Source organism: Candoia aspera, chromosome 5, assembly GCF_035149785.1.
Source record: "Candoia aspera isolate rCanAsp1 chromosome 5, rCanAsp1.hap2, whole genome shotgun sequence".
NCBI classification, from domain to species: Eukaryota; Metazoa; Chordata; class Lepidosauria; order Squamata; family Boidae; genus Candoia; species Candoia aspera.
Window position 1 is genome coordinate 20,782,756 of NC_086157.1, and position 144,179 is coordinate 20,926,934.

Here is a 144,179-nt window from a genome sequence, read left to right on the forward strand (position 1 = left end):
TCCCAGGGTGTGTCCATGGTGCGCATGCTCGGGTTCTAACCTGGCGTGCGCATGCTCCAACCACACCCTGTTTGTTTGGCTCAGTTCGGCGAGGCGAGAGGCGTGGCTGGTCGGGTGCTGCTCAGCTCCAGGTAGGGCCCTTCTTTTCTTATTTAGAGTGCGTCGCCTTTGTTGTGTCTCCTGGGCGTTGCCCCCAGGTTGCCCTGTTGACTTGCTTGCCACTCCCCCGCGGCCAGGGGGCGGGGGGAGGGTGCTGGCGATCGTTTGTCACCACCCCGTGGGCCCGGGGCGGGGGGAGTGAGTCCCGGGGGGGGGAAGGTCCACCCAAGTCGCGGGCTTGGGGGGGGCCCTTTCCCTTGGGGCACGGGAGGCGGGGGGAGGCCTGCGGGGGGGGGGTTTGGTTTTGCTGACCTTGGTTGCGGTTTGTCGGGGTATGCCCGGTGAAATGCTCTGGTCAGGTCAGGCGCGTTAACGTTGTGCGCCGCCACCCATTCCGGGTGGGGGAAGTGTTTCCACCTGACCAGATAGTGTAGAGTTCCTCGTTGCTTGCGGGAGTCGAGGATGTCCCTTATCTCGAAGTGGTGTTGCCCGTCGATCATAAGTGGTGCGGGCTGTGGCGTGCTTGGGTGCCATCGGGAGGTGGTTGCCGGTTTTAGGAGGCTGGTGTGGAACACCGGGTGGAGCCTCCGGAGGTTGTGTGGCAGGTCCAGGCGTATTGCTACCGGGTTCACTATTTGCGTGACTCGGAACGGCCCGATGTACTTAGGCCCCAGTTTTTTCGAGGGTTGGGTTGACTTTAGGAACTTGGTGGATAGATAGGCCATATCCCCCGCCTGGAACGTCGGTTGTTGGCGCCGGTGCTTGTCGGCCTGCTCTTTGTAAGCAGCCTGTGCCTCCTTTAGCGCCGCCGTGATTACTGGCCATGCTTCCGCGATCTTCCGTCCCCAGTCGCTGGCGTCCACCTGTGGTTCCGGGGGTTGAGGTAGCTCCGGTATGGGGACGAAGTCGCGCCCCGAGACTACTTCGAACGGAGTTTTCCCCGTGCTCGTGTGGACGGCGTTGTTGTATGCGACTTCGGCGAACGGGAGCAGTTCGGCCCAGTCGTCTTGGTGGTAGTTCGTATATGATCGTATAAATTGCTCTAAGGTGGCATTAAGAACCTCAGTGGGTCCGTCCGTCTGCGGATGCCAAGCCGTAGATAGGGCCTGTTGGGTCCCCGTCAGCTTCAGGAAGGCCCGCCAGAATTTGGAGGTGAACTGTGTGCCCCTGTCGGTCACCACACGTGCGGGACATCCGTGTAGCCTGTACACGTGGATGAGGAAGAGTTTGGCTAGTTGTTGTGAGGATGGGACCGACGTGCAGGGGATGAAGTGGGCCTGCTTTGAGAAGTAGTCCTTCACCACCCAAATAGCCGTTTTCTTCTGGCTGGGTGGGAGGTCCACTATAAAATCCATAGAGATTTCCTCCCATGGGCGGGAGGGTTCTGCCACCCGTTGCAATAGCCCCGCGGGTTTGCCTGGTGCCCGTTTGGCCCTAGCGCACGTTGGGCAGGACGCCACGTAGGTTTTTACGTCTCGCCTGAGCGCGGGCCACCAGAATTGGCGCCGTGTTAGGTGTAGGGTCTTGAGGAACCCAAAGTGTCCCGCTTGCTTGGCGTCGTGTGACCTATGCAAGATCGCCTGGCGCTGCGAGTCCGGGACGTAGATTCTGCCTTCCCCCCATGCCAGGTCTTGCGCCATCGTTACCTTGTCGGGGTTCGCCAGGAACCAGGGGTCGGTTTTGAGGGCGGCGGCGAGGTCCGTGCGCATTCCCCCTGGTAGTTGCGGTTGGCTTCTTTCCGTCGCCGGTTGTCCCGCCGTCGGCTGCGCCGTAGCGTCGAGCTGCCTCCGTGCGCCGCTTCGGGTGGTCACGGCCATCCCCAGTTGCGAGGCGGATAGGACCGTCCCAATGGTGTCTGGGGCGGGCTCTTCGTCTTGGGGCAGTTGGGAGAGGGCGTCGGCCAGGAAGTTCTTCTTGCCCGGCATGAACTTCAGCTGGAAATCAAAGCGGCTGAAGAATTGGGCCCATCGGACCTGTTTTGGGCTAAGGCGTCTAGGCGTTCGTAGGGCCTCGAGGTTCCGGTGGTCCGTCCAGACCTCGAATGGTTGGGTGGCTCCCTCGAGTAGGTGTCGCCATGTCTCTAGTGCCGATTTCACCGCGAAGGCTTCTTTCTCCCAGACGTGCCATCGCCTCTCTGTCTCGGAGAACTTCCTTGACAGGTAGGCGCATGGTTTCAGGAGCCCCGTGGAGTCTTTCTGTAGTAGGATGGCTCCCAGGGAGAAGTCTGAGGCATCGGCTTGGACCACGAACGGCCGTTCTGGGTCCGGGTGCGCGAGGATTGGCTCCGTAGTGAACAGCGCTTTCAGCTTGTCGAATGCGGTCTGGCACGCGGGAGTCCAATTCAGCACTGTGCCTGGGTTCTTGGCGCGTCGGGTGTCCCCCACCCCTTTGGTTTTGAGGAGGTCCGTTAAGGGGAGGGCTATCTCAGCGAACCCCCGGGCGAATGACCTGTAGAAATTCGCGAATCCCAGGAAGCTCTGTAGTTGCCGTCTGTTGCGGGGCCGCTCCCAGTTTAGCACCGCTTCGACTTTTGCGGGGTCCATTTCGATGCCGTCCCCGGAGATTCGATACCCCAAATAGTCTAGGCGCTCTTTGTGAAACTCGCACTTTGTAGGCTTCGCATAGAGCTGCGCCCTTCTGAGCTTGTCGAGGACTTGCCTGACTAAGGTTACGTGTTCCTCGTGTGTTTTTGTGTAAATAAGGATGTCGTCGATGTAGACCAGGACCCCTTTAAACAGATGTTCATGCAGTACCTCATTGATGAGCTGCATGAACACCCCAGGGGCCCCCGCGAGTCCGAAGGGCAGTACCTTGTACTGGAAAGCGCCTAGGGGGCAGTTAAACGCCGTCTTCCATTCGTCCCCCTCCCTGATTCGGATGCGATAGTACGCCTCGCGAAGGTCCAATTTGGAAAAGACTTTGCCCGTGGACAGGTGGGCGAGCATGTCCTTCACCAGGGGTAAGGGGTATTTGTTGGACAGGGAAGCCGCGTTTAGGCCCCGGTAGTCGGTACAGAGCCGTAGAGTCCCGTCTTTCTTCTCCCGGAATAAGACGGGGGCTCCGACCGGTGAGCATGCTGGCTCTATGAATCCCCTGTCTAGGTTTTTATCGATGAACTCCCGGAGGGTTGCCATCTCCTTCGGGGTCATCGAATAGATTTTTGGTCGAGGTAAGGGGACGTCGGGCAGTAGGTCGATCCGGCAATCCGTCTTGCGGTGGGGGGGTAGTTGGTCTGCCTCTGCCTCTCCGAAGACCTCGGAGAAGTCGGCGTATTGTTCTGGTAGGTCTGCTGGGTTAGCGGCGTTGTCTTGTGTGGTCGCCTCCACTCGTCCTACCGTGGGGTTGCTTTTGCCGGCTGGAACTGGTGCTCGATACTCGCCGTCGCCGAATGTGAAGGTACGGGTCGCCCAGTTGATCCGCGGGTTGTTTTTCGCGAGCCATGGCATCCCCAGGACTGCAATGGGCCGTCCGATGTGCGTGACTACGAACGATGTGCGCTCAGTGTGAGTGCCCATTTGCAGGGTGACCGGCTCGGTTTGTAGCGTGGCTGGTTTCCCTCCCGCTGTAGAGCCGTCCAGCTGGTGGAATGCCAGCGGCGTGGGGAGGGGGAAGCAGCGGAGGTCGAGTTTGGCGACTAGGTCGGGGTGGATGAGGTTTTTTGAGCACCCCGAGTCCACTAGTGCCGCGGCCGTGGTGGCTCCGTTTCCGGTGGAGAGTTGAATTGCTGCCAATATTACGGAGCTTTTGTCGTTTCGTTGAGGTGGTCCGCGTTGCTGTCCCACCGCCTGCCTCGCCACGCGTCTCAGAGCAGGCGGGGAGCATTTCCCGCCGGCTGGTCGGTGTCGGGATTGTCCTCTTCCCCCCAGTAAGCGTCCCAGCTCTCTTTCGGTGTCGCTGTGGCCACGGTCATTCGGCGGTGAGGCGGCGGCCCCGGGTTGGGTGGTTTGGGGCTAATTTTCGGGGTGGGCTTGGGCGCGCTGGTCGGCGGTCGGTTGGCGAAGCAATCTGCCGTCTTGTGCCCTAATTTGCCACACCTCCCGCAGGGCTCCCGGTTGAACTTCTTTTTAGGGTATATGGGGCCGGCCATCCCCCCGTGTGGTGCGGGTACCTTTTTCCCGGCATCGTTTGTGTCTTCCGTGGTTGTCATGAGGAAGGTGCGGTGCGCGTGTTCGGCTTTCCCCGCGAGGTGGATCCACCCGTGTAACGTTTCTGGGTCGTCGCGGTAGAGGGCCCATTGGAGAACGTCGCGGTTGAGCCCCCTTTTGAAGATTTCCAGCAGGGTGGTCTCGGACCAGTCGCTGACCTTCCCCGCGAGGGCTTTGAACTCCAGGGCGTAGTCAGGGACCGTGCGGGTGCCCTGTTTAAGTCTTTGGAGTGCGCTTTTCGCCCGCACTTTGGCTAGGGGGTCTTCGAAGTAGTCTTTCATCTCTTTGATGAAAGCAGGGAAGGTGGCGAGGGCGGGGGAGCTGGACTCGTACAGTTGGACGTACCAGTCCGCCGCCCTGTCTTGGAGTTTGATCGCCACGGCGGCGATCTTGTCGGCCTCGGAGTCATAGGAGTGTCCGTGCCTCCCCATGAACTCCCTAGCGTTGGTCACAAAAAACGAGAGTTTTGTGGGGGTCCCATCGAAGAAGATGGGAAAGTCCTTTGGGGCCCGGGCGTTTTGTGCGGCCCCGCCTCTCGCTTCTCGGGGTGTGGTGTCGGCCGCCTGTGCCGTCTGCTGGCCCTCCACTGGCCCGTGTGGGTTCGATGCTTCGCTCGGGGTGTGGGCTTGTGCGGGGACGTCGTTGGGTGGCGCGGGGGGCATAAGCGCCTGGAGCATGGTCCGGAGTTCCGTCAGCTGAGCCCGCATGGCCGCGAGTTCAGCTCGTGCCTCCTCGTCCACAGCCTGCGCCGCCGCTGGGGCCGGTTCCGTTGGCGCGTCCTCGGGGGTGGGTTGCCGGCGGGGTTCATCGTCCCTCTGCCGCGGGTCCGCTTCCTCCGCCGTCTGATGGGTGTCTCCGTCGTCCTCCTCCGTGTCGAGCGCCGTGGGGCTGTCGCTCCACGCCCGTTGCTGAGGTGCGATGTGGGGCGCGGGGTCCTCCGCTGGTTTCGGAAGTCGTGCTGCTCCCTCCCGCGGTCGGGTTGCCTCCGTCGCCATCTCCCCTTGGGGTTGGAGTTGAGGCTCGGGTCGGGTTGGGTGGGCGTCCATGGCTCCGGGAGTCCGCGGTGCCTCTGGCCTTGGTCGGTCCTCCTCTGTCTCTTGCCGCGCGGCTCGCCCTCCTTGCCCGCGCCGTTCCGGCCTCATCTTGCTGGTCTTCTCGCCGTCTACTCCTCCCGCGGCTCGTTGTCGTCCGGTGGGGCTCGGCGAGGCTGAGTTTATGACTCTCAGCTTTATGTCATGCGCTGCCTCCCCCTGAATAACAATCAGACACTGGTTTGCGAATCAGGCTCTGGTTTATTGCAGGGCAGGTACAGCGTTGGCAGAAAAAAGCTGAGAGTGACAGGAGCGCGCCGGTGTGGGGTTTAAATACCCCGCGCCGGTCAGCGCCCCCTCGCTCACGGTCACGTCACCCCCCTTTGTCCCATGCGTTGCCCTGCCGGTGGGTGAGGGTTTCCGGGATCGCCCATCGGCAGGTTTCCATTCTTCTGCTGATTGCTTTCAGCTGGGCGATCCCCGTTGTATTGCCGCTGATGGTTTGGGTGGCTCCGTGATTCCTTTGGCTATTGTTTGTTGGCCGTTAGTCGTTGTAGGTTGATGGCTACTTAACTTGTACCCCTTCACCTATTTCCTTGTCATTGTCATGAGTGCCATTGCGCTGATGACTTTAGCTCAACGGCACTCATGACAGAAATTAAACACAGATCTTCCATATAATCACTATATGGGAACCTTAAACCACAGTCAGTTCATTCTGTTTGCATGAAATGATGTATAATAATCATGAATTAAGGATTTCTATCTCCATGATGTGCAAAAATACAGATCTGGTTAATATTTAAGTGGGCTCCATCTGAAAGCACTGCAAGATCTCCATTTGTACCAAATGAGCCATAATAATAATGGAGCCAGCCATTTTTCTCATTTTTAATGCCTCCATGAAATATTGGGTTTTGTTCCCACTAATAAATGGGTAATACACATCTCTATTTCTCTTCTGTGCTCAAGAAGATAACAGAAATCCCAAATGGAACTTATCTACATACAGCCTATATCTCATCAAGGGGCTTTTCCCCACTTTTCTATAACCATACCACAAATATATCCTGATTATCTTTTTTTCATTCCCAGGCAATCAGGAAGACCAGTTTAAATCATCCTCAGCATTTTCCAATGTGAAAACAGTATTTTCCTTTTCATTACAACACTGCCCAAGTGTAGCCATAAAGAATATAAAATCTGTTAGGCTTTGTTACCTTAGAGCAACGTCAAGTAACTGCAATGGTTGAATTTCATGCCAGTGTAGGTTTTTTATAGAGTGGATAGAGCTTCAGTTCAGCAGTGGGGAATGTGATTTCCGTTTATCTATCTATCTATCTATCTATCTATCTATCTATCTATCTATCTATCTATTTTATTAGATTTATACTACTCATATATAAGTCCATGTATGGATAAGCTGACTCTTGAAATTTCAACCAAAAAAAAAAAAATGTGCCAACCGTGAGGGTCCACTACTCACGGGCTTATCCATGACTATATATGGGAAATACAGGTACGTTAAAAAAGTATTACCATATAAACTCGTGGATAAGCCCATCAGTGGATAAGCCAAACCCAAGTTTTGAGTGTATTTTGGCACCCAATATACAGTAATCCGCAGTTTCAGGTGGCTTCACCATAAACATCATCAAAATACAGATCACAGATCTAAGTTTTGCACCACGGCAATACCAAAAATCATTGGAACTGTGGTTCATTCTGTGCACATAAATGTGATCTATCATTTGACGTTTGTTTCAGGTGAATCCCATGTAAAACAAACCTTGAGGACCAAAGACTGGCACTGCAAAATTCAGAAAAGACAGTTAGTTGCATTTCCACTTTAAGGTGCTAAGCTAGAAACCAGGAGACTGTGAGTTCTAGTCCTGCCTTAGGCATGAAAGCTGGCTGGGTGACCTTGGGCCAGTCACTCTCTCTCAGCCCACCTCACCTCACAGGGTTGCTCTTGTTGTGGGGAAAATAGGAGGAGGAAGGAGTATCAGGTATGTTTGCTGACTTGAGTTATTTATAAAAATAATAAGGCAGGATAAAAATAAAATTAATTAGTTAATTAATTAAAAAGTGCAAGCTGGTAAATTAACATTAAAATGCAAACAAATCAACATTCTCCCAACCTGAACACTAGTTTGTTTAGTCAAAGTACTTCATTGGACAAAAGGACTTACTGTAAATGATAGAAGATTGAAATATTCATGAAGTTGTTAACTATGCCTACAAAGTTGTTTTGCTCAGCAGGATACAGAGATAGCCATGGTATGCATGCATGTGTTTATTTATTTATTTATTTATTGGCAGCACACACAAGTATATTGAGAAGTCACCATTAGGTCTACGATAGCAATGAATTGTGAACAAAACTACAGACACATAGCAATGGCTAACTGCAGAGGTTTACATTTTAAATTGGTTTTCATTTAAGAAAGCTTATTGGATAATCTCTGGTCCCCTTCTATATGAATTATATGGCTCTGAGTTGTAGATATAAAACCAATTTACCCTGACAGATTTAATTACTACCTAGCAGAGATGAGGCAAAGAGTCTCTGCATCGGGAATACACTGCTACCTCTATGTACAACAGCAACAGTGCTACCGAGGGACTCATGAACACAGCTTTATAATGTAAAGGGTCGTGCTTATGGGGACCGGAGTAATATATAAAGCAGTACGCTGATAGGGAATATCCATAAAGCAGGTCCTATCTATCATCTATCTACCTCCCTCCCTCACTACCCTTTTCCTCTGTTGTCAAACATTTATCCAAATGACCATTCTTTCTTTGTTTTGACTTTATCTTCTTTTCGCTTCCCTTGCTAAAAAAAAAAAAAGACCACTTCTTGGATTGAATTCAGATGAGAAGGCAAAATAAGCCTCTCACATTCACAGTCTTGAAAACATGCTTGTTCTTAATTGCCAGGCCTGTAATGAATGAATAACTCTCCAATCAAACCATCTGACAAAAGTATGTCTCAGTCGCAGGCAGCACGCAATATTAAATGGCTCTTTGCTTTTTATATTGCAAATTAATAGCAACAGGCAATCTTTCCCAGAGCAAAGATTTAATGTATTTTCTTCAGGACCACTGCAATGTCATGTTTTCTCTAATCCCATTAATCCTCAGTATCTCCCTCTCCCATGCACACACTTACATATTGAAGCAATTGCACAAATATCAATGCAACTTCATTAGATGTGAAAATGTGTTTAGTGTCACATAGGATTTTACCATAAGTGCATCCCTTTTTGAAGTTACATAGACTAGCCAGAAGCAACTGCAGCACTGCAAGGCTGCTACCACTTCAAACACCGCAAGGGTCAGGCAGATAAGCTATAATGAGTTAACAAGCTAGCTGGTAGCCTCCTTGGCCTGTTCAGTATTTTTATATTCACAGAACAAGTGGGAACCGATGTACTGTATTTATCATGGAACAACTGACAACAACAACAACAAAAAGCAAAATCCAGAAGTTGATTCTGTGAAATGAGAAGATAAACAAACCTGGTGCTTAGCCACTTGGATTTTTTTCCTTTCTTTTCCTATTTAAATAGATTTCACAAATCCAATTAAATTACATGAATTCCAGTTCATTTTTGAGATTTAAGAAATTAAGAAAGATGTCTGCTTTATTCCCTTTAAAAAATATGCAATATGCTACAAAACTCAAATGCCTGCATACTGCATACTATACACACCAACTGGTCGTAATAATATTCATGAGATATTCTTGTGCACATATTTGGTTTAATACACTGAGAAAACACTGTGATATTTATTTCTTCCAATTATTCAGTGCCACAATGACTGGAGAAAACATATTTGTCCACCTGATTGTGGCAGCTAATTGTTAGAAACCAACAATTTGTATTGTGAAACTGATGGCAGGAAAAGGAAGACCTCTATTGTGTTGCTACAAAATGCTACTTATCAATTCTGCAAATATTCTGAAAATATCACAATTTGGTTTGATTTTCACAAAATAGTTCATACGATATTACAAGAAATGTTGTTATTTAAAGATGTGAATGTGCTCTTGATTTATATACCAAACATTTAGAATGTATCAATATACAGTATGAAGAATTATGGGTATAATGCACAGAGAGGATAGTAAATTAGATAGTTATTCAACATTAAAAATAGAGAGTTACTCTGGATTTAAAATCCTGGTTTATAGGTAAGTGCTTCATTTCTGTTTATGAAGTGGTGCTTTTTTGATACAATGGAAAGATGGATAAACATTATTTTATGTGATCAAGGGTTAATGATTTGTTTGAAAATTGGGTTGAATTATTTTTTTGGAGAATATGTTTTCTTTTCTTTCAGAAATTAAAAAAAAAACACTTTTGGAAATTTCAAAACAAGAACAAAACTGCTTTCAGGAGATGCTTGCCCTTTCAGATGAATTTTGCTAGGGTGAGAAGAGCTATAAAGTACATTATATCTCTTCAAAAAGACACCACAGAGTTCAGATCCTGAACTTCTCAGCCTAAGGTTGTTATCTACAGTACTTGACTTGATCGGTTACCATGGATTACAGTGTGTGTGTCCTTACGCTTCAAAGGCCAGCTTAAATGCAGAATGAAATAGATTTTGTGATATCATCTTTGCAAGTGAAGGCAGGCAGACAGGACAAAGTCTTAAGATTGGTCAGAGCTGTGTAATTACTTGGAATCTGTGTTTTTTTTTTCCTGTTTGTTGTTTTTGTTTTTGTTGTTTTGTTTTGTTTTTGATTTGCTTTTGCTCAGTTCTGTGCTTTTAATTCAAGCTTCTATTTCCAGCCATTGACCTCTGGTCTATATCCCAAAAAAGGCTTTAGATGTGATGTTTGTGTATAATTGTCAGTGTGGGAGGTGTTATCTAATTTATTTTTAATGTATATTTCCTTGACCAGAAAATCTGTCTTCACACTGTAGGAAATAACAAGAATATGAATTATTATAGTCTGTATGCTTCCAATCCTAAGTAATATTTATCAGCTGGTGTTTTTCATAGTAATAGGAAAATCAACTATCCATGAAATAGTCTTATGTCGCAAGAATATTATTCTCTGCCACAAAAGGCTTCCTAATTAGTAACAGAATCCCTAGAGTTTGCAGTCCTTAAAAAAAAAAGTAACGGTAATACATTTTAATTGGTATGTTTTAATTTATTTTTTAATGGGGTCAGGGAAATTGAGAATTAAGATCCAGTCTTCAACCCCTTCAATAGATCTTCTGATCTATCCTGATTGGGTCACTTTAGAAAGTACTGATAGGCAACATTCCACACGTAAAATAATAACAGAAAAATAATGATGTCTTGTGGCTCTTAGAATCATGATTTACACTTAAATATGGTCATTTACTGTGTTCAATCAAATTTGCTCTTTGTGTTCCTCCAGTGATGTTCTAGGTATCTCCTCTGCTGCCTTACATCCAAGGAGATCCCTAAATAAGAGAAGAGGGAAAGGCCATTCAGGAACCACCCTGTTCAGGACTGTAATCACCTGCATAGTCCAGCAAGTGACTAGAGTCTTAGCAGAAGTACCCATCAAGAACTCCCCAAGTGTCCTTTGGATACATTAGGATCCTGAGACAGACCAATCAAATAGTTCCATCATCCCTGCAGAAGGTGGTGGCACCAGTCAACTCCTAGCAACAAAAAGTTATCCATCCATGACAAAAAAAAAAAATGATGCTGATGTCCTCTACCTTGATGTCTCCCGAGATAAAGCCAGATCAGACAAGAAATGTTCTATGTGAGTTGGCCCTTGAGATAGGTCTATAGTTTCAGGATGGCCAGACTACTTATGATCTCTCATCTAAGGAAGGTACTGTAGATTGACATTCTCCAGGACCATAAATTTAGAAAACTCCACCACAGATAATATCAAGAAGCCTGGGCAGGTAGTGCACTTTGCAAAATAGGGAACAGTACAACAGCAGAAGTTCCAACTTGTCCCTAAACCACAACTTCATAAACAAGTAATCATATCCAGGTATTTGTGGAACAGTGATTCTAGATGCCACCAGAATTTCTTGGATGACAGTTGCTATCCTTCTTTCCCTGTTCTGGGCTGTCAGTTGATGTTAAACCTGAAATCTAGATGCCCACATCTCCAAAAGGGTAATGATCCTCTCTTCACCCATCCAAATGTGAAAGAACAGAGCCTGGGACTAATCAGTCAATCATAGAGCACAAATACTTGTACCAATCATTCCAAAGAGAGATTCTAGTCATTATACACTGGCTAAATTACATTTCCATCTGACTGATTGCATGCCCAATGCTGGGGGTGGGGTGGGGGTGGAGGAGGAGGTGTAATGATATATGGAAGACAGGAGAGGAGCAGGAGGAGGAGGAGGAGGAGACTAGGCGATGGTCAGATAAGTAGCAGCTTAGCCAGCAGAAGAAAGGGGAGCATGGGTAAACATCTCAGAAGCCACCCTCCCTAGTTTCTTGGACTGTAAAGGCAAAGAGGGAGAGATGTACTTTCAGATTTGCAAGATTCTGTTACTGTAATCTTACAGTAAATATAGGCCTAATACTCATGGTTGGTGCTTCTTGTCTAGACTACCTTGAAGGTCTGACATCAGTCTTGCAAGTCTGAAAGTACACCATTACTCCTTCCACTTTACAGTCCAAGAAACTAGGAAGGGTCCCCTCTGAGATATTTGCCAGGCCCCATTCCTTCTGTGGACAAAGCTGCCTCTTATCTGACAGTTGCCTAGTCTGCAGCTCTCCCTCCTGTTTCTCATTAACATTCTCACAAACAATTACACAAGGAAAGCATGAACAGAGGGGTGGGTTGGGGGCCGGGGCTAAAAGTGCCCTCCTCAGATGTAATGGTTTAGTTTGATACTTCACCAATATCAACAGCTTTCTGTTTCTTAAAAACTCAACTGCAGTTGATTTTTTTCCCCTTTCTCCTTATTCTATTGTTTAAGATGCTTTAAAGCAGAAAGACTAGGTGCTATATTTTATCACTATAATATTCCCTACACTGGAAATGTAGATGTTTTGATTAAGTGTCTGTGGGGAGCTTTTTAAACATTTCAGCCAAAATTTATATATACACAGTATTCACCATTTGCACAGCCAGGCAAGTTCTGCTAGTTCTAGGTTCAGGTGTGTCTGTCCATGGTCCTGGCCTGAATTTGAGTTAGGATTGGATAACATGTTTCCTTCCTTGTCCTCTTTTTGGTGCCCCCTGTATCTTGATGATCCAGAGCTTGTAGTTACAATGCCAATTTTTTAATGAGTATTTAGTCTCTGATATAAATTTAATAATGTCTATCTAAATTTCAAATAGCATACCTTCTGGAGGTTCTAATTCAGGGTCTGGACATAAACTTTCTGTGCAGAAGGTCCCAAATTCTGTCTGTCACATATCCATATAGAACAATGACACTACCTTGTCTTTAATTCCACTGTCACTTGATATGGCTTAACACTGTATTAAAAACTTTTTTTTGCATTTTAGCCCTTCTAATTGCCCTTGTTAATCTCACAGTTTCTGTAGTGAACAAAGTCTGTCTCCAGTGAGGAAATGGAAGAAATTATTTTCATTACCTTGATTAAAGAAAAAGAGAATGTTAGCTATATTTTCACTGAAAATAAATGCATATTAGTTATGAAGTAGCCTAAGGAAGTGAGTCAATCTTTTACTGGATAATATTTTCTCCAACCACCAAGAGTGATTGTGGCTTCCAACACTTCAGGTTAAGCCCAAGAGATTATATCAAGAAGGGGATCCATGTCAAAACACACATTTCCATGTTATAGTACAAGCTCCAGTCTTTGGCACCTTAAGAATTCTTCTGTTTGGAACCAAAGAGAGAGACCTTCTCTATCTGAATTGACTATACTGGGCATGGCAAAGAGATCAATGCTTTATTCATGCCAAGGCTTTATTGATCCTATTTTCCTTGTAGGAAAATTTTATGTACATATACATATACATATACTGTACACACACACATGCACAGATAGATAGATAGATAGATAGATAGATAGATAGATAGATAGATAAGAATTTTATTAACTTTAGAAAAAAAGATAAAAAACTACAAAAAAATAACTACAAAAGGGAAAAAAATAACTAAAAAAGTGTGAAACACAAGAAAAAGAATTTTGGAGATTACATAAAGGGGTGACTTCTGACTTTCAACAAGAATATACAACTATTTCCATATTTAATCCCTTACTCTATATCAAACCAAGATCACATTATTTCTATGAATCATACATTGTAAAAATCATGAAATACAATTGCTCCTTCCCCTTATATTTTTTTTTAAAAAAGAAAAATATAAACCTCTAATTCAACTTACCCCCCAAAGAAACATTTATTTAATTATTTCCTTCCTACCACTATTCTATATATTTCTGTCCACTATAGTAAAAATCAAATTATAAAAAAAAACATATATGTTGTCTACTTTTATAATAAATTTTATTACAATAATCTTAATCCTATTAAACCTAAAGCCAAGCCATTATTATTATACCTTATAAATCTTAAAAAATGAGACAAACCTTTAAAATAATCCATTAAATCTTAATCGGAATCATTAAAGAAAAATGAAATCATACAAACCTCAATCGCATTCCCAATAAACATTCTGAACTCTTTACCCCACTTTGGAATATACCAGAACATGTACATATCTCCATATTACACACAAGGCATTTTTCATAGAAAAATCAGACAGCCCAACTGCCCACCCCCCCTTAGAATCTCAGACTTCTCAACAAGAAACCTCCCACAGAACAGAACCTCTTCTTCCCCATAACATTATCTCAGAGAAACAACTCCCTTTGTAATTTGCAGCTCAGACTGTTACTTTAACCCCTTCAGCACCAGAATGTGATCTTCACCTGGCACTGCTTTAATCTTACTGTCAGTAAAATCTTCTCCATCCTTACCAAAATCTTCATCTTCTTCCATAACATCCTCAGCAAGATGGCACACTTTAAAAATAGTATCTTCCCCAATGTCCCAAATATTCTGCAAAACAGCCTGACAGAAATCTGAAAAGATCTCTTTGAAGGTCTGCTTAAGCTCACAATGGAACTCTGAAAAAGTCTCCTTGAAATCCTCCATGTTTCAGGCAGTAGGTTATGGCACCCCCTAGATACTTGACTCACAAAGATAGGAGTTAATAGGTTAATAGAAAGTTTCCAAATGAAATTGACATAAGAGAAAGTATGCTAACAAGCTAAGAAGCAACTCCTAAAGGAACGTGAAAACAGAAAGCTGAAGATTCAAAACATCAGATCCAATGTGTAGGAAAATAGTAAATTCTTCAAATTCAGTACAAAAAATAATAGTAGGGAGGCACTTATTTATTCTCAGTTCTCTTTAATATTTAAATGGGAAAAGAAGCTAAAACTTAAAAGATTTTTTAAAAAAATTAATCCAGAAATAATGATAAGCACCAAGGGAGTCTGCTTCTTCTTGCTGTAGAAAACCTTTCTTAGGGTATATAAACTTTAAAAATATATATAAATTGGGTGATTTAGAAATGGGGTGGCTCGACCTAGTGTCCCTTTAAGGCTACAGGATGGGTTGGAAATGGTGACATCCCAGCCTCGAGGTGGCTCTTAGCCGATTGGCGCGAATGCTGTTTATGATTCTCAGGCTGCAAGTTGCCATTCCAGAGCACAGATGGGATATTCTGAGCATTTTCTTTTCCATGAAATTACTCTTGGGCTCCAGGAAAAGGCCTTCCTGAGCCCAAAAAAGAACCACTGCTGTTAGTTCTGTCTACAGAGCTCACAGACAGTAGTTCAGTCATCCATGTCCCCACCGGAAGTCCCCTTGTAGGAAAATTATATATGAATCATTGAATATATATGAAAATGGTTTTCTCAGGGACACTTTAAATCAATAATTACATCCATTAGGGAAAGTTGCATACAAAAGTTCCGAATGTTAGGGAAACTTGCAGACGTAAATTGATGTTTTTATTTTTTTGTTTTTCTTTTTTAAATCAACTCTTTTAATAAGACTTGTGGTAAGGAAATTGTTCTGCTAATTTAAATAGTCAAACACACTATATTCCCATAGGTCCACACTCAGCCATATGCAAAATGTGTTCTTTAGGTTTCAAGTAAATGTATGTAAAATGGCATAAAGTCCTGCATAAAGTGATATGGCTTTTTTTTTTTTTTTTACTGCTATGTACAGGTAGTCCTTGACTTACAACCACAATTGGGGCCAGAAATTCCATTGCTAAGTGAGGCGGTCACTAAGTAGCAAGTACCTGAATTTTGATCATGTGACCGCAGGGACACTGTGACAGTTGTAAGTGTGAGAACTGGTCATAAGTCACTTTTTCCAGCACTGTTGTAACTTTGAATGGTTGCTAAACAAATGGTCATAAGTTGAGGACTATCTGTAAATGGAATGAATAAGTGGTGAAGGATTATGCATGTAGTTTCAGCAAGTTCACATACATAGATCTAAAGCTATGGAATTACATTAGCAGTTTTCAGCTTTGCCATCCCAGCAGATCAATAATTATGTTTACCACTTCAACAATTTGCTTTAAACAGCTGTAATGACACTCATTTGTTTTTCTTGGTGGTTTCAGCACAACATTACCACTCAGGTGTTACATCTTTAGAACATGTTATCTTTGTTTCATATTCCCCAAATCTGTTTTAGAAATTAGGTTATCACTGAATTTATGAGGAATTATTACACCCACACATGCACCAATTTGCCTGCTTTCCTAAGAGGAACCCCCTTTGAAAAAAGAAAAAAAAATGCAGATTCATGAAAAAAGGTTACAAACTATATGCATCCTCCTAATTACAATTATTTATATAATAATAATAAAAAACAGAGTTAAATACCTTGAAGGAATTTACAATTCAATTTTCAGTCGTGCAGGAGACAAGGGAAACAAGAAACAAACATAACAAAGTAACATTTGAAATGTACATGTGAGCATATGCTGTGACACACATGGGCGTACTTTTGAGCAGAAGGTCTAAAATATATACAAGATTTATAGTTTACATGTTTTCAGTTATTTATAGCACTTGCTTTGTTAAATGCAAATGTTGATTATGTAAACAGAATAATATCAGCCTTAAAACATTTTAACATTTTCAACTAAAAAACCCTGATTATTTATTCTAATAGCAAACTAATGTCAAACTGAGAGCAGGGACACTCTGTTTTTTATTTATTTCATTTTATTTATTTATTTTTTATATGCCATTTTGGGACCTTATTCAGCTGAAGAACAGGAAGAGCCTGCTTGGGGGAAAAATATTATGTTCAGTGATCATGAATATATTGAATATTATTGGAAAGTCAGCGAACTGAATATATTGGATATATTGGGAGACAAACAAAACTGGAAAGCAGTGAATAGAATGAACTATCACAGAGGAGGGCTATTTATATTATAAGCAAGCTCCATAAAATGTAGCTTCAAGATAACAACTTCAGGTGGAATTACACTATCAGAACATCCTTCTTAGTGAAACAGAAGTCTTTACAAATGTAGCCATTATTACAGAAAAGGAGTTACTTTCATGGTGGTATGTAGCTGCTTCATTTCTTTTCCCAAAGTAAATATAGCCTAATAATTCATATATAGCCACTTATTCCCTATTGTTTTTTTTAAAACAATGAGTGAGAACTTCTATTTAAAGTTCTGCATATCTCATTTTAATAATGATCATGGATTACCACCCCACCCCAAAAGGTCAGCATAGTATACCTGTGTCAGCCCTTCTAGGTAGAGTAGCCCAGAAAACCATCTCCACGGGAAGACTGGAACTACCTTTATTGAGACTTATTATTATCTTGCAAGTCTGAATTTACTGTATCTCCCCACCCTTTTTTCCCCAGTGAATCAGGGAGGCATCTGCTTAAACCACAAATACTACCTTGTTTCCTAGGACTTCAAAAATATTTTAGCCCCCTTTACCTAGGTAATGGTTCTTGCATAGCTCCATCAAGATAATCTTCCTTACTCTCTACAACCTGTCACATGTTCCTCATTTGATGGCACTAACTATGTAATAAGGAAGTGACCTCAGGGATGTGGATAGATTTTTCTAGATCTTGCCTCATGTTAAAAGTAGAGCTCTGGATTCTTGCCTCATGTTAAAAGGGTGGGGTGAGGCTCAGAGAACCTATCTTTTATATCTTTGCCTCTTCAGGAAGGACAGTTTGGTCTAGTGGTTAAGGCTCCAGGCTAGAAACCCACAGACTGTGAGTTCTAGTTCTGCGGCAGGCAAGAAAGCTGGCTGGGTGAGTTTGAGCCAGGCATTCTCTCTCAGCCTAACTCACCTCACAGGGTTGTTGTTGTGGGGAAAATAGGAGGAGGAATGAGTATTAGGTATGTTCACCTTCTTGAGTTATTTATAAAAATTATAAAGGTGGAATAAAAAAAATATTTTTAAAAAAATGTCAACAGACCAGCAATTACCTCGCCTTTACTGCTGGTATCAGTTTCTGGCCTTTACACATCTGTATCAATAGCAACCAACCTTGCCCTTAATTTTGCATGGACTAAGCAGTTTCATTCCTGGTATCTAGATCAATTGTCACACAGATAATCTGATAATCTCCACGGCAGGGCAGGGCAGAGAAGCAATCAATAATACTATTATTGTGCGATTGTATCATTATGAAAATATCATTTCAGTCAATTTTCATGCTTATGTAATAGTAATTTGTTACTGAGACTGTTGTGTAGTTGTTTGGGCTATATAGAAAGGGGCTGGAGATATGGCTACACAACACATATGACTTTAGGTTCCATTACTTGCTCATGCATTGGTGAGAATATGAGCATCTGAAGGGGGCCTTTAAATGCACATCTTCTAGAGAGTTTTATATTTAGAATACTGTGTAAGTATTAGTTCCCTGTGCGGAAGTGTATTATGCTTTCTAAATTAGCTGTAAAGTGTGTTTATCATCTTTGTATGATAAAGTGCGTTGTACTTAAAAACCAAAGCAAAATTTAGTCTTGCATAATTCTATTCTGAAACATGGAAAAAGTTTGATCACCCCTCAAAATGTGGAATTGTAAAACTATAACCCAGCAAAGTCTTTCTACTAATACCTCAGGACAAAATTTGTGTCATCTGGGTTACCTTGGTGGCAGCCCTCAAATGGCAAAGTATTCAGTACTCCCAATAGAGAACAATGCATGCTTGAGTCACATTTTCTTGTCATCTGCTTTGGAATCCTCTTAAGGAAGTGAATATCTTTCCACCTTAGCCAAAAAAGGCAGGAAGCACAAGTGGCTTTGTTTCAATCTATAGGCTTGGATGTAGCACCAGCTCTATTGTTTTTTGTTTGTTTGTTTGTTTTAAGGAATGATGCATTGTTGCAGACTAAGCAACAAAACTTGATATATTCAAGATGCTGGCTTCCATACATAATGGCATGTCAAGAATGGGAGTGACACCAAATGCTGACTCATTCTTACGACCATGAAACTAGGTGACAGAAACCTATAGCTCTGGCTCACAAAACAGTATCTCACTAAGTAATGTGGGTCTGGCACCTTAGGTACGACAAACTACCACCCTTGCATACTAAGCTGCTTGCTTGAATATGAGTCAGGTACTAATCACATTGTCATCCATATATGAAATGGGAGATGTTGCATTTTGTGTGAGGAACAAAATTGAGTGGCCATGCTTCAGTCAGTTACCATGGGACAAGCATGGGATTCCAAAACAGGAAGTGAGGGATTCAAGCATTCCTCTTCTCAGTTAAGAATAGCTCAGTTGACAGTCCTGACCTAAGGAACTCTGGCCCAGTGTCCCATCACTTTTTCCCCTGTATTGCTAAGGTGGGCATACCTCAGAAAAGGCGTTACTCAAATATTTTTGTTTTTCTCCTTCAATCTAGGTTAGAACTGACAACAGTTGAAGCATGAAATAGAAAATAATGATAGCAAAGTTCTTATACTTGAAAGATGCCTAGAAGTCAGAAGAGCAAATTATGGATATTTCCCCAAACAATTATGGCTATATAAAATCAAATGATTGTTATTTTCTTAAATTGCTTCAGGGATGTCCAGTCTTCAAAGTGCAATGAAAAGTGCAGTAATCTCTAAAAATAAGCAGAAGCAAAGTATTTGAGGATCTAACTCTCCCTGCTTGTTATTTTCTTACATAGCTTCTTAAAAAAAAGAAAAGAAAAGAAAAAAACTTATAAAACCTACTTGTGTGATATGACCATAAAACCACCTGGAAATAAATGAATTTTGTTTTGCCTTTGACACACCTCATTTTGTTTAATACTTATCCAGGCTCTGAATTTAGGATGCATAATATACTCTACAATAACAGATTTATGTAACTGATGCAGTAAGCTTAATACCTCAAAGACAGAAAACAGCTGACAAAGTAAGTTCCCATTTATCCAGAGAAGAAATTCAGACATGTTATAGATGTCTACTTAAAGTAGTAGGCTTCCATCATGACAGATATTCCACTTCAATATTTTATAGGTCTTAAAGTAATAGACACATATTTGGAAAACCAATAAATTATCTAGAATTAGCTATGTTTGCCCATAATAGCCAACAACACTTATTACACTAGGCCACAGACAAACCATATTATGTTTTATTTGCAGAAGCATATCTCTAAATACTAACTTAAGGGACGCGGTGGCGCTGCGGGTTAAACCGCTGAGCTGCCGATCGGAAGGTCAGCGGTTCGAAACCGCGCGGCAGGGTGAGCTCCCGTTGCTAGTCCCAGCTCCTGCTCACCTAGCAGTTCGAAAACATGCAAATGTGAGTAGTTCAATAGGTACCGCTTCGGTGGGAAGGTAACGGCGTTCCGTGTCGTCATGCTGGCCACATGACCCGGAAGTGTCTACGGACGCCGGCTCTAAGGCTTAGAAACAGAGATGAGCACCGCCCCCTAGAGTCGGACACGACTGGACTTTACGTCAAGGGAAACCTTTACCTTTACCTTTTATCTCTAAATACTAACTGTGGATAAACACTGGCTGGATTCACATATAACACTAATCTACTCTCTGATTTTACCAATGGTTGCTGAACACACTGGAAACAAGTCAGTCTTCCAGAAGAGCAAAATAATCACAATTTATTTGTCCTAGTCCTGATTTATTTTCCCCTCTTTTTAAAGCTGGTCTTGCTTGTGCCTCTGTAAATTGATTAAATGTTTGGCTGGGTCACAAAAAGAAATTAGGAATAAGCTAAGAATTCAGAAATAAATCACATAGCTCAGTTCTTATATTTTCCTAAGCCTTAGCTCAATCAGTAATGCACCAATAAATTATGGTTCCATGATGTAGTTCACCACTATAAAAGAAATGATTTATTCACTGACTTCCTTCTCCCCATTCATACAACATAATAAACTAAAAACAACAGAATTGTCTATCTGTATGGATCTAGCTATTTCATTTATATTCTACATTTCCACTGTAAGCATACAAGGGAGGTGACTGAGTTACTTGCCTACAGTAGTTACTTATTCAGCAAGGAATTTAGCCTACCAAGAACTTCAACCTAGGTCTGCCAGATTATATACTTTAACCACTATATGACACTGACTTATTTCATCCAGGTCTTTACTATGTCTTAGTAAGACATGTGAACCCTGCCATTGAACAGACATCTTACTGATTGGTGTGGTGAATATTTTTTAACTGTTAACTTGGATTTTTGATATCAATCTTTTGACACAAATTGTTCCAAAAGGCACACATTGGTTTCTTAATGGATTAGTTATGCTTTAATCCCCTAGAAGAAATATAGCATACATTTCTCATGCCAACTTTATCCAATTGACTTCAAAAGGAGTGAAGCATGACTAAAATGCAAAGCAATCTTGTATAACTCTGTTCAGGCACAATCCTATTTAACACAGTGGTCAATTTAGAATTATGCCCACTTCTGTTGTGCCTTGGTTGGTTCTAATAAGTTTCTTTTTTTTCCTCAGTGACAGATTGGGGGAGGGTCTCATGGCATTTCCCATTACATTCCTATGGCAGACTTTTATGTGTATTGTGCTGCACATGTCCGAAGAAATTGTATAATTTCTAGAGTGTATTTGCTTCATAAATGATACTGCAATTATGATGAATTTTACATTCTTTCATTGGTGATGTCCTGAAATATTAATAATAGTAGGCCACTTAAATGTCCTTGTTCTGCACAGATCTTCCTTCCTTCCTTCCTTCCTTCCTTCCTTCCTTCCTTCCTTCCTTCCTTCCTTCCTTCCTCTTCCTTCCTTCCTTCCTTCCTTCCTTCCTTCCTTCCTTCCTTCCTTCCTTCCTTCCTTCCTTCCTTCCTTCCTTCCTTCCTTCCTTCCTTCCTTCCTTCCTTCCTTCCTTCCTTCCTTCCTTCCTTCCTTCCTGTAGGCCAACCACTTAGAATAATGGTGGGTATAATAATCAAAAGTGTAAAAGAAGAAGAGTTGGATAAACAGGGAGACAACATAAACAATACCTGGGTTGACATGCAATAAGTTACATTTAAGTCATGTTGTGAGTAACAGAATTGAGCATAATGCTACCATTATTTTTTATAACATGTTTTTATGGAACTGCCAATCTTCATCCTCTGATAAAAAGCAATGCTGAAAATAATTAAATCAATTGAGCATATAAAGGTAATAGTTTTTTTAGTGTAGGTTCCTATTAAAGGAAAGCCTAGTTTTCATCATAAAATCCCCTCATACTAAACCAAGGTCAACATCTTGCATTTAGTGATGCTTCCAATATTGCTTGTTTCCAATATTCTGTTGGAATTCCCACAATCCAAAACTTTCATAAGCCAGTAATACAGAGCTTGTAATGCTCTCACTGGGTTATGATTTTCCATTCAAATTCTTCAGCAGAAGCAAAGTTAATCTTACTGTTCTGTAAAAAGAAGGAAAAAACACATAGTTTAGAAGATGATGAACCAGAATTGGCTGCCAAAATATAGGGAGTGTTCCTTTAGGGTTGCAGCTAGTAAATTTGTGGGCTTGTGCAAGGAAGGCATCATCTGCCTCAATGCCTCACATCAGGTGTTGAAAGTGATGTGATCTGCCTTGCCATTTGAAGTGAAGCATAATAGGTAACATGTTGTGCCTCACAAAGTACCAAGTGGGCCTGATCTGTCTTGACCAGCTGCTTTGCTTCAAGGCAAGTGTCTTCTGAGCCTACACAGAAAATCACTGTAGGGCCAGATAAGCACCCAAAGAGAAGTAATGTGATTGCTCCAATCTGAAAAGTAGAAGCCACATTGTAGATCTAATTCAACAGAATATTTGAGTGAATCACCTTCAAAGCAAAACATCTACTAAAAGTTTTGTACATCTTTAGTAAATGACCTTCAACAGGTTTCTGGATTCCTCCTGGTGGAATGTATGGCAAAACATAAGAATTTGTCAGAGCTGAGCTGATTCTAACAGACTTATTCTAGAAGTATATACCGTAAATGCATGAGACATACTTCCAATAAAGATGGCTGCCAAATTTTGAGATCTGTGGAAGGAATCTGTGGTCATCCAGATATTTCTGAACTACACTTCCAGAAGCATCTTCCAGCATAGTTAGCAGCAAAGGATCCTTTTCTCTGTACTTCAGTACCATAAGGAAAATGCACAATGCTTCCTGCATGATAACCATGTGGAAGAGGATGGTGTGTTAGCTAAAAATATTAAAACTGTATTTCAAATGATAGGTGATACCACTCCTTCTTTATACACTGAATTATTGTAAGCAAAGACAGGGATAAAATACAGTATATGCCTTGCATCTATAGGATTCTACATTTCAGTAGGGAGGTTTTGAGGGGAACTATAATAATTTTTAGCCAAACATTATTATAGTATTCTCTAGAGAAAAGAACACTGGACCACAAATATTCATCCTAAGAGATGATGTTCACAAAATAGCATGGCCAAATATCTATCATTTTTTAATTGTATATTTATTGAAGAGAGAGAGAGAGAGAGAGAGAGAGAGAGAGAGAGAGATACAGTAGATAGACACACTAGATAGATAGATAGATGATAGATTATTGTGCATCTAATTCTTGTAAAGTAATTGTAAGAGAAGACAAAAGGCATTTTTACAATGAAACATGAAAAAGCTATAATACGTTTTAACCATAATTTATTGTGGCTTTGAGGGGAGCCTGGGGAAAAATTATGTGAAGTTTTATGGCTTGTTCAGTTTAAAGAAAAAAGGTTTCCACAAACCTGGTTTGGAGTTGACTCATCTGGTACGAAATGTAGGACATTTCATTGGGCTTGAAATGAGACTTGGAGCTTTATTTCCTCTTCTTGCAAGTTCTATGTCTGAAAGATATAAACACAACCTACAAGAGGGCCTGCAAAAGGATTAGACTTGAGATACTTCCCATCCTGCATTCACCTGTTGGTAAAGAGAAGCTGGATGCTCGTTTCTTTTCACTGTATCCAGAGCATCTCATAAATATGTCATGATATTGCTTCATTAACTAACAGATAAGCATAGACAGTGAAACATAAAACACTGGTAATGTCTAGGAGGCAACTTAAAGACTTCCAGGAATTTGGGGCTTAAATTCCTATAACCCCTGGCCATCGGCCACACTGGGTGGAGCTTATGGGAACGGCCTTTCCTGTATTGTGGAATAGCAGTGAAAGGTACAGATGGAAACTATTTTTGGTAACATATAAATAAATGAAGTGTATTATGATCATATGCTAATATCATAAAATGAATAAACTGCCTCGAATGAGTATATAGATATACAACATTGTGCTAAAGAACTAAAAGGTACTGAAATACTTAAATAAATGCCACAGGCTCAAATTTTTCAGAGGTACAGGACAAGTATGTGCATATTTGGGGGCTGGAGACTAACAATTAGTCTCCAAATAGCAATGGCATAGAACTTTCTAGAGGTTTTACATGTTTATCAGCAAAACAAATAATAATATTTTCTTCTCATCTGACCCACCACAGCAATTTAGTAGGGAGGGGGCTATTAGGTCTGAACATCAGCCTGAGTAGAAAAGACAAAACAATGTGTGACCATCTCAGTGCCACCCAAGTGCCAGAGAGGTATGCTTGCTCCTCAACTGGGATACTGTTATATCTCCTTTCCAATAACATTGAAGGCAATATATTCATTGTCTCTTCAGTGTGGCAAGTACAAGTTAACTAGATACCTGATGGGGTGAAGGGCGCTTGGTCCTTGGCTCAGTCATAAACACATGGAGGGGAGGAGAGAACTTCAGTGATTCAGAAGATCAGAGTCTAGACCATATTGTTTAAATTTTAAATTGGCACTGTCCTCCTCTAGGGAGACAAATATTGAATAGATAGCCATATTTAATATTTCAATCAGTGCCTTTTTTACAAAGTGGTAGCTATCCAGTAATGTTAAGAAGATGAGAGATCCCAGATAAATATTAGTTTGGACCAGAATCTGAGACAGCATAGCTTCATAAAGGCCAAACAGAAAGCCAGCCAAGATGTCTAGCTTAATACAGGGTGAGTGACACATTGGCGGACTCAGAGTATAGCTGCTAAAAATTTGGACTGGGTGGTTCAAGGGCACGTATACCTTGATAAATATGGATATATGACCTGTAAAGCAAAAGGCTTATCATTTTGGCACCATAGACCTCTGCTGCCAGCAAAATACAAAACTGTGTTAGTAACCTTATAGCCTAATTAGTGCATGTTCTTTCTGTTCCAGAGGCTTCCAATAATTTAAATGAAAAGCTTAGACTGATATATGTGGGGATTTACATATACACACATAGGGAGTGGTTGCCCTGTCTTAGTAGCACATATGCATTCTGTTGAAGCCAGATCCCAGGGATTAGATTAGATGAGAATTGTCTTGTGATTTGTGCAAGCCTAAGGATACCATATCTGGACTGCAAAAATCTGAACAACCACCAGATGGTAGCAAAAAGATAGTTCTAATTCTTTGTGGCCATCTAGTAGGCTTTGTAGCATACGGTAGCCAGACTATGACAAGGCAATGTGAAATTCCCATAACAATGGCTCATGTAAATTTGTTCCTCCATCAAACTCTATATTAGAAAATTATAGAAGGTGTTCAAGTCATAGCAATTTTAGTTCTAGCCTACAGTCTTACAGATTTCTCAGTTTTAGATTTCTTTGTTTTGCCTTCAATAGATTTCAGTCTTTAAAAAGAGTGGTTGCTTTAACGACAAGGTAATGAGCTGTGAATTACAGTTAATAAGGAACTATTGTAATACAACTCTGCATTTCATACTTTACACTGTTTAGGGAGGGTAGAAATTTGTGTAGTTTTCAGATTAGACAAATTCATACTTAAATTCCATAGATACCAGTATTCTAAGTATAGTACTGAAATATTTTTTTCAAATAATTCTGCTTTAAGTATGTGTAAGACTGGAGCCAAGCATTGGAGAAGTACATGTACTGCATGCATTTTCAAAACTTGAGTGTCTTTATATGTCTGTGTTTTTATATTTCTTCCCCTTTCCAATACAGGAAAAAAATAGTTTCATTGAAATTACAAAAAATGGCCCATAAAAAGTGTCTTTCTGGGATCAAATCTGCATGCTCCTTATAGGTTGCATTATCATTTGCAAAACTGAGTCCTAATCATCTATATGATATATAATTTACTCTTTATAGCCGATTGGAAGGTCGGCAGTTCAAATCTGCGTGACGGGGTGAGCTCCCGTTGCGAGTCCCAGCTCCTGTCAACCTAGCAGTTTGAAAACATGCAAATGTGAGTAGATTGATAGGTACTGCTTCGGCAGGCAGGTAACGGTGTTTCATGTAGTCATGCTGGCCACATGACCACGGAAGTGTCTACAGACAAATGCCGGCTCTTCGGCCTTGAAACGGAGATGAGCACCGCCCCCTAGAGTCGGACACGACTGGACTTAATGTCAAGGGAAACCTTTACCTTTACTACCATAAAGGTAAATCATCATCATCATCCATGGACAGCTAAAAATACAAAGGATCATAGGGACTTACATTATATAAACTTAAACTCAACATTGAGTTTTCAGTGGATTCACTCTTTTACACTAATATGCATAAACTTTAATATTATAAATTAGTACAGGTAGTCCTCCCTTAACAATGGTAATTGGGACCAGCAACTCCTTTGCTAAGCAATGTGGTCATAAAGCGCAACATCATGTGACCACACTGATTTATGACAGCAGTTGCAGCAGTCCCAGTCGCTTCATTAGGTGAATCCTACACGGTCACAACGTCCTGCAGTCATGTGATCACCATTTGCAACCTTCTGCCAGCTTCCCCATTGACTTTGCTTGTTGGAAGTCAGCAGTGAAGTTTGCAAATGGCGATCATGTGACTGTGGGATACTGCAACCATCATAATTATGAGCCAGTTGCCAAGTGCCCATATCATGATCATGTGACCTTGGGGACACTGATGGCTACAACTACAAGGACCTGTCATAAGTCGCCCTTGTTCAGGCTGCACCATTGACAGTTCAAATGGTTGCTAAACATGTGGTCATTCAATGAGTAGTAACTGTATTTGACGTAGTTATGTTTATTTGAGTAAAATTAGGTCCACAACATTATTTCTCATTATGAGAAAGTAGTTTGTTGTTGGGCAGGAAGATCTATCTTATATATAACTGAAGGAGAAGCACACAGAAAAAAAGGTTATTAATTAACCTTGACTAACAACTGAAGTTGCTAATAACAAGGCAGCAGGACACGATGGCATCCTAGCTGAATTGTTCAAAATCTTGCGAGATGATGCTGTCAAGGTAATGCATGCTATATGCCAGCAAATTTGGAAAACACAAGAATGGCCATCAGACTGGAAAAAATCAACTTATATCCCCATACCAAAAAAGGGAAACACTAAAGAATGTTCAAACTATCGAACAGTGGCACTCATTTCACATGCCAGTAAGGTAATGCTCAAGATCCTGCACGGTGGACTTCAGCAATTCATGGAGTGAGAATTGCCAGATGTACAAGCTGGGTTTAAAAAAGGCAGAGGAACTAGGGACCAAATTGCCAATATCTGCTGGATAATGGAGAAAGCCAGGGAGTTTCAGAAAAACATCTATTTCTGCTTTATTGACTATTCTAAAGCCTTTGACTGTGTGGACCATAACTAATTGTGGCAAATTCTTAGTGGTATGGGGATACCAAGTCATCTTGTATGCCTCCTGAAGAATCTGTATAATGACCAAGTAGCAACATTAAGAACAGACCACGGAACAACGGACTGGTTTAAGATTGGGAAAGGAGTACGGCAGGGCTGTATACTCTCACCCTACCTATTCAACTTGTACACAGAACACATCATGCAACATGCTGGGCTTGAGGAATCCAAGGCTGGAGTTAAAATCACTGGAGGAAACATTAACAATCTCAGATAGGCAGATGATACCACTTTGATGGCTGAAAGTGAAGAGGAACTCAGGAGCCTTATGATGAAGGTGAAAGAAGAAAGTGCAAAAGCTGGTTTGCAGCTAAACCTGAAAAAAACCAAGATTATGGCAACCCACTTGATTGATAACTGGCAAATAGAGGGAGAAAAAGTAGAAGCAGTGAAAGACTTTGTATTCCTAGGTGCAAAGATTACTGCAGATGCTGACTGCAGTCAGGAAATCAGAAGACGCTTAATCCTTGGGAGAAGAGCAATGACAAATCTCGATAAAATAGTTAAGAGCAGAGACATCACACTGACAACAAAGGCCCGCATAGTTAAAGCAATGGTATTCCCAGTAGTAACATATGGCTGCGAGAGCTGGACCGTAAGGAAGGCTGAGAGAAGGAAGATCGATGCTTTTGAACTGTGGTGTTGGAGGAAAATTCTGAGAGTGCCTTGGACTGCAAGAAGATCAAACCAGTCCATCCTCCAGGAAATAAAGCCAGACTGCTCACTTGAGGGAATGATATTAAAGGCCAAACTGAAATACTTTGGCCACATAATGAGAAGACAGGACACCCTGGAGAAGATGCTGATGCTAGGGAGAGTGGAAGGCAAAAGGAAGAGGGGCCGACCAAGGGCAAGATGGATGGATGATATTCTAGAGGTGACGGACTCGTCCCTGGGGGAGCTGGGGGTGTTGACGACCGACAGGAAGCTCTGGCGTGGGCTGGTCCATGAAGTCATGAAGAGTCAGAAGCGACTAAATGAATAAACAACAACAAACAACTGAAGTTGCCCACCATATGCATATACTATTGACTCACCTCAAAAGATTCAAAAACAGTAGATGAACTATTAAACCTTATGTTACATCCTGCAAAAAGCCTCTGCACAGCAATAACAATAAAAGGATAAATCCAAGCCTCAACTAAGTATTTACAAGCATTTCTCAATCTAATACATAGGCTTATCTAGCTTTTTTTATTTTATTTTTTTTTTAAATGGAAAGCATAAATACTGTCCCTGCTGTCAGAAAAATGAGTTTGGCTGTTAAGTGGATTTCCGTCTCTGCCAAGCTATGAAGTCTCAAAGAATAACAGAGAAATCATCAAGGAGGAGGGGGAAAAGGTCAGCATTTATTTGCAATTAATATAGGAAGGTCAAATTACTAGGCACAATGGAGCACTATTATCATGGGTTTGGTTACTTTTTGAAACGGGGAAAAGGAAGGAAGGAAGGAAGGAAGGAAGGAAGGAAGGAAGGAAGGAAGGAAGGAAGGAAGGAAGGAAGGAAGGAAGGAAGGAAGGAAGGAAGGAAGGAAGGAAGATAAGTGGCTTGATTATTTGACCCACCCACACAGATGTCTATGGTGGGTTGGCTATTGTAGCCATTCTTAGAGTAGAATAACTGAAACCAATTGGACTTACTCACTAACTTGTCAATTTATTTCAATAAATAAATGTCTTAAAACCATTTTAGATTTCTAATAAAATATTATTAAAATCTGCCATATTACTCTACTTTGACCAAAGGAGAGTCAGCAAGATTCTGACAGATTTTAGATTTGTTTGTTTGTTTTGCCTTTCCTCAACACTCTTCAATTTTCAGGTTTCTTGGGCAAGACCCTTTGTAGAAGTTATTTATTTATTTATTTATTTATTTTTCACATTTCTGCATGCTGCATTGAAGTAGTTTAAGCAGCATAAAATAGTTGAATTTTTATATCTATCTTGTTTAGATAATGTAATTTGTCCTATCCATAAGATGGGGTGATAGTTGATGCAAATATTTGGAAAAAGTGCTTCACAACATGCAGGAACATGAATAGAGCAGTTCTGTTCTAATCATTAAAACAGCTGTGTCTTTTGCACAACTGAAGTGTCTGCTTGGAAATCTGATCCCAAATGTCTCCATATGTAAGGTATGTGAATCCATAGGCACGTTACTCCACTTTGTGCAACTACAGAGTTTCATAAGGCCTAGGCAGAATGATGAGAAGTATGATTACACAATATCTGCATGGCTGTAGGTTGCAAAGCTGATGCAGTTTATAAGACTAGTTTAGGTTGTCTGTCTCACATTGCTCAAAACTTTCCTACAGTGAGATGAAAGAACAGGAAGTGGTTAGTGTGAAGTGAAGGATATGGGATTAAATCCATCTTCCATGATCAGAACAGATCCATGCTCTTCCAGATCACAAATACACATATGCCTGTGTATTTCTCACACACGCACATGTGTACACACACACACATACACACACAATCACCCTGAAATTCACCTGAGTGGATTTGCAAGGTTATACCAATCACATGCATAAATGGCAAGATGGGAATCTGGTAACTGAACATGTATTGAGTTGGAATTCCTACAAAATTCTTTCCATGGAGCTGAATACAATAAAAGGTATTCACTGGTTACACACCCTGATAAATATAAGCTATGTTGTATCCACTGTAACCATTGATAGCTTAGAAATCCCATGGAGGAATTTTGAAAGTAGATGGCTTTTAAATTCTTAATATTTATTACTGTACCCTTCACATGAATTGCCCCCTTCATATTCTATCAGATTTGCCTAGGCAATGACCTGAGGACAATTGAGGTTATGTAGAGTATGGATTTTAACTATTATTAAGTATTATTTGTAAACCCTGTAATGTCAACACCTTGACAAACACAAATGGCTATGTGACAACTTCATTAGTTTTTAAGAAGAAATGGCTGGTAGTTCTACTTTTAAATTGTACTGAAGCAGCAACCAGACAGGTTGCTGAAATGGTCTGGCATATTTTCTGCCACCCCCACGGATGTTCCTATCAAAATTCAAAGCCAAAAACATTTGATACACTGCTGATTGTTATTCTTCCCTTAATATTTTTATTTCTGATTGTCCTAGATTAGTTGTTCCCCTGATTAAGTACTTAACATCCAAATATCCCTTTCAACTCAACTCAATATCTCTCAGTTACTTTTAGTAATGTAAGAAAGCAAACACATGCCAGATGGAGGGCAATTATATGGATATGTGCATTTCCTCAAATGACTGTTTTGTTTTTCTATTAAACTTACTGTTTAAAAGCTGAATCATCTGTAATGGTGTAAGTGTCTCAAAAGATACAACTTTCTAGTCCCAGGTCAAGAACTGATCAAATTTTAGGCTGGTTCTAAACTTAAAGGTAGCTGACATGGGATATCATGTAGGATATCAACTGACACAACTTCAGAACTGGTAAAACCTGCCAGTGCTGAAACCCAGGAAAAAGGATAGAATCAGCTTCAGCTTTAGAGCAAAAACAGGCCATCATTGTACTTTGTATAATCATGTTTCTCTGCCCTGTTCACAAAGTTGAAAATGCACCATTGTTGCATATTACTCAGTTAGGATGTCCTATTTATTTGCAACTATTTTTATTCCCCCTTGAAGAGAGAAAAGGTGTCAAGATATCATGCCCCTGCTCCTCTAAAAATGGTACTATGTTTAATAATATCTCTCTCATAATTTATTTGTATGGAGATTTAGGCTCATTAGAAACTGATGTTAGCCTAGTAGTGTCATTTTTTTTTTTCTATTGACAAAGTCTTAGTCAGCTTTTAACAGTTAAAGTTTTTTTCTTTGCATATAATATGCAGATCTAGGTAGTTCTCTTCTTTATGCATACAATATTCATAGCTGCAATGCAGCATCTAGACAGCTGACATTAGCCTGACAATTCTCTATCATTAAAAATGAGTGATAAGGCAGAGAAGGAGGAAAGGGAATATTTTCTTCCCTCAACTGCCAATCACCATTTCTGAACCAGGTAAGAAAGGCAGATTAAGAGACTTATCTAAGCTTATACCACATTCTTTTGTTTTTTTTAAACTTCCTTAACATATCAGCCCAGCATCCTTTAAACAGAGGGAAATCTGATCAATTAGATTGTTTCTTTAGCATTTGAATTTTAAAGTTTAGAATCAAATGCAGAAGGTCACTTTCTTTGATGGAGGAAATTGATCTATATTTGTTCTACAAATGAGCATTTGATCTTTCTGATGAATAGATTGTTAAATGTGACATAATTCTTTTTATGTTATGTTTCTTTACATGCACCCACTTATCTATACAGCTCTCCAAGTGACTTTGGGCTGAAAAAAGGGAAAGGAGAGGATAGCAGGAGGTAACCCTATTGTCCAATTTGGACAGAATAGCAGCAAGATTGGCTCCAGTTCCTCCTTGTCTCCACATCCTTCTTAGAGTGGGAAGATAGAATGTTGGAATGTTGGATTGTCCAGACATCTCCCCATAGCATTTGCATTCAGGGAACACACACATCACAAGAATTGTTTCAGGAGCCACAATACGTGCATCTCGGGGGTGGGGGGGAGATATCCAGTTGGCATATGTCTTCCCAGCATAACAAGGTACACATCTGTGAATCAACCCATACAGGATGAGGTACGAAGAAATGGCTCAGATCTCTTTCTGTATAGAGAAATGGATTATATTAAAGTATGGAGTTTGCTGTACAAATTTAGGCCCCCAACGTCATCTGACCTGCAGCCCCAGACAAGATCTAGGTCTCCACCTTTGTCCTAGAGGGAAAGTAATAGAAACGTAGTAAGTATGGCTTCTATAAACCACTGTTTTTCTTACATATCAAACATAGGAAGGACAAAGATATGGCAGTTCATAGTGTTATAAGAGATTTATTAAGCCTTTGGCAGGCCTTGGTATATGGCTAGGGAGCTTAATTTGAAAGTCTGCTGCATGCCAGAGTCAAGGACATAGGTTTTCTTACTCCTGTCAAGACGTATCATAAATCCTTTCTTCCTCTGTAAACTATTATCCAGGCATTCTAGTTTCAGTCCCCAATCTCTCTGTTCATAGTGGACCAAGGGGCAGGGAAGGGCAAAAGAGAATGGCACCAAATGTGGGTATTAGACAGGTTGCATGAATGACTGATATGCTGAATTTCACATGGCCAATCTGGCTATTCATTGTATTAAGCAAACTGTAGCTGCAATTTTGTATTCAGCCTCAGGAGCCATGCTCTTCAATTATGTGTTGAAAACAATGAAAGCTCACTGGATGATTTGGGACTACAGTTGTCAGTGTCTAAGCTAAATCTAACTCACAGGGGTATTATTGTAGGGGGAAAAAAAGATAAAGAAAAGCAAGAGACGCCAAGTACATCAACTTGAACAAATAAATAAGATCACAACTTTTGAATGGTCCTGATATATAAAAACATTTTTCTTGAGCTGAACCCATATGGAGAGGGGAGGTTTGCTTGTTGTTTAAAAAAAACCTTATTTATGACATTTAATTGTAAGCTCACAGATTTCTGCAAATTTTACTTGCCAGCACCCTTGTGGATTTCACCTTCTCCATCTCATCAGCATTATAGGATAAGAGGAGGAGAAGAAACCTCTTTTTTCAGGGAAACAAAAAAATCAGCAGCAGTAAAAAATCTTCTGTACTTATTGATGTTCCAATAGAGCAGCTGCATTTTGTAATCTCAGGGTGGCCTCATTTATGTTTTGATGCTATAACACTCTGTGGAAAAATGTAAGTTACTGATGAGAAGCATTATTAAGTATTATTTTCAAAGGATTTTTTTCTTTTCTTTTCTTTTCTTTTCTTTTCTTTTCTTTTCTTTTCTTTTCTTTTCTTTTCTTTTCATTGGAAGTGCAAAACTTTATGACACTGCACCAAAGAGCCAATGCTACAAATTATGGGAAGCCTTTTTTTTTTTCCTACTGTGAATTACAACTTCAGATTTTCTTATTAAACAATATCATTCCAGCCTTTCTGTCCCTCTCCCCTCTCGAAAGTAATACTTTCTGGATATCTTTGGTTTCCCATCTCTGCAGTGGAATATACAGCACAGGTTCCAGATAGCTGTGATATAACATGATCAGGAACTTTGTTTTCTTGCACAAAACATTGGTTAAGTTATGTCAGTTGGGGGGCAATGGAAAGGAAAATCCTTAATCTTGTTAATTCTATAAAAAAATGGCTGCATCTGTAAGTTAAGTGATTATAGCATTTACTTGAAATGTATCACAGCAGGATGGCACTCAAGTGCCAAATTCAGTAATCAAAGCATAAAAGTCTTCTTCATTTTTTAATGTAACATACAATCCTACAGCACAATATCCATTTCAACTCCAAAGCAAATGTTTATTATATACAGCTTACTTCTTAAATTTAAGCTAGAACACCACCTTTTAAGCTTTATTGTTGAAGTATTCGAAGTGTGCTCTTTACAAGTCACTGCTAAATTGTTTGATTTGCATATTCTGGACCTGAACCATATGGTTATTAAATATATACAGTGTGTGTGTGTGTATATATATATATATAACATATAAAGATAGATATATAGATATATAGATATAGATATAGATATATAATGGACCCTATAGTATACAGTAAGAATATCATCCAGCATCCCAGTCTACGAGATGGAACTGGAAAAGACCTTTGGGTAGTTCTTATTGACATAAATGCCTATAAAATGTATTCAGATCTTTTAGGATGCTTTTGGGATTCTGGTTTCCAAAGGTGGACACAAAATGCACACCTCACCTGACAGATTCTAATACTGAATGATGCCTTCTGCCTCCAGTCTCCTTCCTCCTTTGGGTTTTTCTGAGATTGAGAAATTCCAACAGAGAAAGCTTAGAGTTTAGACATTTCATACATTATATTTAATTCGTTTTTGTAATAGATCTGCCACACCTCAAAAATAAACATTTTCCCAGTGAGGCTTATACATCTCAACATTTTAAAATCACAATCTGTATTTTAAACAGGAGGTCTTTTAAAGCTACTTCTTGTCTAGACTGCTTAAATGTGTATGTAAAAACTGACTGAGTATCTCACTAAGGGGCAGTAACTAATGCTTTATAGTTTGAAGTACTGGAAAACATGAGAATCAATGCTGATGGTGTATTGCTTTCCCATCCTTTAATATTTCTGTGATGAATCACATTCAGAAACCCAGATAATGGATTTGGGGCTGACAGGAAAGACACTGTACCCTCCAAATTAGAACCAGTTGATGTGAAGCCACCAGAGAGTCTGATCCCTGGTTAACCTAACCATGTATAAATCGTCCCAGGCTTTTCCAACTCACAGATTTTATACTATGCCAACAGCAATGATTGATGAGAGACACTATCAAATTTCATTGGTGTAAATGTTCCCTATAAAGGTGTGCAGTGACTGCCCAACTCACTTCGAGGGATGGATCTAAGGCTCCAAAAGTTGTTTGATCTGATTGAGTCCCCAGATCCGGACTGTGATCCTGATAATGAAATTCCATTCTTACTAGGAAGATCCTCTAAAATGATTGATATGGGGAAAAAAATCCTATCCCATTTATATGGTGTGCTTATCTCACACATTCTTTAATGGCAGAAATGCCAAATACCTCACCCCTGCAATGCAATCAAGTTTCCATTTTAATCTTTCTCTTGCTCTTCTAACTATAGCATTCTCTAGAAGAATTCACTACTACAGAGCTGTGTAAACCCTACTGCTCCATAGAGTTTGTTAAGATTGAAGAAGTTTATAAGTTTCATTAATAAGGAGAATAAATAAATATTGTCCTAGCTCTTTAGAGAGTTAGAACTGGAGCTGCACAGAGTCACTGTGTGTGGGCAGCCATATAAATGTAATAAATAAATAAATAAACTCAATGTTCCACATTAAAGTAGAAACAAACACTGACATTCCTCTCAATTTCAATTTCAATTTCAATTTATTACAATTAAAGATCATCTAGAACATTCTTCTCCTGACCATCCCATCTGGTGGTAATCTTCCCTGTGTCATCCATGCCAGACTGAATCCCTTTGTCAGAATATGTTAACCTTTATCACAGACATTTTATATTTTTGATTGCCATAGGACTTTGGCAAGTATTTGCTCAGTTTAATTCTTCAATGTTCCCAAAATTCCAAAATCTAGCAATTTGATTAAGGGTTCCCACTTTTCTGTCTTTATTTGATTTCTTTTTGGCCAGCCTTATGTTGCCCAATCAAGAGCCTGTGTGGTTCACTGATCTTGACCTTGCGATGCTAGATGCTGAAAATAAAATGTCTGATGCTGGTCCAGGTTCCAGAAATAAGGAGAAATCTACTGATCAACAAATTCAATCCTCTTCCTTCTTACCAGCATGTTTTGTACTTTGTTTGCTTGTTTGTTTGTTGCATGATGCCAGAGCAATACATTTATCAAGTGGCAGATTAGAACTAGAGATTCAGGGATGCCTTTGAAGCAGAAGAGACAAGTTAGAGCAATATGCTTTGCCCCTGATATGTGACAATCCCTTATCCACCTTAGGATATATAATTCATTTGCATAACATAGTGTTAGTTCTGCGTATGTGGCCAATCCCAAATTTAAGTTCTGGTTCCTTATCTTTTTTGTTATCTTTATACTCAACTGTGTTTTAAGAAAATCCTCAAGGTGACAGGCTCTTAGATTCTCATAAGAGCATATTTTGTTTTGTTTTGGATCCAATTGTTTCCTTAAAGTCAATGAACTGACTATCTGAAGGCCATGGAAACTGATTTTAGAAGGGGATTCTCTCACTTAAAATGAATATTCTATATGAACTATTGAGCTCCATGAAAATCTGCTGGTGGCCCATGACTGCACATATAATAAATTCACTTTGATTTGGTCTCATAGTTTTCAAAGTTCAGAAAATATGTGAATCTACCTCCTTAGCAGTAAACAGCTAGGGGGGGGGGGGAAATGAAACCCAGTTAATTGAAGCACTCTGAGACTACTCAGCTGTGGCATCAGTACCATATCCTCTTCCTTTTGCACACCAGTGTGTGAACATTGGGATTTGTGCTATATAAGGTTTAACTTCTATTGATTTCCTGCAAATTCCATCATTTTGCAAACATATAGCATTATCTCAGTGCTCCATTCTTTACTCCTTATTGTTAAGTCAACTGATTGAGTAGGGAAATATATATCTTATCACAGGAATGTGTAAGAGTATGAAAAAATAATTATGTTTAAAATGAAGGTATAATAGGCTGGGGAACAAGAGACAATGAGTTTGCTGATCATGTTGATGATAACATTTTCAGAAATAATATACAGAAAAATTCTAAAAAAGTATACAATGGTGTTTCACACACACACACACACACACACACAAACCCTCTTGATTTGATCTTCAAGTATTTAATCTTATTTTATAAGAGAATAATAATAATAAAAAATGTGTCTAGCCACAACAGACAAGTTGAAACCCTTAACTTAATTGTTTACATGACAAACACACACATAGACATGCACCCTCCCACCCACACCTTACTTATTAGCAAGTGGACCAAAAATATGCTAAAATGAAGCATCCCACTCCTCTTTTTCTGATATTATACTGGGAAGGTTTTGACCTATTTAACATGTACTCAGTTATTATAGATGTTTTTTTCAGTATACCTTAGAAATTACTTTGTATTGATTTTAACCCTAATGCTCAAGGCATACTGATTCCCATTGTGCTGGCATGATTAAGGCATTGTAAATTGCACTATTACCCACAATTTATTCCATTATTTTCTTCTTCCTGCTAATTTCAACTAGTGCAGGAAACCTGAGTGAAACATGCAAACTAAAAAAAACAACAAGCTTGGGGAAAAAAAAAAAGATTTAACTGACAAATATATAACAAAGCTACTGAAGCCCAACAGTGTGTATCAGATGGAAATAAGCTCAGATGGTAATCTTATTTGCCTTTAGCATTTCTTATATCTGGAATAACAGTTGGTAACAGCTTGGACAATTGCTTCCAGTGACTGTAACAACACAAGTCAGTGTGTTCCTGACAAAAGCTGTAATCCGGTTCCTTATCAGTGCTGCTAACTTCTTTTCTCATGCTGGCTGTCTTGGACCAGTAAGTAGTAGGGAAGTCACCTTTGCACATAAGGGATCCATCTGGCTTTTGGGATACCCAGTTAGGACTGAGCTGCCTGTTTGACAGTTAAATTTGCCATTATATATCATAGTGCTCAGAGGGACTGCTAAGTAGGAACAAAAAGGGATGAGCCATAATTTGGTCTTTTCATTGAATTGCTCAAGCTCATTTTGTTTTGTTTCGTTTTTTAAATTACATATATACTGACTCTCCAAGAAGGTTTTTTTTTTTTTTCTTGAGTAATTCACACATACTAATATACTTTATTTTTTTGTCAGTTTTTATCCCACTATTTCTTCAGGAGCTCAAGACAGAAGAACTCTCCTTCCTTCAGTATTTCCTCCCACCCATAAGGTAGATTGGGCTCAGAGAAACAAGAGGTTTCATGGCTGAGGATTGGCATGAAACTGGTTCCTATTCCAGCAGCTTAATTGCTACATGAATCTAACTCTCTTCTTCCATGTAGAAAATGTCCTCTTTGCATGACCAAGGAACCATTTTTAAATATTTATCTTGACAGTAGTCTTGGAGAACTTAATTCTTCCAGGAAAAGTGAGAAAACGGTGCTCACAGAGGTACAGTTCACAGCCAAAAAGGCAGAACCACACTGGTTGACTTCCTATTTTTTGTTCATGCATTTTTCATTCAGAATCTCCTGGGAAACATTTCTCCATTTTATCTAACTGATTTTAAATATCAACTGGATTGCTTACTATATGTGTGTGTGTATGTGTGTGTGTGTGTATGTATGTGTATGTATGTATGTGTATATATACCCACCCACCCACACACACACACATGCATGCATACATACATACATACACACACATACATACATACATACCAGTATAGTGACATTAACAAAATGACAGTTTATTTCAAGAGTGCACAACTTTTGGTGGACCAAGGGGCTGATGGAGCCATTAAACATTAAATCTGATTTAAAAAAATCATTTACACTGAATTAAGAATTAAGATTTTATGTGTGTGTGTGCCTGTGTGTGTGTGTGTGTGTGTATTCTCCCTTTTCTTCATATTAAAAAAAAGTGTGTAATTTAGTAACAACATTTGAATATTTCTGGGATCTGCAATCAATGCTATCAGGGAGCACATGCTTTGCTGGAATTTTGATTCTGTATCTATGGCTTATATCTATGCTGAAAAACACTTCAACAGATCTATGTAGACTGTTCTGCCCTTAGACACCCAAGAAGCCAAACTAAAGGGCTGTCCTTTGGTTTAGAAACCTTTGGACATCTTATAGCCAATGGTGAACTGAACAGGAACAGACAGGAGAGGACTATCAGCAAAATATCCTGTAATTACAGCAAGCATTTTATATATAGCTTATTGACCTTAGAAGTACAGCAATATATTGTGTGACCTTGGAAAACAAATGCTTCCATTACTGGTGGTGACTAATAGTACATAGCGTTTGACTGTAGTCTTTCCGTTGGAAAGTCTCTGAACTACTGACCTCACTTTTGTTCAATTATGTTAGCATAGTTGTATATCCCTACAGTACTGTTAGGCCAACCTAATTTTAAAACTAACCTCTGGCCAGAGATGCTACAGGAATGAAATTTTCATGAATTCCATATAAACATCTCTCAGACCAACCTGTCATTTAGAATGCAGCAATGCCACAGAGTTTGCACTTGTATGTTGTACCATAGTTATTCATTTAAAATATCAACATATGTTTTCAAAACATATCAACATATCAAACAATTGCATCTTTTTGGATGACATATCAACATATCAAAACAACTGCATCTTTTTGGATGACCTGACTTTCAAAATGTGTTTCACAGGAGAACAATGCATTCAAAAATATGTATTTCAGTGTAAAGAGAGAATGACATAATGCTGACAAAAGTGACATGGACTAGACAGAAGCTGATACTCTCACCTAATGTATTAACAGTTTTCATGCCAGGGATCTCAAAAGAGCACTGAAGGTTCTTGACTTATTGACCTCAACTACTTGCAATTCAGAAAAGGTGGTTGATTGCAAAACATAGGCAGGAACTTGGGAAAACTTTAAAACTTTCTCTCTCTCTCTCTCTCTCTCATCTATATCTATATCTATATCTATATCTATAGCTATAGCTATAGCTATATCATCTATATCTATATCTATATCTATATCTATATCTATATCTATATCTATATCTATATATCCTCAGCAAAGGATAGTTACCTTGTTGTGGTGCTGGAGCTTGAGCACCTCAATGATCCCATGAGCTAAACTGTGAAGGGCCACCCAAGATAGGAAGGTCATGACAGAGAGGTCAGACTAAATGCGATCCCTGGGGAAGGTAATGGCAACCCACCCCAGTATTCTTGCCATGAAAACTAAATGGATCAGTACAACCAGAGATAAGTCGGTATACCATCAGAAGACTCCCAGGTCGGAAGATGGTCAAAATGATACTGGGGAGGAACAGACAATGAGTTCAACTAGCCCCAGATGTGATGATGCAGCTAGCTCAAAGCAAAAAGGATGGCTAGCGGCTGACAGTGCTGGTGGTGAACGGCGAATCCGATGTTCTAAGGATCAACACACCATTGGAACCTGAAATGTAAGATCTATGAGCCAGGGCAAATTGGATGTTGCTATTGGTGAGATGTCAAGATTAAAGATAGACGTTTTGGGCATCAGTGAACTGAAATGGACTGGAATGGGCCACTTCACATCAAATGACCACCAGATATACCACTGTGGACAAGAGGACCACAGAAGAAATGGAGTAGCCTTCATAATTAATACTAAAGTGGCTAAAGCAGTGCTTGGATACAATCCAAAAAACAATAGAATGATCTCAATTCGAATTCAGGGCAAGCCATCTAACATCACAGTGATCCAAATATACGCCCCAACCAAAGATGTTGAAGAAGCTGAAGTAAATCAGTTCTATGAGGATCTGCAGCACCTACTGGACAACACGCCAAAAGAGATATTATTTTCATCACAGGAGACTGGAATGCTAAGGTGGGCAGTCAAATGACACCTGGAATTACAGGTAAGCATGGCCTGGGAGAACAAAATGAAGCAGGACACAGGCTGATAGAATTTTGCCAAGACAACTCACTCTGCATAACAGACAGTCTCTTCCAACAACCTAAGAGACAGCTTTATACATGGACTTCACCAGATGGACAACACCGAAATCAGATTGACTACATCCGTTGCAGCCAAAGGTGGCGGACATCTATACAGTCGGTAAAAACAAGACCTGGAGCTGACCATAGTTCAGATCATGAACTTCTTATTGCACAATTGAGGATCAGACTAAAGAGATTAGAGAAGACCTAGAGATCAGCTAGATATGAGCTCACTAATATTCCTAAGGAATATGCAGTGGAGGTGAAGAATCGATTTAAGGGACTGGACTTATAGATAGGGTCCCAGAAGAAGTATGGACACAAGTTCACAACATTGTTCAGGAGGCGGAAACAAAATACATCCCAAAGAAAGAGAAAACCAAGAAGGCAAAATGGCTGTCTGCTGAGACACTAGAAGTAGCCCAAGAAAGAAGGAAAGCAAAAGGCGACAGTGACAGGGGAAGATATACCCAATTAAATGCAAAATTCCAGAGGCTATCCAGAAGAGATAAGGGATTATTTTTAAACAAGCAATGTGCAGGAGGAAGACAATAGAATCGGAAGGACAAGAGACCTCTTCCAGAAAATTAGAAACATTGGAGGCAAATTCCAGGCAAAAATGGGTATGATCAAAAACAAGGATGGCAAGGACTTATCCGAAGAAGAAGAGATCAAGAATAGGTGGCAAGAATATACGGAAGACCTGTATAGGAATATCGGGGATAGCTTTGACGGTGTGGTCAGTGAGCTAGAGCCAGACATCCTGAAGAGTGAGGTTGAATGGGCCTTAAGGAGCATTGCTAATAACAAGGCAGCAGGAGATGATGGCATCCCAGCTGAACTGTTCAAAATCTTGTGAGATGATGCTGTCAAGGTAATGCATGTTATATGCCAGCACATTTGGAAAACACAAGAATGGCCATCAGATTGGAAAAGATCAACTTATATCCCCATACCAAAAAAGGGAAACACTAAAGAATGTTCAAACTCTCAAACAGTGGCACTCATTTCACATGCCAGTAAGGTAATGCTCATGATCCTGCAAGGTAGACTTCAGCAATTCATGGAGCGAGAATTGCCAGATGTACAAGCTGGGTTTAGAAAAGGCAGAGGAACTAGGGACCAAATTGGCAATATCTGCTGGATAATGGAGAAAGCCAGAGAGTTTCAGAAAAACATCTCTTTCTGTTTTATTGACTATTCTAAAGCCTTTGACTGTGTGGACCATAACAAATTGTGGCCAGTTCTTAGAGGTAGGGGGATACCAAGTCATCTTGTATGCCTCCTGAGGGATCTGTACAACAACCAAGTAGCAACAGTAAGAACAGACCACGGAACAACGGACTGGTTTATGATTGGGAAAGGAGTACGGCAGGGTTGTATACTCTCACCCTACCTATTCAACTTGTATGCAGAACACATCATGCGACAAGCTGGGCTTGAGGAATCCAAGGTAAAGGTAAAGGTTTCCCTTGACGTAAAGTCCAGTCGTGTCCGACTCTAGGGGGCGGTGCTCATCTCCGTTTCTAAGCCTTGGAGCCGGCGTTGTCATAGACACTTCCGGGTCATGTGGCCAGCATGACGACTCGGAACGCCGTTACCTTGAGGAATCCAAGGCTGGAGTTAAAATCGCTGGAAGAAACATTAACTATCTCAGATATGCAGATGATACCACTTTGATGGCTGAAAGCAAAGAGGAACTGAGGAGCCTTATGATGAAGGTGAAAGAAGAAAGTGCAAAAGGTGGCTTGCAGCTAAACCTCAAAAAAACCAAGATTATGGCAACCAGCTTGATTGATAACTGGCAAATAGAGGGAGAAAACGTAGAGTGGAAGACTTCGTATTTCTAGGTGCAAAGATTACTGAAGATGCTGACTGCAGTCAGGAAATCAGAAGACACTTAATCCTTGGGAGAAGAGCAATGACAAATCTCGATAAAATAGTTAAGAGCAGAGAAATCACACTGACAACAAAGGTCCGCATAGTTAAAGCAATGGTATTCCCCATAGTAACATATGGCTGCGAGAGCTGGACCATAAGGAAGGCTGAGAGAAGGAAGATCGATGCTTTGGAACTGTGGTCTTGGAGTTTAGTTCTGAGAGTGCCTTGGACTGCAAGAAGATCAAACCAGTCCATCCTCCAGAAAATAATGCCTGATTGCTCACTTGATTGAATGATATTAAAGGCAAATCTGAAATACTTTGGCCTCATAATGAGAAGACAGAACACCCTGGAAAGATGCTGATGCTAGGGAGGGTAAAGGTAAAGGTTTCCCTTGATGTAAAGTCCAGTCGAATCCGACTCTAGGGGGTGATGCTCATCTCCGTTTCTAAGCCTTGGAGCCGGCGTTGTCATAGACACTTCCGGGTCATGTGGCCAGCATGATGACACGGAACGCCGTTACCTTCCCGCCGAAGCGGTACCTATTGATCTACTCACATTTGCATGTTTTCGAACTGCTAGGTGAGCAGGAGCTGGGATTAACAACGGGAGCTCACCCCGCTGTGCGGTTTCGAACCGCCGACCTTCCGATCGACAGCTCAGCAGTTTAACCCGCAGCGCCACCGCATCCCTAATGCTAGGGAGAGTGGAAGGCAAAAGGAAGAGGGGCCGACCAAGGGCAAAATTGATAGATCTTATTCTAGAGGTAACGGACTCATCCCTGGGGGAGCTGGAGGTGGCAACGACTGACAGGAAGGTCTGGCGTGGGCTTGTCCATGAAGTCATGAAGAGTCGGAAGTGACTGAACAAATAAACAACAACAAAATATCTATATCTATGTCTATATCTATATCTATATCCTGTTCCTGGTTCCAATCATGTAATAACCACAGATAGAAATATGCTTTTTTTTGTGGAGTCTGTATTTGGAAATGGCTACAGCCTGGTAACAAGCTTATTGAAATAAATTTAATTGGAATTGATCAAAATGCATAAGTTGTCTATGGCTTAAAATTAATGGTCAAGGAGTAATGTACCATAGTGCTAAAGTGATTGCGGTCCTGGTAATTATTTTATGTCAGCTTGCTAATTAAGGAGGAATGTATTAGTATCTATGAAATGATGTAGGAAGACTATACATATATATGTACATATACATTTTACAAAGGTTCTCTTGCCAATGGCTATACATGCATAACAAATTCAGGTACTAATAAGACACAGGAAACAAACTGTTGCTAGAACAGGGTCAGAGTTCTTCCCCTCCTTTGCATCTAGCATTTGGTCTGCAGACTATCAGCAGTGCCACAACAACAATCAGGCAGGCCCTCAAAAACCTGAATGGTTGGTTGGCTATTTTGTTAGTACTCTGGATTCTTCCCAGCCCCCAAGTTGGTAGCCAAGAAACCTGTGATCAAATGTTTTCTTCTCAGGAAAAACCTGGGCTACATAAGTCAGCACCTCAGTCGCAACACCCACCCAACATATGTTGAGAACATTATTCACCCAATAATCATTTACCAAGCTTGTTCACCTTTTTCTTCTGCTTCCAGATTCCTAGGATTGAAATTAAGATTTAAATAAAGAAAGAATGCAAGAAAACTGTGACACCTACAATGGCATTCATCAAAAAACAGCCTTTCATTTTACTCTATATTTCTGGAAGTGCTTAAACAGCCTATCTGAAAGTTGTTTCAAAGGAATAACTTCAAAGGAAAGCAGTTGGCAATGGATAGCCGAAGTCCAAATATGTCACATGGAAACTAATGTACTTGGGTATTTAATCCTTTTGTTTCAGAATTTTGCTATTGCACTAAAGCTGCCTAGTAGTTGGGAAATTGTTCATTATTTTGCTTGTTTCTATTCTCTCTCTCTGTCTCTCTCTCGTAACACTAGCACTAAAATTTTCAAACAAGGTCTATAGGACCCTCAATGATACATAAACTTCCTTGATCACAGTTTGAAACTCAGCGCACCATCACGAATTTTCTACTATCAGGCAGATACACTCTAACTTGAAATGTGAACCAATGGACTGAATGTGTTCTTGAATACATACACTGACCTATATATTTTCTGTGGCTATTTGGCTTCTACTCAACCTGCCAACAGATGAGAGTCAGTGGGGTGGGTGAGGCAGAATATAGGCATAATGAACCGTAAGGGAGAGAACTGACTTGTGCAACTCTCCCCAAGCATGCCTCTTTGTAGTTGTTTTGGACTGCTTTACAATACAGAATTAGTACTCTAAATCCATGTGCAAAATGCAATCCAAAGAGCTAACAAGCTGCAGAGAAAGAACAAGACAGTCCATGTTTTATCATTTCATCTGTCAGCTGTTATTCATGCTCCTTTTGCACACAGGTTGTGTTCCCTTCTAGAACAGCACTAATCCCATGTCTTTTTAACATGGCTGAAATACTAGGCTGGAATAGTGCTAAACCAGGAATTTAGCAGCTGAGAGGTGAAATATCTTCCACCAGAACACATCAGACAGAAAAAGAGTTGGTTCATGCAACCCTATCCTCCAATATCTCTCAAGTGATGTTAGGGCTGACTGATCCAGTCTTCAAGCTAGGAATTGGCTTAGAGACCTGGTAAAGCCTCCTTTTCCTTGTCTCCTCTCATCCTGGGCAGCTGAACCCCAGACTAGGTGAGGTGACAGGGAATGGGTGTGAGTCTGACCGATGGCTAAACCTGGGGGTCTAGCCATCTGCAAAAACCATCACAAATCACAGCATATAGTGACTGGAAGAAGTTTTTCCTGCCACCTTGACAAGGTGTTGGAGAGAAGCCTTTGCTACATAAGAATTGAGGATACTATCTTCTACCTGCAAACCAGAAAAAAAAAGTGATTTGGATTGGCAATGAGGATAACAAAACCTGGTGCTGGCTTAGTATTCTGTGTCCTGATCAGACTATGAGGCAGCCAGGCAGATTTAATAACACAAATAGCAAGGCGGTGGAGCAGGCTTCTCTGATGGAGGCTGGAAGGTTGAGGGAAGCTAGAGCACATGGTGCTACTGGAACTGGAATCAATTGACCACGAACTGGAACACCACTTGAACTAGGCTGACACCGGAATGCTGGGCAAGGCTGGGCTGAGCCCCCTGGATAAGTCTTGGTTCTATTGACCAGACTGGACTGGACTCAGTGACTCAGGTTGGACTGGATACTTGAAACTGGAGACTCAGAACAAGGCTGAGAACTTGGAGCAAGACTGAACTTGGCTGGAGGCACTGGGCTTGGCTGGATACTATGGACTATGGACTCAAAGCAAGGCTGAGGACATGGAGCAAGGATGGACTCAGCTGAAGTTTCCTGATGAGGCTGAAAGCTAGGCATGAGACAAGACTGGACTGGAAGCTCTGGACTAGGCAAGGGACTTGAGACATGGCACAACTGGACCACAGGTTCTAGATAAGGTTGCAAACCTGGTTCACAACAAGACTGGTGTGAAACTCCTGAGCAATGTTGTGCACCCAAGGTGTGGCTGGACTGGGCTGGAGATCCAAAGTGAGGCTGGAGATCCAAGGCACAATGAAGCTGTACTGGAGACTTTGGACTAGACTGACAGCTAGAAATGTTGCAAGGCTAGACCGAAGACTCAGGCCAAGGCTGCAGACTTGAAGCACAACGAGAATGGACTGAAGACTCTGGACACGTCTGGAACTTCAAAGCAGGACTGGAAGCGCACCTGGAATGCACACAAGGTGAACACGGAGGACCGAGGCTGGACACAAGACTGAGATTGCTGGGTCTGGTGAGGAGAAGATCCTCTGTGGCAGCAGAAGCAGGATTCAAGTCCTCTTCAATGGAAAATGCTGGCATTGATTCCTCTTCGGTAACAGATGCTGTTTCCGATACAGGTAAGGACTCTTCTGAGGGAGCTGCAGACTTGAAGGATCAGTTGCCTCTGGCCACTTGCTCTTTGTACGTCTGCCTTTTAGGCTGATCCTTTGTGTGCCTACTCCCTTCTGCAGACAATCAGGCTGCCTTCTCTTTTGCATGCTTTTCTGCCCATCATTGGCGCGCACTGATTGGAGGACTCAAGTCCTCCTCCAAAGACTGGCCAATCAGTGTCTGTGACTCTTCCTGCACTGCTGACTCATCTCTGGGTTTCGCTTTCCCAATTTCAGCCTGGTAAGTTTCTATTTCCTCCTCTGACTCAGAAAGAGTTTCATTTTCTGAGTCAGAGGCTGGCTGGAATCTCACACTCTGCTGACTCACAGACAAGAAAGGACTATTTCAACAAAGCTGGGATGGGTGGAAAAGCTGTGATTGGCTGCTTTGTACAGTATTTCAGTTTTAACCTAGGGTTTTTTTAAAAAAAATGTGGTTTGAAACCACATCTTTGGTTAGTTAACCTAGAGAATGGGTCAGCTAACACCAAGTTTTGTGTTTTGTGTGAAAACTGTTATTTTATCTACATAAAGGTAAAGGTAAAGGTTTCCCTCGACGTAAAGTCCAGTCGTGTCCGACTCTAGGGGGCGGTGCTCATCTCCGTTTCTAAGCCGTTAGAGCCGGCGTTGTCCGTAGACCCATCTGTGGTCATGTGGCCAGCATGATGACACGGAACGCCGTTACCTTCCCACCGAAGCGGTACCTATTGATCTACTCACATTTGCATGTTTTCGAACTGCTAGGTGAGCAGGAGCTGGGACTAGCAATGGGAGCTCACCCCGTCGCACGGATTCAAACCGCCGACCTTCCGATCGGCAAGCTCAGCAGCGCAGCGGTTTAACCTGCAGCGCCACCGCGTCCCTTTTATCTACATAGCTGCCCCAAAATATAACTTACAAACTGTCTTACAAAACAAAGATAATATGAAACATTTAAAATAATTTAAAACTGAAACAGAATGAATCAATCAACTTAACTTTTCCTATAACATGCAGCAATCACAGTTCTCAAAACAGACAAATAATTGAGAATAAACAATCTTAAATGTCATAAAATTAATTTGATCATCAAGAAACTAATTTTTGGCAGCCCATCAAACACAACCCTTCCCCTCTTATAGTCTTGATACAACTATTTGTAAGAGGACTGTGCTCCTTATTCTTCATTATGAGTGCAACCTGAGTAACTTTGTTGTGCCTACTTAGACATAATTTTTGTTTATTTATTTTTTTTAAGTGGAATATGTGGATCCTAAGAGGCTTACTTACTTACTTACTTACTTACTTATACAATATAGAGGTTCCGTGATGCCAAATGATTCTGGACACCTTATACTTTAAAAACAAGAAACAAATAGGTATATGGATCATATGCATTCAGAAGAAAACAGAACCAAATAAATAAATAAATTCCAGAGTGCCTGAGTCCAAGTCTACTGTACATCTTCACCATTTTTTAACTTTCACAAACATATTTTGTGAAGCATTAATATGTACCATTTGGATTCCAATGGCAATGTGTAATTATACAAGGTTATTTTGAGAAAATATGGGGGGGGAAGCCCACCCTAATCAAAACTTTTCAAATAGCAGTTGATTTATTCTTTAGCATTGTCCATTCTTCTACAGTGTACAAAACAGTCATGATGTTATGCACTGGAAATGAAATGACTTTAATGAAACAAACATTTATATGTATATATAATAGTAGAACACCATAGAAATATTAAGCCTATGCAGGTGTTCAGCAGAATACAGTTAGAGAAGGTTTTTTTTTTTTCAGAAATGTGTGAATACTGGTATTAGGATATCAGATGGGGACACTTCAAAGAGTCTTTACATTGTCTAACAGAACCAAAAGTATTCATATGCAGGTGTACAGTTATATAACACTAATGGGCATGTGAAAGAAAGAGAGAGAATGCCACAATAATTTTAATTTAACTACTCATTTATACCTTATATTTGCTCACCAACCTTCCTCCTGGAAGCCTAAAATGGGGTCTATCTTCTCCTGTTGCCTTTTTCCCTCACAAAATCTTGTGAAGTAGGTTACACTGAGTCTATGTGATTGACTCAAGTGGTGAATCAAACCAGGCCTGCCTAAGAGAAATCCATCACTCTTAACACACTGGTTGTCATCTGCAACTGACCTTCCAATTTCTATTGACTAATAGGAACAATCCTAACACCAACGGAAAAAAGCAGATAATATGCACAATTTCTCCTCCTCCTGCTTTAACAGTTCACTGCAGCAGTAAATCCACTCTTTCCAAGAGAGGAACAACTGTGAGTAGAAAAGAGAAGCTTTCTAAGCAAAAAATACTTGAAAGTACAGATATCATAATCAAACTGAGCTTTAACTGAACAGGCACATCCTATTTGCTGTTACTGGCTGCATGCCACTGGAGTCCTTTAGTAACCTAGCTTTTTCCATTCTCACTGAATAGCCATGACTCTTGTGGCCATGTATGTGTATCTGCTAAAAAGCCCTATCCTAATTTTTAAAAGCCCAGTCACAAGCTTATTTTCTTTTCTTTAAAAAAACAAAACAAAACAATACTTTCAGGAATAGCAGAGATAAAAAATAACATTGTAATTTAAATCAGCCTTTTCACTGATTGTCAAACTATAAGTAAATCTAAGACAGGTTAAACATTATAGGACTACCAAATGTCCATTCGGGATTGCCTACTGAGTTTCCAGTTAGACACAGCCATGGATTTCAGGGTGGCAATGCAGTGACAAACCCAATCTATATAGGCTTTTGTATGGGATCTTTCCTATACAAAAAACTGGACAGCCAGTTTGGTGTAGTGGTTAAGGCACCAGGCTAGAAATTGGGAAACTGTGAGTTCTAGTCCCATCTTGGGCACGAAGCTAGCTGGGTGACCTTGAGTCAGTCAAAAACTGACTCGAAGGCACCAAAAAAAAAAAGTGTGTGGGAGGGAATCCTTCATATCAGCCAGCAGCTGTTGATGGAAACTATGAAGCTGCAGTTCAGTCATTAAACTAAGTCATTGCAAATCACATGACAACAGCAACTGTGGAAAAATAATATTTCTAGTTAATGTGACTGAGTTTAACATCAGTGATGTTAGTTGTCCTCAAGAAATGCCACTGTGCCTTTAAATGGTGTCATAACAGAGAAATGTGCAAGATATGTAGATCTAGCTTCTCCTATTTTTACACTAATATGGCCAGGATCTACATCTGAACAATATCTGATAAGTGGCAAACTATTTAAAAAATGTGATAGAAAAAGAGAGGAAAAAAAAGCTAGATTGGCAGAAATGGCCATTTGGAAATTTTCACTGTATTTGTGGCAAAGTATAGGAGGAACAGGATGGATTTTACTCCAAGAATTGTTCAACAGCATTGCTATTTTCTTTTTCCTTAGGTTTCATGTCTTTTGTTTCTCTCTATTTTGGGGAATAGGTTATATTATTACTACAATATTATGGTTGGTCACACAGTCAGCCAGATGTTTAGACTGGGTTTGGCATTTTTGTCCACCTATTGAGTCCTATCCAAAGATATGGGATAGGCAGATGTTGTTTGATGGTGTTAAAGGTATTGTTGCAGGATGTAAGCTGTTCCAAGTAAAGCTGCCTTTTGCAATTGCCTGATGGTGATTCTGTCAGTGCCAATGGTGATCAAGTGGTGCTCCAGATGTTTTGTAATTGCACCCAAGGCGCCTATTACTATACTGTAGGTACTATCTTTGCTTTCTTTTGCAACAGTCATTCTACTTCTATTTGCAGGTCTTTGTATTCTGAATTTTCTCCAGTTCTTTCTCTTCTATTCTGTTGTATCCAGGTATGGCAATGTCTGCTATCCAGACTTTGTTGTCTTTTGTTGTTGTTGTTGTTTCATCAAAGATTAATATGGTACAAACAGCAAACAAAAGTAATCACATACACACAGAGACACAAATCCTAATAACCATCCAGTAACATCTTAAGATACAATATGTGCCCAACAAGGGTTGATTTTTTTTTTTTTTTGGTGGGGGGTAGATCTACATTTGATATAGCCAAAATATTTAGTTATTTAAAAAATAATAATAATAATCTGTTTGTTATCCCATCTACTGTGCCAGTAACTATAGGGATTAGTTTAAAAAAAATCATTTCCACAATCTACTAACTTTGTTATTAGATCTCTATATTTTGTTTATTTTTTTCCAATCCTTTTTCCTCTATTCTGCTGTCCTTGGATATTGCCACATCTACAAAATTACTGTTTTCTTTTCAATTATTGTTATATCTGGTGTGTTGGTTCTAGCTGGCAATCAAACCCATAAATCCATAACATTTTAGCATCATCATTTTCAACAACTTCTTCAATGCTGTGATTTCTCTTCCCCACATTTGGAAATATGGAAATTATAGTTTTGCACAGATGCCAAGAGATCATAGTGGCTACTCTGTCATGAAATTGTTTATAGTCAGTTGGAGCAATTTTATGTGATCCACTATTTCTTTTTCTTTAAAAAGTCGCATTTGCTGCTGTTTAATATATGCTGAATCCTTGATGTCATCTTATTTGTTTGTAATGCTTGTTCATGAGTTGCAAAATATCATCCTCTTTCCTCCTTGATGGTGCCAGTTTGTAAACATTACCAATTCCTGGTCTCATCTTTTTTATTTTCAGTTCTTTTATGTATCATCCATGTAATGGCTTACTGCTCCAAATTCTAAACTAGTTTTGGAGGCTTTTAATCGAAATTTAAGCTGTGCTCAGATTTCTATACCACTGATATATCAGTACCACCCATTTGTTTATGGCTTGTTGTTGTTATTATTCTTATTATTTTGCATTTCTGCCATTTAACTATGAATATAGAATTTTTCACACTCATTTAAATATTCTAAAATGTTTTGTTTTTATTATTATTATTTCATCATGCAAGATGTTATCTGATTTGAGTATTCCTAGACTTTTGTAGTTTTTTATCTACAGGCAAATATTTTGTTTATGAGATTCCCATTTTGTTCAATTTTGTCTTTAATTATGCACTTTCATTTTGTTCATTTTCTTTCTTTCTGTATGCAGAACATCACACATTTGTCCAATCCAAATTCCATTTTGATATCTGTATATCCTTACATTATTATATATGAATTACTGGTTTTGATTTTTCATATATTTTCAATCATCCTTGTCTAACAGGTGTAATATTTCTCAACTTTGTTTTAAGAGTTATTATATCTAAGTTGTTTTTCTTGTTCAGATGGATGATGATGATGATGATGATGATCCTGAATGAATCCACTGCAGGATGAAGATCTTGTTTGTCTTTCTTCACATAAACACATGGATATGCTTTTCCTTTTTCAAAACCAAAAGTCTGCAGTTTTTCATCTATTTTTTTTGCTCCAGGATCTGGCAACCTGTTTTAATCCATAGATTGATTTCTGCAGTTCACAGACCAGATCCTCCCCTTTCTCATAGCCAGAGGGTCGCTGTATGTATAATTTGTGGCCTAAATCACCATAGAGAAATGCAGTTTGAATGTCATAGTGATGAACTGACATACCTTTGAGTGCAGCAATTTTAAACAGTAATATAATTAATTCACCTTTAGTAACTTATGCAAAAGTCTTGTCAAAGTCTAAATCTTTCCTTTGAGTGCACCCTTTTGCAACCAAACTTGCTTTATATTTTTGGATTTGGCCATCAGCATCTCTTTTCAGTTTGAAAAACTACCTACAACCTAGACAGCATTCATTGGGAGGTAGGTTTACCAATTTCCATGTTTTATTTTCTTCCAAGGATGCTAATTCCTGTTGCATGGCAGAATGCCAATTTTGTTCAATCTCAGGTGGTAAAGCATTCACTTGTTCTAAAGACTCAGGTTCTGTGAATATGTGAAAAGCCTTTATTGTTTCAGCCTGAAAATGTGATGGAGGAATGCCTTTATTACTCCTCTGAGATCTGTGAGGTAATACAGGGCTTAATTTTTGACTCCTATCACTTTCCTGAGAAGCATCTGTCTCATCAGACAGATCTTCAGTTTGCTCTTCTGGCTTAATGTCCTCATCAGGCAAAAGATCACTATCAGCAGGTCCTCTTGTAGTCAGATCAACTGGAGAGCTAGAACTTAATCTCCCCCAGTTTTGCTCAGCAAAAGAAGTTCTTTTGCTAATTATTAATTTCTCTCCCACTATGAACCTGTAGCTCCACTGGCTTTGTTCACAGCTGACAAAGATGGCTTTCTTTGTTGTGGGGCCTCCTTTCTTTCTCTGTTGTTTTGGTATATGAATCCATGCAGTACTACCAAACACTCTAAGATGGTTTACCTTTGGTTTCACACCATAAAACAAATGGAATGGAGTGTCTTGAATCACAGAGTTATACAGTCTGTTTTGTACATAACAGGCAGTGGACATTGCCTCTGCCCATTATCTGAATGATAAATTCGAATCTTTAAGCATGCATTCCATTGCAGTTTGCAAAGTTCTGCCCTTTCTTTCAGCAATATCATTTTGCTGAGGGGTGTAAGGGTTAAAAAGAATTAGTTCTATCCCCTTTTCTGCTAGGAACCGTTTGAATTTGTGAGAAAGGTACTCTCCTCCTCTGTCACACTGCAGTGGAGATACAGGCCTAGGGAATTTTCTATTTGCCCATGTCACAAAACCTTTAAATTTCTCAAATGCCTCATCTTTATGTCTTAAGATGTAGATAAATGTGTATCTTGAAAAAGCATCAGTTATGGTGATTGCATACATTGGTTGTCCAAGACTTGGAGCAAAAGGACCAATAATGTCAGTGTACAATTTCTAGAGCTCTAGTTGTAACTCTGTCACTGTCCTTACTCACAGGAGCTTTTTGTGTTTTGCACTCTTTGAAAACTACTATATACAGTCTAAGTATTTATCACAGGGTTTTATCTTTAGGTCAGCACACAGCTCTGGCATTTGTGCTATATACCTGAAATTAGCATGGCCAAATCTTCTATGCATCAGGTGTACACATTGGTCATGATATGGAGTGTTGCCAACTGCAGCCTTGCAGCTTGGCTTCCTTGCATTTTGCACAATGTACAAGGAGTCTTTTAATATACCAGTAGCACACAATTGCCCATTTTTACATTTCTCACAACCATTTTTCTTAAATGTTATGACATACCTTGTTGCAGCTAATTGTTCCACAGATAAAAGGTTTGACTGTAGATTTGGCACATACAACACACCTTTTAAAGTTTATCCCAAGCATGATAAATACATGTCACCTTGTCCCATAATTTTGGTCACAGAGCCATCAGCCAAAGACACACTTTGTTTGTCAGTTTTAGACAATGACACAAAAGAGCTTTTACAATTACATAAATGACAATTGGCCCCAGAATCTATTACCCATACATCAGAATTACCCTTCTCAGCAACCTGTGCAATTTGGGTTGTCTGAAGAGCCTTCTTCTGTGTTGCCCTTGTGTTCTTCTCTGTCTTTCTACTCTTGGGTCTCAAGGCAAAGTCTTTTTGCAAATATCCAGCTGTACCACAGTTGAAGCATCTGGCTGGCTAGCACTGTTGCCTCAACTTCAATTCCCTTTCCCTTGCTTTCTGTTGCTGCAGCTTTCCAGAAGAGATGGGAGGGGGGATCTTTCCTCTCTCCTCTCCCATTCAGCGAGTAGGCACTGTGTTAGATATGATGGGGTGAGTCCTGCTTCAGGCATAGCCTCTAGGGTACAAATCAGCCTGTTCCACATTTCATTCAATGAGGACAGGAGGATATAGGATTTTGTGAGAGGTGTAAATTCCATTCCTCTCTCCTACAACTCAACAAGCAGCTGCTGAATATGATGCAGGTGCTCAGGAAGGCTATCTCCTTCTGCAAGGTAGGCTTTGTACAGCTTTTTTGTTAGGGTAACTTTACTCCCTTCTGTTGCTTTTACATACAAGTCACTCAAAGAATCCTAAGTTGCTTTGCAGACTGCATCCCACAAAGATACATTTCCATCTTCAGGGCCCAATTCAAATAGTTGGTCTCTGATAAATGCTCAAGAGGCATTGCTGAGGGCTGGGAGGCAGCCATGGCTTCTTCCTTCTTTTTCAAGTCACTTCAGCTGGCTTCTTTGTCCTGCACACCAGCAGCAGCTGGAAACTCTCCAGGCGGTTCCAAAGAAAATCTTCACAGGTCTTTGCTATCTGCCTTTAAAATGTGCATGAGGAGTGGAGCTGATCTCTCTGCTGTCTCTGGGGTTTCCCTGGGCTGCTTGCTGGGCCCATAACCTGTCCGAGTGTGCTGGAAAGCATTTGGCCCAAGAGATCAGAAAAATCACACACCAGGCATTTCTATAAAAATAAATTTATTTACAGAAAGCACAAAAACATATTTACAAGCTTGTGCATTCACACATGCTCAGAGAGGACTGGGAGGAAGGCAGATAGAAAGAAAACCCGAAACTAACAAGCCCAGGCAAAATACCTCTCTAGGCCAATTAAAAGCTTTACCTTATATGGTCATGCCTTTTGACCCCCAAAACTAAGGATACTTAAGTTTGACCTTCTAACTCTGCCAGAGTGATTTGTTACCATAGTAACTTAATGGCTTGTTCCTTGCAAAAAACAAGGCAATGCCAACATTCCTTCTTCCTGCCCACCCCTGCCATCTCTGCAAGTTGTGATCTTCATAATGCTTCAGACTTAATGCCATTCTAGGCCTCTTTTTCTTTGAATGAATGGCAGCTACCCCAAATATACAATGGAGAAAGTTTGGAGAAAATTATGCAAAGTGCCATTCCTCCTCCTCCACCTCCTCCTCTTCCTCCTCCTCTTCTTCTTTAAGGGAGAGGCTTAATGATGGCAAAGTCAAACAAAATATAACTATCTAGGGCAACTTTTTTCACAGGAAAATATCCAGAGTATCCTATTGTATGACTATGAAGTCCTATACTTTTAAGTCTCTATATAGGGTTCTTAGGGACATGATGTCTCAATTCTTTCAGGCAGCGACTTTTGCCATGCTGCATTTTAAACTAATTTGAGTGCAAAGGGGCAACCAGACATGGTGTATTATATGCTGTGATGGTAATTTTAATTTAAGACAGGACTATGTCTGCAGCCCTAAACTCACCTGGAAACTAAAACTAATGCCTACTGAAAACTCTATCTATCTATCTATCTATCTATCTATCTATCTATCTATCTATCTATCTATCTATCTATCTATCTATATTCCTGAATATACATGGATATAGAAATGGGTTGTTTCATTGCTACATTTAGTTGCATAGGAGGAATGGGGAGAAGGAAATGAACAATAATTATAATCAATCTATCTACTGAAAGACAATATCTACAAGAATAAGAAACAGAGTATGTAATTTAAGCATTTATCCTGTATTTGCCAAATACTGAATACTGCTCTTTATCCAGATACAAAATGAAATTTTGTGCAGGATAACTTTCTCATTATAACGTAAAATATAATGCCTCTATCTGCTGACCTTCTATTGTAACTTTGCTGAAAATCTCGCCTGGAGACAGAACAATCCTCTTTCAATTTAATTCCAAATGTTCCAAATGATTCCTTCTGAAACAGAACAGAAAAAAATATTTCCTTTTGCTCTAGGGAAAAAAAAAAGAATATTTGAACTAAAATCCCACCGAATGATGAAGCCACCCAATACAGAAACTCTGTACAGTTATAAAGCATATGAAGAAGGAAGACTGCAAACAAGAGTATAGAACAACATGGCTGCAAAGAATGAACAAGAAAAATCTCTGGGGAATGATTGCATAATAAAATAGCTGCCCCTGCAGGTACAATACAAACTGTATTTCACATAGACTAAAAATAGCATTGTGCTTCAAACTTTGGCAAGGCTTCAGGAGGGGGGCTGAGGTAATAACCATCAAGAAAGAAAGAAAGAAAAAGCTATATGAAGATGTAGGGGAGGAATACCAGTCTTTTGCTTCTCCCTTTTTCATTGCCATGCTCTTTTTTATTCTGTGTCTGGAGTTTTTTGGAAGCAAAACGTATCTGTAATGGTCCTTCCTGGGCTATTTTTTGCTGTATATCTCTGATCTTTCTGAAAGCTTGAAAGAGCTTTCAAAAGGTTATTCATGTACCTGTGTGTAGGTGTCTTGATAATTGATGTGCCTCAATAGGAAGCTGATTTCATTATCTATCTCCTTTGCTATTTAATCACCTCTGGAAAATTATGGTGACATAAATGAAGGGGGAGCGTATGCCCTCAAAAACTTTCTATCCTTACATTTTGGGCTGCTTGACTGCTGAATGAAACCATGACTGTTACATAGATATGGGTAAGCTACAAAAGCAATTGTCTGAAGCATTTTGTTAGAAGTAACGTATTTTCACCGGCAAGCAGTTGTCACCAGCAAAACTTGAGGATGGGGGGGAAGACATTTTTCATGGGATAATCCAGGAAACATAATGATTTTGATGCAGAAGAGAATACCTAAATCTGCATATAGAAAAAGAGGCCTTTTCTACTTGAAATGCCTGTGTAGGGAACATCTAGGTTAAGATGGCTGTGAAACACCATTAATTTGTGATGCTTCCTTTGGGATCACATATAAACTGTGAAGAGAGTGTTTTTTATCTTTTCAGCAAATCTGTCAGTCTTACCAGGTAGACCAGACTGGAAACATGACCAGATTAACTAATTCTACTTTATTGTAAAGCTGCATTAACAGAATCTTGCAAGTCTGAAAGAACAAATCTCCCACCGTCACCTTTACAGCCCAAGAACTTGGGGGGGGGGGGCTCTTCTGAGCCTCTTGCCCCACCCACTATCCAGTTGGGGGCTATGCTGTCTCTTAACTGACCATACCTAAGCAGCATCTCTTCGCCCCATCTCCCAAGGTTTTTCCCACATACCATTACAAAATCAGTATCTAGAAAATAAATGACAAATTGGAGCCAAGTCTAAATAATTTCCCACTGTAGACTTTGCAATCTGTGATTTTACACATGGAGCTACTTCAGTTTCTAAAGAAAAACTGTTGTTGAGAGCTAGAATCCAATGTGGAGTTTCATTTCAATTCACTGAATATACAACTGTTATATCATAAACAGAATAAGAGCAGGGAAACATAGTCATAACTCTATTAGTACATGGCAAGCTGAAATGGGTATTATTTTGTATTTGACCTGAGCTTTTAGTCTCTATGAAGCCTTGATTCAGAGATTCCATTTGAAGACATTTAAGTTTGAATTTTTGAATCACTGAATTATTTCTTAAATTCAAAGGGCTTTTGTGCATGGGCAAAAATAACAACTACTCCTCCTCCACTTCCTCCTCTGATTTCTCCATTAAAAAAAAAATGAATTTAATTTTTAATTGAAAAAAAATGCTATTGTTGAATTAGATTAATGATACTGGTGATCTGAACTAGATCATTGTTGATCCACATATTTCTAGTATTCACAGATAATCTGCCTCCGAAAATAGGCTCTATTGAATTACTCCATCATGGCAAATACACTTAGTGTGATGATATAGTGACCCTTTGAATTAGGACCCACTACAGTATTGTGTCAACTGTCAAACCAGGCATTGTAAAAATATTTTGTGTGGTCTATTCTCTATGGATTTAATTTAGACTTTTGACTTGAGATGTTACAGGGGAACATAGAAATAGACTCTCTTTATATATATATGATTCAACTCACAAATGCAGTCTAAATTAATCCCAGTTAACCCCTATTTATTAAAACTTTATATATAGTTTAGGAGCTCTTAGTAGACTACTCTAATCCATTATCAATTGGTTCTGTTTGTACTACATTATTTTTCCCCCAATACTTCATTAAAAAAATATGAATACTTTGCACATTGCAGCCTTTATGAAGAATTTAAATCAATAAAAGCAAAAATATGCTTAGTTACTAGGCAAAATATATCACTTTAAAACATCTAAGGAGGGGTGAAAATGTCTTACATATCTAACCTGACAGTTTTATTTAATAATTTGCCTCTCTAAATGAATTTTAAAGGCTATGATTCTGACTCAAATGCAGAGAAAATGCAAATATAACTAAACTCATTACTGAAAATGATATCTACTCTGTTATAGGTTTTGCACATAATTTCTGATCCATATTTTTTTAGAAAGAAAGGAGGGAAATTAATATAAAATAGACCTACCTATTTTCTGCATTGCTGCCAAGAAAAGTACAAGGAATTGAACATTGATGAAAAGAGATATTATTTTATTTGGGATGACTAAAACTATCGCACAAGTATATTTCCTGACTATGGAAAAATATCAAGGATACAAGAAGTTAGGCAGGAAGGAGAACAATTTTGGAGCACAGGTAGTATTTTTTTCTAAGGTCAAAAGAGAAGGGAATAAAAATTTCTGGAAGTGAACTGCTGGCTCAAGGACTGGGGCAGAATTCCTGGTCTATAGACCACACTACCTGCAGGGAGAGCTTTATTATTGATTCCTCCATTATACAAGGGCAAAGATAGATGTGTTTTTTTGTAAAAAACACAGAAAGTTTTTTTTTTTTTCTGATCCTTAGATTTTAATGCTTCTTCATTAAAACAGAAATAAAATAAAATGATACGGTGCAATAATAACATAGTGATTTCCTGTGCTACATGTTAGATATTTGTAGAAAACTACAGAGCTGACCTTGGAAAAGGTAGGGGTAGTGATTTAAGCCAAGGACAGGAAGAAAATATTAGAAAGAAATTTTAGATGGCTTTGCCATAATATTCATTGGTATAGCAAGAAGAGAGGGAAAATGCTGTCAGTCTATGTAGAGGGCAGGGGGAATGGCCTTGAAGGACAGGAGGAACAGCCACTACCAAGGCAACAGATAAGAGGGGCCTGAGCCCCAGCCAAAAAAGTAACTTGAGAAAAAATCTTGGACAAGCACCTCCCTCATTCACACAAAGATAAAGGGAGGGAGGAGGAAACACATTCAGACTTGCATGATTCTGTTACTCTAGCCTATTTCAACAGATTACCAGTCATTCTTGTGGATTTCCAGTCATTCTTATGGTGTTTGTTTCCTGAGCTGATCTACCATGAATTGCTGACAATGTTAAATGTCTCTTTAAAGAGGCATGCCTTTAGCTTCTTATCGAATGCCAAGGTTGAGGAGGCCAGGAACACTTCTGTGAGGAGTGTACTGAGAAGGCCTGCATCTTAGTCTAGCCTTGTTTCATTCCCTGACCTGCAAAACCTTGACACTGATTCAGTCAGGTGGCCAAATAAATATCCTTGTGCTATGCTGTGCAGAGCTTTAAAGGGAATAACCAGGATTCTGAACTGGGCCCCAAAACTTAGGGATAACCAGTGCACAGACAACTGAACACTTTAGGTATTGTACTGCAGTACTGAGTTGCCCTTGCTAGCAGTCTGGCTTTTCCTTTTGCACCAGATGTAGGAGATGAGAGTTTGCTTGCTTGCTTGTCTGGCCTTTTTTTCATGGCAGCCTCACATAGAGTTTTGCAATAGTCCGAATACATGGTGAGTCAGAATAAGTTACTGCCACCGAGGCTTCTGAGTCAAGATAGGACTAGCTGAACTTGATCTGTTCATTTGCAAAGAGACCCACAAATCAGCCAGAGAAGACCTACGTGAATATGAGCAGCGTTATCTGCCAGGAAACCCACAAAAGCATCCAGATGGCTTCCAGGGTCCTTTTCCCTCTAACTCTTCCTAAAGACATCGGTAGACGCAGTAAGAGCAAATCTGACAGTTCAGGGCATGTTTATGTTGAAGCTGTGGATTTCAACACTTAAAAGTGTATTATTATTATTATTATTATTATTATTATTATTATTATTATTCTCTTCCATTTTACTAATAAATTATGAATCTTAATGCAGTTCTTACCAATATTATATGTTATATCACCCTGTCTTTCAGTGCACATATGCTCTCCCTTGATCCTAGAGGGAAAAAAAAAAGGGAGGGGGGGGAGGTTAAATCATGTTTCATCACTTCACCTGGTTTATCATTTGTAAAATAATCTTCTCCTTTCTACGGGGTTCACATGCTTCAGTCTCATTAATTCAGTAAAACAAGAATATATCCAAATAATTATTATATCTTTCTTCACGTATGCAAGGCAGCTAGTCAGGAATGAGATTTGTATCATAGCTTGCTGCTTAAATAATAAGGCACCTAAATTAGTTCCCATTAAAGTTTTCCAATTTCTTGACAATAATCCTACATTTAGTTGATCATCCTACTTACTTGCTGATAACTTTTAAGAGAAGGCCAGGTGAAGGGAGCAACTCACTTCAGTTCTTACCAACTGTACAATCCTTGCTAATTGATCACTCACCGACAATTCTGACAAGTTACGGCATATATGTACAGCCACACCTACATCTGCAGGTCAAGGATGTATTCAGACTTGCATTTATAAACTATGTGGTAGAAGTCATTTTTCTCCGGAGGCATGTATGGTTATAACCATAGGCAGTTTCCTGCTTTCCCAGCAATCTCAGTGCCCAGTCCCACATTGTTTATGGGAAAATGGCTATATTTGGCAACTCAGTCTCTCATTTTCCAAACCTTGTTTGCTTCAGTCCATGACTTCATGTTGTTGTTGTTTATTCGTTTAGTCGCTTCCGAATCTTCGTGACTTCATGGACCAGCCCATGCCAGAGCTTCCTGTCAGTCGTCAACACCCCCAACTCCCCAAGGGCTGAGTCCGTCACCTCTAGAATACCATCCATCCACCTTGCCCTTGGTCGGCCCCTCTTCCTTCTGCCTTCCACTCTCCCTAGCATCAGCATCTTCTCCAGGGTGTCCTGTCTTCTCATTAAGTGGCCAAAGTATTTCAGTTTTGCCTTTAATATCATTCCCTCAAGTGAGCAGTCTGGCTTTATTTCAGGAGGATGGACTGGTTTGATCTTCTTGCAGTCCAAGCCACTCTCAGAATTTTCCTCCGACACCACAGTTCAAAAGCATCTATCTTCCTTCTCGCAGCCTTCCTTATGGTCCAGCTCTCGCAGCCATATGTTACTAGGGGAACACCATTGCTTTAACTATGCGGACCATTGTTGTCAGTGTGATGTCTCTGCTCTTAATTATTTTATCGAGATTTGTCATTGCTCTTCTCCCAAATATTAAGCGTCTTCTGATTTCCTGACTGCAGTCAGCATCTGCAATAATCTTCACACCTAGGAATACAAAGTATTTCACTGCTTCTACATTTTCTCCCTCTATTTGCCAGTTAACAATCAAGCTGGTTGCCATAATCTTGTTTTTTTTCAGGTTTAGCTGCAAGCCAGCTTTTGCACTTTCTTCTTTCACCTTCATCATAAGGCTCCTCAGTTCCTCTTCGCTTTCAGCCATCAAAGTGGTATCATCTGCATATCTGAGATTGTTAATGTTTCTTCCAGGGATTTTAACTCCAGCCTTGGATTCCTCAAGCCCAGCATGTCACATGATGTGTTCTGCGTACAAGTTGAATAGGTAGGGTGAGAGTATACAGCCCTGCCGTACTCCTTTCCCAATCTTAAACCAGTCTGTTGTTCCGTGGTCTGTTCTTACTGTTGCTACTTGGTCTTTACACAGATTCTTCAGGAGGCAGACAAGATGACTTGGTATCCCCATACCATGAAGAACTTGCCACAATTTGTTATGGTCCACACAGTCAAAGGCTTTTGAATACTCAATAAAAGAGAAATAGATGTTTCTCTGAAACTCTCTGGCTTTTTCATTATCCATCGGATATTGGCAATTTGGTCCCTAGTTCCTCTGCCTTTTCTAAACCCAGCTTGTACATCTGGCAATTCTTGCTCCATGAAGTCTGAAGTCTATCTTGCAGGATCTTGAGCATTACCTTACTGGCATGTGAAATGAGTGCCACTGTTTGATAGTTTGAACATTCTTTAGTGTTTCCTTTTTTTGGTATGGGGATATAAGTTGATTTTTTTCCAATCTGATGGCCATTCTTGTGTTTTCCAAATTTGCTGGCATATAGCATGCATCACATTGACAGCATCATCTTGCAAGATTTTGAACAGTTCAGCTGGCATGCCGTTGTCTCCTACTGCCTTGTTATTAGCAATACTCCTTAAGGCCCCTTTCAACCTCACTCTTCAGGATGTCTGGCTCTAGCTCACTGACCACACTGTCAAAGCTATCCCGATATTGTTATCCTTCCTATACAGGTCTTCCTTATATTCTTGCCACCTTTTCTTGATCTCTTCTTCTTCTGTTAGGTCCTTGCAATCTTTCTTTTTGATCATACCCATTTTTGCCTGGAATTTACCTCCGATGTTCCTAATTTTCTGGAAGAGGTCTCTTGTCCTTCCTATTCTATTGTCTTCTTCCACTTCCATGCATTGCTTGTTTAAAAATAATTCCTTATCTCTTCTGGCTAACCTCTGGAATTTTGCATTCAATTGGGCATATCTCCCCCTATCACTGTTGCCTTTTGCTTTTCTTCTTTCTTGGGCTACTTCTAGTGTCTCAGCAGACAGCCATTTTGCCTTCTTGGTTTTCTCTTTTTTTGGGATGTATTTTGTTGCCGCCTCCTCAACAATGTTGCGGACTTCTGTCCATAGTTCTTCTGGGACCCTATCTACTATGTCCAGTCCCTTAAATCTATTCTTCACCTCCACTGCATATTCCTTAGGAATATTAGTGAGCTCATATCTAGCTGATCTGTGGGTCTTCCCCAATCTCTTTAGTCTGATCCTAAATTGTGCAAGAAGAAGTTCGTGATCTGAACTACAGTCAGCTCCAGGTCTTGTTTTTACCGACTGTATAGATGTCCGCCACCTTTGGCTGCAAAGGATGTAGTCAATCTGGTTTTGGTGTTGTCCATCTGGGGAAGTCCATGTATAAAGCCGTCTCTTAGGTTGCTGGAAGAGATTGTTTGTTTTTCACATTGAGTTTTCTTGGCAAAATTCTATCAGCCTATGTCCTGCTTCGTTTCGTTCACCCAGGTCATGCTTACCTGTAATTCCAGGTGTCATTTGACTGCCCACCTTAGCATTCCAGTCTCCTGTGATGAAAATAACATCTCTTTTAGGCGTGTTGTCCAGTAGGTGCTGCAGGTCCTCATAGAACTGCTCTACTTCAGCTTCTTCAGCATCTGTGGTTGGGGTGTATATTTAGATCACTGTGATGTTAGATGGCTTGCCCTGAATTCGAATTGAGATCATTCTATTGTTTTTTGGATTGTATCCGAGCACTGCTTTAGCCACTTTACTATTAATTATGAAGGCTACTCCATTTCTTCTGTGGTCCTCTTGTCCACAGTAGTAGATTTGGTGGTCATTTGATTGAAGTGTCCCATTCCAGTCCATTTCAGTTCACTGACTCCCAGAATGTCTATCTTTAATCTTGACATCTCATCAATAACCACATCCAATTTGCCCTGGCTCATAGATCTTACATTCCAGGTTCGAATGGTGTGTTGATCCTTAGAACATCAGATCCGCCATTCACCGCCAGCACCGTCGGCCGCTAGCCGTCCTTTCGGCTTTGAGCTAGTTGCGTCATCACGTCTGGGGCTAGTTGAACTCATCCTCTGTTCCTCCCCAGTAGCATTTTGACCATCTTCCGACCTGGGGGTCTCATCTTCCGATGGTATACCGACATATCTCTCGTTGTACTGATCCATTGAGTTTTCACGGCAAGAATACTTGGGGTGGGTTGCCATTACCTTCCCCAGGGATCGCATTTAGTCTGACCTCTCTGTCATGACCTTCCCGTCTTGGGTGGCCCTTCACGGTTTAGCTCATGGCATCATTGAGATGCTCAAGCTCCAGCACCACGACAAGGTAACAGTCCTTTGCTGAAGCCATTACTTCATACATTTGCAAATTTAGGGAGAAAAAAAAAAACCCTACACATTTTTTTGCTACTTTATAGTACAAATTATTTTCCCCTAATTGAAAGTAGTTCTATATTTCCTATTCCCAAAAATGCACATTTAGATGCACTCTTTCACACTAGGTGAACAATTCTGAATGCTGAATCACATAACAACACTGCTTATTTTGGTGTGCAATGACTCTGCAATTGATTTGCGTGTAGGTTTGGGAGATACAAATTAGATATGTTTATGTAAAACGTTCAGACAAATGAATTACTCCCAGTTCAGCTGACATCCCCAGTTACCAAATTTTCAATTGTCTACCAATTTGGTAACTTCAATAGTTTTTTATGTAAGCATTTCCCTCCCTCCTCCCCTTCTAACCTTTTTTACCATGTGTTTTTATACTAAATTTACTTTTTTATTCTATTTTATGTTACACTTTGAGAGTTTTAAAATAGGAAACTGTGCTATGTGTGTGTGTGTACTGTGTGTGTGTATGTATGTATGTATATAGTTAACAAAATTATATATAAAATAATAATTTTAAAATTACCAAGCAGCTCTGATTTTCCTAACTCCCAAAATATGTAAAAGCTACTCAGATGTGATCATCCATTGGTTATATCCTGACTCAGAGATGCAATCTGATAATCTGTCATCTGAACCCAGTGAATCAGATAGAAGTGAGAGGAAGAAAGCCACAGGGGAACAGTGGCAAGACACCCAGAAGTGCCCTTCTGGATGACAAAAGGAGTAAAGCAAGAGTGGCCTTCAGCAGAGACCTGTCCACATCACAACTTCAGGGGGAAAAAAAAAACAACCCAGCAAAACTCTCTTAATGCATTTCTATTGGAACGCCTGTTTAGCTAATTAACCTCACAGCTCAGCATGTGAAGACTTCTGGAAGCTCTGCATCATCATGGAACTACTGACTTTGGATCAAAGCAGTCTTTGCACATGTAAGGGTTTTCTAGCTATAAGTCAGCAGGCATTTAATTATGTATAGAGAGTACAAGTCTTTGTGGGTTTGGAAAAAAGACAGAAAGATGGGGGAAAGAGAATTTCTTGCCAGGTCCCTGACAATATAATAGGACATGGAAGATACATAAAGTAGCCGCAGCAGCTGCAAGAAAGCTTTGAAGTATTTGGAGTCATCAGGTGTGGTATCCATCTGACGAGTTTTGTTGTTTGTTTGTTTTGTTTGTTTTATGAAGTTGTAAATGTTAATGCATATGTGGAGAGAAAAAACAAAACAGAACATCAACATTTGATTTTATGGAAGCTGCTACTGTCAAGAGCAGAAATGTGTCTTCTCAGCTACCTCTGGTGTCTACATGAAATGCATAAATGCAACATCCCATAAAGGTTGTTGCAGACCCTGATGGTTCTGTTTGTTCTATTGTGCTACATACTGCACAGAAGTACAAAGAAAGAGTTTTGTGATTCAATCCTATTCATTATGAACTTTCCCTGAAATTCTAACTATATACCTCTTTGGAGAAATCAGACTTTGATACTCACAGTTGTACAGTCATCCAAATTTCCCTAAACCAGCATGCCATGCATAGCCCTGCATTTAAAGGCAGTTTGAAAATCAAATAATGCAAAATGCTGCTCACAGAGACTGGATGGCTTGTTGTTGTTGTTGTTGTTGTTAAAAAGGAACAGTTTCAGAGAATTTGGTTGGGGGAGAGAGGCTAGAGCTCCATTAATAGCCCTAAATGGCCTGGGACCACATTATCTGAAAGAACCCCTATATTTTATTTATTTACAGGACTTACGTGGCTGCGTAATTCATATGATGACTCTAGGCATCTCACAACAATCCATAAAAAAAAATGGATTGGTTAAAAACACCCAGACTCTTCCCCCAGATGCCAGACCAACCATCCTTGCAGCTCAACCCCCATTCTAGCCCAATACCTGGAGGAAGATCCAGGTCATCACAGCCTTCTGGAAGGCTGAAATATATCATCATCATCATCATCATCATCATCATCAAATAGTCTTTATTAAATTATTTACACAAATAATACAAACAAAAAATGACAAATCAACAATAAACATAAAATGCAAAAACAAGAGAAAGAAAAAAGGAAAGGAGAAAGAAGAAAGAGAAGAAGAGGTTTAAAAGAAAGGAAATGGATTTCCAACTCCCTAAGTAATACAATTTTATACCTTAACTAAATAATTTCTTTTCACAATTCACTAATTTGGTCACAATAATTCTACAGTTCTGTTGAGATTATATAAGTCAAATACATAATATTTACATCATGTATTATATTCATATATTTTACACATTTACGTTAATTTTTGGGTACTACATAGTTGAAGAAGGGGGTCCAGTCATTTTGAAAATCTTCCACATTTTTATCATATAGCTGGTCCGTAAGTTTTGCCATCTGTGCCAGATCCAGGGATTTAAATGTCCATTCTTCCATTGAGGGGGTCAGTTCTTCCTTCCACTTTGATGCATACATAATTCTAGCTGCGGTGATCAAATATCGTAAAAGTTTTCCATGTTCATGTTCCAAATCCTTGTCCATGATGGCCAATAAATAGAGTCCCAGTGTTCTATTAATTTCTTTAGTCAACATTTTACAAATTATATTGTGTATAGATGTCCAAAATTTTTTCACCTTCTTACAAGTCCACCACATATGATAAAATGTTCCTGTTTCTTTTTTACACTTCCAGCAGACATTTGAAGTATTCTGAAACATTTTGGATATTTTGTCCGGAGTAATGTACCACATGCACATCATTTTGTAAAAAAAATATTTTAAATTATAATTTAAAGTAAATTTCAGCCCTTTGGTCCACATTCTTTCCCAAACATCATAGTCAATGTGATGTCCAAGATTTCTCTCCCATTTAATCATACATTGTTTAATTTGTACATTTGCCATTCTTATTTGTAATAACATTTTATATATTTTGGAAATCATGTGGTCATTGTTGGCATAAACTACATTATCCCACCAGGTTAAATCTTTTGTGAATTTGTAACTTTTGGCATCAATTTTAAATTGTTCCTTTAACTGAAAATACAAAAACATTGGCATGGATGTCCTTCATTTTCCAATTCTTCTCTTCATTTTATATATAGCCCCTTCAAATTTTATTAAGTCCAAATATCTTAGCCATTTGCAAATTCCTGTTTTTTTCTCTCCTACTATACACTTCTTGCGGGGAAATCCATAATGGTAGAGTGGGTGTTAGAGTAGATTTATATTTTTCCCAAATTCTAAGAAGGGACTTTCTAATACAATGATTATTAAATACTTTACTTACTTTCAATTTGTTATACCATAGGAATCCATGCCAACCAAATTTCAGGTCGTGGCCTTCTAGATTTAATAATCTATAATTTTGTAAAGTATTCCACTCTTTTACCCATAATAATCCACATGCTTCATAATATAGTTTAAAATCTGGAAGACCCCAGCCTCCTCGTTCTTTAGCATCCTGCATTAATTTAAGTCTAATCCTTGATCTTTTCCTTTGCCAAATGAACTTTGATAGGTCTTTTTGCCATAATTTAAACATTTTCTCAGTTAATAATATTGGAATATTTTGAAATAAAAATAACATCCTTGGCAAGATATTCATTTTGATTACAGAGATTCGCCCCATAAGTGATAAATTTAGTTTTTTCCCACTTCCCTAAGTCTTGTTGAATTTCCTTCCATATTTTTGCATAGTTGTTTTGGTATAGATCGTTTTAGCTGTAATCTCTATCCCTAAATATCTGACTTTTTTAACACTAAAGAATCCTGATTTATTTTCTAATATATTCTGAATATTTTGTGATGTATTTAAGTTTATCATTTTTGTTCTTTATTTATTTTGAAACCAGCTAATTCTCCATATTCTTGTAGCATTTTTAACAAGTAGTCAAGAGATGTTAGTGGATTTTGTAGAGTAATAACTAAATCATCTGTGAACGCTCTTAATTTATATATTTCTTGTTTTACCTTTATTCCCTCAATCTGATTTCCCTTTCTAATATTCTCTGTTAAGACTTCCAAAACCAATATGAATAGTAAGGAGGAGAGTGGACAACTCTGCCTGGTACCTTTTTCTATTACGAATTCTTGTGTTGTATCTTTATCACAATTTTGGCTTTTTGGAATGTATAGATTGCTTTGACTGCCTTTATAAATGTGTCACCAAAATCCATAAATTTCAAGATTTTAAGCATAAAATTCCAGTTTAAATTGTCTTTTTCTGCGTCTAAAAAGGGTAGTATAATCTGTTTTTCATTATGAATTTGGGCATACTCTATTATATTTATGATAGTCCTTATGTTATCTTTTATGTGTCTTTGGGGTAGGGATCCACTTTGGTCATGATCAATTATTTCTTGTAATATAATTTTTAATCTTTCAGTTAGAATTAATGTAAATATTTTGTAGTCATTATTCAGTAGCGAAATAAGCCTATAATTTCTACATAGTGTCAGATCCTGTTTCTCTTTCGGAATTAATATAATATTCTCCTCAGACCAAGATTGAGGTATTGGATTTCCTGATACAATCATATTCAATAAATCCTTAAATGGTAGTAGTATTTGATCTTGGAAATATTTATAGTATCCTGCAGAAAAACCATCTGGTCCTGGGGCTTTGCCTGTTTTCAGTTTTCTAATAGCATCTATAATTTCCTGTGTTGTAATGGGGTTGTTAATTGTTGCTTTTTGATCTTTAGTTAGTTTCTTTAAATTGTGTTTTAGCAAATAGTTTTCAACTTTGTCAATTGATATTTCTTGTTTCTTATATAAATTTGTAAAAAAGTTATAAAATGCCTTCTTAATTTTTTCATTGTCAACTAATTCTTCCCCATTTTCTTGAATGTTGGTAATGTTTTTTTTTTCCTTATCTTTTCTTAATTTATATGCCAACCATTTACCCGCTTTATTAGCATGTTCAAAGTTTCTTTGTTTGATATATCTGTTTCCTTTCAATTTCATCTGTTGTAAGTATTTTTAATTGTTGTTGCAAAATTTTTATTTGGTGATTTATTTCCTCATCAGATGGCTTTAATTGGAGCTCTTTTTCTTTAAACTTAATTTGATCTAAAATTATTTGAGTTTTTTGTTGTGCTTTCCTTTTCAAACACCTATTTTGATACATAAAGAACCCTCTCATATAGGCCTTACTAGTATCCCACACAGTACCAATACTTACTTCTTTATTTAGATTCCATTCAAAGAATTCCATTAGTTTATTTTTGCAATCTTCTACAAATTCTTTATTTCTCAGCAAAGTTTCATTTAATCTCCACCTATAATATTTTGGGTGGAGTTTTATGCTCAATTGAATCGGGTTATGGTCTGAGAAGGATCTGGGGGCGGTTGTTACATCAGAGATTTTATTTGCCAGATTTTTAGATAGCCATATCATATCAATCCTGGAGAACAATTTGAATCTATCTGAGTAGAAGGTATAATCTCTGGCCAAGCCATTTTTATGTCTCCAGGCATCTACTACAGCCAAACGTTCAGTCATATCAAAAAAAGACTGAGGTAATTTTCCTTGATTTTTTTTTTTTTTAATTTGTTGTTCAGACTTTCTATCAATGATAGGTAAAGTAACCCCATTCCAATCTCCCATCATAATCCAATTATTATAGGGTAGTTCAGAAAGTACATTAAGTAAATTCTGATATATATTTTTTTCTGATTATCATTTGGGGCATATATTCCAACCACTAGTACTTTAAGGCTTGGCAGTTCCACTTCTATTATTATATATCTTCCATTTTTGTCAGCACTTATCAATTTAGAGTTTAAATGAGACTTTGCATATATTACAATTCCATTTGTTGTTGTTTTTCACTTGCTGCTATAAATTCATTTCCTAATTTCTTGTTTATCAAATATTTATCATCTTTTTTAGCAATGTGCGTTTCCTGAAGACATATAATATTTTGTTTCAATTTATATAAATAATGAAAAACTTTTTTCCTTTTAACTGGGAAGTTGACTCCATTTATGTTCCAGGAGAGGCATTTTGGTTCATTCATTTGAGAGAAGTATTGTAAACTCTTTAGAGCTAGAAGCTAATTCTTCTACACTGGGGTCTTCAGAATCGAGACACTTTCCTTTACTTTCTTTACTTTTAAATCTGTCACTCCCCTCTGCATCTGTTTCCAGATCTTTCTTATGTTTTTTTAAGAAATTCCTGCGCTTTTGAGATAGTATTCAATTTGTATCTTCGTTGTTTAAGCATAACATTAATTCCCTCCAGAATTTCCCATCTGAAGGGAATTTTATTTCTTTTTAAGACATCAGTAAGAAAAAAGTCTTCTCTTTGTAAGTATTTTCAGTGGTATGTCCTTCAGTATCATGATTTCCACTCCTTCAATGTTATTTTTTTTACCATCAGAGCCCTGTATTATCAATTTTATTTCCTCTTTCTTGCAAATTCAATTATTATGTCTCTTGGTTTCCTATGAACCTTTGCACATTTTGAGTTAACTCTATATATTTTTTCTATATTTTCTTCTAATTTTTATTCATCCCAGTCAATTAAATTGGCAAGCATTTGAATCACTATTTCCCTAATTTCTGGCTCTTTTTTTTCTGGTACTCCTTTAAGCCTAATTCAGTATTCTTTTTTCTTTTAACTCTAACACAGTTAAACAGTCTAATTCAGTGTCCTTTTCCCATTCTAATTTCTCCACTCTTTCTCTTACTTCTTGGATAACTGCTTTTATTATTTTGTCCATTGTCTCTAACTTATGGTCTAATCTTTTCTCAAAGCCATCAATTTTCTCTTCCAATAAATGAGTTAAATTTTGAGTGATGTTTTGAATTGTTTTCTGTGTAAAGTCTTCAAACATGGCTTTCAACCATTCACCTTCCCCCACTTCTGAGCCTCTCCTAATCTGTCTTCTTGTATTCATTTTGTTTTGTAAATACCCTTAATTTTTTAGCTTATCTTAACTATTGATCCTAATACACTATTTGTTTATATGTTACAATATACAATATCTATTTCTACTTATAAGTACAAAATATGCTTAAGTATTTATATAAAGCTATAGTATATTACAATATGGCGTGGTGAATTAATTAAATCAATCAGTTTTCCCCTTATCGCAGCAAGGACTTATAATAAAGATTTTTCCCCCCAATCATAAAGTTTTTTTTTCCCCCTACTTAGGAAGTTTCTTCTTTTTCTTTATTTAGTCAGTAATTATTGTTCCTTTCATCGAAGTGAAGGGGGCAGCAGAATTGCCAGGAAAGCTAGGCTTCTCACGCAGGCTCTACAGTTCTTGCTTCCTGGCTTCCCAGCTGCTCTTTTACGGTGAAAGTGAAAGTGACAAGAAGAAAGTTAAAGCTTTCGCCTGCCATTCCAAAGCCACTGAAGCTCTTCGTTGGCAGAGCTCTTCTTTCAGTGCTGCCTCCGTGGTTTGCCTGTCTCTCTGACTCCGCAAAGCCACCTTCATCCTGCATTGTAGATGAGAATATTCTCGAGCTCTCACATCGCTCATCCTGCTGCCATACTCCTTCACCCCCCAAAGGCTGAAATATATCTTGAACCTACTCAGGTCCTATGATCAACCATAGAAGATATGCTTAAAACTTGCTGGGAAGATTTCTTAGGCTTGCAAACAAGCATAAATGTCTCCAGAGAGGAGGAAAATGGTGGTGGGTGGTGTCAAGTAAAGGAATGTGTGTTACAACATCACATTGCAAATACTGTGACTTACAATTTGCATCCAAAAAAGGGCAGGGTTTGCCTTGTGTTATTGTAACAGATGTTTTGTCATTTGTTCCCCCCATTAATGTAGTTTGTAACTGATACCTATGGATACAAGTTGTAGATTTTTTCATTGTGGTGGCTCCCTACAAAATCCTAAAGGCCTGTTTTAAATGAATAGATATCTTTTTTAAAACTCCATAACTGGACTTTTAACTGACGGTGGCTGCTACTTTAAAAGTACAGTATTATGCTGCTGTTTTATTTAACTGTATATTTGATTATTTTGTCATGCTATCTTATATATTTCTTGTGAGAGACTTTGCTTACAGAAGCACTATACTCATATTTTAAATTAATAACAGTCTAGCAGAACAGGGCTGCAAATGCAGATATGCCAACCAGATGGCAGCAAACATTTTCTCTGTCTCTTTGCTACCATCTAGTGGTTATCGAGATTCTTGAATTCCTCATTTGCTAGCTGAATACAGTGAGGTGGATAGGGTGCTTTCTAGCAGGAAGCTTGGATGGGATTGCACCTCTCCTAGTACCACTGGACCTCTTGGCAGTCCATAATTCCCTCAACTGTGGAAATCAAATAAATGTGTCTAAATAGAAAGAAGCAAAAATGACAACAAAACGACAACAACTCAGAAGAAAACAATTGCAAACCATTTCTGTACTGTTGCCAAGATCCTGAGCTCAAATCAGATTTTACTTACAGTGATTTAAAAAATACAAAGAAACAGCACAAGTATATCAATTTTGGCAAGGGTGGTATCAAAGTGTGTGCATACACCTATACCCTTCCCTCCTTATCACATTTGAACTACAGAAATTGGGACAATCATCTGATGGCAACAACAATTTATTTATTTATTTATTTTTCTATTCTATTTTGGTGCCATTTAATTGCCTCTCTCTCTCTTTCTCTCTTTGTATGTCTCTCTCTCTCTCTGTGTTTGTGTGTGCATGTCTGTGTGTTTCAGTTTAGATTTGGTGGCCCTATTTGATATCCAAATTGTATGTTTTCATGCCTGGACTTAAACAAAGCTACCCACAGACAAAATTGTGCTGCTGTATATTTAAGGACTCCTCAGAAATGCAGAAATTGTGTGTGGTTTTTTTGGAGGGGAGGAAGAAACTTTAAAAGCAGTACCCTGTCTCATCTTTAATAAAAAGGCAGCATTTCTTTGTCATTTATTTATACATTTAAAATATTTAAACTGTCTTCCATTTTATAGCAGAACAGCTTGTTCCCCAGCAGGAAGGGATGGCTATTGAGGACACTTGTAACAACAACTATTCAAGATCAGCACCAGTGACATTAATGTATACTGTATGCATCTACAACAAATTGGCATGGAGGGAAAAAAAAAAAAAAAAACAATTGTTTGATTCAAAGTTTTTACACCAAATTATCCATAAAACCTTTTATGAATTTCTTTTCATATTAGTGTATCATTTTTGTTCCGGACTTCAGCACCTGCAGCCTGCTAATCTATAATCCTTCTAGGGCTGCAAAATTATATTCCTTATTTTCAATATGAAATAGCCTTTTAAGGCTGAGAACTTGGGAATATATCTGGTGGAACCAGGTAGAATTTCGTTTGGAATAAAAACTAAGAAAACTAATCACAACCTTAATTGACATCTAATTTCTGTTGCTTAAATAACCTACAGAACATAGGAAGATAAGTTGTCTTTTATGATCTTGCTTCCAGAAGTCTTCACATGGTAAGCTGTTTTTACCCTGGTGATTGGCATGGGAACTGTAACTTTAAGTACTGTATTAGTGCCTGAGCTTGCTATCCACCACACATTTTTTCCCCCCTCATGTGCCATGTTGTTTAGGTTGTAAAGCTAATGGCAGTCTCTAAAAATCTTTGCTACAGATACTTTAAGCTACTGTAGAAGCTATTTAGTCTAAAGAGTGAGACTAATCTTTCAGGAACTGCTTAAGTATATTAAATACAAGGCAGCAGAAAAGTGGTTTGAAGTCAAAAGAACTAACAGATGGAAAACTATGCCAGGCTGTTGAAGGTGCATATTAAAAATATTGCTATTTATAAGCTCTCATTCTAAGTATCTAAGTCACATCGACACTGAATTGGTTTTTGAGATTAATATTTAGATTAGACATTTAAATCCATATTACATGACAGAACACATGACAGAATTTCTGAAAACTTTTGAAGTTTGATTTGATACAGAAACTTTTGACCAAAATAAGTTGAAACAGATGCTGACTAGTATGCTTAAAATTATCAAAATGTTGCAACGTGTTGGATTTTTGTCTCGGATGACTGTTTATAGAACCCAGATAAAATTGACAACCAAGGACAGCCTTCAGAACAGCAACATTAAGCCTCCAGAAGATGCAGCTGTTTTAACATTGCAAGGCAAGTGCTTCACTTATGCCAATGCCATTTATGATTTTTAAAATGTATTATTGATTTTATTTTTGTTCTGCTCTGGCCATAATTCAGCTAATGATTAAAAAAGCAAAAACAACAACTAAATTAGAATATAAAAAGATAAAAATGCAGATTACAAATAACAATCAATAGTATTAATATAAAATATTAATACATATATTAATAAATATATGTTTTTATTGATTTGAAATCAACCCCTAATTTGAAATCAGTTCATATATACTGACACAAATATTTCCTCAAGATAGTAATAGTTATGTAAAAAATGAATGGATTTTACAATGTAGTCAAAACATTCCCATATTTTCATCACTTTTGCTTTCAGAGTATTTGCATATATATTAAACACATGGGAATCCCTTTCAAATGACTGATCTGCCTGTTTTTTTGTTTAATTTTATTTTTGTAGTCAGTAGAAATTATATCTTTGTGTTCTCTTGCCTTTAAATGTATCACTGAACATTTGTTTGCAACTGTTTCAAATAAAATGGATTGTGGAACTACTGAGTTTTCACCTGCATGCTCAAGATAGTAATAATCTGGGGGTAACAGTCCATGAAGAGATGCATCAATTCATTAGGGACATTTCCACTGAGTGACTAGGGAAGCAATACATGCTGAATGAATGTTTGGATGCTTCCCTCCTGAGTATACCATTGAGCTGAAACATCAAGACACATACTCTAGGAATGTGCCAGCCTGTGTGTGGAGGGACGACATTCCCACCTCCAACTCTGTGAGATAAGACAGGGCAAAACACAGACTTTACAAACTCTTATTACATTAGGTTCTTAAGCCCAACAAGAACGTTATGTTTGATTATACTGCCCAAGGTAATTCTCTTGGACTCCAGAGCAGGGTCTGGCTTTTTCTGTCAACTGTGTTCTAATATATTGAGCAAAATGTATAGCTTACATGGCACAGAAATTAAACTGACTGCAGTAACTAATAACTGTCATGTTTTCTGAACATTAGTGAAAATGTTTGGAACCCTAACTTCATCTTAAACTAAAGCTTTCTGAATACTTTTTATGTCTGATTAAAAATGATCCTCTGTTATAATCACAGTGTTGGATAAAAGGTAAAGGTTTCCCTTGACGTAAAGTCCAGTTGAATCCGACTCTAGGGGGTGGTGCTCATCTCCGTTTCTAAGCCTTGGAGCCGGCGTTGTCATAGACACTTCTGAGTCATGTGGCCAGCATGACGACTCGGAACGCCGTTACCTTCCCGCCGAAGCGGTACCTATTGATCTACTCACCTTTGCATGTTTTTGAACTGCTAGGTGAGCAGGAGCTGGGACGAGCAACGGGAGCTCACCCCACCGCGCGGTTTCGAACCGCCGACCTTCCGATCGGCAGCTCAGCGGTTTAATCCGCAGCGCCAACGCAGTCCCTGCACAGTGTTGGATACAACACTAAAAATTTTGGCATGATTTCTTATAAATGGAAGTTAACCTCATTAGGTGAAATTTGAACTACCAGTTCTGGACAATAACATCTGAATGACCTCTGGATGGCAGCAAAGGGACACAGAAAACGTTATTTTTGCTACCATCTAGGGGTCATGTGGATTTTTTTAGTCAATATCTCATAGTACTAAGTGTTCCATCTCTCAGGTTACGTTACAAATGGAAATCCGCAACCGAATAAAACAAGAAGAGAGATAAACTTCATATTCAGCCAACACATCTGCATTATGTTACAGTGGTTGTTTAAATTTCAGATTAATGTAATTGCCAACATTTATCAGTAGCCAACTGATACTTCCTTAAAAAACAGATGGAAAGACTGAAATAAAATATGATGAAATAATTACAAAATTTATGAGGCATCATAAATTAACTTGCCCATCCATCATAGCGGAACATTTTTCAAAATGTGACCCACTCCGCAAACATTTCAAATGAAGGGACAGTAAAGTTTTGTGACCCAATTAACAGATGAAATAGCTTTATATCTACATTCCAGTGCTCCTCTTGGTTGCTGCTCCTTTACTGAGCTGAAATGGATGAGACACAGCTGATTATGAGATGGTCAAAGGAAGTATGCATGTGTGCAAAGGATATGTCATTTATCCTACAGTAAACATTGAAGCAGTCAGCAACCTCCACAGTATCTTGTGCTTTACTAAAACGTCAGTGGAAGACAAAAAAAAAATCCTTTGATTTTCTATTATGTTTTTTGTTTTTGTTTTCCAATAGATCAGGAACAATCAGCTGCTGAGAATTCTACAGATCAATGGAAAGAAAGGATAACAGAAACAACATCTATAGTGACCTTGCAACAAAAGGTAAGACATTTTCACACTTCCACCATATCTAATCCCTAAAAGAAATCATGATGATGATAATGATGATGATGATGATGACGATGACAAATCTTCAATTGTCTTCACTTTGGCTAAGTTCAAAATGCTGATCAGTAGTGGACTTCTATATATATTGGCCCAGGTGATGTTAACCATGGATTGCATCTTGGAAGGTGAGACAAGTATATAGAAAAGAACATGAATTAATGAAAAGGGAGGGAGGGAGGGAGGGAGGAGGGAAGAGAGAGGGGGAAGAAAACTAAGATAAAGGCAAAGAACTAACAGATCTGAATGAAGGTTGTCTGATCTTGAGATATGGAATTAATGAATACAGATGTCTGCGAAGCTAAGAGAAAGGCAAAGGTAGCAACATGTCTGAATGAATGTGGGCAGATCGTGAGATATGGAATTGATGAATATAGGCAGGGAAAAGAACATGAAGGTTTAATTTATGAATGAAATGGCTAAAATGTATACTCAGAAAGTTTGAATTGTCATCTAGTTTGTTGTGGAGCTTGTGAATGTTGGAATCCATAAATTTGTGATAACTTTTTTTGCATTCCAGTGAATGGTGATAATGGAACAACCAGAGATAATTTTGAGGAAAAATTATGCATCATTTTGAATGAATGTGAACCAGAAGAGGTATATTGAATGGTATCTGTGTAAACAAGCTCTCTCTCTCTCTCTCTCTCTCTCTCTCATTCTTTCTCTCTCTCTGTCATCTCATGTCTTGGCTACCTATTCTTTATTCCTTTTCTGTGCTCTGCTAACGCTGCTTAAACCAAGAGAGAATTGTTTGAATATGTGTCTCAGATACTGGCATATATCTGTTTTAAATCATCCTACATTTAGTCTACTACAAAGTAGCTTATAGTTCTAAAACTTTCCTGCATGTCATTTAAATTAGTTTTCAATAAGTAGGTACACTGATTTTACTGGTTATACTGCGTCTGATCTCTTTTTACTGCCTTTGCTGTGTCAGTTTTATATTTTATTGCAACTGAGCAATGTTTTAACTTACTGGCCTTTGGTGGTTGGTCAGTTCCAAAGCAGTATACAAATGCTTTAAGAAAATTCATAAAAATATTAAAATAAGATCAACATTATTGTACTGGTAGAGACTAATTTTACTGGATATAAAGTGACTTGCTACAACAGCCCTTTGAAAGATCTCACTGCCATTGGTTTCATTATCATTTCATTTATCCAAAATGCACATACTGTACATTACTAGAAGAATTTCCATTTTAGAATCCCAGAAATAAACCCAAGTCAAAGATATGGGGTTTTGGAAATGAAAGCCTCCCCAGTTTGTTTGTTTCTGAATGTGTGTGTGTGTGCGTGTGTGTGAATATGTATGCATATGTATGTATGTATGTGTGTGTGTGTGTGTGTGTGTATGTATGTATGTATGTATCTATGTATGTATGTATATATATATATATATATATATATATATATATATATATATATAAACAAACAAACAAACGAACAAACAGATTTATAAGGCCACCCAACTCATATATGGTGACTCTGGGCAGCTTACAGAATTAAAAACCATAAAAACACAATAGACACCCCCCAGCAGCAGCAAACACATTCATAACAGCCACTTGGTTGGCTCCAAAGCAGCTTGGGTCCCCAGGCCCATTGACCCATTGGGGTTCCCAAGCCCATCTTCAGGTCCTTCCAGAACAGGAGCAGGGAGGGGGCCAATCTTATATCTGGGGGAATGATGTTCCAAAAGGATGGAGCCACTACAGAGAAGGTCCTTTTCCTTGATCCCACTAGATGTACCTCCCTAACAGAAGGGACCTGCAACATGCCCTGCCTTCCCATTCTGGTGGGCTAAGTGGATGTGACTGGGGAAAGGCAGTTCTGCAAATTATCTGGCCCCAAGCCATGTAGGGCTTTAAAGGTGATAACCAGCACCTTGAATTGGACCCAGAAGCAAATCAGCAACCAATGCACCTCCTGCAAAAGAGGTAACACATGGACAAGTCTAGGCTTGTGCAAAACTATGTGGGCTGCTGCATTTTGAACCAATTGAAGCTTCTGGATAGTTTTCAAGGGCAGCCCCATGTACAGCGCATTACAATAGTTCAAATGGGAGGTGTCTAGAGTATGGGTGACTGTGAGAAGGGCCTTTTGGTTCAGGAATGGGCATAGCTGGCACACAACATGCAGTTGTGCAAAGGGTCTCCTGGCCACTACTGCCATCTGTTCTTTGAGCAGGAGTCATGAGTCCAGGAGAACCACCAGGTTATGTGCAGGGTCTGTCTAGGGCAGTGCAACCCCATCCAAGACCAAAAATGGTAATTCTCTGGAAACCAAAGAGCCCAAACCCACACCATTCCATCTTGCCAGGGTTCAACTTCAACCTGTTGCTCCTCATCCAGACCTCAACAGCCTCCAGGCATCTGGAGAGGGTGGTCGTAGCATCGCTTAACTCACCATGGGCAGAGATGTATGACTGAGTATCATCAGCATACTGATGATATCTCTGTTGGAGGTTTTGGCAAATCCAGCATGCCTCATGTAAATTAAGTTGCCCCACGAGGAGCAGAATCACACCAAGCTGTGTGGGCCAATTCAGGCATCTGTTGGGGGTAACAGATGGGGAAAAGTAGCAATGACAGTTACTTACCTACAAAATAGATTACCAAGAAAAGCAACAGATGAAACAGAGCCAAGCAAGAATCCTCTAACCAATTGCACTGCAGAAGGGGTAGGTGATGATGACTTGTTCAAAGTACCTTACTTATTGTTTCCAGGTGCAGCAAGGAGGCAAGCCCAGAGAGAGGACATCGAGATGGAGACTCTGCCTGAGTCAGATGATGAGGAACCAGGAGGAACAGAAGGGGCAGAGATGCAGTGTCATCCAGACCTGAGTCCTGTTCTGGACCTGAGGCACTCATCGTGACCCAACAAGGTAGTTCCAGCCAAGTGGCTGTCCTACCTCACAGGAGTGGTGTTGCCAAAAGAGCCTGCATCATGGAAGGAAGTGCAACAGCTCCCGCCAGCTGAAGCAAGTTAGTGGAGGAAAGCAGCTCAAGAAGAGTTTGAGGCTCTGCAACACAACAACACTTGGACACTCACAAAGTTACCTGTTGGCAAAAAGGCAATTGGCTGCAAATGGGTCTTTAAGGCCAAACAGAATAAAAAGCGAGAAGTCCAAAGGTTTTAGTGTGTAGGCTTCAGAAGGGGATCTATAGGCTGAAAAAAGCAACCAGGGCCTGGAATGTGAGATTAAACCAGATGCTAATAAAGCAGGTTTCACTCAAGGCAAAGATGAAACCTGACTTTACACATGACACAAGAATGGCAGAGATGTGTTCATTCTGACATTTGTGGATGATCTGATTCTCTGTTATGAGGATCAAAAGGGACATTGATAAAATTGTATACAATTTGAACAAAGAAGTAGAGGTGAAACACCTTGGAAAGGCGAGCTACTACTTGGGGATACAAATTGACAGAGAGGAGGATGGACGTTTCCTCCTTAGTCAGAGGCAAAAGATTCTAGAGTTATTGGAGAGCCTGGGGCTGGAAGATGCAAACACAGTGGCAACTCCAAGGGAAACTGACTTTCACAAAGTCAAGGACACTAATGAACTGTTGCCTCAGAACAATGGCTAGAGAGGCCATTGGGAAGATGTTGTATCTGTCAAACACAAGAAGGCCAGATATCTCAACTGCAGTGGGGATCCTCTGCAGAAAAACCAGTGCACGCACCCAGAGGGACTGGACAAGCGTTAAGTGGGTGGCGAGATACCTGAAGGACTGCAGACCTAAACTAGTGGGAATGTCTTTTTGTTTGGGGGAGAGGCTGTGAGCTGGACTAGTAGCAAACAGACTATATTGGCATGCTCAACTACTGAAGCGGAGTATGTCTCAGCGGCTGAGACATGTGCAGAAGTACAATGTCTCAAGTACCTATTTGAGGATCTGAGGGTTAGTGTTCCTGCTCCAATAAGAGTCTTTGAGGACAACCAAAGTTGTATAAGACCCTATTTACCAAAGAAGGTGGGAGGGCGGACCAAGCACATGGATGTTCGTTACCACGTGATTAGAGAGGCACAGGAGACAGGACTAATAAATTTGGAGTATTGTCCCTCAGAGAACATGATTGCTGTCATCCTGACAAAGCCACCTGCAAAGGGTCTCTATCAAGGCATAGGAAGTGAGTTAAATCTTGTGTAGGCATGATTCATGCAGGATTTGAGAAGGTGTGTTGGAGGTTTTGGCAAATCCAGCATGCCTCATGTAAATTAAGTTGTTCACAAGGCAATTCTGAGGAAGCTTTTTGTTTGCCACTCCCATTTCCTTTTTCTCTCTTCCTCTTGTCCACCTAGGGAGAGGCAGCATGGATGCTGCTCTCTTCATCAGGGCCATGTGCTTGGGCCTTGATGAGGGATTCTACCCCTTTCTTTCACACACCTCTTGGCAGCTGTAGGGCTGAGAGTTTAGGGCAAACTATGTAATTAGAAAGAAAAGAAGAACAAAGGAACTTCATATTTTTTTCCACCAAGATGGATGTATCAGAAGCAACAATGAATAAAGTCAGTAAGCTTCTTTTTACTTCTTAACCTAATGTGTCTAAGCATGTGATTCTTTATGCTTGGGAGGGCTGAATGTGTAAGAGCAATAACCTGTGTTTCTCTGGCATGCTCATTGAAGCTATCTAAGATAATTTCCTTTTTCTGTCCCAGCTTCTAAGCTGTGTTAAGCTCTGCTCCATTTCAGTGGTTCTAGCAGGCTGCTGACGGGGCTTCAGTCTCACCCCATGGTGATGGATGATCTCATCCAGAGGCTTCATGTAGATGTTAAACAGGAGCAGAGAGAGCACCAACCCCTGCAAACCCCACAAAGCAGGGGCCGAGGGCGGGACCTCTTGCACCTAATCAACACTGACTGGAAATGGCCCTGGAGGAAGAAGATTAACCAGAACAATACAGTGCCCCCCATCCCCAACCCCTGAAGCCATTCCAGAAGGATACCATGGTTGATGGTATTGAAAACTGCCAAGAGGTCAAGTAGAGCCAAGATGGTCACACACCCTCCATCCTGCTCCTGCCAGAGATCATCAAAAAGCATGACCAATGCCATTTCTGTCCCATATCCAGCCCTGAATACTGACTGAAAGGGGTCCAGATAATCAGTTTCATCCAGGAACCTCTGGAGCTGCAGCGCAACCAGCTTCTCAACAACCTTCCCCAAAAAGGGGAAGTTGGAGACAGGACGAAAACTGTCCATCATGGTGGGATCCAGTGATGGCTTCTTAAGTAGGGGGTAAACCACAGTCTTTTTAAAAGGTTGGGGCACAACCCCATCCTCCAAAGATGCATTAGTCACCACCAGTATCCACCCACACGTCAACACCCAGGAGGCTTTTACAAGCCAGGAGGGACATGGATCCAACACACATGTGGCCGAGCTCACAGTCCCTAGGATCACGTTCAGTTCCTCAGGAGCAACAGGGTCAAAGTGTTCCTAGGCAAGAACTGGGCAAGAACCTACTGCAGGTATCTACATATTCTGCATTTAGTATGACTTTAGCACCCTATAAATGTAGCACCATAATCTAGTGCAACTTTCAGGGAATTTCAAATTATGATTTATTCTGGGAATACTGGTATTTGAATAATTTATTCAAGATTCTGTATCTACTTTTTTTTTTCCTCACCTCCATCTTCCCTCAAATCTTGGACATTTAAGGAGCGTGAGTAGAAAAAAAAAGGTCACCTTTTCCTGAGGCTGGTATTAAATGCTGTTCCTTACCCCATCACATAAGAATGATGCAAATTGGAAGTGAGTGGAAAGATCACTTCTGCAATGTATCATAGTCATGTTGGCCCAATGAGCAGAAGACCTGAGGCAAAATGTACCAAAGCTCATGTCTCCAGCAAAAATACAAGCAGCTTTACCAAATGAGCCACCAAACATCCTAACAATCTTTCCTGGGAATACTTCTGGCATTTAGTATTGCCTCCCAACTACATTCCTTGCAGTCATCTTTTCTCATTTCTATTTTTTCTTGCTTTACACTGCAACCCACACTTCAATAGATTATTATTGTTGTTACTGTTATTGTTATAGTTTTCATTCATTCATTCATTCATTCATTCATTTAAACTCTCAGTTTTTGGGAGAAATGTGCATTCCACACAATTATGGCAGATGGATCAAAAGAACTTTATTATGTTTTTTCTACTAAGTTTGGTCTAGAGTGTCAGAGTGCAAGAAAGCGTTTGGCCTGAGAGATCAGGAAAATCACACACCAGGCATTTCTATAAAAATAAATTTCTTTACAGAAAGCACAAAAACATTTTTAAGCTATGCATTCACACATGCTCAGAGAGGACTGGGCTGCTTACTGAGCTGGATGGCTATAAAAGCAAAACTGAAACTAGTAACAAGCCCAGGCAAGCTGCCCTCCCCCAGGCAATGCAGCTTTAACACCCAACCTGAGGACAATTAAGTTCGACCTCTTCATCCTGCTGATACTTAAGAAAGTACTCAATCACCATGGTAACCTAGTGGCTTGGTCCATGCAAACAAACAAATGCCAACACTCCCCTTTGTTTTGCTAAGGAGTAAGACACAAACCAATTTTCTTTGTCAACTCTGTATGTCTTGGTAGAGCAAGAGGTTTGGTTAAAATATCAGCAATCATGCCTTTTAATTCACAATATTTTAACATCATTTCCCCTTTGGCTATCATATCTTTGATATATTGATATCTAATATCTATATGTTTTGTCCTATTCTTGCAGGCTTCAGATTTTGCCATTGCAATGCAAGCTTGATTATCCTCATAAACAGTTATAGGCTGGTTCACTTCCATGCCTATGACTTTTAACAACTGTTTAAACCATACAACCTCATTACAGGTTTGTGCTAGAGAATAAAAGTCTGCTTCTGCAGTGGAAAGAGCAACAAGTGTTTGCTTTCTTGAATGCCAGCCTAAGCTTGATCCAGCAAATTGAATTAATATCCCAGAAGTGGATTTCCTGTCACTGACATCTGCTCCCCAATCGGACTCAGCAAAAGCCTACAATTTCTCTGTTCCACAGACATTTAGCTTCATACAATAATTCTTTGTTCCTTGCAAATACCTCATTAACCTCTTCAATGCTGCTTTTCCAATAGATGTAGGCTTCCCTAGCTGTCTACTTAAAATGGCCACAAAATTTGAGATATCTATGGGAGAGTGATTTACAATGTGCAGTAAACTTCCAATTGCATATCTATATTTCTCTGCCTCAGTTGAGTTTCTCTTACTTCTTTCTGAAAATCTGGTATCATAGGAGCAGAGACTGGTTTACAGTCTTGCATGTTAAAATCCTCTTGGACCTTTTGAATTTTACAATGTTGGCTTAACAGAAAGCTACCATCCTTCTCCCTGTGTATTTCCAAGCCTAGGTAATGTTACTGTTCCAAGGCTTTTTAATGTGAAATGGCTTTTCATGCAGGCTTCAGAATCAAGCCTTGTTTTTCTGTTGATGTGAACAACAGCAAATCATCAACATAAATGCACAGATACATACAGCCTTGTTTGTCTTTCTTCACATATACACATGGATCTGCTTTTCCCTTTTTCAAAACCAAAAGTCTGCAGTTTTTCATCTATTTTTTGCTCCAGGATCTAGCAGCCTGTTTTAACCCATTGATTTCTGCAGTTCACAGACTAGATTCTCCCCTTTTTCATAGCCAGGGGTTTGCTGCATGTATAATTTGTGGTCTAAATCACCATAAAGAAATGCAGTTTGAATGTCATAGTGGTGAACTGACATTTCTTTGAGTGCAGCAATTTTTAACATTAATCTAATTGATTCATCTTTAGTAACTGGTGCAAAAGTCTTGTCAAAGTCTAAATCTTTCCTTTGAGTGAACCCTTTTGCAACCAACCTTGCTTTATATTTTTGGATTTTGCCATCAGCATCCCTTTTCAGTTTGAAAACCCACCTACAACCTAGACAATGTTCATTTGGAGGTAGATTTACCAGTTTCCATGATTTATTTTCTTTCAAGGATGCTAAATCCTGTTGCATGGCAGAATGCCAATTCTGTGCAATCTCAGGTGGTAAAGCATTCACTTGTTCTAAGGAGTCAGGTTCTGGGAATATGTGAAAAACCTTTACAGTTTCAGCCTGAAAACGTGATGGAGGAACACCTTTATTACTTCTCTGAGATCTGCGAGGTAATACAGGGCTTAAATTTTGACTCCTATCACTTTCCTGAGAAGCATCTGTCTCATCAGACAGATCTTCAGTTTGCTCTTCTGGCTTAATGTCCTCACCAGGCAAAAGATCACTTTCAGCAAGTCTGTGCTGTTCTGTTGTAGATAGATCAACTGGAGAGCTAGAATTTAATCTCCCCCAGTTTTGTTCAGCAAAAGAAGCACTTTTGCTAATTATTAATTTCTCTCCGACTATGAACCTGTAGCTCCTTTGGCATTGTTCATAGTCAACAAAGATGGCTTTCTTTGTTGTGGGGCCTCCTTTCCTTCTCTGCTGTTTTGGAATGTGAACCCATGCAGTGCTACCAAACACTCTAAGATGGTTTACCTTTGGTTTCACACCATAAAACAAACAGAATGGAGTGTCTTGAATCACAGAGTTATACAGTCTGTTTTGTACATAAAAAGCAGTGGACATTCCTTTTGCCCAAAATCTGAACAATAAATTCAAATCTTTAAGCATGCATTCCATCACATTTTGCAAGGTTCTGCCGTTTCTTTCAGCAACACCATTTTGCTGAGGGGTGTAAGGGTTAGAAATGATTTGTTCTATCCCCTTTTCCACTAAGAACCTTTTGAATTTGTGAGAAAGGTACTCTCCTCCTCTGCCACACTGCAGTGGAGATACAGGCCTAGGGAATTTTCCATTTGCCCATGTCACAAAACCTTTAAATTTCTCAAACGCTTCATCTTTATGTCTTAAGATGTAGATAAATGTGTATCTTGAGAAATCATCAATGATGGTCATTGCATACCTTGCTTGTCCAAGACTTGGAGCAAAAGGACCAATAATGTCAGAGTGTACAATTTCCAAAGGTCTAGTTGTAACTCTGTCACTGTGCTTACTCACAGGAGCTCTTAGTGTTTTGCATTCTTTGCAAACTACACAGTCTAAATACTTGTCACAGGGTTTTATCTTCAGGTCAGCACACAGCTGTGGCATTTGTGCTATATACTTGAAATTAGCATGACCAAGTCTCCTGTGCATCAGGTGTACACATTGGTCATGATATGGAGTGTTGCCAACTGCAGCCTTGCAGCTTAGCTTCCTTGCATTTTGCACAATGTACAAGGAGTCTTTTAACATACCAGTAGCACACAATTCCCCATTTTTATATATCTCACAACCATTTTTATTAAATGTTATGATATACCCTGTTGTAGCCAATTGTGTCACAGACAAAAGTTTTGACTGTAAAAATGGCACATACAAAACACCTTTCACAGTTTCTCCCAAGTAGGATAAATGCATGTCACCTTGTCCCATAATTTTGGTCACAGACCCATCAGCCAAAGACACACTTTGTCTGACTGTTTTAGACAGTGACACAAAAAAGCTTTTAAAATTACATAAATGACAATTGGCCCCAGAATCTGAATACATCAGAATTACCCTTCTCATTAACCTGTGCAATTTGGATTGTCTGAAGAGCCTTCTTCTATGTTGCCCTTGTGTCCTTCTTCTCTGTCTTTCTACTTTTGGGTCTCAAGGCACAGTCTTTCTGCAAATGTCCAGCTGAACCACAATTGAAGCAGTGCTCGCTGGCTAGCGCTGTTGCCACAGCTTCTTTTCCCTTTGCTTTCTTGTGCTGCAGCTTTCCAGAACAGGTGGGGGGGGGTCTTTCCTCTCTCTTCTCCCATTCAGTGAATAGGTGCTGTGTTACATACGATGGGGTGAGGTCTCCTTCAGGCATAGCCTCCAGGGTACAAATCAGCATGTCCCACGTTTCATTCAATGAGGACAGCAGTATATACGATTTTGTGAGAGATTCCAATCCTCTCTCCTGCAACTCAACAAACAGCTGCTGAATATTATGCAGGTGCTCAGGAAGTCTATCTCCTTCTGCTAGGTGGGCTTTGTACAGCTTTTTTGTCAGGGTAACTTTACTCCCTGCTGTTGCCTTTACATACAAGTCTCTTGAAGTGTCCCACAGCTGCTTTGCAGGCTGCATGTCTCTCACTTGCACTAGCTGATTGTCCTGAACTCCCAGGATAATTGTGGCTCTAGCCTGCTTATCCTGTCTAAGCCATTCAGCACTGAGATTTTGTGGGGTGTCCTCACCAACTGGCAGCCAGAGATTCTCTCTGTGAAGATACATTTCTATCTTCAGGGCACAATTCAAGTAGTTGGTCTCTGATAGGTGCTCCAGAGGCATCGCTGAGGGCTGGGAGGTAGCCATGGCTTCTTCCTTCTTTTGCAAGTCACCTCAGCTGTCTTCTTTGTCCTGCAGACTGGAAGTGGCTGTGAAATCTCCAGGGGGCTCCAAAGGAAAATCTTCACAGGTCTTTGCTACCTGCCTTTAAATTGTGCATGAGGTGTGGAGCTGATCTCTCTGGTCTCTCTGGACTGGGCCCATAATTTGTCAGAGTGCTAGAAAGTGTTTGGCCCGAGAGATCAGGAAAATCAGGCATTTCTATAGAAATAAATGTCTTTACAGAAAGCACAAAAACATTTTCAAGCTGTGCATTCACATGCACTCAGAGAGGACTGGGCTGCTTACTGAGCTAGATGGCTACAGAAGCAAAACTGAAACTCGTAACAAGCCCAGGCAAGCTGCCCTCCTCCAGGCAATGCAGCTTTAACACCAAACTAAGGACAATTAAGTTCGACCTCTTCACCCTGCCAATACTTAAGAAAGTACTCAATAACCATGCCTAGTGGCTTGGTCCGTGCAAACAACCAAATGCCAACATAGAGCAGCCTAGGTTACATTCCATCATCTGTACATGTAATGACTCAGTGCTCTAATAAATAAATATCCTATTTCCTTGCTTCACACACACATGGAGACACACACAGACAGACACACAAACACACACACACAGAGTACTTTTTCCCCTTCTGTATGTATGTATGTATGTGTGTGTGTGTGTGTGTTTGTATGTATGTATGTGTGTGTGTATGTGTGTGTGTGTGTGTGTGTATAAATAAATAAAATAGGTCTTTTAAAAGAAAAAAATCTATGCATATTTCTACTATATTTTTATGGTTTCGCATCATATATCAAAATCCTTTGATATTCTGGCTGAAAACTAACCCTTTCACTGATATAATCAGTGCTAGCAGAACCTAACCCTGATTTCTTTCTGGAACGAAGTTATGGTTTAATTTAAAGCTATATGAATTCTGTTGTTCGAAATAAACCCATTTCAGCATGTTGCCTGTGAACTAGAACCTTCATGTGAACAAATATGAGTTCTCACTTTCATTTTCAGCATGTGATTTGGACTATCAAATGATAAGAGCTAGGCAAAACAATTCCATTGAAATTTCTAGCAAAATTCAGTAGTCCCTCAAAGAATTAAGTAGAAGTGGTCTTTTTGAGTTTTATTTTAAGTATCAATCTCACTAAACTTTCTTTTTATGTTTTCTTTTTTCAAAACCTGTATAAAATAAGACTTATAGTATTTTAATTCATACAGTAGGTGAACTCTTTATGCCCCTTCAGACATTCTTCAAATTCAGCTCATTTAGCAGCTCCAATCAACAAAACCACCCAGAGTCCCTCCTCAGGGGGAGATGGGCAGTGATAAATTTGATTAATAAATAAAAAATAAAAAACAATACTGAGGGAGATCAACAACATCTAGATAGCCTTGGGTTCTCCACACAACCTAAAAGATTAAGAGATTTATGATTGCAAAATAATAAGATGCAGTATATTAAGTGTTATCTTGAATTAGAACTATATGTTTCTCTAACAGTGAATCAAATGTTCAAATAATTGCATATTACCGATACCAACTGCATATGAATGATATAGATACTTATGAGATATATGTCCATACAGTCAAGAGGTTTTTTTTTTTTTAATTTTAAAGGGATCCACCTTATTATTTTTACATGTTGATACCTGCAAGTGATAAAATACCTATATCAATAACTATGCCATTTGCTGGCCCTATAATTTTGAACAGCAAGCAGCAAAACTGTCTGCAGCTGCATGGGTGGCCTAGTTGAAACAGATAAACTGACATGTTCATTCTTACTCTCTCTTTCCCTTCCATGCATACACACAAACATAATATTGTGTGGATATTACAATAGCCCTGATTTTTTTTTTCTCTCTTCAAGCTTTGCTTAGCACATTCCAAAAACTGTCAACCATAGCAGTTTGAGGTTTCAGGGGGTATTGCCTATGTACTTCAGGCCACTTCAGGCCCATCCTGAGCCTTGGTGGTCTTACCTGACAGTGATGTAAAAACAGGTCTGGACAGATATCAATGATTGGTTTCATTGGGTGGCTGAGGCCTTGGCAGCTGCCCTAAAAGATTAGGCACTGGTTACTCATCAGGTTGGAAACAGACAGTTCAATTTCCCAACATTGAATAGCTTCCTGGGCAATTAAAGGCAAAATGCTATAGGTAAGCAATGGATATATGCTATAAGCAAGTCATGGCTCAGATGGCAGTGACTATAGACATCTTCTGATATGAACTGCATCAATTAATATCACAGCAGAATATAGTGAATTATACAATATATTATTATATTCTATTTCTCATATGCAATAGATCCAATGGCCCTTCTAAGAGTGCATGCATTCCACTCTTCTTGCCTTCAGTCCTCAAAATCTACACATTTGAGAAGACTATATAGAGAGAGGAATATGGAGAAAGAATAATACATAATTAAATGGTCAATATCTGTCAGGCCAAGCCCAAGAACAATGAAGAGTCAGTCCATTCAAACTTCAGTTCTTTATTTGCCCACGGTGTATAGACAGAATCTTGCCAGACTAAAGCTAGTCTATCTAACCTTAAGGGGAAATAACCTGGGAGACTCTAGGGCAGGACTATCCTGAACCTCTTCGTTTTCCCACCATTGCCTCCTGGACTGTGCCTCCTCTTATCTCCTCCAACTCCTTGGAATGTGTTCCCTCGTTCCTGAGAACCAGCAGCACCGACAAAATCTACCACAATATATCTCTCTCTATCATCTGTCAATCTATCTATCTATCTATCCATCCATCCATCCATCATCTATCATCTATCACATACAGTATCACATATCAACACGTTATGAAAGAAGTTGTTGTTTAGGCAGTTGTCCAGGCTTTTTTTTAGCCCTGCATATTCACACTGGTAATATTTATTTTAAAGTTTATGCATTGTGTGTGTGTGTGTGCGCGCACATGTGTGCTTTAATCACCTTTAAACAGATCTCAAAAAAATTCTGAACAGATCTGGCAAGTATTTCAAATCTTAATGTCTTGTTGTATTTTAAGACAGAGATTTTAACAACTGAGAGACACAGTCCACCAAGTAAGGATTAAAATGTGAGCAGTTTTGACATGCTTGGTAAAGGAAAAGAATAATTCACCTTTTGCAATCAAGGTTATATAGTTTGTGTTGGGCAAGGCTATATATTTCAAAATAATTTAATCATGCACTATTGGGTGGTACTGTATTGTTCTGTTGCAGTGTTTGAAGTTACAAATTATAAATGCCTTAAATGTTTTGCAATATCTTTATAGGGGCAGGTCAGACTGTGAAGCACATCAGACCATTGAAAAGAATGAAATGAGTTCATTTTAGTCAATCAGAAATATTTTGGCAAAGTGATCCATACTTCTATCCCTTATAAATATTACACAGTGATTGAAAAATCAATGCATTATTCCTTCAATTTTATTGCATTAACTTAAGAATCAGTTCTCAGTCTGAATTGATTGTATTTGTAGGTATTATTAAAGATCCTTTTAATGGCAAACAACAAAATAAAACAGCTTTTAAGTGGTACAGTATAATATTAGATGTTCTTCCTGCTATATTAGCATTTCAGCTAATGGGAGATTGTTAGACCGCACATCTGCAATTGAAGTCTAGTTAATATAATCCTGGAACTGTGTCACACTTGATTTAAGAGCAATTCTGCATATATATTTTTTTTTCATGCATCTGCTCACCACTCATATCTTTCAGCTGTTTATCACTCCAACATAAACTATTAAAAAAAAGATGGTTTGTAAGGCCGTGGGGAAAAAAAAATGGATATCCATATGCAAAACAGATGCACTTGAATGAGTATTTGTATGAACAGTTTTCATGAGGTTATAATATATGTGGTTTGGCCTGAAAGATGCTATAGCAAAATGATCAGTCATCATTGTGGAATGGGGTAAGTTCTCCCAAACTGAATCTATGCACTGTATACCATAATGCTTGTGAAACACAGGGTTCCAGTCTCATAATACCACTCAGAGTCTGGTCTATATACTGCAGTTTCACTCTATCATTTAGGGTGAGGAAAGCAGCAGAGAATGGAAATAGGAACCATCTGGTAATCAATGTCCTACCCAGTTCTAAAGCAGTAGAGAAAACAGTGCAGACCACTGACCTCACCACTCAGCTTTGGCATACTGTGAACTTACAGTAAGTCCTGTGCCTTAACAGTTGCTAATGAAGTGATAGTAGTTTAACTTGTTAGGGTACTAAGACTACCAGTCAGGGTCATGCTTTGGAGAGTTTTTATTCATTTTATTTATTTATTATATTTATATACTGCCCCTCTCACTATAAAAGTGAATCTGGGCAGTTTACAAATAAAGTAAGAGTTTGATGGGTTTGGAATTCATGGCCTTCAGGTTAATGCTGAACTACAACTTTTACTGTACATGTTGTTGTTGTTGTTGTTGTTATCTATATATTATTAGATCAGAACACTTGGAAGGGCACGGACACTCTACTCTGTCCTAGGAATTATACAGAAGTATCATAATCTGAGCAACACACCATATTCTGGATGTCTCACCTACACATGCTACAGTACATACCACATATTGCATATTTTCACCTAGGAATGGAATATCCAGCTCTTGCATTTACAAAAAGAATATAGTCTTGCATGTGTTTTATATCTCTGTATGTTTAACATTTTCTTGGCATTTCTTATCTAGGCAATGCAATGTTTCTTGAAGGAATAATACTTTAAAAAAATGCATCTGGTAGCATGATGTGTTCACACACAGCAAATGAACAGCATGTGACAAATGTGCTGAAATAGTTTTGGGGCACTAGTAAACATAAACTATACATAGATCAGTGCCAGGACTGTACACACCTAGATATCCTATTTTCCCAGATGCAAGAGAAGCTTTTGCATTGATACCTATTCAGGCCTGGAGAAGAATCTATGCTGTCACATTTCACATCACCAGCCTTTCTCACCAGCTGCCAGAATCATAATGTCCAGAAGGGTAACATGTAATTTCCACCCCTTTAATGATGTCTGATATGATGTCTGATGGTGATGAAGGGATGGGAGGAAGCCAAGGTATGTTTTGATTCACCTACTAAAGTGCCTGATAACACTGTCATTAAGAGGGGAAAATGCAAGAGAGTTGAAGCTCTTGAGGTTTCTGCCGTTTGAGAATCTTAGACTTTGGATTTAATAGGCCTTATTAGGCAGCACTTTAACCCATACCTGACACTTTCACCTCCCTCCCTCCCTCCCTCCCTCCCTTTTTTCCCTCTTCCTACTCCTGTTTGCTCAGTTTGCTTGATTAGTCCCACAATATCTATCTCCAAATTTAGCCTGATGAAAGAAAAGTAATCACAGAAAAGTCCCTAAATGTCTGCTTGAACTGAATGAATCTTCATTCAGCATTTAGGGAGGATGGAGAAATTTCAACAATACTGGTGTCTACTGTCTACTATAAACTTTTCCCTCCTGCTTATAAATATGGCAAATGCTATACAGGTAGTCCTCATTTAGCAACCACAACTGGTACCAGCAACTTGGCCATTAAGTGAAGTGATCACTAAGTGAAACTGCAAGTGTGATTATACTCTTACTTAGCTTTCCTTTGCAAAGGTCATAAACATGAGGACTGGTTGCAAAGTTACTTGTTCATCATCTCTATAACAGCAAACAGTTGCTAAAAGACTCAGTCACTAATGAGGACTACCTATATAGGAAAATCAATCACAGTAGATAAGCATAATCTTCATTGGGTAATACAAACTTTTCTTATTTCCAAACCTTCAAAAGACTGCATGATACATTAGTTCTTCAGAATGCTTTGCCTTTTAAATCAGTGTAATTTCATTGACAGTGATTTATAGAGCATCAGTCTTTAGCATATTCTCTGGAAACATGAAGCACTGGCATTCATTGCTTCTTAAATGCTTCCAATACTTAAGAAATGTCTTTGTAATTGCAAGGACATTGTTATGAATGGGGTGGAAGTACAACACAATGCAGATAGTGAAAAACAGAGCAGAGGGAACTTTCTCCTTATAAAGAGTCAATAAACATTATCTTGATTCTTCACTTGTAGCTACAGTATGTAAGTAAGAAATACAATAGATTATGCTTGATCCAATCCCTTATATTAACTACTCTGGTTTTATTTTATTTTTATCTTTTACTGTTCAGTCTCTTTGACTTGGACAGACCTATTTTAACTCTACTTAAAAAGAAACAACAACAAAACCTCAATCTGATTAATTACCAATCATTCACACTTTCTGCTTTTCTTTTCTCTGTAACATCTGAAATTGTTCTCAAAGTTTAAATTATCTTTCCTCTGAAACTCCTGTTGATGGTTTACAACTTTTTTTTTTAATCAACTGGGACAATTTCATTATCTTATTAATTCCCCTTTGCTCATGTTTCTCATAACATTAATTACTTTTAAATCATTAGTCATGCCGGCCACATGGCCACAGAAGTGTCTACGGACAAATGCCGGCTCTTGGGCTTTGAAATGGAGATGAGCACCACCCCCTAGAGTCGGACACGACTGGACTTAATGTCAAGGGAAACCTTTACCTTTACCTTTACTAAAGGTACCTACACATTACATTGATTATTATTATTATTATTATTTATGGAGATAACCAAAACAACAAGCTGAGATTCCTTAAATATGAAAGTCATAGGACAAATAACCTTATTCATTCGTAGGAGTTTTTTTCTCACAGATATATCTGAAAGCCCTTAATTGGATTGTGCTATATGGCTTCATTATTTATTTTACTATAGAGTATATAGCATAGATCTTCAGCAAAGGATCGTTACCTTGCCGTGGTGCTGGAGCTTGAGCACCTCAATGATGCCATGAGCTAAACTGTGAAGGGCCACCCAAGATGGGAAGGTCATGACAGAGAGGTCAGACTAAATGCGATCCCTGGGGAAGGTAATGGCAACCCACCTCAGTATTCTTGCCGTGAAAACTAAATGGATCAGTACAACCAGAGATAAGTCAGTATACCATTGGAAGATGAGACTCCCAGGTCAGAAGATGGTCAAAATGCTACTGGGGAGGAACAGAGGATGAGTTCAACTAGCCCCAGATGTGATGACGCAGCTAGCTCAAAGCCAAAAGGACGGCTAGTAGCTGACGGTGCTGGTGGTGAACGGCGAATCCGATGTTCTAAGGATCAACACACCATTGGAACCTGGAATGTAAGATCTATGAGCCAGGGCAAAATGGATGTGGTTATTGGTGAGATGTCAAGATTAAAGATAGACATTTTGGGCATCAGTGAACTGAAATGGACTGGAATGGGCCACTTCACATCAAATGACCACCAGATCTACTACTGTGGACAAGAGGACCACAGAAGAAATGGAGTCGCCTTCATAATTAATAGTAAAGTGGCTAAAGCAGTGCTCGGATACAATCGAAAAAACTATAGAATGATCTCAACTCAAATTCAGGGTAAGTCATCTAACATCACAGTGATCCAAATATATGCCCCAAACATAGATGCTGAAGAAGCTGCATTAGATCAATTCAAAGAGGATCTGAAGCACCTACTGGAAAACACGACTACAAGAGATGTTATTTTCATCACAGGAGACTGGAATGCTAAGGTGGGCAGTCAAATGACACCTGGATTTACAGGTAAGCATGGCCTGGAGAACAAAATGAAGCAGGACATAGGCTGATAGAATTTTGCTGTGGTGTTGGAGGAAAATTCTGAGAGTGCCTTGGTCTGCAAGAAGATCAAACCAGTCCATCCTCCAGGAAATAAAGCCAGACTGCTCACTTGAGGGAATGATATTAAAGGCAAAGCTGAAATACTTTGGCCACATAATGAGAAGACAGGACACCCTGGAGAAGATGCTGATGCTAGGGAGAGTGGAAGGCAAAAGGAAGAGGGGCTGACCTAGGCCAAGATGGATAGATGATATTCTAGAGGTGACGGACTCGTCCCTGGGGGAGGTGGGGGTGTTGACTACCGACAGGAAGCTCTGGCGTGGGCTGTTCCATGAAGTCACGAAGAGTCGAAAACGACTAAATGAATAAACAACAACATATAGAATAGATAGAGCCACCAATAACAAAGATCTAAAATAATGGTTTACTGTATATTGCCTTAGGAATAGTCTGAATTTTTTTTCAAATTTTGCTTTAGGCAAACTTAAAATATAACTAGATCTGGGCTGTGGAAGAGTTGTCTGCCATGGGCATAATAGAAAAGCTGGCTGTTTTATCACGGAAAGAAGCAAACAGTGAATTTGATCAGTTGATTGATGTGGCGACAGGCATAGAAGTTGACCCCCCAAAATTATAATATCTTTAATGTTCCCTTAGTTGGCATCTTCTCTTCTCTTCTCTTCTCTTCTCTTCTCTATTTTATGTATTGTTATTTATTTACAGTCCCAGACCAATAAAACACAACTATAATCCTTAAAAGTACAAGAAAAACAAACCTGAAAGAATCAGTGATGGAAAGGATATAGCAAATGGTTTCTGCAACCCATAGCCATTGCTAAGAACTTGGTAACCTTTGATCTTGCAGAAGGAGGTCAGTGACTTCTTGATTAGAAAGCCAGCTAAGATTTATGACAATTGGATTTATGAGTCCCAGAAACCACAAGTGTTACAACAGACTTGATCTTTGTGGCTGAATACCTACAAGTGTGCTTATAGTAGGGGAAATTAGTACATTTACCTATTGTCTCCATAATGGGGTAGGGCATCAATCTGAGGCAAGGTGAAAAACCTCCTGTGTGGAACATGTAAGGCATTAGAAAAATATCTAGAGATCATCCGTTACTGTGACTATGACAACCTGAAGTTACATTCAATGTTCAATGCAATCACCTGAATCAGTTTGATGTGATGAATCATATTGGGTGCTTTTCAATCAGTTTGAAGATTCAGTAGAGCTTTGTACAATTTAAAACTCAAGTTCAAGTTGATTTTACAATTTAAACTGGACTGAATCTCATGTATAAATTGAATCACAAATTGATGCTGGATTTTGACTGATTCACAAATTCCTAGGTGTTAAGTCTTCCAAATATATTTAAATAATCATAACAGTGATTATTACAATTACTGTCAGGGTCCTCTACCACAGACTAGCCTATAACCAATTGAGTACTCAAGAATCCAGGAAGTCCAGATAAGGAATTTTATTATAAAAAATCTAAGAAGTCATTATGAAGCCAATGCAATTCATTTGTATCAAAAGCAAGACCTACATATAGTGAAATCAGTGTTAAAATTTTGCACCTCTTTCTTCTGTCTGGAAAATGGGATGCAAAGGGCCACACAGCCTTGCCTTTGGGGTAGGAGACCTGGTTTCATTTATCTCTTTTATTTGATCATAACTAGATCTGATATCAAATCATTTTCCTCTGATCTTGTGAGAATTAACTCTCACAATTACAAAATAATGTTTACTGGAGATGGCATCAAAGTCAGATGAATCCTAAGCTGAATTGGTCAAAGGTAAAGCAGAATCCCCCTGAAGATTACAGAATCAGACCATCAAAAGGCTTCATGCAAAAGTTTTTATTCTGACACACTGCATATGTCAAACCTTGCAGAAGAAGAAGAAACTATCTTTGATTTTCATTTTTTTTAAATTAAATGTTCACATAGAGAACAGGAAGGGAAAAATGTAGAATAGAATAGAAGGACTGACAGTTTTATGCAAAGTTCATTGGGAGTTCTCCAGTCAGTGTTGTGTTCTTGACTAGATGTTTCTGTCCTAGTGGCACCTCTATAATGGGTAGAGTTTTTACACATATTGGCCAACAAAAATGGAGGTTAGAAAATTTCTCCCTGATTCCAGTATAAATATAATGCCTTGGACAACTCTTCCTGCACTAATATGCCTGAAAATGATCAGGATTTATTTATGTGTTTGTTTGATTGATTTCTATAGCCACCCACCTGAACAAGTGACTCTGGGTGGTGTAGAGTCAGGAAAACATAAAACAATTAAAACAATCCAAAATAAATATATATGGTTGCTGAATTATTGCCATAGATGTTAATATAACCAGGAGATGGGGCCCTTAACACACTCAGGGCCCTAGGCCTGGGCCCATAACCAGGTCTTCATGGCTTTTTGAAAGGCCAGTAGGGTTGGGGTCATCCTGATCTCTGAAGGGAGAATGTTTCAGAGGGCAGGGGCTATGACAGAGAAGGCATGTCTCCTAGTCCCTGCCAGCTGACATTCATTGGCTGATGGGACACATATCATACCCAAATTGCTGGACCGAATTGGACAAGTAGAAACGACTGGGAGAAGATGGTCCACAGGTAACCCAGTCCCAAACCATGAAGAGTTTTCAAGGTGAAAACCAACACCCCGAATTACACCTGGAAACATACCAGCAACCAATGCAGCTCATGCAACAGTGGTGTTAAATGTGTCAAATATCTGACACCATTTACTATCTGTGCAGCTGCATTCTGTACCAGTTGAAGCTTCCAAATGCTCTTCAAGGGCAGCCTCATGTAGATCACATTGCAGTAATCCAGATGAGAGGTCATGAGGCATGAGTGACTGAGAGCAAAGGCTCCTTATCCAGGAATGTGCACAAATAGTACAGAACCCAAAGGTGTGCAAAGGCCGTCCTAGCCATGGCTGCCACCTGCTCTTCCAGCAGGAGCTGTGAGTCCATGAGGACCCCCAGATTGCACATCAGGTCCATCTGGGGCAGTACTACCCCATCCAGGACCAACAATGGAAAAACCTTGTCACTGGAAGGTCCAAATACCCAAAGCCACTTAGTCTTGCTTGTGTTGAGTTGAAGCCCATTGCACCCTATCCAGACCCTTACAGCCTCCAGGCACTGGGACAGGATATCCACAGCATCATTCAGGTGGCCTGGGGTAGAGATATAAAGCTGGGTATCATCAACCTATTGATGATACCTCACCCCTCACCCCAAACAGTTGGATCACCTCACCCAGTGGCCTCATATAGATGTTAAATAGGAGAGGAGAAAGAGTCCTGGGGCACCGCACAAAGTAGGTGGCATGGACTGGATGTCTCCACGCCCCCCATCAACACCAACTGTAATTGACCCTAGAGGAAGGAGGAGAGCCAGCGCAACACATTGCCCCCCACCGCTACTCATGAAGCCAGTCCAGAAGGATACCATGATCGATGATATTGAAGGCCACTGAGAGGTCAAGAAGAGTAAACATGGTCTCACTGCCCCATCCTGCTCCCACAGAGGTCATCTAAGAGTGTGATCAATGCCATCTCAGTCCCATAACCCAGCCTGAACCCTGACTGAAAGTGGTCCAGATAATCCTACAAAAGGGGCAACTATGGCTGTATATGCCATCTAATTCTATTAATGGCACTTACAGCCATAGTTCCTCTTGTATGGGGGAAAAAAATGGTTGGAGCCTCCCTTTTTCTTTTTGTTTTTAATAAATCTGAATACTTAACTCCAAAAAGCCTCTAAAATTGTGGCAGATGTATGTATGTATGTATGCATGCATGCATGCATGCATGTATGTATGTATGTATTTATTTATCATATTGATTTGTATAGCCACCATGCAGTCATGGCTTTGGGTAGTAAATACAAGATTAAAACCAAAGGAACAAGAACAAATAGTAATAAATAATAACACAATAATGACATGTTGGCACCCAAAGAGAATGAATGCCAATCTTATAACTCCAGTTGTGTGAGAGAGAAAGCTACGAGGACAGCTCACCCAACCTACAGCGGCCATGCCTGGGGAACGTTTGGGTCTTTAAGGGCGTAGGAAATGCTAACAGGGTTGTGGTCAAACTAATATTGTGGGGGAGGGTTATGAAATTGCTTAGAAGGATCTATTATGCCAGTTAATTCTATTCTATTGTATTATTTTAAAATATCATCATCATCATCATCATCATCATCATCATCATCATCATCATCATAGCAAATTATAGCCACTTACATTTTTCCAACAAGTTCAATGTGAGGCATAGACTTTAGTTTCTGAATTCTGCATTGGATTTAACTCCATGATGACCTGGACACTGGATCTGAGCTATCATGGACTACTTTTTTCAATTTAATCCTGAAACTGGTGTGCATTTCTCATATTTATGCATCCTTAACATTTCAAACTTTATCTCCCATTGCACCCATAATCAGAAATGCATGTGCATAAATGTATATGCCCGCTTTCCCAACCATACTGAAGTGTTGTCCATTCAAAAAAAAAGAAAAAGAAAAAGAGAGGGAAAATATTTAATCAATTATAAACATAGCTAGGGAATGTATGTGTTTGATAACAATATATCCACCTGTACTTATGCCATTCTGAATGAACACTTTATCAACATATGCTCAGGGAAAAATGGGTGGCATATTCTCTCAAAGGCCCATTTTATCCATAGGGATAAAGAAGTGCTCTCTTCAAAGAGTGATTGTTTCTTTCAAAACATTTATGCCCCAATATGAGAAAAAATAAAATTGCCTATCTGATCTATCCAATTAATTAAAAAGTACCAAGTTGTTTTAGTTAGGAGGTCAGGAATAAAGGAGAGAGAGTGAGTGAGAGATCTTAGAAATACCCAGCTATTTTAAAAGCCTAGCTTCCTTTGTGATGATCCATGAAATAGATTTGTTGTCTAAATGCCTAAAAGGAGAACAGAGGTGAGAATTTGATTCAACAGATGTCCTCAGGCTTACAACAAAAAGGCTTGTACTGTATCTTGTCCTACGGCTTCAATAGCAACTGAACCTGCAGTTGTTGCAATGCTAAATCATCATCATCATCATCATTATTATTATTATTATTATTATTATTATTATTATTTTATAAAATATTTTTATTTTTATAAAATATAGGATTTTATAAAACTCCTAAATCCTCTAGGAACAATTTATAAGCCAATTTAGGCTGGCAACCAGCAAAGCCATGAAGTTATTTCTAAATCACATTTTTGGCAGTTGTACTTATTGCACATATTATATAATTATCTGTTTAAAAAAATCAGTATGATGAATGTTTTATACAGAATATATCAAGCACTTAAAACGTTTAAAAGAAAAACTGGCACAACGGATTTTAAAACAAAAGAGGTGTGATGGATAAGCTACTATTCTCTCTCAATAAGGACTTTAAAACATAGGTGACCAATAAATAACTTCTTAATAAATGACTACTGCTGGTGTGAGTTCCAGGCTTCTCTTCAGATATAAAGGGTACAATCAAGGACAACATTTAATGACTGGACACTTTCTATGAAGCATTTCTATACTGTGTTTCCACTACTAGGTGGTTGATAAACAATGCATACTATTGTTGAGCCAACAGCCAGTCATATGCATTGCCATTTTGATCAATCCTAGGACACTAGAACATGGTGTTTGATTTCAGATATATCATTGGCTGAACCATAAAATACAGATTCAGTTTTAATGGGCATCCAAATGCACTTTAGGGGTACATTGTCTGTGTGTGTGAGAGAGAGAGGGAGGGAGAGGGAGGGAGGGAGGGAGAGAGAGATTTCTATTAGTACACCCTGCAGACTGTATAAGAGGAAAAAGCTTGGGAAATCTGTATCTCTTTCATAAGAGAATTCATGTTTTTTTATCTTGTAGAATACATTCATTGGATGTGCATCTTTTTATTATTTTATGGTTTCTTAAACTGCCAAAATGTGCAGGGGTAATAAAGTATCAGATTTTATTTGACTTGCTCAGTTAGTAGATGAATTAGGATTCAAGTATTTTAGCAATAATCTTATAGAAATAAGAGGTGAGGGGGATTACGGCTAATTTTCTTCCTTGTGCATTTTAATCATATAACATGATATAAGTGCTTCAATAGCCATTCTCCCTCTCCCTCTCCCTCTCTGTTTTCTGCTGCATTGGAAGATAATTATGGATTTTGTTTGTGTCTGGAAACAGATCAGGGATATCTGGTTGATTTTTGGTAACTTGAGGAACAATTATAACAATGTTTGTTTGTCTGTTTAAATAACACATTTTCAGTGCTACCATCTTGCGAACACTTGTACATGGCACCAAAAGACAGAGAAGGGGTCAGTGAAGCATTTCCTTGGTGGGCATGATTTCTCACAATTAGTAGTAATACAACTTATAGCAGGCAGCACATATCCAAACAGCGCTTTGATCTAAGGAAAGACTGTCTATATGCACTTTGCCCAGACACATTCTGACTTCACTTTTGCCTCATTACACTTGATATTGATACATTTTAAGTGACTCACTAATTACAGCTACAGCCTTAAGCGATGCTAAAATCCAACATTCATCCCAGCCACCAAACCAAAAAAAAAGAGAGCAGAAATTCAACATATTTCCTTTTTCATCTTTTTTGAACAGAAAGTCATAGTTCCACAAGAATCCAAAAGAAATTCTTAAAATACTCAGTAAAAGACTGATGCTTGATTAACAGTGAACTTCCAGAATTTCTGCTTTGGCCATAAACTCCTGGTTATGAGGATGTTGGGTGTACCAATAGATATTAAGTCATAAGAATGAATTTGAATATCTATGTTCAGAGAAAATGGTGGCATCTGGGCATCACGCTAAACCAGAATTCCCAATGATTTGTTCCTGCCTAAGAAGGTAGCAGTAGCAATCAATTAGCTTTGCTTGAGCATGTTATACATATATACTAAGCAAAAATTTGCATCTCTGATTTACAGGTAGAAGGGAAAGACTTGTTTGTATTGAGTTCAGATCCTAGTAATTTCCATATAGCTTTTGGGCAGACAACAAAATCAACTAGAGGTTATTATCTTCATGTTCTGCTTACAAGATGTCTGTCTATATGTGGACTCCATTCTCTGTTGATCTATATGTATACCATAAAGCCACATGGTTATGTGAGTTTCAAAAGCCTATGTAGGTAGCTACCAGAAGACCAGAATAACCACCAACTAAAATGTTTAATGTTACAGAAGAGGCAAATTACAAAATACATTAAGAATAATGGCTAAGGCAATGGGCTAGAAACCAGGAGACTGAGAGTTCTAGTCCTCTCTTAGGCATGAAAGCTGGCTGGGTGACCTTGGGCCAATCACTCTCTCTCAGCCCACCTCAGTGCAATGTAGACTAGCCTCCTCATGGTGCACCCCAGGCAATGTGATTTGTCATGGCTAATTAGTCTACATATCTGGTTGCTGGACCTCACAAGGGTTTCCCAGCAAGGAAAAAAAAAAAAAAAAGCATCATGAATACTGAACTGCTATACCATGTGATTAAAACAACAACAACAAAAACTCACAGGGTTGCTGTTGTGGGGAAAATAGGAGGAAGGAGTATTTGGTATGGTCACTGTCTTGAGTTATGCATAAAAATAATAAAGGCAGGAAATAAAATAAATATTAACTGGAATTAATTGGAATTGGATTGATTCTTTTAATCTGCCCTTTCCTACTTTCTCTAGTGCTACCCATGGGGTACAATTCAAAAGCTAGCAGCATCTCCTGGACTAAACCTACTAAAGCTAATTTATGTTAGAGTTCAGGGGAAGAACTGATTCTTGTGCTTCCTGCACATACAACCATTTTCCTTGAACTATGTCCTAAAGAAGATGCCATTTCTCATAATCCTTCTACCAGAAATTTGAGGCCAGCACTGTTTTATTGTACTAATAGTAATTTATTATCAGTCAGACAGTTTAAATGAATAAATAAACTGCAAGCGGACCTTGTATATAAAATATCTCTTTTCTTGTGCACTGACAAAAAGCAGTATCAAAAAAATTTTCAACTCACCTCTGCCAAATATATTTCTTCTTTTCTGGTGAGATTTTGATGCAATATCAAAGAGACACCTGGTCATTCTCCTGGTTTGTTCTGTGATATTGTATAGAATCATGGATACATTTAGAAGAATATGAAATCTGCTTGGTTTTTAAGTTCTTCAAAACTTCTCATGAAAATCTGTAAATCTGTAATTCTGTTTACACTTGTAAAAAATGAGGAGTAAAGAGACTTACCAGGATGTCTTAAGCCAGTAACTATTCCCTAGTTTTCCTTCAAAGAAACAGGTTTGACATTCGCATCTAAGACTGTAAAGGTGTCCCCCAAATATATCCCCAATATATCTACAGTATATCTAGATCTCCTCATTGGATTTGGTTCTTACTAACAGGGATAACTTGACTGAAGGTATACAAGTGGTGGGAACCTTAGGTACAAGTGACCATACATTATTAGAGATCTTGATTTTAATTTAAAAAATGTTTTCCCCAAATATTGGTCTCATTGCTTACTTCAGATGGAAAAGTTTTAACAGCTGACCAGTAAAAAACAGAGGAACTCAACTCCCATTTTACCTTGGTTGTTACATCCAAAAGAACTTGTGATTTGAGGAGCACAGACTGGGAACTAACACAACAGGGGCATGTGCAGGTCAGTAAGTATGTAGTAAAGGCTCTTCTAGCTAATACAAATGCTTTCAGCTCTCTAATGAAATACACTCTAGAATACTGAAGAAATTGCTGAAGAGCTTTCAGGACCTTTGTTAATTATGTTTGAGGAGTTCTGGAGAACTGAAAAGGTGCCAGAGGACTGGAGAATTGCAAATGTGGATGTCAGAGCAGATAATAAAACAGGGTGCCTCTTGAAGCCCATGCTGTGATTCCTATGAATTAGCATAATTTTGTAAAAAAAAATGGTCATATGAGACAAATCTCACCCTCTTTGATAAGGTAGGTACTTTAGTGGACAAATGTAATGCTGTTGATATAATCTACCTTGATTTTGTTTGTTTGTTTGTTTGTTTGTCACATTTCTCTACCACCATCTTGCATACACTGACTCTGGGCAGCAGAGAGATTTTAACAAACTTTTGAAAAGATTCCATATGGTAGCCTCATGAACAAGCTAGATGGCACTGCAATAAAATGGCTGGCTAACCACATTTAGAAAATCAGCATTAACAGCTTTACATTGAGTGGAGAGCAGTAACCAGTAGGATGGCACAAATTCCTAGTAATAATGATTAACCAATTCCCATAACTTTTCACCAGCTATGCTGATGGCATGTAAATCCAGAATAACTAGCCATTTCTTTTGACCACATGATATTATAGCACAAAGAGCAGGGTTTTCAGAATTCCTAGTTCCATATGCTTAATACCTTGCACAGGATGGAGACATTTTAGTTTTTTTAGGCTTGTAGTAATTATTCTTGGGTAAAGACCTTGGGTAATTAAAGTACATTCTTGAACAGAGCAAGTTAGCCACCTAGCCTGTAAAGAGACATAAACTTAGCTAACCTGAAACATGTAAACCTACGCCCTAAAGCATAATACAAGTTGGAACCAACTGAGTGGGGAGAATATACAAGTACTCTCATGCTAATACATGCTCTGATTGCTCTGATAAGAAACACCCAAGTTACTCATATGCAGACATGTTTTAAATGTAAACTGTTAAATCATGTTTATTTAACTATGTAGTAACCCACCAATACATATGCATATGGAAATCATTTATAAACTTATATTTCTTTGTCTAGGGTCCTTTTTCACTGAATAATAATGCTTTGTTATACCCTCATCAGCCTATTGGTCTTTCTGCAGCAGAAGCTGCTTTTCCTGAACCACAGAGACATAAGCCTTGGAAATCCACATGTGGTTTTTCTTGGAAAGATACAGGCATGATGTACCATTGCATCCTCCTGCGCAGTATGGAATTATCCCTTTGCCATGGTCACAAAAGTGATCATTGGCTTCAGCATCTTCTTATGTTTCTGCTGCCCAATATAGGTGCCTGCTGGCTTTAGCTGGGCAGCTGGGATGACCATCATGCCTTGGGTGACCCTGCTGGGAGTACATACTCTGGGCATACACTCCTGATGTTATTTGCTCTTTAGGCAGTTGAAAAGAGGTTGAGGGGCCCCTTTGATTAGAAAACAAATCATGCCTTGTACTCTTAAGTAACCTCATCTGCCTGCAGAATCTCTCTGATGGTGGCTAGATCATGCTTGGCAGGGTTTGGTCATTTTTAGAGGATGAGTTGTCAGTCTCCTTCCACAGATTTCTCATAGAGATCATACAATGCTATTAGAGATGAAACTGACTGAAGTTTCTGTATTCTGTGCTGACACCTGACAGCCAGTCCCAGAAAATGAAGGACATTATGTCTAAATTGGTAACATGAATCAGTCAAGTATGTCTGTCTATAGTGTGCAGCCATCTCATTAGAGGCTGCACAGCAAAGAAACAGAAGGAATCAGAACTCTCTATAGCCAGTCTCATGCCCAATTCATTTAATTGGATTTCACTTTAAGGAATATAAAGAATATATTCTTTCTATGTTTCTCTGCCTAGTATTTATCGTGCTAAAATCTGTACTATTTCAAATACTTGGATTCTTTCTATTTTTCAATGTTTTACAAAGCTGGTTGTCAAAAGTCTCATTACTTTTTATTTCAGGGGAGCCATAGATTTTCCATGCAAGTGCCTGAGAGCAGAAGGTGCTCAAGGGATACATGTGTGACAAGGAAACTGAGAAAAATGGCTACAACAATTGGGCAAATGGATGCTTTAGATTGAGACTGAATAGTATTTTACCAGAGATTTGTCAAACTTGTAAAACATGGTGAGCTAATCTTTGTATCTGATCTAAAACACACACATCATCTATACCGTTGAAAATATCCTTGACAATTACCTATTATATGAATGCATATTCAGTTATATGAATTATACCCATTATATGAATGTTGACTGTATTTTTAGCAAGCAAATAATTAGACCATTATCACATCAGTTATAATACAGTAATTCTTCTCCAACACAGATATTGTTCAACAACAGAGTAAAGAAGATAAAGACTCCCCTGAATCAGGATCATCTGGAATTCTTTCCTAACAATAAAGAAGTATTTTACCTTTAATTTTTTTTTAAATTTCTCAGTCTTCCAAAGTACTAACCCATTCTGATCCTATTTGCTTTTTTTTTTTTTTTTTTAGATCAAGCCTCCCTCCCCCCATGTGATTACTTTAAACATCAAGGAATACAGGCTGGGGAAGAAAATAATAATAATAATAATAATAATAATAATAATAATAATAATAATGGTCCAATACTCTGCTCAGTTGCTTAAGATGGGCTGAAAGTGTCTCACTTCCAGGTATTAATTAGGTCTGCCTTGATTATGTTTCCCTCCTGCACAAGTGCAAGAGGTCTGTTCATGGTGGCTTATTGCCACAGACTTACACATTCCTGACTTACCTGTTTCTTTGCATTATTGCTAAATTGAATCTTAAGGACTGAGCTGAGAAAATGTCCAGGGGAGGCATGGTGAACTAGCACATCTCCGAGTGAGTGGAGATGACGATTGCAGCAAACACCAAAGAACTTGTGTCAGGGCAGCCTTGCTCTGAATAAAACACGGACTCACTTAAAGGGTTTAAGGATTTCCGGGTTTATTGAAGCAGAATGCATGCGGAGAAAAAGACGGGAATGCGGGTGTGGTATCAGGGTCTCCCGTTTATACTCCGGTGGCGGACCTTGTTCTCCTCCACCCCCTATTGTCCCCCAAGCCAGGTCCAGATGGGTGATTAGCATTGGTATGGATTTGACGATGGGCAATTTGGGCGATCTCCGACATTCCCTTTTGTCTCCTTGCCTTCGTCCCCCGGGGTAATGGGTGGGAGTTCCCCCGATCTGTTAATGGTTTCCAGATCCTGTCTGAGGTGTGGTTCTATTGTACTGTTGATTTATTTATCGGTTTGGGTGCTTAAGGGATGATGTGTGTGTTTAAAGGATAATGGTTATCCCTTCCTCTTTCCTGATGTGCATGTTCCCCATTGTGATGCACTTATGCCTTGCAACGGGGAACATGACAACTTGTGAGTAGACTGGTTCTATGGAACCTCTCCAGTTGGCTGCTTCTCATGAGGAGACTTCAGGACAGTGGTCTCCTGTGGATTTAAGTGCCAGGAGATGAAAGGAACAGCCATCATGCTCATAACCACAGCAGAGCCTTTTAAAGGATACTGAGTTTGCTAATCTCACTTTCTAATCACTTTGGAAATTGCCTATTCAACTATCTTAAGGCTATTAGAGATCTTTGGAATGATAAGTTTTAAAAGCCACCTGGTGAGTTTACTTTTATTCTTGAATAAAAGAAAAAATGAATTATAAGCTTAAGAATTTAAATGATTAGAAATAAGCAGCAAAAAGCTAAATACGTTTTTGATCCAAGAAATTTATAAACCAAGTAAGGGTCCAGATAAATTTGGAATATTAAGACTTTTACTAGAAGTTTTGGAAATAATTATAAAAATGAACAGCCTTTCATGGAATTACAATTTTGTCTATTGTAAGTCATAACAGAGATTAGAGACTTTATGGTTTAAGTTAGACACTAGAGGAGACTAAACATTCCAGGCCAAAAAAAAAAAAGAAGTGTAGACCTGCTTTTGGTTTTGATCAGTGTTGGAATTTCCAAAATGACACAAAATGCTATAACATTTGAAATTCTAAAGATCTTTGAAGAATAAGGCCAAAAATTAGTAGCCACAATATTAACAATATAAATAATGATATCTGCTTCTATGTTTAGACTATGTTCAAAAGATGCTAATGAAGGAATGACATATGTGAAACAAATCTTGCTTGATGCAGAAATAGTAGAATCAGAAATACTGGAATAAAAAAAAAGTGTGGATTACAAGAGAAGGCATTTAAAGTGGAAATACAAGTAACAGGGCAACAGAATGACCCAGATAAGGAATCTTTACAGGCTATACAAAAGAATTAGCTACAAACAAAAAAACAAATAGGAAATACAAATTGTAAACCAAGAGAATAATCTGGATAATGTATTTTTATTGGATATTAAAAAGAGGTTAGCTAAAGACTTGAAGAACCCTTTGGGATGGGGAAAAAGAAAAATTGAAGAGAGGTCAAATCATACAACAACATCTGAATGAATTAAAGATCAAGATTGTTTGAAGTAAAAGGAAGGAATATAAAGTGGGTTTGTTTGACCAAGGTTAAAATAAGACATGTTTCTGTAATGCTCTGGTAATCCTTTATGGACTTTTTGCTGAAATCAGGAATGAAACATTGATGATTTTTGGATTTCCATATAGATAAGGGATGGGTCATGGGAAAAAAGATACATTTGTTTGTAACTTTATAGGGGGTGAAGGGTTACTACATTTGTTTATACTGGTGATGAAAATTGGAAGTCACTTCTTTAAATGTATTTGCTTTTTCTTTTTATCAGTTTTTCTTTTCTTTTTCTTTCCTTGCACTTTTTATTCTTTTTTCTTTCTTTTGATCTTTCTTTCTGTCTATGAATTTAGTTTATTTGCTTTTACTATTGTAATCAAAATTTTCAATAGAAATATTTTTTTTTTTTAAAAAGGACTGAGCTGAAATGATACTCTGTTTGCCTATAAACAGGAGTCTCTGTACCATTAGGGACTTCTATGTTATCAAGATTTTGTGGATGGGACCAATATTCATGGACTCATTCCAAGCACATGGGTCAACCCCCTTTTCAGCCTAACCACTGAAAAGCCTTAATGTGCAACCCAGCTGTGATTGATTGATTGATTGATTGATTGATTGATTTTTGAGAACCCCTCAATTCCATAAAATTCTAGGCAGCATTATGAGCAACATTAAAAGCAATGGAACCCAAAATATAAGAAAAGCAACATATATGCCTCAGAAGGAAGTATTCGACGAACATATAAAACCCTAAAAAAGACTGGCCACCTACCCAGCCCAAGACCTTTGGAAAAGTCCAGATTCTCTCTCTCTCTCTCTCTCTCTCTCTCTCTCTCTCTCTCTCTCACACACACACACACACACACACACATATGTATGTACATATGTATGTCAAGGTAGAGGCCGTTATGATCTGTGGGGGGATGCTATCCCACAGAGCAGGACACTGTGTGCCTGGACAATGAAGTGGCCCCTTATTCCATCTGGGAGTCCCGCTTTATAATTGACAATGTTATATAGGTTCAACAGACATGTCTGAAAACTTTGGCTTTCTGTTTTCATCTTCCATAGAAGTAGATGTTCTGTCAGTTGTGAATCAGGCTGTTCCACAACAGAGTAAAACAAAAGAGACATTTTGTTAGGTTGCAATGATCTTCTGGGCCATTGCCATTCTAAAGGAAAGAATGTTATTTTTGTATCCTTGCTGTCAGTGTAATGAAAGAGATGTGTTGGAACAACACTGCTTCCAGTCTTGCATTTGGCAAGAATACCAATTCTGGCATTATTCCATTAAAGCTGATCACATGCTTATACACAAAAATTATGACCCTATAAAGAATCAAAGGTAAGATTGTATCAAATTTAACTATGGGGAATAAAGCAGTAGGGTAAAACTTGGGCACGCAGATGACATCTGTAAAACCAAGCCCTTTTAGTTTTATTATTCCTCTGTTGGCATGTCAAGACAGCAAATTAATTAGAGGTAACTTTGTTATATATCAACTTTAGAGTAGTCTCAATACACACACACACACACACACGTGTGTGTGTGTGTCTGTGCGTGTGTGTACATTTGTAACTTTGCTGGTTTTTGACATTGTACTACAATTTCTTCTCTATGAAACAACAACTTTTGAACAAACAAATGATGATGATCCACTGAACATTCATAAATTATACTGGAAGGGAAGCAAACAAACACAACCCCGAAGAAATGGGCTGTTCAAGCTCACATCAAAAACAAGGCAAGGCATTTTTTGAAGGAAAAAAAAAATAATTGTGATAGCAAAACCAACAAAACATTAGCATTCTTATCAAGACAATCTGGCATGAAAACAATTCAGATAGCCTGATAAAAGAGTTAGAAAGATGACAAGTTAATGGCATTGAGAGGAGCCAGCCGCAACCTGTTTCTTAGCCTCTCTTTTCTCCTCCACTGTTCAGCCGCTTGAAATTATTGCTACTGAGCAATAAATAAATCCCAAATTGGTAGAATGAATGTAGAGAGGTTGTTAATATATCAGGCCCAATCCCCTGTACTTATGAGTCAGGACTATCAGCAGTTCCTTAACATATAGCACCATGTTGGCACCTGCAGGAGAGGGTGGATATTTTCAGTAACAGATATAGTCCAGGGAAATATAGACTATTATTGAATAAACATAGCAGAATGGCTGATTTTTTTCCAATGATCCAACCTGGAAAGGAAGAAGAGGGATTTTTTTTTTTTAAAAAAAATTCTGAATAGGGGGAAAGAGGTTTGCAGGAAAGACAAGAGGGAACTGTTCACTATGTCCCTAATGATCAATAGGCATTACATAAGCCCTCGTGACTGGTGAAGAGAGAACCTTTCCAACTGAGCATTCCTTCAAGGTAAAGACAACTAAACCACCCCAGGTGAAAAATTAGAGGAATAAACCCTGAGGTTTATTTCCTAAGCTCATGTTTTTGTTGATTAGGATTTTGTACAGTAAAATAACTAAGATCTAGATTTCCAAAACTGCAAGATTTTTAGTAGATTGCACCAAACACCAAACTAGAGAAATTTAGATTCAACACATCTATGAATAATATGAGTACATTTCTAATGCAGGCTTGATCTTTACCTTTTTAAAGGTTTCCTTTTTGTTTTCCAGATGTGACCTTAAGCTCCCTTCTGATTAATATAAATCTGACGTTTTGTACATTATGGACATCTGGTTCTTGTGGAAGAATGGAAGCAGGGATAACTTTCTTTTGTTGCCTTTCATGCACTATAACTGTAGTATAAAGCTTAGAGAAGAAAACAAATGGCTGTTACTTATAAGAATGGAAAGGAGCAAAAAAACGCTATTAGTGACATACATGCACGTGGTTACAGTTACTCAGTATTGCAGACAATGACACTGTCTCTTTTTGGAAGACAAGAGGGCATGAAACAGATTAAGGTAAAAAATCTCCAGACTCAGTTTTTAGCTAGAGAAATGAGAACTATATTTAGAAGTGGCAGATGTGTTTTAACAATTATATTGTGGCATTCATGAGCTCACTGTGTAAAATCTCTAGTTTTACTGTGGTGCAGTCCACAGTTCTCTACAGTTTTCCCACCGAGTCACGACAGAAAGCAATTCTGCAGATTCAGCTATTCCTGGCACAGTAATGCAATGAGGGAGACAGCTGTCATATGGTGAATTTCTGCCTGATAAACCATTATGCAAGATAGTAAGTCTCAATCAGTTTGAAGGATCTGATTATTCTTAATTCCCCCCTCCCTCTTTTCATTGCACAGTAATAGGGAGTCGTCTCTTCTCTTGGTGTTACAGTTGCTGAGTTCAGTTTTTATTTTTATTCTATTCAATTTTATTTCTTTGCTGTTAAGTGCAACCTGCTGTCTCTTAGCATTAGTTTGTGCTTTCATGAGTGCAGTTAGTTTATCTAATTGCTTCTGGGTAAAAGCATCAAAGACTTTTTTTAAAGGATCCACACAATTATTTATTGTTGTTAATTAGTCAGAAACAAAGATTGCTGTATGTGCTGTTAAAATGCACTACCTAGATATAAAGTCCAAGGGACTCTCCTTTGTGAAATTTTTGATGTGTCCTTCCCTAGTGGAAGCATATTTGCCAGACAAACAGTAGAAGCTTCAGGACAGGATTGTTTTGTTAAAGCATTTCGGGCATCTTCTGGGAGAGAGGAAGAGAGATCTAACAGTAGTTGCTAGATGGTAATTGGTGAGATGTCAAGATTAAAGATAGACATTTTGGGCATCAGTGAACTGAAATGGACTGGAATGGGCCACTTCACATCAAATGACAACCAGATCTTCTACTGTGGATAAGAGGACCACAGAAGAAATGGAGTAGCCTTCATAATTAATAGTCAAGTGGCTAAAGCAGTGCTTGGATACAATCCAAAAAATGATAGAATGATCTCAATTCGAATTCAGGGCAAGCCATCTAACATCACAGTGATCCAAATATACGCCCCAACCACAAATGCTGAAGAAGCTGAAGTAGAGCAGTTCTGTGAGGATCTGCAGCACCTACTGGACAACACGCCTAAAAGAGATGTTATTTTCATCACGGGAGACTGGAATGCTAAGGTGGGAAGTCAAATGACACCTGGAATTACAGGTAAGCATGGCCTGGGAGAACAAAATGAAGCAGGACATAGGCTGATATAATTTTGCCAAGACAACTCATTCTGCATAACAAACACACTCTTCCAACAACCTAAGAGACGGCTTTATACAAGGACTTCACCAGATGGACAACACTGAAATCAGATTGACTACATCCTTTGCACCAAAGGTGGCGGACATCTGTACAGTCAGTAAAAACAAGACCTGGAGCTGACTGTAGTTCTGATCACGAACTTCTTCTTGCACAATTTAGGATCAGACTCAAGAGATTAGGGAAGACCCACAGATCAGCTCGATATGAGCTCACTAATATTCCTAAGGAATATGCAGTGGAGGTGGACAATAGATTTAAGGGACTGGACTTAGTAGATAGGGTCCCAGAAGAACTATGGACAGAAGTTTGCAACATTGTTCAGGAGGCAGAAACAAAATACATCCCAAAGAAAGAGAAAACCAAGAAGGCAAAATGGCTGTCTGCTGAGACACTAGAAGTAGCCCAAGAAAGAAGGAAAGCAAAAGGCAACAGTGATAGGGGGAGATATGCCCAATTAAATGCAAAATTCCAGAGGTTAGCCAGAAGAGATAAGGAATTATTTTTAAACAAGCAATGTGTGGAAGTGGAAGAAGACAATAGAATAGGAAGGACAAGAAACCTCTTCCAGAAAATTAGAAACATTGGAGGTAAATTCCAGGCCAAAATGGGTATGATCAAAAACAAAGATGGCAAGGACCTAACAGAAGAAGAAGAGATCAAGAAAAGGTGGCAAGAAAATACAGAAGACCTGTATAGGAAGGATAACAATATCGGGGATACCTTTGACGGTGTGGTCAGTGAGCTAGAGGCAGACATCCTGAAGAGTGAGGTTGAATGGGCCTTAAGAAGCATTGCTAATAACACGGCAGCAGGAGATGATGGCATCCCAGCTGAACTGTTCAAAATCTTGCTAAATGATGCTGTCAAGGTGATGCATGCCACATGCCAGCAAATTTGGAAAACACAAGAATGGCCATCAGACTGGAAAAAAATCAACTTATATCCCCATACCAAAAAAGGGAAACACTACAGAACGTTCAAACTATCGAATAGTGGCACTCATTTCACATGCCAGTAAGGTAATGCTCAAGGTCCTGCAAGGTAGACTTCAGCAATTCATGGAGTGAGAATTGCCAGATGTACAAGCTGGGTTTAGAAAAGGCAGAGGAACTAGGGACCAAATTGCCAATATCCGTTAGATAATGGAAAAAGCCAGGGAGTTTCAGAAAAGCATCTATTTCTGTTTTATTGACTATTCTAAAGCCTTTGACTGTGTGGACCATAAGAAATTGTGGCATGTTCTTAGTGGTATGGGCATACCAAGTCATCTTGTCTGAAGAATCTGTATAACGACCAAGTAGCAACAGTAAGAACAGACCACGGAACAACGACTGGTTTAAGATAGGGAATGGAGTATGGCAGGACTGTATACTCTCACCCTACCTATTCAACTTGTACGCAGAACACATCATGTGACATGCTGGGCTTGAGGAATCCAAGGCTGGAGTTAAAATCTCTGGAAGAAACATTAATAATCTCAGATATGCAGATGATACCACTTTGATGGCTGAAAGCGAAGAGGAACTGAAAAGCCTTATGATGAAGGTGAAAGAAGAAAGTGCAAAAGCTGGCTTGCAGCTAAACCTGAAAAAAAACAAGATTATGGCAACCGGCTTGATTGATAACTGGCAAATAGAGGGAGAAAATGTAGAAGCAGTGAAAGACTTTGTATTTCTAGGTGCAAAGATTACTACAGATGCTGACTGCAGTCAGGAATTCAGAAGACTCTTAATCCTTGGGAGTAGAGCAATGACAAATCTCGATAAAATAGTTAAGAGCAGAGACATCACACTGACAACAAATGTCCGCATAGTTAAAGCAATGGTGTTCCCCGTAGTAACATATGGCTGCGAGAGCTGGACCATAAGGAAGGCTGAGAGAAGGAAGATCAATGCTTTGGAACTGTGGTGTTGGAGGAAAATTCTGAGAGTGCTTGGACTACAAGAAGATCAAACCACTCCATAATCCAGGAAGTAAAGCCAGACTGCTCACTTGAGGGAATGATATTAAAGGCAAATCTGAAATACTTTGGCCCCATAATGAGAAGACAGGACACCCTGGAGAAGATTCTGATGCTAGGGAGAGTGGAGGGCAAAAGGAAGAGGAGCCGACCAAGGGAAAGGTGGATGGATGATATTCTAGAGGTGATGGACCCATCCCTGGGGGAGCTGGGGGTGTTGACGACCGAAAGGAAGCTCTGGCGTGGGCTGGTCCATGAAGTCACGAAGAGTCGGAAGCGACTATATGAATAAAGAACAATACATACAAACACAAACACACAGATTTCATATTAGAATTATATTTCATTAGAATGCTTTTATTTTGTATTCACAATTTAAATTGACCATTCCATACTTCAAACACAAAAGGAATAAGGGAATTGGGGAGAAAGAAAATGGGGGAGAAAGAGAAGAGAAGAGATTAATATCAAACTGGCTTGCTTGAGATAACATAACAAAGTTTTGTCCTTCAAAAAATATATTTATCTTGAAGACCTACAAGAAATCATTCTACTTTCTGATTTAAATATTCAACATTTATCTGTCAGCAGAGATAACTCTAAAATGTTTTGGGTTTAGTGGGTTAATTCTGAATTATTTCCAAACCATGGTCTGTATGACATTCCTTCATTATGCTTTCGTTAGCCTCCATATATCCAAAAAGCTTTCAGACAAATTTAATTTCACTAAACAATATTTGGGCAAGTGCCATAGCTACTTCACATGCATGTTTTGTTTTGCCAACTCCTTTCTTTTTGAAAAGATCAGACTTGTTAGGAAACCTGCTCAAGAATATGAGCTGTGCACACCCAGATCTTCACATCACTCTGCCCATCCCCGATGGAAAATTGGGCGTATCTCGTCCAGGGTAGCTTTTGACAACTTCTGGATGTTCCAAATTATATTATTGGCAGCTGAGTAACAACAAACTGATCCAGACTGACCCATAAAGGTTTGCTGCCTAAGTAGAAACAATGAGATGTTACCCAAAATATTTCACCTCCTCAGACAGAAAATACCAAGAAGCATTTCTTCCCTTCACTGACAATAAAAATATAATCATAATATTGGTAGCTAATAACCAGCTGACACCCCACCGTGTTAAACTTAAACATAAAAGATCCATCAGGAGCCCTCCAAAATAATGACAAGGCAAAAGAAGCTGGTCTGAATGATGAGCACATACTCAAAGCTAGTTTGATTAAAGCCCTATTTTAGTCATTTTAAATAAGTGAAATAAAATATATTGTCAGAAGGCCTGAAGGAACTTAGTAGGTTTTGGAAAATGGCTTCCAGACCCAAGAGAATAAATTTGTCAAGGTGAAACAAGTTCATGTGGAATAGGCTATTCTTGCATTCAAATCAGGTAGAATCAGAAATCTCCAGAAATGTCTGTTTAATTGAAAATGGGAGTTCACAAGGGTAGGAGAAAATAGTCTGCATCCTGTGGTAACAGAATCATGCAAATACCATGGAAGTAGCTAAAACTTACTGGAAAAATGACTGAACACTGGCATTTCTGAAAATCCAACTGGGTTGTTAATTTTTCTTTTAAGGCACAAGATAATAATACTGTAAAATGTAGGCAACATCACACATGTTCTCTTCATTTCCTTTATTTTTCTGATAATAGCAGTACTGATATTCAAGAGAACTAAAACTTGCTTTTCTACTGACTAATACTTCAATGAAACATCAACTAAATGCTTCAGTGAGATGGTGGTTGTTGTTGCTGTTAGTTGCAGTCAAGTTGTTTATGACTCATGGAAACCCTATAACTGAACAAAATGCTGTTCGGTCTCGCTTCATATTCCTGACTATGCCAATGTTTCCATCCATTGTTGCTGTAATTGTATCAATCCATTGCATTGAAGGTCTTCCTCTTTTCTGCTAGCCCTTGACTTTACCAAACATGATGTCCTTTTCAAGCGATTGGTCTTTCCTGATGATGTGCCAAAAGTATGAGAGGCTAAGCCAAGTTATCTTCACCTCTAGGGAACATTCTGGTTCTATTTCTTCTAAAACTGATTTGTTTGTTCTGGCAATCCACGGTATTTTCAATAATCTTTGCCAATACCACAATTCAAATGCATCAATTCTTCTTCTAGCTTCCTTTTTTAATGTCCAACTTTCACAGGCATATGTGACAATTGAGAAGACCATGGCATGAGTCAGACACACCTTTGTTTTTAAACTGACATCTTTACTTCTGAAAATTTTAGATTGGTCTTTGATGGCAGATTTTCCCAGCTTGATAAGTTGTTTGATTTCTTGGTTACTATTTCCCTTGGCATTGATCATTGATCCAAGTAGAATGAAATTGTTGATGACTTCAATTTATTCTCCATTTATTGTGACATTGTTTATTGGTCCATTTGTGAGAATCTTCGTCTTCTTCACATTCAGGTGTAGTCCGTATTGCTGACTACAATCTTTGATCTTCATCAGCAAGTACTTCAAGTCTTCTTCATTTCCAGCAAGCAAAGTTGTATCATCTGCATATCATAGGTTGTTAATGAGTTTTCCATCAATTCTGATACCTGTTTCCTCTTTGTACATTCCTGCTTCTCCAATTATTTGTTCAGCATATATATTGAATAAGTAGGGTGAAAGTATACAACCTTGTGTCATGCGCTGCCTACCTCCGAGTAATACACAGACGCTGGTTCCGTGAAACAGGCTCTGGTTTATTCGCAGTGTAGATACAGTATAGGAAAAAAGCTGAGAGTGACAGGAGTGTGCCGGTGCGGGGTTTAAATACCCCGCGCCGGTCAGCGCCCCCTCACTCGCGGTTGCGTCACCCCCCTTTGTCCAACACGCTATCCTGCCGGTAGGTGAGGGGATGCGAGGCCCCGCTGGCGTTCCAGGATCGCCCATCATCGGTTTCCCTATTCCTCCGGTGATTGCTGTCAGCTGGGCGATCTCCGTTGCGTTAGCGCTAACAGCTTGGGTGTGCCTCGCGATCCGTTTAGCCATTGTCTCTTGCCCTTCAGTCTTTGTAAGTTGATGGCTACTTATCTTGAGCCCCTTCCCCTGTTTCCTTGTTATTGTCATGTGTGCCATTGCGCTGATGTCTTCAGCTCAACGGCACTCATGACATACTGCCCCATGTCCGAATAGTGCCCCCCCCCCGGTTTTCTGGTTTTTTACCAGGAGAGCTGTCAAAATGGTTTTTTTTTTTTTTTTTTGAATTTCCCGCCGGAGTATTTTTCGCCCCTCCCTTTGTTCCGCCCTCTACCACGTGCCTCTCTAGGGTGTGTTCTTAGGCGCATGCCCAGGTCACACCCTGGGCGTGCGCATGCTCCAGCCACACCCTGTTTGTTTGGCTCAGTTCGACGAGAGAGGCGTGGCTGTCGGGTGCTTATCAGCTCCAGGTAGGGCCCTTCTTTTTTATTCTAAGTGCGTCGCCTTTGTTATGTGTGCTCCTGGGCGTTGCCCCCAGGATGCACTGTTGACTTGCTTGCCACTCCCCCGTGGGCCCGGGGCGGGGGGAGGGTGCTGGCGACCGCTTGTTACTGCCTCGTGGGCCCGGGGTGGGGGGGGTGAGTCCCGGGGGGGGGAGGTACACCCAAGTCGCGGGCTTGGGGGGGCTCTTTCCCTTGGGGCACGGTAGGCGGGGGGGCCCTGCGGGGGAGGGGTTATGCAGGTGACGGTTTGCTAGTCTTGGTTTTGGCTTGTCGGGGTATGCCCGGTGAAAAGCCCGGGTCAGGTCAGGCGCGTTAACGTTGTGCGCCGCCACCCATTCTGGGTGGGGGAAGTGTTTCCACCTGACCAAATAGTGTAAAGTTCCCCGTTGCCTGCGAGAGTCGAGTATGTCCCTTACGTCAAAGTGATGTTGCCCGTCGATCATCACCGGTGAGGGCAGTGGCGTGCTTGGGTGCCATCGAGAGGTGGTTGCCGGTTTCAGGAGGCTGGTGTGGAACACCGGGTGGAGTCTCCGTAGGTTGTGTGGCAGGTCCAAGCGTATTGCCACCGGGTTCACTATCCGCGTGACTCGGAACGGCCCAATGTACTTAGGCCCCAGTTTTTTCGAGGGTTGGGGTGACTTTAGGAATTTGGTGGATAGGTAGACCATATCCCCTGCCTGGAACGTCGGTTGTTGGCGCCGGTGCTTGTCGGCCTGCTCTTTGTAGGCCGCCTGTGCATCCTTCAGCGCTGCCGTGATTATTGGCCACGATTCCGCAATCTTCCGTCCCCAGTCGCTAGCGTCCACCTGGGGTTCCGGGGGTTGTGGTAGCTCCGGTATGGGGACGAAGTCGTGCCCCGAGACTACCTCGAACGGAGTTTTCCCCGTGCTCGTGTGGACGGCGTTGTTGTATGCGACTTCGGCAAACGGGAGCAGTTCGGCCCATTCGTCTTGATGATAGTTGGTATATGAGTGTATGAATTGCTCTAGGGTGGCATTGAGGACCTCTGTGGCTCCGTCCGTCTGGGGGTGCCAGGCAGTGGATAGGGCCTGTTGGGTCCCCGTCAGCTTTAGGAAGGCCCGCCAGAATTTAGAGGTGAACTGTGTGTCCCTGTCGGTCACCACACGTGCGGGACATCCGTGTAACCTGTACACGTGGATGAGGAAGAGTTTGGCTAGTTGTTGTGCAGATGGGACCGACGTGCAGGGGATGAAGTGGGCCTGTTTCGAGAAATAATCCTTCACCACCCAAATGGCCGTTTTCTTCTGGCTGGGTGGGAGGTCCACTATAAAATCCATGGAGATTTCCTCCCATGGGCGGGAGGGTTCTGCCACCTGTTGTAAAAGCCCCGCGGGTTTGCCTGGTGCCCGTTTGGCCCTAGCGCACATTGGGCAGGACGCTACGTATGCTTTCACGTCTCGTCTTAGCGCGGGCCACCAGAATTGACGTCTTGTTAGGTGTAGGGTCTTAAGGAACCCAAAGTGTCCCACTTGCTTGGCGTCGTGTGATCTATGCAAGATCGCTTGGCGTTGCGAGTCCGGGACATAGATTCTGCCTTCCCCCCATGCCAGGTCCTGTGCCATCGTTACCTTGTCGGGGTTTGCCAGGAACCAGGGGTCGGTTTTGAGGGCGGCGGCGAGGTCCGTGCGTATCCCCCCTGGTAGTTGCGGTTGGCGTCGTCTGGTCACAGGTTGTCCCGCCGTCGGTTGCGCCGTAGAGTCGAGCTGCTTCCGAGTGCCACTTCGGGTGGTCACGGCCATCCCCAATTGCGAGGCGGATAGGACTGTCCCAATGGTGTCTGGGGCGGGCTCTTCGTCTTGGGGCAGTCGGGAAAGGGCGTCGGCCAGGAAGTTCTTTTTACCCGGCATGAACTTCAGCTGGAAGTTGAAGCGGCTGAAGAATTGGGCCCATCGGACCTGTTTTGGGCTGAGGCGTCTGGGCGTTCGGAGGGTCTCGAGGTTCCGGTGGTCGGTCCAGACCTTGAATGGTTGGGTGGCTCCCTCGAGTAGGTGTTGCCATGTTTCTAGCGCCGATTTTACCACGAAGGCTTCTTTCTCCCAGACGTGCCATCGCCTTTCTGTCTCGGAAAATTTCCTCGACAGGTAGGCGCATGGTTTCAGGAGTCCTGTGGGGTCCTTTTGGAGTAGGATGGCCCCCAGGGAGAAGTCTGAGGCGTCGGCTTGGACCACGAACGGCCGTTCTGGGTCCGGGTGCGCGAGGATTGGCTCCGTGGTGAACAGCGCTTTCAGCTTGTTGAATGCGGTCTGGCACGCGGGAGTCCAATTCAATACTGTGCCCGGGTTCTTGGCGCGTCGGGTGTCCCCCACCCCTTTGGTTTTGAGGAGGTCCGTTAGGGGGAGGGCTATCTCTGCGAACCCCCGGGCGAATGACCTGTAAAAATTTGCGAAGCCGAGGAAGCTCTGGAGTTGGCGTCTGTTGCGGGGGCGTTCCCAGTTCAGCACCGCCTCGACTTTTGCGGGGTCCATTTCTATGCCGTCTCCGGAGATTCGGTACCCCAGGTAGTCTAGGCGCGCTTTATGGAATTCGCACTTTGTGGGTTTGGCATAGAGCTGCGCCCTTCTGAGTTTGTCGAGGACTTGCCTGACTAGGGTCACATGTTCCTTGTGCGTTTTAGTGTAGATAAGGACGTCGTCTATGTAGACAAGGACCCCTTTGAACAGGTGTTCATGCAGAACCTCATTGATGAGCTGCATAAAAACCCCGGGGGCCCCCGCGAGTCCGAACGGCAGCACTTTGTACTGGAAGGCGCCTAGGGGGCAGTTGAACGCAGTCTTCCATTCATCCCCCTCCCTGATTCGGATGCGGTAGTACGCCTCGCGAAGGTCCAGTTTGGAGAAGACTTTGCCCGTGGACAGGTGGGCGAGCATGTCTTTCACCAGGGGTAAGGGGTATTTGTTTGACAGGGAAGCCGCGTTTAGGCCCCGGTAGTCGGTGCAGAGCCGTAGGGTGCCGTCTTTCTTCTCCCGGAATAAGACGGGGGCTCCGACCGGTGAGCATGCTGGCTCTATGAATCCCCTCTCTAGGTTTTTATCGATGAACTCCCGGAGGGTTGCCATCTCCTTCAGGGTCATCGAGTAGATCTTCGGTCTAGGTAAGGGGACGTCGGGCAGCAGGTCGATCCGACAGTCCGTCTTGCGGTGGGGGGGTAGTTGGTCAGCTTCCGCCTCTCCAAAGACCTCGGAGAAGTCGGCGTATTGTTCCGGTAGGTCTGCTGTGGTAGCGGCATTGTCCTGTGTAGTCGCCTCTGCTCGTCCCACAGTGGGGTTGGTTCTGCCCGCCGGAACTGGTGCCCGATACTCGCCGTCGCCAAATGTGAAGGTGCGGGTCTCCCAGTCGATGCGCGGGTTGTTTGTCGCGAGCCATGGCATTCCCAGGACTGCAATGGGTCATCCGATGTGGGTGACGACGAATGATGTGCATTCAGTGTGAGTGCCCATTTGCAGGGTGACCGGCTCGGTTTGCATCGTGGCTGGTTTCCCTCCCGCTGTTGAGCCGTCCAGCTGGTGGAATGCCAACGGCGTGGGGAGGGGGAAGCAGCGGAGGTCGAGTTTGGCGACTAGGTCGGGGTGGATGAGGTTTTTTGAGCACCCCGAGTCCACTAGTGCCGCGGCCTTGGTGGCTCCGTTGCCGGCAGAGAGTTTGATTGCCGCCATTATTACGGAGCTTTCGCCGTTCCGTCGAGGTGGTCCGCACTGCTGTCCCACCGCCTGCCTCGCAACGCGTTTCAGGGCAGGCGGGGAGCGTTTCCCGCCAGCTGGTCTGGGTCTACGTCGTCCTCTTCCCCCCAGTAGGCGTCCCAGCCTTCCTCTGGTGTCGCTGTGGCTCCGGTCATTCGGCGGTGAGGGGGCGGCGGCGGGTTAGGTGGTTTGGGGCTAGTTTTCGGGGTGGGTTTAGGCACACTGGTCGGCGGTCGGTTGGCGAAGCAATCTGCCGTCTTGTGCCCTAGTTTTCCACACCTCCCGCAGGGCCCCCGATTAAATTTCTTCTTTGGGTATGTGGGGCCGGCCGTCCCCACGTGTGATGCGGGTACCTTTTTGTAGGTGTTGTTCGTGTCTTCCGTAGTTGTCATGAGGAAGGTGCGGTGCACGTGTTCTGCTTTCCCCGCGAGGTGGATCCACCCATGTAGAGTTTCTGGGTCGTCGCGGTAGAGGGCCCATTGAAGTACGTCGCGGTTGAGCCCCCTTTTGAACATTTCCAGCAGGGTGGTCTCGGACCAGTCGTTGACCGTCCCCGCGAGGGCTTTGAACTCGAGGGCGTAGTCTGGGACAGTGCGTGTGCCCTGTTTAAGTCTTTGGAGTGCGCTTTTCGCCCTCACTTTGGCTAGTGGGTCCTCGAAGTAGCTTTTCATCTCATTGATGAAGGCGGGGAAGTTGTCGAGGGCGGGGGAGCTGGACCCGTACAGTTGGACGTACCAGTCCGCCGCCCGGTCTTGTAGTTGGATCGCCACGGCAGCGATCTTGTCCGCTTCGGAGTCGTAGCAGTGTCCGTGCCTCCCCATGAACTCCCTGGCGTTCGTGATAAAGAACGACAGTTTCGCGGGGTTCCCATCAAAGAAGATGGGGAAGTCCTTTGGGGCCCGGGCGTTTTGTGCGCCCCTTCCTCTCGCTTCCCGGCCTGTGGTGTCGTCCGCCTGGGCCATCTGTTGACCTTCATTTGGCCCGTGGCGGTTCGGCGCTTCGCTCGGGGTGTGGACCTGTGCAGGGACGTCGTTGGGTGGCGCGGGGGGCATGAGCGACTGAAGCATGGTCCGGAGTTCCTTCAGTTGGGTCTCCATGGCCGCGAGTCTGGCTTGTGCGTCCTCGTCCGCGATCCGCGCCGCCGCTGGGGCCGGTTCCGTCGGTGTGTCGGCGGGGGTGGGTTGCCGGTGGGGTTCAGTCTCTCTCGGCCATTGGTCCGCTTCCTCCGCCGTCTGCTGGGTTGCTTCATCGTCCTCCCCCGTGCTTACCGCCGTTGGGCTGCCGCTCCACGCCCGTTGCTGGGGTGCGATGTGGGGCGCGGGGTTCTCCGCTGGTCTCGGGAGGTATGTTGCTCCCTCCCGTGGCCGGGTTGCCTCCGTCGCCATCTCCCCTTGGGGTTGGAGCTGAGGCTCGGGTTGGGTCGGGTGGGCGTCCATGGCTCCGGGAGTCCGCGGTGCCTCTGGCCTCGATCGGTCCTCCTCTGCTTCTTGCCGTGCGGCTCGCCCCCCTTGTCCGCGTTGCGCCGGCCTCATCTTCCTGGTCTTCTCGCCATCTACTCCTCCCGCGGCTCGTTGTCGTCCGGTGGGGCTCGGCGAGGCTGAGTTTATGACTCTCAGCTTTATGTCATGCGCTGCCTACCTCCGAGTAATACACAGACGCTGGTTCCATGAAACAGGCTCTGGTTTATTCGCAGTGTAGATACAGTATAGGAAAAAAGCTGAGAGTGACAGGAGCGCGCCGGTGGGGGGTTTAAATACCCCGCGCCGGTCAGCGCCCCCTCACTCGCGGTTGCGTCACCCCCCTTTGTCCAACACGCTGTCCTGCCGGTAGGTGAGGGGTTGCGAGGCCCCGCTGGCGTTCCGGGATCGCCCATCATCGGTTTCCCTATTCCTCCGGTGATTGCTGTCAGCTGGGCAATCTCCGTTGCGTTAGCGCTAACAGCTTGGGTGTGCCTCGCGATCCGTTTAGCCATTGTCTCTTGTCCTTCAGTCTTTGTAATTTGATGGCTACTTATCTTGAGCCCCTTCCCCTGTTTCCTTGTTATTGTCATGTGTGCCATTGCGCTGATGTCTTCAGCTCAACGGCACTCATGACACCTTGCTGCACACCTTTTCCAATTTTGAACTACTCGGTGTCACCATTTTCTGTTCTAACAACTACCTTTTGATCCGTGTACAGGTTCCGCATGAGTACAATTAAGTGCTCTGGAATTCCCATTCTTTGTAATGTTAGCCATAACTTGTTATGGTCCACACAGTCAAATGCTTTTGCATAATCAATTAAACAGAGGTAAACATCATTCTGGTATTCTTCACATTCAGCCAAGATCCATATGACATCAGCAATGATATCTCTCATACTGTGTCCTCTAAATAGATTAAATACCCTAAATGATTGTCAACTCAGATATTGTTCCTCTAATCCAAACACATTATCCTTCAACATGTCCTCACTGTTTTTCAACAATCATATAATTTTCTTGACCAAGTTTCTACCCCAAGGCAGTATTGTTTGTAAATTATCAATCACCAATAAATAAATAAATAAATAAATAAATAAACAAACAAACAAACAAACAAATTCAGTATCTGCAACATGATTTAAAGAGCAACTTCTCTCTTTTGTTTATCATCTTAGTATATACCCCAAAGAGGAGAGGGAAAAAAATGCTGCAAATTTTATGACAGTAAACTGAGCTTTAAAGTTCATCACTGAATATCTCAGGGGAGGCTAGCTAGTAGAATGGGTGACATACAAGACAGTCCAGTATACATGTTTGTGTGTGACTGCTATTGTATCAGTCTGATGAAAAGTCCTTCTGTTTTGCAATTTCCATAGAAAGTTAACAGTCAAGACAGCCTTTAATCCTTGAAGAGGAAGCATGTAGCACTCAAACTTTAATTTCATGGACATCCATTTTCATCATAGTTTTGTTTGGCCATAACACCTATAAAGGGCTTCAATAATTCTAAGACCTGATTCAAAGCCTGATAAAAGTCACAATCTCTGATTCCTTGAATGAGCAGGTCAAAAATATCTCTGCCCAAGCACAGATATTGACAGGATTTTATTTCTCCATCTATTTTATTATCTTTACTGGTTCTATTTCTAAAGCATCCGTTTTTGCTGCCACAATCAAAGAAATCCCTTCCAAGAAGCTGCACTTAGAGCAGTGACTAGTCCAAGCCAGTTTCTAAACTGAAATAGACCCAATACAATCAGCCATTACTGTATCCATTGTTTTATGCTTCTTTTTCAATGTTGTGCTTCTCACGTATCATTGGCCATGAGTATCACTTTGCTGTGCCATATAATACCAATGCAAAACAGTATTTTGTGCTATGCGTTAAACATGACATGTGCTGATCAACAAAGTAACAAAAACTGCACACCCCTAAATACTATACAAAAAGAATCCTAATATTATCACAAGGAGGATGACCTCAGAGCAAGGTTAGTAGGCCCCACTGTGCATGTTTAGCTTGATGGATCACAAATTGTGAAGTTACATATTCTGCCAGTGCTGATGACTGAGCTACTCACATCTTTTTAAACTTCAACCTGTCTCTAGTGTTGCTCTCTTACTGTATAGTCTAAATCTATACACTGATTTTATCCTGGAAGGAATTTGCTTTTTGAATGTGCCTGACCATCAGAATTAAGTTGAAATGTTTTCCTAGCTCTATTAGAATTGAGGAGGATTTGAAAAAAAAAAAAATGACAAAGCAAGTAAATAAAGAAAATGACTATGGCTTTAAATTTGCATGCAATTTGATTGTAAGGAAATGCATATGTTCCATTGCTTTACAAATTATGAATCAATTTGTATAGCTTTTCAAGAAGGTTCAGCTTGCATAAGCAGTGGAAGATTGGAGAAGTCGAATCATTTAAGATGCAGTGGCAGTTTCCATGAACCAAATTTTCAGATCCTTCACTGATCATAATTCTATCTTCCACTTAAACCTCTCATAATGAGAGGTTTAGGGCACATGCCAGAAATGATTCAGTACCTGAAATTCATTTATATTAAAGGATTCCAGAGGACAATTAGGTCACATGCTTTGAAGATTTCAATTTCAATTTCTACTTTTGTATGTATTAGAAATTAATTCTGTAGTAAATTAGATTTAAATTATTCTGACATCTGTAAGCAGCCCATGGACTATTACAATTAATTGATAGAATACCAACCTGAGACCTTAACCCAAGAAGTCAACTCAAAGACTAGCAGAAAGGTATTAACTCTTATATGGTGAATATATGCCAACACTTTCATAAAGTAAAGGAGAGAGCAATTGCCAAGACTACACTGAATAATTTTTCCTCCAGCAAGAGTGGCAGAAACTCAGCCAATCAGATTCTCTCTTCTGGGAACAGTGAAAAAGTGAAGGTCTATCCAATTTCTGTAATTGGCTAATATCTGTCAATTACATATAAGAAGATGGGAAGGGATAGAAGGAACATACCTAGTTATTATGCATTTTAGAATGACAGAACCAGCTCATGAAATATTGTAGAATTTAGGACCGAAAGATTGATTGATTTATTGATGATTTGATTTGATTTGATTTGATTTGATTTGATTTTTATGGCCAGCCATCTCCACAAGTGACTCTTGTTGTAATGGAATTGCAGATGATTTGGTGGAAAGTTGTAATCCTTGATCTAACTGCTTGGATTGCTGTTTTGTATACCTTTTGTGTTCTGTTATTTATAAAACATTCAAAATGTTTAATTGGTCCAATTACAAAGATTAATGGTCTTACTGATCTGTTTCTAATGTAGTAACACTTCCACTGGAATTGCTCAATATTATTTCTATAAATCCTGATATCTAGCTCTGCTACAGCAGAAATGTGTGTCCCTTGAGATTTTGTTAAACTATAATTTAACAATAAATAAACTTTCCACTTTTCTGCTTTCTCAAATGGCATTTGAACTGGTAAATTCATGAGATCTTATTCAGAACTTCAAAAAGAAGACAGATAATCATAGGGTAGTTGCTTTTTATATTAACAGAATTATAGTATGTCTCAATATTTGAAAAGATATTGAAATCAAAATAAAAAGAATAGCTAAAGATAATTAGTAGTTCCTCTTCTTTTTCTTGATTATTATTTTTTCTTGAATTATTGATTCAATTTTCATTGGCCCAAAGTCAAACACATGTTATATGAATTAAATAACTGCAAAAGAACAGGTCAAATTTTAGTGTAAGATAATGAAATAATGACATGTATTCTTCTAATATTGAACTTCAATGGTGGGTGCCATAAAGACTGTGATCTAAATGGGACAGAAGGAAAAAGAATGCAACAAGAAAAAGGTTTCAGAATGCTAGAAAGATGCAGTGGTTTGCTAAATTATAAACATTTAAATTATATATTTAAATTTTCATAGAACAAGTAAAGCACTAACCTACAGAGAAATGTGCATAGTCAGTTATGGAAAATTGAAATAGAAAATAGTGTGAGAGAGATGGAGGAATATTTTACTTGGAGAGACTGGCTGATTAGAACTTTGAATACAGACAGAAATGTAATGTAAATCCATACAGATGGACACACAGCACACACACAAACATACACCCTAAATGCCATGTATTGGGTTGATGCCAAAAGTCTGTGTGTGTATTTCTGTGTCTGTGTGCACATGTGCATACATTATGGAAAAAATATTGTGGGATTTTGTGTAAAATCTTGTGAGGCATTAGTATTATCATGTGGCATGTCAGATTATGTGACAAGGTCTGCAAAAAATGGCCAATTCTCGTTTCATAAACAAACAGCCTTCCTTTGCTACCTTCTTAAATTTAGGAAAATACATAGGTTGTCAGTCTCTTAGCAGGCAAGTGTGATTTACTATCTGAGCTTAGTGGGTCAGATGTTGCGTTACTCTGTCCATATTAGTACCTCTCTAGAGATTTCTAGAACATTATGGTTCTTAAGAAACAGTATGTGGCAATCTCTTTCCATGGATTATTTTGCAGTTTTATCTAAGCATTTTCATCTTTTCATTTTAAAAGCAATAAGTATACAATTTGGAATTTGCTGTGGGGAAGGTGGAATGAAGAAAGGGATCTTGGGAAGGGTGTGACTTAGAGTTACTGACAGAAGAGAGTCCTGTGCCTACTGACAGGCTTCTATTCCAAATTAATCTCCCCCCCCCCCTTTTCATGGTATTAAAATGATGGCTTGAAAATACCAATTTTATCTCTACTGGGAGGGAAGGAGCTAGAAGGAAATAAAACCAAGTACCACTGAAATTAGCAGAAGTCAGTTGTGATGGACTATCTTTGACTGGAAACATAGTCCTTAATAATGACATGAGGTGACCAGATGGTTCATGCATACACATTTATCATTCTTTGACTTAGACATCATGTTTAAAACAGCCATCATCACATTACAGAAGGCAAAAAGCACAGCTGGTAGCATCTTATACCTTCTATCTCTAGTCGAATACAATTGTTTCTGAAGGAAACATTTTTCAATGGAAGTAGTTCAACTCACAAGTTCACCTTGAAGCTATCAAGTATTGAAAAATCAACTGATGTTTATGTATGCCTGAACCAGAGAACTATGCCTGAACTATACGGAATCAAGGAGGTTTAAAGAAGACAAGCATGAACAATGTATAATTCTTTTGAAAACTCAAAATAATAGCACACATCTTTAAAAAAATGCAGTTATAATGTCATCCATTATTTTTGCCAGACTTTAATGAGAATTTGAAACCTGTCAGAATTCTTTTTTTTTCTTTTAACTAGTTGGGGTGTGTGGAGTGTCAGGGAGGGGTAGCGACTTTGGTGGGGGAACATGTCACATACTCTCCAGGTGGCTCACCCACCTTTGGTCCCCACCTGGCACTCAGCAATCACCTGTGAGTCCCTGTACTTGTTTGCATGTGACAGTGGCCACACCCCGGCAATGGCTTCAACAAGCTGGGTGAACCAGATGAGGGTAGCCAATGGGTCTTAAACCCTTGGTGAGACAGGGAGTTGCCTATCCCAGCATGTGAAGACAGACTCTGGCAGATTGAGCAGTTGAGACCATTAGAAGGCCCAGGAGTCATGAAGGCAGTCTCTGCAAGTGTCATGGAAAGTGTAAAACATGACAAGGCACAGAAGATGTCCTGGTCATCCACTGCACCTAGCCCCATCTCCAGTTGTCTCCACCCTGCCTTGCCATTGGACACAGATGGGAATTGGAAGAAAGAGTGAGGCTGATGCTGCACAACTCTCCCTCACTTAAATCCAAATTTCCCGCTAGTCTCAACAGCATCACCACATCATCATCACTCTTGAAAAAAGAAAAAAAAGAAAAAGAAAGCAGGGGGGAGTCCTGTGGTGATAGGCAAATGATGAAGCAGTAGGTGTGAATACAAAGGGAGCTGTAGTCATGACCTGCATACAAGCAGCTCAGGTCTAATGGTCACTTTTTTGCTGACTGAAGTAGTAGTGAAACTCAGTGTCTATCTGGGTGACTGAGCAGCCCGCTTTAGGATTGCACAGCTCACCTCCGTAGTATGATGTGGGGGCTAGAAAAAGTGCCCTAAACATTGCCTGCTTTGCTACACCCTGGCCAGTTTACTGTGGCTGGCAGGGATCCCATGTTGGCAGTCAAACAAACAGAAAAAAACACAAGGTGATGCCTCCCATCATTGGCACTTTGAATGTGTGTGTGCTTTTGGACAACCCTACAGCAGAAAGACCAGAGAGAAGAACAGCTTTAATTGCCAGAGAGCTTGCAAGATACAACACTGACATTGCAGCCCCAAGTGAGTCTCGTCTTGCCAACAAAGGTCAGCTGACTGAAATTGGAGGTGGATTTTTTCTGGAGTGGTCATGGCAATGATGAGCATCATGATGCTGGAGTTGGATTTGCTGTCAGGAGTAACCTTGTTCAGAAACTTGTTAGTCTCCCCAAGGGTGTGAACAACCAGCTCATTACATTGCAAGATTCTGCTACAGAAAAGAAGTCAAGCTGCCCTGATCAGCACCTATGCCCCCACAGTGACCAACCCTGATGAGATGAAAGACAGGTTCTATGAAGAACTAGATGCCCCACTATCAGCAGTGAGCAGCACCAACAAGCTGATCTTGCTTGGTGACTTTAATGCAAGAATAGGGTGTTATTCTGCAGCCTGGCAAGGAGTCGTTGGGAGACATCGAGTAGGCAAGTGTAGTAGAAATAGCCTACTCTTACTGAAGACCTGTGCAGCACACGACCTCCTCATCACAAATACTACTTTCCAACTGAGTAACCATGACAAGACACCCTGGATGCACCCCTGCTCTGGCATCTTATTGACTATATCGTTGTCAGGAGAAAAGATAGGCAGGATGTCAAAGTGACCAAAGTCATGTGTGGTGCTGACTGTTGGACAGATCACAGGCTCATTGTCTCAAAAATGAAGGTCCACATCAGACCGAAGAGGTGACCACAAGGAAGCAAGGCCATGAAAAGAATTAATGTGGCCAGGCTGAAGAACCCTAGCATGGCTTCAGCATGGGCTGAAGACTTAGAAACTAAGCTTGCTGACCTACATCTTGCTGGCAGTGCTAAGGACAACTGGGAATGCTTCAGGGATGTTGTCCATTCATCTGCACTGAAGATGCTAGGGCCCTCTACTTGCAAGCAGTATGACTGGTTCAATGAGAATGATGAGGAGATAAGGCTTTATTTCTTGAAAAGCATCTCTTTCATCATGTCCATCAGAATTACTTATAATCAGCTTTCAAGAAAAAACGTCTTTACTAGTGCTTGCAGGTTAGCCCAGAATAAAATGCATAAAATGCAGGATGCCTGGCTGAGCGCCAAGACAGATGAAGTATAGGGATATGTTGATAGAAACTACTTGAAATGGTTCTATGAAATCCTTAACACTCTCTACAGTCCTCAGTCTCTTGGGAGTTTCCCCCTCCTGAGTATAAATGGTACAACTCTCATTATGGAGAAGGCTCAGACCCTGCAGATATGAGCTGAAGACTTTGAAGCCATCCTCAACTGACTGTCATCTATTAACAGTGAGGTGATAGACAGGATTCCTCAAGTCAACATCAACAGCACCATGGATGGCTCACTGATAGTAGCTGAAGTCATGGAAACTGTTATCCAATGGCAAAGCCCCAGGGGTAGGCACGATACCTTCAGAGATATACAAAGTCTGTGGTCTTGTATTTATAGAGAAACTCACCAAGTCATTCTAGTCTTTTTGGAAGCAAGGATCCATTCCTCAGGAATGTAAATATGCAAGCATTGTACACAAAAGAAAGGGCAATTGACAAGCATGCAACAACCACCAAGGAATCTCGCTGCTCTTCATCTCAGGAAAAAAACCTTGCAAGAGTTCTGCCAAATCATCTGGCCATTCATCTGGAGCTGGGTTTGCTACTAGAGTCACAGTGTGGTTTCCACAGAGGTCATAAGACTATTTACATTATTTTTGCCACACACACCAACATCAGGAGAAGTGTCAGGAGCAGAACGGTGAACTCTATACAACCTCCATGACCTCACAAAGACTTTGATATTGTCAGCTAGTAAGGCCTGTGGAGGATCATGTCAAAGTTTGGCTGCTCCACCAAATTCATTCAGATGGTACACCAGTTCCATGATAGCATGATGGTTAGAGTTCTGGATGTGGAGAATTCTCTACGATATTCCCAGTCACCAATGGAGTTAAACAGAGCTGTGTGCTTGCACCCACACTGTTTGGCATGATGTTTACTGCCATGCTTAATAATGCCTTTCAGGACAGTGATGCTGGAATCAGCCTCAAATACAGAATGGATGGGAAGCTCTTCAACCTGAGGAGAATTCAAGCTATTACCAAAGCAAAGGAAACTGTTCTGAGAGTCTTCCTCTTTGCTGACGACTGTGCCCAGAACCACAGATGCCAGGCAGTATGGACAAATTCTCTACAACTTATAACAACTTTGGACTCACCATCAATATTCAAAAGACTGAACTCATGCACAAGCCTGCTCCTCATGCACCATATACAGAATCCAAAATCACATTCAAAAGGCAGAAACTACAGGCAGTGGACCATTTCAATTACCTTGGCAGCACCCTCTCCCAAGTAGTGGCCATTGATACAGAAGTCAACTGCAGAATAGCAAAGGAAAGTTCTGCTTTTGGTAGACTGCACTCCACTGGAAATGTCAAGGAATTAGTCCAGCAACAAAATTGAAGGTTGACAGAGCTGTGGTATGCAGTACCCTTCTCTGTGCCTGTGAAACATGGATTATGTATTGAAGGCATGCAAGACAGTTCAACCATTTCCACATGACTTGTCTTTGCAGAATATGAGGCAGCAGATGGCTAGATACAGTACCAGACACTGAAGTTCTCTCTAAAGCAAGTCTACCATCAGTCCACACATAGCTTATGAGAGCACAGACCCAATAGACAGATCACATCATCCATATGCCAGATGAGCACATACAGAGGCAGCTTCCTTTTGGGGATCTCTCTTCTGGAAAACATTCACATGGAGGGCAGAAGAAAGATACATTAAAGGCCTCCCTGAAGTCACTTGACATAAACATAACCACCTGGGAAATGCTGGCACAAAATCACTCCACAGTATCTGGTGTGGCCTCATCCATGCAGGCTGGCAAGCTTAGGAAGTAAGGTGCACTGAGGCAGCACAACATAAGTGTGAGCTGCACAAGTCTAGAGCTATCAGTGCAACAACTGCAGTGTCTACACATATTTGCCCAAATTGTGCCAGGACATTCTGTGCCCAAATTGGCCTGACCAGTCATCTTTGGACACACCACATTTAGTTTGAACATGACTAATGGTGTTGAGGTCTTCATCAACAATGCTGGACCAACAACAGTTAATAACAGTCTCCTTATAAGACATATGAGTGGTTTCCAGTTCTATTATATTCCAATTTCCACTATATAATACAGATTTCTTTGTCTTGGCAGATGCATTTAGAAATTGAGTATCTGGCAACATATCCAAATACACACACAGAGAGACACAGAGGAGAATAAAATGTCCTTTGGGTATGTTGAAGTTTGATGGTTAATGGCTGACAAGATCTAATGAAGCTACATTTGAGAGAGATATTGGTTTCATCTGTTTTCATAGCTGTCCTCTGCATTGTGTTCCTAGATTCTTTGCTTCATTGTCCTATGCCATCTTATCAGTCTGCGAAACCACCACATTATTCTCTCAGTGGCTTTTTATACGACTGACCGTGGTATCATTCTAGATGGGCTTCAGGGGCTAGGAATTGGGGCACCATCTTGCAGTGGTCTTCCTTCCTTCGCAGCTTCTGGGTGATCACAGGGTCATCCACTGGTTTGAGGTCCAGCACTATCAGGATGCTGATTATACCCAGTTATACCTTTTGACCCCAGGCTGGCCAAGGGAGGCTCTTCAACTTCTATCCCAGTGCCTGGAGACTGTGCAAGTCTGGATAGGGAGAAAGCAACTCCAGCATAGTCCTGCAGGGGGTAAGATGTTAATGGATATCTGATGCTAATGGTAACCCCTCAGTGATAGTATCTAGGAATTATGCTCACAGAAACTTAAAAGATTTTTCCATTAAAGGACAAGATGACTCATCCCAGATTTTGCTCTGGGTACCGATGGAAATGGATGGGAAATACGTTTTGCTCTTTTTTCAAATATATTTATATGTTGGATGCATATCCTGCCTAATCCCACTAAACATAATGTACTAATTGTTACAATTCCAGAATTATTTCTGTATCAGTTTGAAGAGAGAGACCCCAGAAACCCTTTTCTCTTTGTTGAATGTGCCATTTTTCTCTAATTATCAAGGCACACATGTATAATTTTTAACCAATGCACCATATTTCTTACATTTCCTGCTTACATCCAGGAATAATGTTAATAAAGTCTGGTTGCAAAGCATTTCAGCAACTATTGGAAATGATTCCTGATTTTGTCATTTTCTTTATTTTGCAAAAGTATTGCAGGTAGTGCTTGGGATACAAGACAGCAGAGCTTCACTTCTGTGTGATGACACTGATAGCTATGGTGCATCCGTTTTTAAATTAGCAGCACTGTGTTGTTATCTTTCTAATTAAGAACAGTAAGTAGGTGATATTGAGAATTATCATGATCAATAGAAAAGGCATAACTAAAGGAGGATCATGAGGATGAAGCAGATCAAAAGCTAATGCAGATAAAACCAGACTGTGAGTGTTGAGAAGAACAAGGAACCACTTCCATGTGAACAAGAGGCAAAGGATATCTTAGCACATTCTACTAAATTCTGAAGATTACCCTCTATTTATTTATGTTATTTACTTCTTCAATTCTTATTTAGTGGACCTATGGGATAAATAAATGCAATTTTAATGGCAAAACAGAGGTTTAAAACTCAATTCTACCATGAATTATCTGGGGGGCCTTTGACAAGCCATTCTGACTCTGTTTACAAATCATGGGAAATTAAGAAAGCTTTATTTAGTTTTGGCTTATTGTGATACATGGATATAGTCATTGTGGCTTGTAAACTATAGTACTAATAGTAATGTAGTGTGTGTGAGTGAGTGAGTGAGTGTGTATGTGTGTGTGTGGTGAAGATAGTGATGATGACATAAAAATTAGGCTTCTTCAAATAGCTATTTATTGAATATGAAAACTGTGCTTGCTTGGTATTTTCTTTCTTTATTATTCCCTGAATTATTCCCGCAATTAAAAATACTTTCAAGCTGTCTGAGCTCAACAGGAGAAATTATGCAAATCTGCTCTTTTCAACTACTTGGGTAATTCATTGCTATAGATGTGGGGGGGGGGTGTCTTTAAATCAAATTGTTCATGGGCTTTTCCTTATGTAAACATGAAATAAAAGTTATTTACAAAAGGAATTCTAAACTTTTTTGAATTCTATGATGTACGTTTGCTTGCTTCTTTAATTCCTGAATGAAATGCAATCACTACAAAATTGTTTAAAATATAATGCATTCTTCATAAACAAGAACAGCTTAAAATGTTATTATTTATTTAGTATTCTCTCTGATGTTGTGTCCAAGCAGGTTTTCTTTCCAGCTATCAGAAATCTGAAAACGCGTGGGGAAAAAAATGGTGATACAACTTTTTTTCATGCCAGTGCTGCATCTCCCCAAATAGGCCACAGTCAAATAGTTACAGTATTAGAGTTTGCAAGGATCATATGAATGGAATGGTTTTTCCTTTCTTTTACTTGAAACTATGGTATCTGAAGTATTCTATGTCTAATTAGTCAAGACTGATTGATTGTCCTACCTTCTGTAAATCTGTTCATAAAACAAATGAACAAATAAAAATCTAGCTAAACTAGTTACCATAATTTCATCAACAATAATGTGAAGTCCATAATATGGAATATGACAGTCTTTCTCAATGCATCCTCCATGGATGTCCTACCCTCACTTCCATCATTCCTAGGCAGCATAGCTTTGAGGACTAAGGGATTAAATGAATTAAGGAGCAACATATATCAAGGCAACAGGTTACAGAAAATACAGATATATACATTACATTTTATAGCTACATAACAATAATAGTGAATATAAGTGTTTACATTTTAAACGTGTGGGTAGAGAAATCATTTCTGTGTTGAATTTAATTCATTGTGCACCAGTGACAGTAAACACATGCACAGAAAAAAGAGAAGAGGGAGAGGGAGAGGGAAAGAGAGAGAGAGTGAAGCTGGTTTTGTCATGGTCAGATCACGCCCTGGTGGCCCTGAGATTCTCTTATGCCACCCCCCTCCGCAGGAAGGCAGGACCCATTTGATTGGTCTGCCCCCTGCAACTGATGGACCTGGTAGGGTTTCAGAGGGAACTGGGAGTTATACCCAGTGATCTGCTGCATGGTCTAGCAGAGGCCCTAGCTGCAGCCTGGAATAGGGAGGCAGCTGGGGCCTTGGACAGGATTGCGCCTGTATGCCTCTCTTGTCCCATCGAACCTGGCACTCCCTGTGGTTTATGGAGGAGTTGAGGGTTTTGAAGAGGATTAAGAGATGCCTAGAGCGCTGCTGGAGGAAGACAAAGACTGAATTCGACCAAACACAAGTTAGATCCACTATTAAGGCCTACCTTGTGGAGATAAAAGCGGCAAAGCATCAATAATTCTCCGCTGTTATTGCATCTGCAGAATGCTGCCCAATGACCTTGTTTAAGATCACTAGATCCCTTTTGGGGATGGTGGGCTCAGTGACCCATGCAGAGGAATTTGCTGAGCATCTGCAGGACAAAATCGCTCAGATTCCTTCCAAGTTGGACTCCAGGCGTGATGCTTGGTCTGGAGAGATACCAGGGGAATGGGCTTACCCAGTTATCTGGGAGCAGTTTGATCCTGTTGGACCTGAGGAAGTGGACAGGATCCTATGGACAGTAAATGCCACCATGTGTCATCTAGACCCATGCCCCTCCTGACTGGTAAAAGCAGCCTGGGAGGTAATATTTTGTTGGGTCCATGCAATGGTTAATACATCCTTGGGAGAGGGGGTGTTCCCGGCTACCTTTAAAGAGGCATTGGTGCACCCCCTCCTCAAGAAGCCATCACTGGACCCTACTGGACAATTTTCATCCAGTCTCCCACCTCCCTTTTTGGGGAAGGTGGTTGAGAAAGTGGTAGCTTTGCAGCTCCATAGGGTCCTGGAGGAAACATATTATCTAGATCCCTTTCAGTCAGGTTTCAGGCCTGGTTATGGGACAGAAACAGCATTGGTTGCACTAATGGATGATCTCTGGTGGGAGTGGGATGGAGGCAGTGCATCCATCCTTGCTCTCCTTGATCTCTCAGCGGCTTTCGATACCATCGACCATGGTATCCTTCTAGGGTGGCTCAGGGAGTTGGGGGTTGGTGGTGTGGTCTTGCGCTGGTTCACCTCTTTCCTCCAGGGTCAGTCCCAGTCGGTGGTGATAGGGAGTGAGAGATCCAGTCCTCTTTGTGGGGTGCTGCAGGGTTCAGTACTCTCTCCGCTCCTTTTCAACATCTACATGGAAATGCTCGGTAAGATCATCCATCACCACAGGGTGAGGTATCATCAATACGCTGATAATACTCAATTGTACATCTCCATCCTGGGTGAGGTAAGTGATGCTGTGACTGCCCTCTCATGGTGTCTAGGGGCTGTAGGGGTCTGGATGGGGAACAACAGGCTTCAACTGAACCCTGGTAAGATGGAGTGGCTGTGGGTTAATGGTTCTTCCATATCTGGGACATTATCATCTCTGGTTCTGGATGGGGTTGTGCTGCCCCAGACAGACCCGGTGCATAATCTGGGGGTCCTCTTGGACTCACAGCTCCTGCTCAAAGAGCAGGTGGCAGCTGTGGCCAGGAGAGCCTTTGTGTAGCTACGTGCTATGCACCAGCTCCGCCCTTTCCTGGATTGGGAGGCCCTTTGAACAGTCACTCATACCCTTGTTATCTCTCATATAGACTATTGCAATGCACTGTACATGGAGCTACCCTTGAAAAGTATCTGGAAGCTTCAGCTGGTCCAGAATGCAGCCATGCGAGCTGTTTTTGGTGCCCCTAGAAGGGCACATGTAACACTGCTGCTGCGTGAGCTGCTGTCATGTTCACTGTTCCAATGTTCCTGGTACATTGTAACGTTTCGCATGTCATTTGCCTGATACGTGTTTGATCTCGGGAGGGAGGATTCCTCTTCGGGGAGTTATCTGTTGGCTGCTGGGTTGGAATGTGTTTGGGTTATATATTGTGTTCAAGGTTGCTTTCCCAGGATGTGTGGAAAACGGTTAACAGCACCTGGGAGGGGGGTGGTTTCTATGGCCGGGCGAGGGGAGGGATTACGTTTGGAGCCAAGGGTTTTTAGTTTGTATTTGGCATGTCTTTAGTCATTCTCAGCTTTCTCTGTATTTCCATACTATCTTATCAATAAATCAGATTTCATTAAGTAACTGCTTGTGAGTCTGAGTATATCAGGATAGGCAATCATTACATAAAGCTGAGAATCTTAAAACTTTTACCACTAACATCCTTCCAGAGTATCTGTGAGGAAATAAAGTTAGTGATGACTGAACCTACTCCTTGCTCGGGGGAAAGTGAAGATTCCAGTGCAGGGGAACCAGATTCCATGGGAAAGAGAAGGGAAAGGACCCCCACTCCGGAATCGGAGGACCTGTCGGAGACCTTGGGTTCCAGCCCAGCAACAGGAAAAGCAGTAAAATCCAAAGTGGTAAAGAAGGCAGAGGAATCACCGGGCGATTGGGTGACAGGGGGTGAGGAACAGGGAACCCTACCAGGAATGCCCCAGGTGTCTGGGAAGCCAAGGTATCCACTGTCCCCGAATGTGGTCAGGATAGAGAAGAAAGGGTCGGAAGACTCCGAGGCCCCTGAGAAATCACAAGGGTGGGAAGCCAGGATACGGTCCCTGGAAGACATGATGGCGAAGATGTCATTGGCGTGGGGCGGCCAGGACAGGGGAGGAAGGGAGCGTCACTACAGACGGTCGTCCCCATCTATTCCCCCCCCCCCGAGCATGAAGAAGAAGGACCAGAGGAGGCACCATGGGGGATCACCACAGCGCAGCCCCCAGCGGGCGTCCCCATCACCCCTCGGCGTTCGGAGGACAGAGGAAGGGGAAGAAGTAGGGATGGGAAGAGAAATCCCAAAGTCAGGGTTTCAAATCCCCCCCCCCTCAAGAGGAAAGGTCCCCGGTGTCCAGGAGAAGGGCTAGGCAGAAAGAGAGGAAGAGGAGTCCACAGGGGGCAAGATACAGGGATTTCACTGTCAAGTTTGATGGGGATCCCACGAAGCTGTCATTCTTCCTGACCAATGCTAAAAGCTATATGGAAGAGTTTGGGAGGCTGTTTCCTTCGGAAAGGGCTAAGATAAATGCTGTGGCCACCAAACTGAAGGGGAGGGCAGCTGATTGGTTTGTCCAATTAACCGAGATGGAAGCCATGGAGTTGGAGGATTTCGAAGACTTCCTGTGGGCGCTAAAGTTGCATTTTGCTTACCCGTTAGCTAAAGAGAAAGCCAAGGTGTCTCTGAGGGAACTGATCCAAGGATCAAAGTCCGTGGCCGATTACGCCCTAGAATTCCAAGCCTTAGCTGCAAAGGTGGACGATTGGTCGCAAACGACCTTAATAGAAATGTTCAAAGATGGACTGAGACCCGAGTTGCTGAGATGGGCATTGGGAAGAGCAGATCCGATTACCCTATATGACTGGATTCAACTGGCGGGGAATGTCGAGCAAGCCCACACCAAGTTCGCACAAAGCAGGAAGGGTCCTAAGCAAATGGCTATGACAAGAACGGCCAAGCCACTGGGCACCACCGGCAGAGTGGGGTGCCCGGCCTGGCAGGAGGAGAAGGAGAGCCGTTTTGCAAAAGGGCAATGCATCCAATGTGGGAAGGAAGGGCACCGAGCAGCGGCGTGCCCGCAGAGAAAGACTGAGGAGTGTCCAGCCAAGCCATCAGGGAAATCCCCCTCTGCGCCCAGGAAGATGAAGGCAGCGCTGGCTGAGAAGGAGACGGAGGACGTCCCTTTCTTTGGAGATGCTGGGGAGGCCAATCTGGTCCAGCCGGCGGGAAACGCCAGCCACCTTGTCATGTTCATCGTTTCAATGTTCTGTATACATTGTAACGTTTCGCATGTGACTTTTCTAACCCGTGTTTGCGGGTTGGAAATTTCCAGCCATGCCAGGCTGTAATCTTCTTACTGTAACTGTGGAATGTATGTTTGGGTTAGTGACTCTGTTCAAGGTTACTTTCTCAGGCTGATGTGGGTAACGGTTGCTAACACCTGGGAGGGGGTGGATGCTAGGAGGGAGGAAGGGCAGGGCTGGTTTTGAAGCGAGGGTTTTTAGTTTGTATTTGATGCACTTTTGCTCATTCTCAGCTTTCTTCATATTTGCATACTATTCTTTCAATAAATCAGTTTTCATAAAGAATCCCCTTGTGAGACTGAGTATGTCAGAACAGGCAATCATTACATAAAGCTGAGAATCCCAGCTTTCTGCCAGCATCTATCCAGAGATGACATCTGTGAGGAACTCAGGCTGGCGACGGAACAACTCGACCCACGGAGAGGTGGCTAACAGAGACATGGTGGCAAGTCGTCCTACCCCGTGGCCCGAGCGATCGCTGAGGGATCAGACCCCTAGAGGGGCAGGAAGCCCGGGAGGATCCAGGATTGGTCTCGGAGGAGGAAGGGGAGGCGACCAGGTGCTGCAGGACTCTCAGAGCTACTGGAGGGTTGTCGGGTGAGTGTCAGCAACAAAGACACAAACCCAAGACCTGGAGGTCGGAAGCGGAGCGGCCAGACCACGGGTGGCGTCCGAGCGGGCGCACGACTCGGCGCCATGGAAACATGCTGGCTTCAGCGGCTAAGCAGAGCACAGGAGGAGGCAGCGGTGGAGGGCGGAGCACACCATAGCTCATTCCCTACCCCGTTCGTATCGGAGACAAGAACCACGGCGAAGTGCAGGAGGAGAAAGCAATGGAAGGCAGAGCACACCGAGGCCCGTCGGCAAACCAGCCCGCCCCTGAACCGGTGTGGATGCAGAGGCCATGAAGATGGGGGAGAGACGGAGGCATCGCCGCAAGGCTTGGGCAGCATGAGGCGGGGCCGGGCGCTTGTAGGAGCAGTGCAAATTGGCGGCGGTGGCTGCCGTTGCTGGCGAGGGGATATCATGTTAACCCCGTGCCTTAGAGTCTCCTTCGGGGCAGTATGTCACGACCTTGTTGCAATCCAAAAACGCATCGCAATGGAGGTCATGCCTTCCCAGGGGAGGAAGGAGAGAAGGAACTTCGAATGGCTCTGCGAGGCGCCAAGACCCGGGAAGCAGATGGGGCATTCTAACGGCCAACAACCAACTGCCAAACTTAACCCCAATCTCACCCCAGGGTCACCCATCGAGCATTCCGGGGTGACTCAAGGGACAACGGAGGGTGGGAAGGGGGGGGCAGGGACCACCCCATGTGTATATATAGTCTCCAGGCATGCTGCATGTTCATTCTCGTCTTTTTCGGTGTTTGCATTCTGTTCCAAATAAATCGAAGTTCCTTACCCGTTTTCATACTGCCTATCCTGATAAGCCTGTTCCTTGATTTTGCATTTTTTAGGGGGGGGCAATATGTCATGTTCATCGTTTCAATGTTCTGTATACATCGTAACGTTTCACATGTCACTTTTCTAACCCCTGTTTGTGGGTTGGAAATTTCTAGCCGTGCCAGGCTGTAATCTTCTTACTGCAACTGTGGAATGTATGTTTGGGTTAGTGACTCTGTTCAAGGTTACTTTCTCAGGCCGATGTGGGTAACGGTTGCTAACACCTGGGAGGGAGTGGTTGCTAGGAGGGAGGAAGGGTGGGGCTGGTTTTGAAGCGAGGGTTTTTAGTTTGTATTTGGCACGCTTTTGCTCATTCTCAGCTTTCTTCATATTTGCATACTATTCTTTCAATAAATCAGTTTTCATAAAGAATCCCCTTGTGAGACTGAGTATGTCAGAATAGGCAATCATTACACCCGTGTACGGATACGGAAATACGCCTCCCTCAAGTCCAGTTTTGAGAAGATTTTCCCCTTGGCCAGATGTTCTAGCATGTCTTTTATTATTGGCAAAGGATATGTGTTTAATATCGAAACTGCATTTAATTTGTGGTAATCTGTACAGAGTCTCAATGTCTCATCCTTCTTTGCTCGGAATAAAACAAGTGCACCCACCGGGGAGTTAGGTGGTTCGATAAAACCCCTTGCCAAATTTTTATCCACAAACTCCCTCAGTGCTGCCAGTTCTTTTTGGGTCATGGCATAGATTTTAGGCTTGGGCAGTTGGGCATTTGGGACCAACTCTATGGCACAGTCAGTTTTTTGATGCGGTGGGAGCTGGTCTGCCTCCTTTTCGCCAAAAACATCTGCAAAACCCTGGTATTGTTCCGGTAAGCCTTCTAGTGAGGCGGCTGCAAAGTGCAGAGTTGCGGCTGCCGCCCTCCCCACTGCAGCCTCTGAGGCGTCGTCTTCTTCAGGAGCTTCATAGAAACCATCCCCAAAAGTCAAAGTCCTGTGCACCCAGTTTATATAGGGATTTTGTTGGACCAACCAAGGGATCCCCAAAATGACCAAAGGGCCCCCCACTGGCACTACTACAAAAGGCAGCCCCTCCCAGTGGCTACCCATTTGCAACACCACCATACCCGTGGAATGGGTGACTGGCTTCCCCCCCGCCATAGTTCCGTCCAGCTGGGTAAAGATCATGGGCCATTTAAGCGGAAATGTGGGTAGCTCCAAAGCGGCCACCACATCAGGGTGCATTAGGCAACGGGAACACCCTGAATTGATCAACGCCCACACTTCCACCGTTTTTGTATGGGAGCCCAATTTCACCTTCACTGTCAGTGTGGGGAAGTTGCCACTCACCGAAATGTGATTGCGTCCCTCCTCTACCACCTGCCCAGTGGCACCCTTTAAGGCAGGTGTGTAATGATTGCCTATTCTGACATACTCAGTCTCACAAGGGGATTCTTTATGAAAACTGATTTATTGAAAGAATAGTATGCAAATACGAAGAAAGCTGAGAATGAGCAAAAGCGCGCCAAATACAAACTAAAAACCCTCACTTCAAAACCAGCCCTGCCCTTCCTCCCTCCTAGCAACCACCCCCTCCCAGGTGTTAGCAACCGTTACCCACATCGGCCTGAGAAAGTAACCTTGAACAGAGTCACTAACCCAAACATACATCCCACAGTTGCAGTAAGAAGATTACAGCCTGGCACGGCTGGAAATTTCCAACCCGCAATCACGGGTTAGAAAAGTGACATGCAAAACGTTACGATGTATACAGAACATTGAAGCAATGAACATGACAACGGGAGGGAGATGAATGGAAAACTGCTTTCAATTGTCCTTTGGGCTCTTACCAGTACAAGGTGTTGCCATTTGGGTTGGCGGGGGCACCTGGGGTATTTATGCAATTGATCAATGAAGTGCTACATGACCATTTGTTCAAGGGGGTTCTAGTATATTTGGATGATGTTTTAATTTACACTGAAACGATGGAAGAACATGAGTGTTTGGTGAAACAGGTGCTCAGCAAACTGAGGAAGGCTGAGCTTTATGCTAAACTATCTAAATGTGAATTTCATAAGACTCAACTTGATTATTTGGGGTACAGAATTTCTGACAAGGGCATCGAAATGGACCCTGCAAAGATCCAAGCCATTCTAGAATGGGAGCGCCCGCGTACTCGCAGGCAGCTCCAAAGTTTCCTTGGATTTTCCAACTATTATTGGCAATTTATCCAGGGGTTCGCAGAAATTGCATTGCCTCTCACTGACTTATTGTGCACAAAGGGTCTGGGGGACACACACAAGGTAAAGAAACCGGGAGCGGTGCTCAAGTGGACACCTGAATGCCAGGTGGCTTTCGACAAGCTAAAAAGCCTGTTCATGGCTGAGCCTATCCTGCAACACCCTGATCCCATTAAACCATTTGTGGTTCAAGTGGATGCCTCTGATTTCTCCATTGGAGCGCTTTTGTTGCAAGCAGATGCTGCTGGCTGCCTAAAACCCTGTGCATATCTCTCCCGCAAATTTTCTGAGACAGAAAGGCGATGGCATGTCTGGGAAAAGGAGGCTTTTGCAGTCAAAGCAGCTTTGGAGGCATGGTGCCACCTTTTAGAGGGGGTCAAATGTCCTTTTGAAGTTTGGACGGACCATAAGAATTTAGAAGTGCTCAGCACACCACGTAAGCTCAGCCCCAAACAAATTCGGTGGGCTCAGTTTTTCAGCCGTTTTAATTTTAAGTTGAAGTTCATTCCGGGTAAGAAGAACTTCCTGGCTGATTCACTTTCCCGCCTGCCCCAGGATTCGACTTCAGTTTGCGAAAGGAGGTCCTACTCAGGTCTCATGATGACAAACTGGCTGGTCATTTTGGCTTTGTAAAAACCTTACACCTGGTGCGGCACCAATTTTGGTGGCCCACATTGAGGCATGATGTAAAAAACTATGTTGCCTCTTGTCCTGTCTGTGCCATGTCAAAACGGAAGGGGGGTAAACCGCAAGGGCTGCTGCAGCCGGTGGCCAGCCCCTCCCGTCCTTGGCCGGGCGAGGGGAGGGATTACGTTTGGAGCCGATGGTTTTTAGTTTGTATTTGGCGCACTTTTAGTCATTCTCAGCATTCTCTGTATTTGCATACTATCTTACCAATAAATCAGATTTCATTAAGTATCTGCTTGTGAGTCTGAGTATATCAGGATAGGCAATCATTACAGCTGCATTGGGTACCAGTCTGCTTCCAGGTCCAATTCAAGGTGTTGGTTATCATGTTTAAAGCCCTACATGGCATGGGGCCAGGTTACCTGAGGGACTGCCTCTTCCCCATTACATCAGCCCATCCCACCCGATCATGCAGAGAGGGCATGCTGCAAACCCCATCTCTAAGACAACTTCATTTGGCAGGGTCCAGGAAGCTGGCCTTCTCTGCAGTGGTGACCACCCTGTGGAACATGCTGCCCCCAGAGGTGAGATTGGCCCCATCAGTCCTGGCCTTTTGGAGGAGACTGAAGACCTGGTTCTGCTGCCTCACTTGGGAAGGAGAGGGGAATAGATCTACATGGGGATGGCTGCTATATACCACTCCTCCCACACTTGGACTGTTTTAGATTATTTTGCCACTTGGTCTTTTTTATTTTTTTACTCTTATTTATATTAT